This window comes from Spermophilus citellus, assembly GCF_964194105.1.
Source record: "Spermophilus citellus genome assembly, chromosome: 12".
Classification (NCBI taxonomy): domain Eukaryota; kingdom Metazoa; phylum Chordata; class Mammalia; order Rodentia; family Sciuridae; genus Spermophilus; species Spermophilus citellus.
In genome coordinates this window covers 40,830,567-40,962,317 of record NC_138198.1, presented here as the reverse complement: position 1 = coordinate 40,962,317, position 131,751 = coordinate 40,830,567, and the positions used below count along the sequence as shown (strand labels likewise).

The following is a 131,751-nucleotide window of genomic DNA, read 5'->3' as shown; positions in this document are numbered from 1 at the left end:
AGCTTGGAGGTGGTACATATCTTGGACACAAAACCATGAGCCTATTCTGGAGAGTGGCCAGAATTCAGGAAGAAAACAGGAACTTAGGAAGATAGTAGGTGTTGCCCATCCATAAGGCAAGCCGCAGTCCATTCATCAATTGGGCAGGATGAATGCTGGGAAGCTTTCTACTAGACAGGACACATCCATTGATGCATTCTCTTTTCTAATGTCTACAACCAGGGACACAGTGGGATACACAAACATAGAAACACTCGCCTTGTCAAAAGCCTTACTAGAAACAGTCCACTCCAAACCAAACAAACCGCCTTTCCTACCTATTCTCAGAACATGAGACAAAACCACAAACTCACACCCACACCCACAAAGGCACCTCCTTCCAAGATGGTCTGTGACTACCCGGAGTGTCGTCTGACTGGTGGGCCATACTATGTTCCCCCGAAAGGGCCTGTCCTGTCTCACATCTGGCCTCCTTGGCCAACTCTGTGAAGTTGTCAGGAGCCAGCGGTGAGCCACTACCTGCTTTCTCAGGAAAGGCCCCTCTGCAGAGCTTTCCTGGCATTTGGCAATCCTCACCTCAGTGGGTACCAAGAAAGACTGACTCTGTCCTTGGTAAATCCAAACAAGTGAGCCCACTGGGACTGGGACTGGGACTGGCTCTGGGTGCCTGGCTTGCTGGATCCCAAGTTCAGAGAGTTCCATCACCAAGGAAGTGAGGTGAGGTCACTTCCTTCAGGAACTGAATGAGGTCACTGCCTTGGCAACCGCTGTGTCCTAACAGTTGCTTCCAAGGCTCCCATGAGATGGAGGCTGCCCCTCCTTCCTGTGACACTTTCACAACTTAGAATGGAAAATCAACCATTCGCACCAAGGAACAGCTCTCCACACAGGCCTGCTTTGGTCCATCTTGTCTACATTAAGAAGAGAGAGGCTCATTCAGACACATCCCTTCATCCTGACCAGGTTGTTTGCCATGGAAGATGACTTCTGCTCTCTCAGGTCCTTCATAGCTGCCTACATCTTCTCCAGGGATCATTTCTGCATGGACCTTTGAGGTTCTCAGCAGGTGGAAGATCCCCCACATTCCTGTATTGTAAGACCCACTCTGTCCCTGCTCTTCTGTAAAGTTAGATTGAGGGAAGAGTGTATGGTTAGGGTGAAGAACCTGTTTGACTTGGGTGAGGAATCACTCTGCTGGATGAAGAATGGTATTGGGAACCTGCGATATTTATAATAATATATAGGTGAAATATATGTATGAAAACAGAAATCCAAGTAAGATTTGAAGGCCAGAAGGGCATTGGGCCCTTGATTGGGATACTTAGCTTTGAATGACTTTCTGCACAGATGTCTCAGATAAATCGATATACAATGGCATAGGACCTTGTACCTTGGATGATTGAATGTAGAAGAGAACATCCAGTCAAAAAGGGATAGTAGGTAGGATTAGAAAGATAGTTGGTAAGTTTTGGAAGAAGAGTGAGTATACAATTTGGACCAAAAGTTCTTTAGCAATAGGGTGTCGGTTAGAGAGTGAATGTAAACGTCAGCACATGTGAAGAGTCAGTCACAATGATGAACTGGGGAACATATGTAGGAAAGCAGATATCAATAGAGACATTAGGAAATCAGGCAAAGTATAAAGTGAGTGAGTGGATTAGACATTTTCAACAGGGTTGAGGTTGAATATATCATCTTAGGAAGAAACAAATGTGTAGTCACCAATAGCATTGACATTGGAGAGCATTAGGCAACCTGGACAAGGATGTTTTTAGTAATCCATGCTCACTTTCCAATGAGGCTTTGGTGCAATCATAAGTGTGACCTTTGCATTTTGTGTCCAGAATATCACTGTGATAAAATGTATATGTAGATCAGGTGACATGAGTGTTTCTTCCACCATTTCTGGGAGTAATATGTTGAAGACATATAAATTAGCCTTTGGGGGTACAAATAGGTGTACCCTGGGTCTATGAATATAGAGATAATGCATGAATAGACCATACTGGGAATAAATATTATAACAGGTTCCAATTTAAATAATGGATTGAATTGATATCTGAAAATATATAGGAAATCTAATATTGATACACAACCATTCATTCCAACCAGTTATACATCTAATGGTGATATTAGGGTTATGGTTTACCATGAAGGGGGTGTGAGTTTTGCTTCACAAGGGATTACGGAAATGGAAAAGAATGTGTTTGGAAAGAAGTCTCATGAAAAGACCAGTCAAGAAACCTGGAGGAATACATGTGTTCTGAAGCAGGAAGTGATTGAAAGGGAAATAAATGCCTAGAAATTTGTGAACTTGAGGATGAAATACATATCCTATCATGTGCATCACCTGAAGAAATAGTAATGTACCAGTGTTGAATAAAAATGAACGTCAAATTACACATCATGTCCCATAGGAATCTACTTGCATTCATGTTGAACTGGGTCAGTTACTGTAGAAATATTAGGATTTTAGCACTAGGAAACAAATATGTATTTCAGGTGGATGACTATTTCTGAGAATAATCTTGTGAAAAGGTGATTATAAATCCACATATATGAACATGAATGAATTTAGGGAGCATATAATATGACACATACATTTCATATTTTGAAAAATCTGGAGAGTGTGTGTATGTGTGTGTGTGTGTGTGTATATATATATATATATATATGTATATATATATATATATATATATATATACACAAAAGAAAAACACACACACAAACACAGACATTAAAGAGTAGAAATATATATGCCAATCGAAATTCATCATGAAATATTTATCATCCACAGATCCAAAAATATTTATTTTACTGAACATGTATTTATGTATCATGTTGTTCAAGTGGGAAGCTCACCTGGAGGTTGAATTTTCAGTTCCGACAGCGTTTAGGAGGAGTGATCTCTTCTCACAATTTGTATCTGCCAAGTCAGCCACCTCACAAGAATGGACGTGGGATAGGAGGTAGGATTCTATATGTGCATGTAAAAATGCATGTTGCTGAATAGGCTACAGAGAAAGGCAGACAGGAATTCACATATTTGTTAACTTTCAAAACACATGGAGAACTATTTCACATTAGCAGAGAGATGAAATAATGAAAGTTGGAAGATAATATGCAAAGCCCTCAACTCTTGGGTCAGGCTCATGAAATGATAAGCTATTATTCAAATTCGAGGTTACATTGAGGTATATCTATAGTTTCTTAGACCCTCTATTCATGCATATCAATTTTAAAGAGTAATAAAATGATTTGAGTGGCCTGGAAGCCGCCCCACCCCAAGGTTAACCACCTACTACTACTCTTCTTTTCCGTTTCCTCTGCATATATATGTCATTAAACAATATTTTGTTTCTTTTGCCCTGTTTGGGGACTTTAAGCAGAATCACGCATGGATTCTTTTGCAGCTTTTTCCTTCAATGTGTGTTTTCAAGATTCATACATGTTACTACCTGTCCTTGTGGCTCATTAATTTTTCTTACTGTGCTATTCCATAGGGTGAATCAGACCATAGGATTAGATTATGCTGTTTCTGGTATTTTGTTCTTAAAAACAATATGTATGCCTATTCTTGGACATACCTCCCATGCACACATATAAGACTTAATTCTAGGGTATCTTGAAGCTGAATTGGTGGGCCGTAGAGGATGCATGAAGTCACACACATTCCTAAGGTGATGCACAATTGCTCCTCCAGTGGTTATACCGGTTTGCCCTCCTGGTAGTATATAATAGTTTCTTTCAGTCTGAAACTTTGCTAACTGCTGATATTTAAAATTTTTGCTATTCCTGCAGTAATGAAGTGGCTTGAATTTTACATTTCCTTGATGAAATTCACATGTTTATGGTGCATTTGAATTTCTTCTTCTAGGAAACGGATTGGGTCTTTTGCTTATTTTTCTACTGAGTTGTTTTGTTTTGCAGATATGTAGACCTTCATTATATGTTTTGCATACTAACCCTTTGGGTATGTATATGTGTATATATACATACATATATGACTTTTTATTTTTCTTTCTATGGGATATTGTGGTCCAGTGAAGTTTGCAAGTTGAATGTAGCTGAACCTATCATTTTTTTTTCCCTTTATAGTTTGTTCTTTTTTTGGGTCTTTATTTTGTTTTTGTTTTTGGCACCAGGGATTGAACCCAGGGGTGCTTTTCCCACTGAGCCACATCCCCAACCCTTTTTATGTTTTATTTTGAAACAAGGTCTTGCTGAGTTGTTTAGGACCTCACTAAGTTGCTGAGGCTGGCTTTGAACTTGAGATCCTCCTGCCACAGCCTCCCCAATAACTGAGATTTCAGGAATGTGCCACTGCACCTGGCTGAAAATTCTCTGATTTTTGAAACATCATTCCTACATTAGTGTTGATCCATGTTTCTTCACTCTCGAATTCATACACTTTAAAATTTTTTTCTTCTCTTGGTTAGCTTTTAAAACACATTGTGGTAAAACACATGCCACATAAAATTTATAGTTGTAACCATTTTTAGGAGTATAATTCCGTGACATTTGACTGCTGGGTGCAGTGGCACACACCAGTAATCCCAGCAGCTTTGGAGGCTGAGGCAGGAGGATGGCAAGTTGGAGGCCAGGCTCAGAACCTTATCGAGGCCACAAGTAACTCAGCAAGACCCTGTGTCTAAATAAGATTTAAGCACCCATGGGTACAATCCCTGGGACAATATTCACAGTGTTGCACAACAATCACCACCCTCCATATCCAGAAATTTTTCATTTTTTTCAACTGAAATTCTATACCCATTGAATGTTAACTCCCCTTTCCTCTTCCCCAGCCATTGGCAACTGCCCTTCTACTTCCTGTGCATGAATTTGACTACTTATTACCTCATCCTAGTGAAATCATACAGCGTTTGTGTCTTGTGTCTGGCTTATTTCCCTTAGCGTAATATCTTCCAGATTCATCCATGTTGTAGCATCTGTCAGAAGACAGGACCAGTGAAACTCCACATTACATGAAACCACAAAAATGGGATCCTAATTCGGATAAGTTATGCTCCATGTCTGTATTTATATATAGAAAGAACAGATAAAAAAATTTAAAAAAAGAATTTTCTTTCCCTTTTTAAAACTGAATAGTATTCTATTGTAAAAAATAGAGCACATTTTGTTGGTTCATTCAAGCATTCAAGCATTAGCAAACAATCTGAGCAGCCTCTACCTTAACTGTCGTCAATAATCTGACAGTGAACATAAGCATATAGTTGTTGAGTCACCACTTTTAGGTCTTTTAGGTACCTTGCTAGAAATGGAATTGCTGACTTATAAGGTCTTCGTGTTTTCAGTGTTCTGTAGAACACTGTTTTACATTCCTACCAACAGTGCACCGGGTTCCAATTTTGCCACATCTTCTTTAACACTTGTTAGTTGGTGTGTGTGTGTGGTTTTCTTAAAGCAATAGTTATCATGATAGATGAGGTGGCTGTCATCATGGTCTGATTTGCATTTCCATAAAGATCAGTGAGGTTGAATAGTATGTGCTTATTTCCCATTGGTGTATTTTCTTTGGAGAAATATCTATTCAAATGCTTTGTTCAAGTGCTCTGTTTTAAGTTGTGTTTAAGGTTTTTTGTTACTAAGCTTTAGAAGTTCTCTGTATCGTGTAGGTTGTGATCCTTTAAGTATGTCATTGTAAACGATCCGTGAAGTTGCTTGGCTGATTTTTTTACTTAGTTGATAGTGTCCTTTGCTGCACCAAACCTTTTGTGTTTTGTGAGATCAAATTTGTCTGTTTTCTCTTCTGTTCCTTGTGCCTTTGATGTTATATCCAAATCCAATATCTTTGCCCTGTGTCTTTTTTAAATTTTTTATTATTTATTTACTTATTTTTTGTCCAGGGACTGAACCTAGGGGTGCTTAACCACTGAGCCACATCCCCAGCCCCCTTTAAAAAAAAATTTCCCTTTTAATTTTTTTTGATTGTCAGTGGACCTTTATTTTTTTTTATTTATATGTGATGCTGAGAATCAAACCCAAGGCCTCACACGTGCTAGGCAAGTGCTGTGCCACTGAGCCACAACCTCAGCCCTTTTTATTCTTTATTTTGAGACAGGGGCTTGCTAAGTTGCTGAGGCTGGCTTTGAACTCACTGTCTTCCTGCCTCAGCCTGCTCAGCCACTGGGATTACAGGCCTGTGCCACTTTGACCAGCTGCTGACTTCTTCTAAGACTTTTCTGGGTTTTAGCTCCTACATTTAGGTCTCTGATCCATTTTGAGTTAGTTTCTGTACTTGGCTTTAGGTCAGGGTTCAGTTCCATTCTTTTGCTTGTGGATAGCCATTTCCTTGGTACCATTTGTTGGAGACCGTACTTTCTCTTTTGGATGGTCTTGTCAAAAATCAAGACTCTTCCAGAACTCTCCGTTCCCTTCTCTTGCTCTGTGGGTCTATGTTCAGGCCAGTCTCCTTATGTTTGATTACTGTAGGTTTGTGGTAAGTTTTGAAATCAAGAAGCAAGAGATGTCCAGCTTTCAAGATTTCATTTTTTTTTTGCGGGGGGGGGGGGGTGTGGGTGGTGTGTGTGCTATATAGGACTCCCTGAAGTTCCATCTGAATTTTAGGAAAGATTTCAATTTTTGAAAAAAGAAACATCATTGAGATTTTTGATAGGGATTGCATGGAGTCTGTAGCTTGCTTGGTGTATTATTGACAACAACTTAAAAGTCTTCTAATCCTTGAAACACAAGATGTCTTCCAATTTATTGGTATCTTTTATTTCTTTCAGCAGTAATTTGTAGTTTTTAGTGTATAAGTCTTTACCTTCCTCGGTTAAGTGTATTCCTAAGCAGTTTAATTCTTTTCATGCCATTGTTAATGGAATTCTTAATTTCCTGGTTGACTCATCCATCATTAGTATGTGGAAAATAACTAGTCGTCGTGACTTTGTGCCCTGCAACTTTGCTGATTTTATACATCCTAACAATGTCAATGTGTATGTGTCTTTGAAATCTTCAAGTTTTGTACATATAAGATTATGCTGCTTGTGAACACAGGTAATTTTACTTCTTTTCCAATTTGGACAAGAATTTGTCCAATTCCTTTTTCTTGCCTTATTGCTGTGGTTAGGACTTTCAACGCTGTGTTGAAATAGTGACAAAAGCAGGCTTCCTTTCTGATCTTAAAGGAAAATTATCAATATTATGCTATCATGTGTGATGCTACTTGTGGGAAGAGCTCTGGAGTTCTTTGCTCTCATGGTCTGCATCTCAATTGGGCCAAAACTCTGAGGTCTTGTTTAAGAACTAGGAGGAGCATCTGGACACAGTGGCACATACCTGTCATCCTAGTGGCTCAGGAGGCTGAGGCAGGAGGATCGAGAGTTCAAAGCCAGGCTCAGCAACAAGCAAGGCCCTAAGCAACTCAGTGAGACCCTGTCTCTAAATGAAATACCAAATAGGGCTGGGGATGGGGCTCAGTGGTTGAGTGTTCCTGAGTTCAGTCCCTGGTATCTGCCCCACCACTACCCCAAAAGGATGCTGGGAGTGGGGACAGGGACCTGATGAGTAGGACTCTATAAGGGGATTTCTTTTTGGCTTGCCTTTCCCAGCTTGGGACTTTACCTTACAGGTAAACTGTGATGGTGGGGATCATGGTCCCAGTATTTCCCTTGTGCCACAGCTGGGGTATGTGGCTTTTGATCTCAGAGGGGCCGATGGAGCACTGAGCCTCAGTGACTCAGAATGAGAGGTGGGGGGTGGTGAGAGGTGCTGGTGCCTGCTATTCTGAGAGATATTGGGAGCTTATTTTCTAGGCCACACTTCAACTGGGGTTCCCATCAGGCTGACCTCGGGCAGGGGAGGGAGGGAGGAGGAGGATGTACAGCTCAGGGGCTGGACTCTCCCTGCTGTGACTGAGAGCTCATTGATTTCCTTGCATAAATGTTTCTTCATTTGCTGAAGGCACTTAGGAAGTTTCCGGAGCCTGTGAAAATGATTCTCGCTGTTGCACATGTGTTCCCAGTAGGCCAAGGGCTCTGGGTTCAGTTCAGATGGAAATCGCCAGCAGGCAAATACAGCTCCCTTACCGGGCGCAGTAACAGCTCTCCCCGTTCTCTTGTAGCAGCTCCAACTAACAGCTCCTCCTGCGGCCGGAGCTAGCAGCTCACCCGGCCGCCTTACCTGCAGCTCCCAGAAGCTCGCCTTCTCATAGTCACCCTCTGTCACCAGTTCCCGCTTCTGGCCACTTTGAGTGCCAGCAGCCTTTAGTGTTAACAGCTCTTCCTGGACCTAGCTCAGCCTACTCTGCTCCAGGTAGACATCATGAATCAGCAAATAATACCCCCTGGAAGGGTTTGTTGGGACTTAGGGGAAGCAGTACAGACTGAGCTCATGGGGGGTGGGAGGAGGGCTGTGTGTATGGACAGAAAGGACCAGGTTGGGCATGTACACAGTGTCCTGCCTGTGGTTTTTTTGCTTGGTCATGTGTAGGGGACAGGCTCCAGAGTGAGGCCATCTGAAGCAGCCTCAGAGGGGCGCTGTCATCCCACCAGGCTGACCCCAATGTGTGCAGGGCCTCTGAAGCTACATGTTTTTTACCAGCAGCCAGGAAGCATGTGCAGAGGCCAAGCTGTCAGGATGGCGGCTTAGCTGGGCGGCCCATGAGGTGGCCACTAGGCAGTGTGCTCCCAGGTGGTGGGAGCCCCTGAACAGCCAGTGTGGGGCGGGGACACCGTGGCTGTCAGCCAAAATACAGTGCATGTGTCAAGAGCAGAATGGAGGAAACACCTTTGAATTGGCAGGTTGGGCCTCTGTGTCTTCTCACACGCTTGGCCGTGGAGTGGACCTTCTGAGTGGAAGTGGGACCTCTGGGTTTTGTGTAAAGTGCTGAGAGTGCTGAAGGGTTTTGATGGGTTTTGTTGTTGTTGTTGTTGTTGTTACTGATGGTTGAACCCAGGGGCACTTAATCCCAGAGCCCCATCCCCAGCCCTATTCTGCATTTTATTTAGAGACAGGGTCTCCCTGAGATGCTTAGGGCCTTGCTAAGTGGCTGAGGCTGGCCTCCAACTTGCAATCCTCCTGCCTCAGCCTCCCGAGCAGGGATTATAGGCATGAGCCAGCACGCTTGGCTGCACTAAAGGGTTTTAAGGAATGTGGCACAAAGTGGGTTTGAAGAGGTCACTTTGACTGCCATTTTGAAAACCAGAGGGTTTGACAAAGCTGGTGCAGGAAGAACTTTTGGGATATTACTGAGAAATTCTATTAGTAAATATTGATGTCTCATGCTAAGATATCGACTGTAGGCAACTAAGAAGATGAAGCAGTTCAAGATGGAGAATTCAGACTTAGTAATTACTGTAATACGGTGGCTGGGAGCGAGTTTGGGGCTGGATGATGTTGCCCAGTGATTCCTTTGCAAAGTCGTTGCAGTGCCACTTTGGCTCCAGGTCCTGATCCTGGGTGTCCAGGGGACACCCATGCTGTTGTTTTTCTGTCCCCTGAAGCAGCAGCGGTCTCTGGGGTTTCTTATTTACACCAATGATGGACCATGCCTGTTCCCCTACTAGAGGGCCGCCACCGTGTCGTGTCCATCTTTGTGTCTCAGTGACTTACAACAGCAAATGACCCGTCCTGGGTAGGTTGGGAAGAAGGCGAGTTGCTTTTGGAAGATGGTACCTTTGGGGCATCCTGGTGTCAGAAGAGAGATTTGAGCACTAGTTGCAGATTTGGGAGTTGTTATAATGGGGCTGTGAGGTGTCCCCAGAGTCCCCGTGGGAGGCGATGCAGGAAGGTCCAGAGGAGGAGTGAGGGGTGTGAGGCCTGAACCGCAGCACTGAATGGCTCCCTGGGGGTTCCCTGGTGGCCCCTGGAGGGAGGTGGGGTGTGGGGAGGAGGTGGCCCTGGGGCTGTGGCTTGGGGTCTCCATTTGTCCCTGGAGAGTGGAGTCCCTGCTCCCTGGTCCCCATGGGAGCTGCTCTCTCCCCACACTCTTCCTCCATGATGTCCTGCCTCCCCTCGGCCCAGGAGTGGGGCCGCCGTCTGTGGACTGGGACCTGGGACACCCTGAGACCCACGTCCACTGTCCCCCTCTGCAGTGGTACTGGTGGGTCCTGGAGTCACAGCAGCGAAAAGCTGACTAAAACAGGAGTCATAAGGAGACAGATATGTCAAAAGAGGGCATGGGGAAGGTTGAGGTTATTCCGGGAACTTGTGTAGTAGAAAGGGTTTAAAACGGGTCATGGGGCTGGGGCTCAGTGGCAGAGCAGTACAGCAGAGCCCGGGGTTCAAGTCTCAGCACCACATACAAAAACAAGCAAATAAAATACAGGCACCCTGTCTATCTACAACTAGAAAAATAAATTAAAAAACAACAGGCCCAACTCCTATTCCCAAAGAACGTTGTTGTGGACATCTCTTATTCTTCTGCCATATTTCCTAACTTGTTGAAACAGGCGGATCTTTGTTACAGGTGAAAGAACTCTTTTCTTCTCTGGGAGTCGACTGTAACATCTTGGAACTTGATCAAGTTGGTAAGTAGAGAGTTAGTGCACCATGTTGTCTGCAGCGAACGCCAGCAAGATTGACTTCTTCCCCTGGGCTTGGTTCAGTTCGATTTGCTCTTGTCTCTTTGGGTGAGATGAGCCATTTTTGTGTATGTTCAACCAAGCAGAAAATGAGTCCTTATGTGACAAATCATTTGGTGTAGATTTTCTTATTATATGTTTTTCATATTTGAGGGAAGGGAGTGGGAGGAAAATATGTAAGCTGCTTACTTGGAATATTTGAGGTATTTCAAATGGATCTGCCAACTCGCGAGCAAAATAGCTGAAGCTGTAATGAATGAAAGAAATAGACTTCCTCTTCCTGGTTGTGTCACCCACAGAGGGGAGCACATGGAGATTTTAGTTTTATACTTTAGACTCCTTGGCATCTGTGCGTTTGATTCTTTGAACACTTTGCTCATGGGGTGCTTTGCAGGGTTGGGGACAGTCATGATCAGAAAATACCTGATCCCTGTCTTCATGAAACTGGCTATTTCCTCCATGTCACTGTGGGAAGTGAAATAGTCTTGAATCTTTTGAGTTTTTTTTTTTTTTGGTACTGGGGATTAAACCCATGGGTGCTTAACCACTGAGCCCTGTCCCCAGCTCTTTTTATATTTTATTTAGAGACAGGGTCTCCCTGAGTTGCTGAGGGCCTTGCTAAGTTGCTGAGGCTGGCCTCCAACCTGCGATCCTCCTGCCTCAGCCTCCTGAGCTGCTGGGATGACAGATGTGCACCACCCCACCCAACATACTTTTGAATGTGGTGTACTCTGCAGAGTACACCACATGCGGCAATCTTAGATAGTCTTGGCCTACTTGTATTTTCAGCAATGGAGAGTCTATTTTAGTCTATGCTCGTACAGATTTCCAAATGTAATTATAGGAAATTTTTTCTGAGTTGGAACAATAGAGAGGGTTCTTATAATTGTCGAATTATAAATCAAAAGCTAATTCAGGGTCTGGAGTTGTGGCCCAGTGGCATAGCACTTGCCTAGCATGTGTGAGGCTAAGCAACAAAACAAAATCTGACCCAGTTCAATCCTCAGCACCATATAAAAATATATAAAGTTATTTTTAAGAAGATTTTTTAAAAAGCTAATTTAGAAGGCTTTTTTTTTTTTTTTTTTGTACCAGGGATTGAACTCAGGGACACTCAACCCCTGAGCCCCGTCCCCAGCCCTTTTTTATATTTTACTTAGAGACAGAGTGTCCCTGAGTTGCTCAGGGCCTCGCCGTTGCTGAGGCTGGCCTCCAACTTGCGATCCTCCTGCCTTGGCCTCCCGAGCCACTGGCATTATAGGCATGTGCCACTGTGCCTGGCAGAAGGCTCTATTTTATTTTTTTAGTAGTAGGTAGATACAATACCTTTATTTTATTTATTTATATTTTATGCTGTGCTTAGGATCCAACCCAGTGCTTCACATGTGCTGGACAAGTGCTGTACCCCTGAGCCCCAGCCTCAGCCTCTATTTTTAGAGGGATCGATAGATTGATCTTTAGGTTCCCAAGGTTTTCTCTGGAGTCGACATTTCATGAAGTCATGAACACATGACAGATGTGTCACCTGTCCCAGGTGTGTCCCTGTGAGCACTGTAGTGCTGTGACCCTTCAGTCTGATTTACTTGGCACCATTGACACAGGGTCTTTATTGAACGTTTTATTCTCTAGATGATGGGATCCGTGTTCAAGAAATGCTGACAGAAATCACTAATCAGAAGACCGTGCCCAACATCTTTGTGAATAGAGTGCACTTGGGCGGATGCGACAGGACGTTCCAGGTAAGCCCTCCCTGCCTCTAGTCCTCCTTCTGTTCTCAAAAGCATTTAAAAGAGGAGGAAATGGCTTTCGGAAGTCTTTTGACTTGGTCATTTTGAAGTTGTAAAGTGGAAAGTCCCTTGGGATGGTTATCAGCGAACCCTGATGACTACAGGAGATGAGCTTTTCTACCAACCTGAATTCAGGAGCAAGAAGGAGAGCATTTCTGAATGAGGTTACCAGGCCACATAGGTGTGTCCCCTGGGGCCAGGACAGGTCTGCTCCTCCTCGTGGGGAGAAAAAGGAAGACTGTTCCCCTGTAAAATGAGGTCAGCGCCCACAGTCTTGTCAGGATCATTAGAATTCTTGGCAAGGCCGCTGACCCTGGGATGACTGATTTGCTCAGGGCCATTGACGTTAACTTTCTCATCCGTAGGGGTGGAGAGCTTGCCGCGCTCGCATGAGGCACAGGGTTCCATCCCCAGCACCACATACAAATCAATCAATAAAATAAAGGTACTGTGTGCATCTACAACTAATATACATATGTATATTAGTCGTAGATGTTATATATGGATTATTTTTATTTCTAAAATGCATGAAATGGACAGGAGTCCTTCTGTTAGGTAGTAATCGATAAAAAAATTGATATTTATGGGGCTGGGGATGTGGCTCAGGGGTAGAGTGGTTGCCTCGAATGCACAGGCCCTGCATTGGATCCTTTGCACCCCACACACAATTAAAAAACAATCCTTATTTTATAATTAGTTTATTAATTAAAATTCCATTCTCTTTTGTGCATGTATGCAAATGTTAGCCACCAGCGATTGACTAAATACTGATTTGAAATCTTTTTTTTTTTTAAAGAGAGAAAGAGAGAGAGAATTTTTTAATATTTTTTTTTAGTTTTCGGTGGACACAACATCTTTATTTTTTATTTTTTGTGTGGTGCTGAGGATTGAACTCAGCGCCCCATGCCAGGCGAGCGCACTACCGCTTGAGCCACATCCCCAGCCCCTGAGTTGAAATCTTAATTAAGAATTATATTTTGGGGGGCTGGGGATGTGGCTCAAGCGGTAGTGCGCTCGCCTGGCATGCGTGTGGCCCGGGTTCGATCCTCAGCACCACATAGCAACAAAGATGTTGTGTCCGCCGAGAACTAAAGAAAAATAAATATTAAAAATTCTCTCTCTCTCTCCTCTCTCACTCTCTCTTTAAAGAAAAAAAGAATTATATTTTGGTTGGGAAAGAAATGATTGTGTGCATTGCATGTGAATGGGCGATCTGTGTCATTAGGTAACAGCATGCTTTATTAGTTCTAGAAGTTGCCACCCAGTGCGCAAGGTGGTAAGTGCTGTCATTACTGCCCCTACGCACGTTCGGAGCTGGCCTCAGCAGTCCCCACCCGGATTATGGTGTCAGAGATTGGGCCTGGGGGTACCCAGAGAGCAGACCTGTTTCAGAAACACAAGGCTTCTTCTTGGGTAGCACGTCCTAACTAGTTCCACCCTACTTGAGCAGCACGCAGAGAAATGTCAGTTCCAACTTTAGATGAGTGGTAGGTCTGTTGGCCCCAATAGTTTTTGTAAATGAAATCGATACCAATTGGACACCGAACACAGGGTGCAGGTAAAGAGCTTTGAGATGGATTTCCCTGAGCACTTCAAAGAGTAAGGAGGCCGGTGGAGCTCTTCTTAGGATGTTTACAAGCCATCGTGGGCGCACATCCTTCATTGGTCACATAGCATCTGGCCGATCCCTGAAGTTATGAAATAAGCACCTTTGTCCCTCTTAGGAAGGGCTGGTTTGAGCTTGTCATTTCTAAAGCTGAGCTTGGGGGATTGGGCAATTGACTTGGCATAAAGAAGGCTTGCTGAGTCACGTATCAGACTCTCACCTCCTCTGAACTGCTTCTGGCCACCACACGGGCCACAGGAGCAAGCGACTCTGGTACAGAACCAGTGTCGTGATCCTTACAGAAAGAAAAATTTGCAAGGGATTTGTTTTGTATAGGAAGTTCACAAGTATAGCTATAAAATTTAGACAAATGTATAAGAAATCAAGAAAAAATTGCTGGTAATGTGTAGCAGTTGTTTTTAAAACAAAGACTGGCACAGACTGGGCACGGTGGTGCATGCTGGTTATCCTAGTGGATCAGGAGGCTGAGGCAGGAGGATTGCAAGTTAGAGGCCAGCCTCAGAAACTTAGCAAGGCCCTGTCTCAAAATAAAAAGGGATGTGGATGTGGCTCCATGGTTAAGCACCCCTGGGTTCAGTCCCCAGTACAAAAAGAGAGAGAGAGAGACAGACACATTAGCACAGAGAAACAAGGATCTTGAAAAGTGATGCTTGGTTATTCCGCTGCACTTGACCGTGTCTGCCATACGGACAAGGCCACAGCCCTCTTGGCCATTTGACATGTGCTGCCTATCTGGTATAGGTCACAACACACATTCTAACCACTTCGACTCTACTTGGCCAACACGCAGAGAAATGGGCCGTTCTGCCTTGGGTCAGTCGTAGGCCTGTTGGCCCTGAGATTGTCTGTGGGCAGGGTGTGAGCGCACAGCTCTGGATCGCGAAGTCACACGGTGTTCTTTCTCCTTCTGCTCAAACACAGGCACATCACAGCGGGCTGTTACAGAAGCTTCTGCAGGAAGGCTCCGCGAATGATTATGATCTCATTGTCATTGGTGGTGGCTCAGGTGGTCTCTCCTGTGCTAAGGTACGAACACAAACAAACAAACAAACAAAAAAAGGTGCCCTTGGAGGTGATTTTTCCTCGCCATTGACATAAGCATCTCGTCTGCTTATTGTTTTAAACAAAAATATTTAATGTTAACATCACAATCTTAAGCTTTTATTTTATCAGCCATTTTCATTCAGGGAAAAGACCATGTTATCCCAGAAAAACAGACTGTTTTTATTTGGGGAATGAGAGAATTTTTCTTTACTTGATTTTACTTCTTGCACTTTAAATATAGTTGTTGTTGTTGTAGGAAGCAGCCATTTTGGGAAAGAAAGTCATGGTCCTAGACTTTGTGGTCCCTTCACCTCAGGGCACATCCTGGGGTAAGCTGTGTGTTCTCTGATCTTTCCGTGCATTGTTTTATACGTGTGACGTCTCTTAGTCCCACAGGAAGCTCAAGAGCTGAAGTAGTCCCTTCCAGAATCGAGGAGGCCAAGTCTCAGGTCATAGGTCATTGGTGGTCACAGTGCCAAGATAAATGGAGGGACATTTTGCAAATTAAAAAAAAAAAAAAATCCGTGACCGGAGGGTGCTCCCCCTTTGATGTTTACACAGTGACCACAGTGTGTGACCTATGTCCTGGTCGCCTGAGTTGCCATAGACATTTTTGTGGGTGTTTCTGCACCAATATCATAATTGAGTTGAGTGGCCACACGATAAGTCAGTGGCATTAGGATCCATGGTCATCACAGCTTAGTTAAGGGACACGATATGGTTCCCACCCTAGGACGGGTGCTGTAGGCAGAGTGGTCACCTGCCAGGTTAGTTTTCCTCTCTGTCAAACAGAGCACATAGGCCTTGTGCTGGGTGTTTTCTGTCTATACCGTGTTCTCCTTCCGTCTCTGCCCTGCTCCGTGCCCCGAGGACGGATCAGTTGGTGGCCTGGTCCTCTGGCTTCTGGTCAGTGTTGGCCAGTTTGCTACAATGAGGGACAGCAGAGCAGAGTGGAGCTGGGGGTCCTTATGGCTCTGGCTCCTCCATGCCAGTCACTGGGGCTGCCTTCCTTCTTCCCAGAAGGCCACCTCTGTCAGGTGGGTGACACCCTCTGGGTCAGGCCCTCACTCGGGCTTCCTGCCCTGCACACGGACTGCTTCCCTGGTTAGGGCGCTGTGCCGTTCCTTCTTGCTCTTCCAGCCCACATCTTGTGCGTAGTGAAAACTCAAAAAATACTTGCTTACAATAATTATTACCTAGTAAGTCAACTGCCAGTCATATCCCTGAGGAACCCTTCACTTGGAAAACAGGCACACAGGTTATCAGTTATTTACTTATTTTTGAACATAATAGCTTTATTTACTTTTTTGGTATTTAGTTTTTAGTTGTAGTTGGACACAATATCTTTATTTATTTATTGTTGTATGTGGTGCTGAGGATGGAACCCTGGGCCTCACACGTGCTAGGCGAGCGCTCTACCGCTGAGCCACAACCCCAGACCAAGTTATCAGTTATTCATACTCATTTTTTAAATCAAAACTTTGATCAAGATATTACCTCAGGGCTGGGGTGATGTTGGATGGTAGAGCAGGTGCCTGGCAGGCACGAGGCCTGGGACTCAATCCCCAGCAAAACACACACACACACACACACATACACACACACACACACAGGATGATAATAAGAAACTGACATTAGGAAGAAGCTTACCTTTTTCTTTTGGGAACTAGGGATTTAATCCTGGGCCATTTTACCCCTGGGCTACATCTTTAGCCCTTTTTATTTAGTTGAGACAGGGTCTTGCCAAGTTGTTTAGGGTCTCACCATGTTACTAAGACTGGCCTCGAACTTGGGGTGATCCTTTTGCCTCAAGCCTCCCAAGGCACTGGGATTGCAGGAAACTTACTTTTTCTGACGAGTCCCCAAAGAGCCTGCGAGCTAGCAGCTTGCCTGCCTGGATGGCAACAGGAGTCAGCTCTGGTTTGCCCTCCAAAACGTCGCCGATGGCATAGACGTGGGGCACGTTGGTCTGTTCCATATCATTCACTGGGATCTTGCCATTCCTAGTAGTGTTTGGAAAGGAAAAAAAAAAATACATAGTGACCAACTATGTTACAGGCTGAAAAAGAATATTCCAAAAACACACAGAGGAAAGTCTTCCAGCTAAGAACCCAAGCACCTCGGGTTATCAATAATCTATAAGGTTAGCGGTTTTAAATCCTAAGAAGAATGTCTCTGGTCAAGCCATGCACCGCTCAGCTCAGACACTGTGGCTGTCTCCAGACGTCCCCCACAGGCAGACTCAGAGCTCTGCAATTCTTCTCCTTCCCTGACCAAGAACATAAAAATCCACTCAAAATCACGATTTTTAGGTGAACGTCTCCATTTATTTTTAAATTGTTGTTGAGTGCCTGAACTCTTTTTAAGACAGCGATCTGAGTAACTGGTTGGGCTGGGGCTCAGTGGCAGAGTGCTTGCTTCACACATGACAGGCCCTGGGTCTGAGCCTCAGTACCACACAAAAATAAGTAAACAAGATATTGTGTCCATGTGTCCATCTTAAAAAAAAAAAAAAAAGAGTACCTGACTGATGAAGAAATCAATACAGACCAGCCGTGGTACATATTATGAGATAAATTTAAAACATTAAAAGTTTATATCTTGGGAGGTTGAGGCAGGAGGATCGCAAGTTCGAAGCCAGCCTCAGCAATGCCGAGGTGCTAAGCAACTCAGTGAGACCCTGTCTCTAAATAAAATACAAGATAGGGCTGGGGAGGGGGCTCAGGGGTCGAGTGCCCCTGAGTTCAATCCTCAGTACCACTCCCACCCAAAATTCGTATCTTAGCAATGCTAAGAGGTGACCTATAGCCAGCTTTGCTTTGTGTGGCAACAGGGCCGCGACCGCATGTACTTACTTCTCATTGATTTTGACACCAATCTTCTCCAAGCCTAATTTCCTTGTACAGGAGTCATGGCCAATGGCTAGCAGGACCTTATTTAGAAGAAGAAGAAAAAAAAATTGTAGTAACGGGCACATTGCTAAAAGTTCTTCAGACATTAAAAGGACAATAATGAAATATGATGAGCCATCTCTGCCAGTCAGTCTAGTGTTGGCTTAGGTGAAAGAGTTTTTGAAAGTACAACCTGTTGATCTTACACACAGAAGTCTGATAAGCCCAGGTCATGAGCTGAACTGTGTCTACATGCTGAAGTCTTATCCAAGTACCTTAGATTGTGGCGGTATTGGGAGATAGGGCCTGTAAAGTAGTAATTAAGGTAAAATAAGGCCACACAGGTTTGTCCTTACTATGGTTTGGACCAGGATCTCCCAAAGGCCCTTGTGTTAAAGGCTTGGTCCCCAGCCTCTGGCCCCACTGAGAGGTGGTGGAGAGACCATGTAGTGAAACTTCCCAAACACTAAGCCAAAAGAAACTTTTGTCCCTTTTAAGTTGAATTATCTCAGGAATCCTGTTACAGTAACGGAAAGCTGACTAACACAATCTTAATCCAGTGTGAGAAGAAGAAGAGATTAGGATACAGAAAACCCTCAAATGGAGGAGAGGACACAGTAAGAAGGCAGCCATCTGCAAGCCAAGGAGAAACACAAGAGAAAACACATCTCATGACTACTTGACCTTGAACTTCCCATCTCTGGAATTGGGATAAAATAAATATATGTTGATTATGCCAGTTTGTAGATTTTGGGTACTATGGCCTGTGCTTTCCATTACTTGACAAATACCTGAGATAGATGACTTAATAGGAGGAAAGGTTTATTTTGACTGGCAGTTTTTGAGGTTTCATTTCATGATCACTCAGCCCTGTCACTCTGGGTCAATACATCATTGAGGGACAACATCGTGAAGGAAGCCTGTTTAACTCATGGTGGTCAGGAAGCAAAAAGAGAAACAGGAAGTGTCCCTCTGAGGGCATGTTCATAGTGACCTAACTTCCTTCCACGAGGCTCCACCACCTCAAGGTTCTACCACTTTCTAATAGCGCCAAGCTAGGAACCAAGCCTTTAACACATGAGGTTTTCTGGGACATTTGAGATCCAAGCCACTCATTGACCTAGCAAGCTAATATAAAACAATGAATTTACAATTTATAAAGGCCCAAAAAATTAACTCCAGACCCAGGTGGCATCTCTGCTTCGAGTCTTCAGAATGCTTAAGTAAGAAATGATACAATATTTCACCATGATGGAGGTCATTCTGGACAACTCAGTGAGACCCTCACTCTAAATAAAAGATAAAAAGTGCCAGGGACACAGTTCAGGGGGTACAGCCCTGGGTTCTACCTCCATGACTGCAAAATCAAAACCAAAACAGATAAGGACATTAAAAGAAAAGAAAATCCTAAGTCCCTACTCTTCATGAACATAGATATAAAATCCTTCACAAAATGTTAGCAAATTGAATACAGAAACATATAAAAAGGCTCTCATGACCAAGGGGAATCTGTCCTCAAACTGCAAATTTGACATATAAAATCTATCAGTATAATTCATCCTCTTAACCGGATCAAGAAGAAAACAATGATCATCTTAATAGCTGCAGGAAAATCATTTGATGAAATTCAACACTCCATCATCCAAACAAAATTCTTAGCACGTGAAGAATTTTTAGGAAAAAAAAAAGAATTTTTAGAAAGTTCCTCAATTGAATATGAAAGGCACGTGTAAAAAAACTTACAGGTCACCTCCTAGCAATGATGAAAGACTGAATGCTTCCCTCCTAAGATTGGGAAACACACAGGAAATTCTCATAACTCCTAGTTAACTCTGGCCTAGAGGTTCTTAGCCCCTGTAACGAGGAAAGAAACAGGCAAAAACCTTGCAGATTGGAAAGGAATATACAAACTGTATTTACTTGTAGACATGCATCCTAAGTGGCTACAAGGTCAATAAGTCCCCATTGAAAATGAAAATTTTAAAAAATATCATTTATACTAGTTTAAAAATCATGAAATTTTGGAAGAAGTTTTGCAAAATATGAGAAAGCGCTCTAGAACACAATGATGAAGCATCATGAAGAGAAACAAATGGAAAGATACGTGAGGTGTGTGCACTGGAAAAACAGACACTGTTAAGATGGCATTTCATCCAGGGCGGGGAGGGGGACTCAGTGGCAGAGCACATGCTTAGCCTGCATGAGGCCCTGGGTCCCATCCCCAGCACCCACAGAACAAAGCAAGTCAGTGCTTCCAACTTGATCTATAAAATAAACACAACCTCAATGAAAATCCAAGCAGACTATTTTCGAAGTTAGGGAACATCTGTTTTCAAAGCATAGGGAAATGTAAAGGCCATAAGCAAAATTGGAGTTCTTCCTCTACCTTATCTGAAAGTAACTGTAAAGGATCGGTGATTTGACCCATGCGGTCCCAGGGAAAGGATCACCAAGACACATGGTCTCAGGTCAGAGTAAAGAGTGCAGAGAGATCCCCCAGTTGAATGGTCAAATGACTTCAACTGAGGCACCAAGATCATTCAAGAGAGAAAGGGAAGAGTTTTGGACAAACGGTACCAGATATGGAGGAAAAAGAAGCTCAATTCTTCCATCACGCCATACATAAAAATTAGTTCAAGGAGGGCTGCAGTTTTATATTTTAGAAGATAAAACTATAAAGCTTCAGAAGCAAAGCACAAGGAGAGATTCATGACCTTTGGGGGAAACGAAGATTTCTCAGAACTGCAGAAGCACTAACTGTAAAAGAAAAAAGAGAGAAACTGGGTTTCATAAAAATTTTAAAACCACTGCTCATCAAAAGGTCCTATTAAAAATAAATAGGCAAGCCACAGATGAGAAGAAAAAATTCCTACTACATGTATCTGAAGAAGGAATATATACTTAAGATCTTTACAGCGCTCGTCAGATATATAAGAACAAGAATTCAAATCACCCAACACAAATGGCCAAAGACTTGAGTGGACACTTCATAAGGGAAGATATATGAATGTCCAACATGAAAAACTGCTGCACGTGGTTAGTTATCACAAAGATGCAGATTAAAGCCACAGCAAGGGCTGGGGCTCAGTGGTCGAGCACCTGCCTAGCATGTGTGAGGCACTGGGTCTGATTCTCAGCACCACATATAAATAAATAAAATAGAGGTCCATCAACCACTAATAAAAATATTTTTGAAAAAAACAGCAAGATTCCACCACCCATCCACCAGAATGGCTAAAATGAAAGCCAGACGACATCAGACATTGGTAAGCATCAGAGATTGGTAAGCCCTGCATGTGGCTGATACAAATACAAAATGATACTATCTGGCTGGAAGTGCTGAGTGCTTCCATTGCAACATAAGCCCTGGATTCATCCCTGCACTGAAAAAAATTTAAAAAATTCATAAAGTTAAATATGGAAATATCCTATGATCAAGCCATGCCATTCCTAGATATTTATCCAAGAGAAATTATTATATGGCCACAAAAAGGGTTTTTTGTTTTTTGTTCTTTTGATACTGGGGATTGAACCCAGGGGTGCTTAATCCCTGAGCCCCATCCCCAGTCCTTTTTTCTATTTTATTTAGAGACAGGGTCTCACTGAGTTGCTTAGGGGCTTGCTAAGTTGCTGAGGCTGGCTTCCACTTGCAATCCTCCTACCTCAGCCTCCTGAGCCGCTGGGATTACGGGGATGTGCCACCATGCCTGGCCCACAAAGTTTTAAACAAGAAATATGCATAGAAGTTGTAATCACATGAGTCTAAGATGAAAAGAACACAGGTGTCCCGACACAGGCAAAGAAAGAAACTCGTCTAGGCCATACAGTAAGAGAGCTAACTACCGAGTGCACACCACATGGAGAATCCTAAAAACATCAACCTGAACGAGTACCATATACTGAAGAGCAGAGTACACAGTGTCTGATTCCCTTTATGGGGAGTTGAGAATGGGCAGAGGTAGCCTGTGGTAACAGTGGTGGCCCAGGGTTGGGGACTGGAAGGGGCAGGAGGTCTCTGGACTCACGGTCATGTTTTGCTGCCTTTGAAGGGGTGTGCATGGCATGAACACCCGCACCTGTCCAAACCAATTAGCCTGTGTATCTAAGATGTGTGCATTTTTTTTTTGGGGGGGGGGATTCTGGGGATTGAACTCAGGGGCCCTCAACCACTGAGCCACATCCCCAGTCTGATTCTGTGTTGCATTTAGAGACAGGGTCTCAATGAATTGCTTAACACTTCGCCATTGCTGAGGCTGGCTTTGAACTCGAGATCCTCCTGCCTCAGCCTCCCAAGCTGCTGGGATTATGGGCATGCGCCACCATGCCCAATTAAGATGTGTGCATTTTTACATGGAAATTAAACCCCACTTCAAACATCAGTAGCTTTTAAAAATCAGATATCGTGAGCAACTTTATACTGACATATTTGGAAACTTAGATGAAAGGGACTAATTCCTAGAAAAATATGACATATTGAAAGTAACTCAAGAAAGAAAAATGGAACATTTAAAAAAATTCTTTGATCATTAAAGAAACAGAATCAGTGTTGAAATATGTCTCCTAGAAAATTCTAGACTCATATGGCAACATCAGAGAACTCCATCAAACATAAAAACCCATTCTAATATCACATAGGGGTTGCCAGAAACAGGAAAGAAAGAAACATACTCCAACTCCTTTTATGGGCTCTGATAACCTTGACACCTAACTATAAAAAAAGTTCAATAGTGAAAGGAAAATCATACGCCAATATGATCCTTAAATACAGATGCAAAAAATCGAAATAACCCAATCTAGCCTAACCAAGTGGGGTTGATTCCAGGAATGTGAAGCTGACTAGACTTTAGAACATCAAGGCCACGGAGATTAAAGACTCAAAAGACCATCAACAGCTGTAAGACAGCCATTATTACAACTGCACGTCCATTCCTAATTTTAAGATATTTTAATCAGCTTTGCATCACTTGACAAAATGCCTAGAAAAGCAACTTTGAGGAGGAAAGATGTTCTTTGGCTCACAGTTCAGAGTCTCAGTCTGTGGTCGGCGGCTCCATTGCTAAGGCCTGGGGTGAGGCAGACCACATGTGAGAGCTGTGGCAGAGCCAAGGTCTCCCCCTCTTGGCAGCCAAGAAGCAGAGAGAGAGCGGTCAGGAACAAGAGAGTCCCAAGGGCAGCCCCCAAGACCCTGCCTCCAATGAGTTTCCCCACCTCCAGTTCCCAGCATCTCCCAAGAATCTGTTCAGCCAATCTCTGAATGGGAGAGTCCACCAAGCCTTCCACCTGCACGTCCAAACTGTGACAGGTGAAACAAAACAGAAAAAACCAACAGCAAACAAAAAATAGGAAAGAATGTCTTGAACTGGATGCTCTACTCAAACCCTACAGAAAACATCACGTCTTTGGTAATGAAACTCGGAAAACTTTCCTCTGGATACAGAGAACAAGGCAAGAATGTTGCCGATCCCCATAAAGGCCTACTGGGGGGTCCTCGGGGGTCCTCGCTCGAGCGCTTAGGCAGGAGGACAAGTATTAGAGTAGAAAGCAGATAATAGGAACTTAAATATGCTCTTATTCACGGATAATATGAACTCTTACACAGGAAACCTAAAATAACCTAAGGATAAATTATTAAATGAGAGTTTAGCAAGATGACTGAACACGAACTCTCAACACAAAAATCACCATTTCTACATACCAGTAATAAATGACAATATTAAAAAAATACCATTTGCAGCTACACATAAATATGTAAGTAGGAATAAATCTAACAGATGGTCTCTTGATCTCCCTAGAACTAGTTTAAAATAACAAAGGAGCAATAATTAAATTTAATAGAAATCAAATACAGTTAATAAAATAATAAAATTAATTTAATAGAAATTTATTAACTTTGTTGGGAGTCGTTAAAGAAGATCTATGACCGATATGCCCTGTTCATGAATGATTGTTACACTGAACACTCCCGAAGGAGTATTCTAATACAGCCAATGTAATCCTAATCAAAGCCTCTATTTTTTCATTTTTTAATGTATTTTTTGATACTTTCTATGTTATGTTTACTGTTTTAAGCTAAAAAATTTTGTATATAAGAGCTCATAAAACATAAATGTGCAGCTGAAAGAATTACCAGCATCTAAAATCTTGCATAGGCAAGCCAAAGTGTTTCAGAATTTTGTATTGTTTATTCTTAAGAAAAAATTTTTCAAAAATATTTTTTTAGTTGTAGTTGGACACAATATCTTTATTTTATTTGTTTATTTTTATGTGGTGCTGAGGATCGAACCCAGTACCTTGCACGTGCTAGGCGAGCACTCTACCACTGAGCCACAGTTCCAAGAATTTTTTTTATTATTTAATAATAGAATACATTCAGTGTCTACTGCCAAAATTTGAAAATGAAGACATATATACAATATCTAATTCCCCAGGAGTTAGCAACAAGAACATTTGGGTATAGAGCTTCAAGAGTTTTGTTCTGGGGTTGGGGCTGGGGCTCAGCGGCAGAGTGCCTACCTAGCATTTGTGAGGCACTGGGTTCGATCCTCAGCTCTGCCTCAAAATAAACAAATAAAATAAAGGCATGCTGTCCATCGGCAACTACAAAATATAAATACACAAATAAAAATCTTTTAAAAAAGAGTTTGTTCTGTGCTGTTACAATGATGTATACATCCAATGACAATTGAGAACTCAAATGTGAGCAGCCCCCACTATGGTCCATATTTATTCCACTCATTAAAAAAAAAAATCTTTTCTAGTTGTAGGTGGACACAATACCTTTATTTATTTATTCTGTGGTGCTGGGGACTGAACCCAGGGCCTGGCGCATGCGAGGTAAGCAGTCTCTCAACTGAGCTCTACCCCCAGCCCTGTTCCACTCTTATGAAGAATTAAAAAACATGAATCACAGTGCCATTTTCCCGTGGTTCATCTCTGGTAATTTATGACCATATTCAACCAGTCACTGCTCATAAAATAAGTACTCACTGTGTTGTACACCTCCTTGATGGTTTCTGGTCCTTCAGTGGATTTAGCCCACACTTTCAGCTTTCCGGGTGAACCTCTCTCCAGCTGCTGAATCTGGCAGGGATCAGTGGTGTCGTGAGTCCATGGGAAGTGACAGGAAGCTAACCAGAGTGGGGGGGGGCATGGGGGGAACTCCGTGGACCAGACAGAGAGACAGAAAGGAACACTGTTACATGGGAGGGTGCAATGCACTAGCTGAGATCAGAGGCAGCATGAATAGGAAATGAAGGGAGGATCCCAGGCCTTGGTTGAATGAGCTGATCCTGGGATACTTCCTGAGAACTGAGATGGGCAGGAGGATCGCAGGGTCTAGGAGGAAAAGGCAGAGATCCTCTAACTTTGTCTTCTTAAATCCCAGATGCTTTGGAGGGACCCAAGTGGTAACCCCCAGCAGGCAGCTGTGAGGAATGAGTGCAGGGATTGGGAGCTACCAATCTGAGTCATTAGCATGTAAATGACTAAAACTAAAGAGCAGCCAGAAGACCACCCAGGTTAAAAAAAAAATGCAGAGATGCCAGGGTTGAAAAACAGGATGCTGGATTCTCAGGCTGAGTGGGGACTGGGTGTGTAGCTGAGTGGTAGAGCGCTGGCCCATCCTAGGCCAAGTCCTGGGTTCCAACCCCAGTACCACATAAAGTAAAACCACACCACAGACCCTGGAGCCACAGAAGGCAGGAAGGAGAGCCCTTGAAACCAGAGGAATGTCACACAAAAGGAATGTCACCTTCCCCACAGGCTGTCAGGAGGCCCAGTAAGGTAAGCACAGAGATATGACCACTGGGTCTCCCCACAAGCAGCTTCACCAAGCAGGTGGGAGTCAACTAAGTGTGTAAAGGAGGCAAGGAATTGCAAGTGGCAGACAGAGAAGCTCTTTCTGTAAAGAGAAAAGGGAAAATGGGGATCAACCAGGTGTGCAGGGCTCATTAAAGATGGGACCTGCTAAGGATTTCCTTGAAAGAGACTTCGAGAAGATCTAGGATCTCCAGGGTAAGAGCCAAGGACAAGTGAGATCAGTTTTGTGGTTTTTTTGGGGTGTGGGTTCAGTATTTGCAACACTATTTAAGTGCAGAGTCATTTATTTAATGAAATAAAGTGAGAAGGGGTAAAACTAAAAAGTTAAAGTGAGAATTAGAACAGAAAGGGATTCAAGGGCCATTCAGACTCACCTTCACAGGGACAAATTTCCTCAAGAACTTAACGCCATGTCTCTCCATGTAGGAACCCACTTTCTCTGCCATCTCTTGATCAAAGCCGCGAAGAAGGATTGAACGCACCATAACGGTCACTTCTAAGCCAAAGCCCGCCAGAAAGCCTGTGCACTCCAGGGCGACGTAAGACGCTCCCACCACTAAGGTCTTGCCGGGGCAGTAAGGCAGAGAGAACAGGTCATCACTGAAAACAGAGATGGGAAAGAGAGGACGTGAAGCCAGGCCCTGGATTTCAGTGCATGATGACCTGGGCTGGCCCACGCGCATCGTGGGACCTTGATGGAAGGACACGACAGGAAACAGCCTGGGTGTCTGTGTCTGAGGCTCCCGTGGGGGGGCGAGAGGGGGACACTCAGCTTCATCCAACATCAAATGAGATCACAAGTAAAGTATTTAAAAAACAAAAATAGGAAATATTAGACTGCACTGAAAAGAAAATGGTTGGTTGTTTTGGCAGTGGGTGTGTGTGTGGTCGCCTGAATTACAGTGCAACAGAAATGCTTTCCAAAATTTTTAAAACAAGGGAAGCTTTAAAAAATGTCATATGGAATTGCAATGTAAAAACCAAAACTGCAATTTATGTTGTGATTCCAAATATATAAATGAAATTGATAGAAAATCAATCTCACATATTTAAAATCTGGTATGGAACATTGAGTGAGTTGCTTTTGGCTATATCTTTATCTTTCCCCCCATTTTTAAGTTGCAAAATATATATAACACAATTTACCATCTTATCCATTTTTAAGCACACTGTACCATTAATGGTATTAAATACAATCAGATTATTGTGCAACCATCACCACTATCTATTTCCAGGACTTGAAAACTGAAACTCCACACCCATCTGCTCCCTCCCTCCATTTCCCGGCAACCCCCATCTGCGTTCTCTCTGCTAACTCATGTAAGTGGGATCATATGATATTTGTTCTTCTGTCTTATTTCATTTTGCCTAAGGTCCTCAAGGTTCATCTGTGTCATAGCATGCGTCAGAATTTCCTTCCTTTTGAAAGCTGGATCATGTAACACACACATGCTTTATTTTGCACATCTGTTCACCCATCTATGGACACTTGGGTTGCTCCCCTGTTTTGGTTGCTGTGAATCATGCTGTCTTGAACATGTGTACACAGCTGTGTGTGGACATCTCTATAGGAACGATGACTCTGGGCTTTCAAACAAAGTAGAGAGTAGGCTCCATCATGAACTTGGCCCCGTGTCACTGGATTTCCACAGGGTTGGAGGTGGCATGGGTGGGGTCATGTGGAAGGAGGTAGGGTGATTTTGCAGTTTCTGAATCACTGGAAAGTGCCTCTTCCTGACACGCACCGTCACTCTGAAACTTAACTGTTTTTCCTTTAGATGCTTTTGGACTGCAAATTTGAGAAATTTGGTTGGTACAATCTCTAAAGGACAAACTTTTAGAATGTGATGGTTTTCTTTTTATAAAAGACTTTCTTTCTTTACATTTATTTCTGGTACTCTCTCCTTCCTTGTGGGCAGATTTGATGAATTCTGAAGCAGAATCCACAAAAAATTCTTTCACCTCCGGATGCTGAGAAGCATAAAAGTCTCTTAGCATTCTCTGTCGTTCTTCTGAAGTGGCGTTAGTTATATGTATAGCAAATTCCTTTACAGAAGACTGGTTAAAGAAAGAAGCCATTTCTTCAAATTGTTTTCTAAAGATTGAATGAAGAAAATCAGTGGTTATTTTCATTATATTTTATTTTTAGAAAAATCATCATCAATGATAGGAAATGTAGAGGCAAAGTTATGTAATTTTGTTCCGTTAGTTTATGTCTGCTTAATTCCACACAAGAATACATTTTATCATGGCCTCTTTCCTTATGCTACTAGGAAAATTATGTTAGCCCATGAAATCACCAGCTTTCTTAAGTTATTCTGATTTATGCTATCAGGTATTTTCTGGGAATTATGGGATTCCAGCTGGCTACTCCTCCAGTGAGCCAATTTATGACTGACATGAGAATCATAATGTATATTTGAAAATCTATATTGTATTAAAATCCATGAAATAATATTGTCAAAGGGTTTCAGTGAACAGAAAGAAAATTCTGAAAGAAATATTTTTCTTTCTCTCTCCTTTACCCTTTTTCTACAAATACAGCATAGAAATTTTATAAGATTTTTTCGATGAGCCTAAAAGGAAAGTTGTAAACTGTTAAGCCTTGATTCTTTTTTTCTCAATTGGTCCACTTTTAGTATAGACAGCTTGAGAGGTGAGATATTATTTGAAGAAGTTGCAGTTTTAGTATAGGATATTAATAATAAACACTGTTACATGAATGGATGAGGAGGCGGGCCTTCTGGAACCCTGGTGAGATGGAGGCAGAGGAATGACATGGCCACCTGGGCCACAGACTACTCCTCTCCATTGGTGAGCATGCTATGAACTGAGTTCCCCCAAAATTATGCTGGAGCCCCAACACTCCATCTGGCAGTAGTTAGGGTCAGGGCCTCTAGGGAATCAGTGGTCATGAGGTTGTAAGGGTGGGGCTCCAATCTGGCAGCATTAGTGTCCTCATGAGAAGAGAGGCCACAGAGCTGGCCCAGGGCCTTCTTACAGGTTCCAGCTTTCACTGCCCTTGAAGTAATGGGATGTTATTGTTCTGTTTGTTCATAGTTCCTGCTCCACCCCTCCCTCCTGCCACACGAGAACACAGTGAGAAGGAGGCCATCTGCAAAGTAGAAAGAAGACCCCCATCAAAGACTGAATTGGCTAATGCCCTGATCTTGGACTTCCTGAGTCTGGAACTCTGAGGATAAATCTCTGTTGTTACGTTATCCATTATGGTAGCTCAAGAAGAAGACAGAGGGTACTGATTGCTGATATTGAATTTATGTTTGTAAATACTTCTTTAAAAAAAGCCAAAGATAGTGTTGTAGCACATAATTAAAATCCCAAAGTTTTAGGATTTTTACTTGTATTTTATACAGTAGCTCTTTTAAAAACCCATTTATTCATTCCACAAATATTTATAGAGCCCTATTATGTGCTAAGTACTACACACCAGTGAACAAAACTCCTTAAGGAGTTTATAGTCTTAACTGGGGAAGACAAATGCAGGAAAGTCAAACTACAAGAGGGCAGAGATACCAAGTACAGAGCCCAATTGGCACCCACAGCAGAGGCACCCACGCCAGGGATTACTGGTGGGCAAGCTGGGGGTGGGGTTCTCTGCTGTCATCTCAGGTCAGGTGAAGATGAGTGAGGAAGCTTGCTGGGAAGAGGGGACACACACAGGTTCACTTCCAAGGGAACAAGGTGCATGGAGGGACAGGAGAAACTGCAAAGAGACAGCTGACAATCATAAAGGGTCAACAGCCAAGGTGAGAAGACTGAATTTATGTGATGCAAACAGAGAGTTCTTAGGATAAAATAATGATTTCTTTTTAGTGTACATAAGTAAGTAGGAGCTTTTATGTCATGTTATTATTATTTTTTTACCAGCCATTCTGGGCTACATAAAGTGTGTGTTTCCTTGGGCTTTAGTGGCACTCCATAGCGCGTGCTTGCTTCTTCCTTTTGTGACTTCAGATGAGCACTGTGGCTTCTAGTACTCACTAGAGTGTCTTATTAAATGTTCCAAATCCAGACACACACACACCTGACCACCAGTGACTCTCATCTCAGACACAATACTAACTTACCCACATGTGCGTGCTCCCACACTTTTTTCTTAGAAATTGCCAATGTTCTTTTTGGAAAGCGAGCATGTTCTTAAAAGGTTCCAGTTTTTAGTTCAAATGAGGTAATATGATATTATTTTGTTTATTAATCATCTCCAAATCCATTTTTGTGACCTTTCTAACAAATATTTGTGCTTGCAAAGAGTTAGCGATTGGCAGGGTTGCAAGCTGATGTCTTTTATTTACCCAAGACTTGGTAGTGTCTTGGCAGCTGCCAAAGAAACTTCACCTCTGCTGGGCTGAAACCATGACCTCACCCGTGACCCTGTGGTCTGTCACCTCTGGGAGGACAGCTGTTTCAAACCCTGTTTAGCCTGAGTAGTCTGCAAGAAAAGTATGCCACATGGTTGCCCCTAACAGGAAAAGTAATGATTATCATTCATTTTATTTTTGCCTTTTAACTTGATTTCCTAATTCTGGGTCTTCAAAAGAACTTTCTCCAAGAATTTAAGGTAGTACAACCAGGGGCAAAAGCTAGTCACTTTGCAAGCAAAAATCACTAAGCCTGAGTAAACTACCATAAACCACTTGGGGAAAGAGGAAAAAGGGAAACCAAAGATAGGTATCATTCAGCAAGGGCATGAAGAGTAGTTGTATATCATGGAGAAAGCTCCACAACCTCTCCCCTTTCCCTGAGGAGGCAGGGAGCAGCACAACTGGAGTCACCTTGTCTCTGCCTAGGCTTTCTGAAGGAATGGCAAGCTGAACCTCACTCAGATGATCACGTGGTTGCTGAGGCTCAGAGCCTTAATGACTGACCAGGATGACTGGTGGGGACCAGGGGAATCAGACCCTGGCACTCTAATATTAGACAATCCTCACCCCTATACTTAGCAAGAGGCATCAGGTACAGTTGCACATGCCTGTAATCCTAGTGGCTTGGGAGGCTGAGGCAGGAGGATCACAAGTTTAAGGTCAGCCTCAGCAACTTAGCAAGGTCATGCCCCAAAATAAAAAAATAAAAAGAGCCGGGGATGTAGCTTAGTGGGAAAGTGCCCCTGGAGTCAATCTTCTATCTATCTATCTATCTGAAAGAAGAAAAAAGGAGGCAAAACAAATTGTTACACTTTTATAAAAAATACACACTGCCCAAGGGAATAAAGGCACCTGTATTCCTTAAAGACTGATGAGATGTCCATGGGCAGCCTCAGAAACATAATTGCCCAGAGTGGAAGACCCTGCAAAAGTCCTGGGAACCAATGTTTGCGCAGGCAGGGACATGCTTGCCCGTCTGCACAACAGCAGGCAGCTCTCGAGAGCCACCACCCCAGCTTCCCAAGGAGCTGAGGGACCAGTCTTTCCAGGGCAGCTGAAGACCAGTTCCCTGGGAGGTGCACCCCCAACCCCCGCCAGGGAAGTATTTTGAACCCACAGAGCCAGCATCATTTTCCCACTGTCCCAGGGCCACCAGGGCCAGCCCCGTAAGCCTCCTTTGGCCTTTGCTTCCAGCTGAACACTCCAGATCCTGGATTGACGCAGCCTCCTGCTCCACCCTCTGTTATCAGTATCCATCACATCAGTGTCCATGTGGCCTTGCCACCCAAAACCCGGCCCACCCATTTCGTCACTGACCTCCAAAGACTCATCTCAGTTCATGTCAGCTTGCTTCCAGGGTCCTATCTGCCACTGTCATCACCACCAGTTGCACAACCTCCAGGGCCTGGAACGCAATCATCTTATGCTCCCGCTCAGCTGCTCCCTGGCCCAGGACAGCAGTGCTGTCGAGAACTCCTGGCCTCACTGAGCCCTCCAGACCACCGCTCACTCCCACTGGCTCGCTCTCCTCCTCTGTTCAGCTTAGATTCATTTTGTAATCATTCTTTTACAAACAGCCTTCAGCTTTCTTGACTCTCCCCCCTCACTCTAGCCCCTGGTAAGACCTGGCCATCTCTCTGTTCTGTGCCTGCAACTGAGCAACTGAAGCTCGTTGGACAAAATCTGCAGGAATGGATGGATGGTTGTACAAACTCACTCTCAAATGGGGACTCACATCGCCCAGGAATTCCAGTCCAGCTAAGCTTGATTTCCTGTTCTGTAATTTATTTGTTACTTTGTTCCCTCTGAATATGGCTTTAATTGCAGATTCACTGAGAAAATCCATCATGTCTGTGTCCATGATGGTCCCTTCTTTTTCAGTGCCTCTCCAAGGCCAGCTGTGGCCACTGGTCTGGACACTGCCTCTCCAGGGTGTCATTCCTGTCCTCACCTCTCTGCAAGGTCCATTCCCCATGAGTCTTCTCCCTCAACACACCCTACGTAGTTCAATTATCTTCCAACTTCAAAACACCTCACCCTGGTCCCCATGGTACCCTCCGGCTACTGCGCCTTTCCATATCCAAACACATAGAGCTGTCCAGGGCCTGCTGGCTCCCTGCTAGCACCCCTCACCCTGGCATCCACCCACGGATTCTCTCGGACTGCCCATGCCAAGTGGCAAAGAGCTCTGTTGGCAGCTACCGAGGGCACTTTCTGCTCCACCCCAGGCTGCAGCATAAGATGAAGTGAACGCTCCCTACTTCAAACCCCCGGGGCCTCAGGCCCTGCCCTGCCTCTGCCCCAGCCCACGCTGCTGCTGTTGCTCCAGGAGGACGGGCCGCTCCACGCTGTCGGGGCTTCCCCTCCTTCCCATCTCTGCTCCCCGGCTGCTTGCACAATGCTGTGGGTCCAAAACCATTTACAATCTATATGCTCCTGATGCCCAGATTTACAACTCAAACCCCTAACCCCAGAGTGGCATATTCACTGCCTGTGTGACATTTCCATAGAATATCAAACTTCATATGAGTGAAAAAGAACTGATTTTTTGTTTTTCACTCCAAACTTGTTTCTCTCCCAGTTTTTCTCACTCAGAAAATCTACTCTGTGGCTTAAGACAGGAAGTTAGGGGCAGTCCATCACCAAAGGGAACTATCCATTTGGCTCTATTGCCATGGCAACCACTTTGGTGCATTCATTAGTGTGGCTCCTTATCGTCCCCATCCCTTCCACTGTCTCCCCACATCCACTTCCCCCTCCCACACTGAAGCTGAAGCCACCCTTTAAACACATGGAGCAGGCCCCACTCTTCTTCCACAGGTCTCCAATGCATCGCAACAAAGTCCAAGTCCTTCCCACAGGCTCCAGCCCCGCCTGTCTCATCCTCATCTCATGGGCTGTTGGCTTTATTTTTCAGGAGTCTGACACTGTCCCTGAACACCCAGCCGCTCTCAGGGATACTCCTAACCAGGTTCTGGGCATGGTCATCTGTCAGGTTTCAGTGCAAAAGAAATAATAATAATTATATCATTAGCAAGAATGATGACCTGTATGGAGAGGTCTTCCTGACTGCTCCCTATAGAGCAGCGTCCACCCTGCCATGCATCTCAGTTCCCCGGTCAAGGCAGTCTATTTCTTTCCTATAACACCACTTTATAACGACTCACTTATGTGCTTTTTTACTTTTTAAAACCTTAAGGTTCAATGTCAGCTCCTTTCCTACCACATTGTGAGCTCTATGCCTGTCTTTCCCTCTGTATGTTCAGCACATAGCACAATGCCTGGTCATGTATTAGGTGCCCAATAAATAGATGATGAATGAATGAAAAAGTGTACTTAAGAGCTAATTTTTTTATATACAATGATTTCATTTTTAAAAAACCAATTTAGGGATTAGCCATTTAAAAACATCTAAAATATTTGAAGTTTATTTTTTAAAGTATGCAAATTCAGATTTTTCTGAAACATTTATGCCAAGTATGGTTATAATTTAATTTGTATATTTTATTAAGGATCCATATTTCTTTTGATAATTGTTGCTAAAGTTCCATGTTATCACATGTGACATACCTGCGGATTCCTTTTGGTGTTTCTCCAATTATGAAGGTCGTCTGGTCTGTACAGTAGACTTTTTTCGTCTTCTGACTTACAGGGTGTGAAACGCACAGGGGAGAGGAAACGGGTCCTTCACTTGGTGGCTGGTCTGTCCTCGTGTGTGTCACTGTAGCTGGGTTCGCTTTTTCTTCATATGTCTGGAAAAAGGGAAGGAACGAAAGGTTGGTTTTGGTCAAAGAAGGAAGATGTATTACTTTCCCCCAATATGCTCTTTTTAATGAAGTACACATTCTCCATCTGAAATTATTGTCAGAAGATGTCAATCTAGACCTTTAAAAAGATGAAATGGGGAAAATAGAACTATTTCTATTGCTGAGACTGGACATACTGATACACATGTTGAGAGCTACTGTCCCAAATAAAGGTACCAATTAATGACGATATAAATGATGGAATAAAAATGGGTACTCTTAAAATCTTTAAGTTCAGTACATTTGAGTGGTGATTTTTCTGAAAATTATTGAGTAGTCTTTGTTACTTAATTTTACAAAGTAGCCAAATTTATAAAAAGGAACAATTTCATGTGACGAATAAATCATTTTCATCAATCCTAGTTTTCAAACTCTGCTGGATTGCAAGAATATCTAGTGATTTCAAGAGGCTACTACAGTTTGTAAACTATAGATAGAATCAAACATTTTAGACTATGGGCTGCTTGTTAAATGTAAATTGTTAGCAAGAGTAGATTAAAAAATAATTTTAAACAGTATGGTTCCAGTTTCCTTGACAATTGTGAATAGGTGGAAAGCCCCGTTCCATTCCCCAAAGAGAAATACTGGATACAGTTCCACAACAATTACAAAAATAAAATTATATTTGAGCTCAAAAATAAGAAAGTTTCTAGGTGTGAACAACAAAGAAGTGACACAGTGGTGCGTGAGAGCTGACACTAAGCAACTCACAGGGCAGAACCTCATCCACAGGTACAAAGGGCAGAGGGAAGATGGAAATGATTCAACTCCCTGCATTAAAAAAATGAAGAAACAAACAAAAAACACAGGAGGTATGAGGAGAATATCTGATTTTCAAAGGAAAGCCTAAACTAGGACACAGCATAGACACAAGCCACCTTTTTCCTCTAGACAGAGTTATTGCAGAAAAAAATGAAATGCCCAGCTGATGACATTGTGGAGTCTGATTTTGCACCACCTGGGTAGTATGGAAAACTCAATCTGAAAACCAACATAAAAAAGACTGGCTAAGAACCAGGGAAAACTACAGATCTAAATAAGGGGTGACTACAAAAACATACCATAGAAAGACTTCCATAATCCAGAGAATGGTTATGATTCCAATGGGGGTAAAAAGAGTTAGGATAAAAATTATAAAGAACATATGAAACCCAACACCATGAACATTGTCAGATGCAACAAAGATGAGAGCTCATACCTGAGGAATTGTAAATAAAGCAATGTGAATGAGACTTTAAATTTTCACCAGGTCTAGAAAGATAAAAGAAGGAATAGAATCCACTAGCAAGAATGAGGCATTGTATAGACAGATTTGGGAAAGAACTAAATGCAAAGTTTAAAAAAAAAGAGAGAAAGAAATATAGTCCTGAAATAAAAAATAGAAAGAGACTCAATACATTGGATAAGTAGTAGAATAAACATCCTTATAATAGTTGCCTAACTGAAAAAATAAAATTACTCAGAATGCAATATAGGAATTTAAAAGGAAGAAAAGGAGGGAAATTAAGAGTCAGAAGACATACCAAAACTTCTAAAATGATAGAAGGAAAGACCAGAGAAAATGGAAGAGATTATGTTAATGAGATAATTGTTGAAAATTAAAGAAGGCATGAATCTTCAAACTGAGAAAAGAAAGAGAATCCCTATTGGCAAAAATTAGTCTGTATTTTGGTGGATTACATTTAGAAGGAATATCTTAAAAATTCCCATAGAGAAAAATCAAGGTATCTGCACAGAAGTGATAAACTAACATCAGATTCTTCATTAATATTCCCACTGCCAGATGATAATGGGATAATACCTTTAACATGCAGAGAGAAAAAAAGTGTCAACTTGGAATTCTATACCTAGTTAAACTATCATTTTCAAGCATACAAAGACCACCAGTGTTTAATCGACACAGATTCTTGCTAATGATATAATTATTATTATTTCTTTTGGTAGGGTTTCTATTGGATTGAAGTGGTACACATTCAAAGAATATAGAAAGGAAATGTTTTTTAATTCCTCAAGTATTCACTAAATACTCACTATGTTTTTGCCACCATGCTATGCATTTGAGCTATAGAGATGTGAGTATATTTACATCCACAAGAAGGTCCTACCCTTAAGGAGTTTAAATGTTCAGCCTATTTTAAAAAATATATGGCATATTTAGCTTTTTTCTTTTAGACATTTACCTGTTTAACTTATATTCAAGTTCATTTTATTTACCAAAAGACAAAACATGGTATGTTCTTTAGTAGCAATCCATTTCTAATGAAAATAAATTGACATCTTTACAAGTTTTGTGACTCAGATGGATAAACACAAAATGACAGCTGACCAGCTAGAGCCAGGGCTTTGCAGTAATCAGTAGTATTAAAGATACTTTCCTTAAAGACTTAATTTTTTTGCAAAATTGTACCTTAAAACATTATTAATAAAGAGAAAAAAATGTAGAATCATTAAGAATAAGTTTAAAAGAGATTTGATGCATTATTTCCATCAAAAATCAGATGAACATTCAACATTCTAAAGGTTGATAACCTTAGATGATCCCCAGAAATAACTTTCCATTATTTTAAGAAGAGATGGAACACTTATCTGAAAGTAAAGCGAGTTAACAGAAAGAGAAGGCTAACAGGAACACTCCCTTCCTCATATCCTGTAAATTCCTGGGGCCTTGGAGAAATTATGCCAGGCAATGGCAATTCTCGATTATTTACATGATCACACTGGATATTGCTGACTATGGCAGCAGTACAAAGTTCACATTTTGTACAAACATGTTTTTTTTCAATCACTTTTATAAATTCGTCAGAAAAATTCAGGCTTTGCAACCACAATTATCAAACAAGTGGATCTTTACATTTTGCCAAGTATTCCATTTCAAAACCCAATTCTTACAACCAATAATAAAAAGGTAAAATTATTTTTCTATTAAATGGGCTCAGTATCCTAACTTTTGTTTTTTAAAAATCTATCTAGTTTCAGATTTCCATTTGGTAAGAGACTTTAATCAGGTTGTGAAGCACAATCTGGAATTTACCTGGGTTCTATTAGCTGCCTAGGTTGATGTGGGATGGCAGCTCCAAGGGAGAACACAACACACTGTGCGCTAGGAAGGGTGTGTCAGTTTCCTGTTGCTGCCATAACAATTCACCACAAAATTATTGACTTTAAATGATATAAACTCATTATCTTAAGTTTCTATAGGTCACTGAGTCTGATGTGGGTCTCACTGGGCTAAAATCAAGGTGCTGGCAAGGCTGTGATCCTTTTTGGATGTTTAGGGGAAAATCCATTTCCTTGCTCTTCTAGCTCTCAGATGCTGTCCACAATCTTTGTTTTGTGGTCCTCTTCAAAAGCCAGCAATTCTTCTCTAACACTTTCTCCATGGCCATATCACCCTCTGACCTCAGCCAGGAAAGGTTCTCTGCTTTGAACAGCTAACGTGATTAGACGGGGGCCCATCCAGATAATCCAGGATCAAAGGATCCTGGTCATCTGATTAGCACCCTTAACTGCATCCATGCAAAGAAGCTATCTCAAGGCCACTGATTTAACCTTAATTGCATCTATGACTTTAACTCCCTTTTGTCAGGTAAAGAAACATATTAACTGGTTCCAGGAATTACTTCATGAGCATATTTGGGGAGGGTGTTATTCTGCTTCCCATTGTAGGGGGAATATGGACTCTTAACCAGGGTTTCAAGGTTATGCAGATGGGTGTCAGTGATTTCAGAAGGGGTGTCTATGAATCTTGAAGCTGTACAACCACACTTTTCAGACACAAGAGTCTGTGACTGTTTTAAGTGGCAACACTGTTTATGTAATTTTCAAGAAGTCTTATTTTTCTTTGAAAAACAATACCTGTTTGAATTTATAAGCATTTTGGTGTTCTTGTTAGAAAAGTAAAATTTTCCTGCCTTACAGTAAGAGTACAGTCAATCTTTTACAACAGTCTACACGAGGAAAATATGCCACAGTGCAGCCACTGTTGCAGCGACAGCCGGCATCTCTTCTGCACTGTGAAGTACAAGGTCTGTGGCCAGACCAAGAGATTCTAGATTGTGTGGCTAGATTCAAAATTTGTTCATTCCCACTTAGGTGGCAGCTATAAAATCCAGATGTGGAAAGACCACGGTGCAGCAGCGACAGTAATGAAGACCCAAGGAAGGAGGAGCGCAGTAAAACGAGGCGGAGCAGGAACTGAAAAGGCACAAGTCCTTCTTAATGTTAGGACAGAGGATGAAGCTCCTTGTGCTGCTCAAGAAAGCAAAATAACATCACCCCTCTTTCCTCCGGGGGACAGAGTGGCCGGCAACTAGAGTGCTGTGTGTACTGCATGGAGAATGTTGTGTTACAACAGGAAGGAAGAAAGCAAAACTCCCATGTGAAAGCTCCCAACTGCCCCTAACTTTCCTAAAAGGGATTCTTCAAAAGTATCTACCAAGAATTAAAGGTACTAAACTCTGTGATTCTGATTATGGTTATGAAAATAAAACAAGGAAGAAATTATGAAGACAAGAGCTCTGTGCAGCCAGATACAGTGGTGAGCACCTGTGTGACTCAGGACTCTGAGACAGAGGATGATAGGTTCAAGGCCAGCTTCACCTAGGCCACTTAGCAAGACCCTGTCTCAAAATACAAAATACAAAAGGGCTGGGATGTAGCTCAGGGGTAAAGTGCCACTGGATTCAATCTCCAGTATCAAATACTTTGTGCAGTATTTGTATAGTAGAAGTATTTCTGCTAATACTCTATTTTAGAAGGTGTTACACTATTAAAGCATAATTTATCACTTAGTAATTGCTATGTTCATGATCAGCTCCACAAATTATTAGACTTTGTTTGGTACTTCCCCTATAGTATTTATATAAAAAAAAATCAAATTCTATTTTTGGAATATATATCAAAACTAAAATCTACTAAGAAATGTAAGAAATGCAGTAACTACTCTTAGATAATATAAACAGAGTTTAAAAATCCATTTGATGATAAAAACTAATTGAACAAAAAATGGGGCTGCTTGTGAAGTTGAATTTATTGCCAAATGTTGAACTAATATTCTAACTTCTGAGTAGTAACACCTTTCCTTCTTTAGATATACACATTCTAAGATGGAGCAGTCAGGCAGAACTGAAAGAGGAGGGAGAAGCCCTTTCCCCTTTAGACCACAGCTAAATAAGTTAAAAAGGTAAAAGGTAGGCTAAGGCTAGTTATATAGATACTAATTTCACTTATACAGTCAAAACTTTAAACACAAAATGTTATCCTTATAAAAATAATTATTAAAAATAAAATTTAGCATATAAAATTATCTAATCCATCTAAAACATTAAAATATTATTTCTAGAAATGGTAATTGTTCTAATACAGTCTGGCCAAAATAGTCTCTTCACTTAGCCATGATTAAATGTTTAACTTGAAATGGATCATTTGGCTGGGTGTGGGCGCACACATCTGTAATCCCAGCTATTTTGGAGGCTGAGGCAGGAGAAACTCAGGTTTGAGGCCAGCCTCAGCAAAACCCTGTCTCAAAGTAAAAAATTAAAAGGGCAGGCTGGGGATGTGGCTCAAGTGGTAGCGCGACCGCCTAGCATGCGTGAGGCACTGGGTTCAATTCTCAGCACCACATAAAAATAAAATGGAGATACTATGTTCACCTAAAACTAAAAAATAAATATTTAAAAAAAGGGCAAAGGGCTGGGATATAGCTCAATGGTAGAGTGCCCGTTGGTGTGATTCCTAAAAAAAGGCTCATTTCAAAGACTTAATATCTGCTTTGACATAATTTTGATAAAGTTATCAAATCATAGTTGATTTTTTTCTGATATACTTATAAAATGTTTAAAAGTATAAATATTACTGTTTGTGTGTAATCTGTTAAAGAATAGTTTTACTATTTTAAATTATAAAAGACATACATTAGGATTACAATAAATATAAGGTCACTTTTGCAGGGAAAAATGCTAGAGATGTATTCATTGTGTACCTCCCCTTCCCCCTAATATCTCAGGATTTTAAAAAAATGTTTTATTTTACTTTATATATCATATGACCAGTTGACTCTTAGACATTGTACATAGTCTACAAACTTGAAACTCCAGGTGATCCAACTCAATCTTTCCACAGTTAAAAGAAGGAAATGGGAGGGGGACCCCACAAATAAAATCTCCAAAACAAAACTTGGGGAAAAAAAAAAAGAATCCACACTAGGCATAATAAGGATCCCTAATTTTGCATAGCTTACCTCTGGCTGTGAAGCTTTCAGTTCACACTGGATATTGCAGGAAAGTTCCCTTCCTCAGGTAGCCCAGTGGGATACAACATTCAAATGACCTTTGATATTGAATACTCTTTTTCATTCCTTTAAACCAGAAGTGCACTCTCTGCAATTCAAAAGTAGACCTAAGTCAAATTGCCTTACTTTCAATAAAACAATAGCTATTTATTGGAAGTCTCAACTAAAAAAGTTACAGATTTTCAATATGAAAGTGAAAAAAATAAAAACTGACTTTTAAAAAAAAACTGCAGATGGCAACTCTTGATGTCATTGTCCTTAAAAAAAAAAAAAAAAGGAAGACTTCCGTCCTCACAGCCAAATGACTTGCATTAGCATTTTTCTTTTTACTCCATTACATAAGGAATCTATATTTACATAGTAGGAAACCAAAATAGTTCAGAGAAAGTTTAAGGAAATGAAGAACCTCTTTCTGTTTATATTCATTGAAGTAAACACTAATTCTGGAAGTAAAGACCTGTGAGGGCACCTGGGTAGAAATGGTAAGGAAATGAGCATAGTCCATGGGGATGAAATGGGCAGACTGTAAAGGAACTAGGAGGTCCCAGCTCTGGCCCTCTGCGAGGCCTGAGGGAGATGACATGTTCTGGTTCTAGGTCACTGAAGTGTCTGCCAGTTGCCTTGCTCTTGAGACCAGCACAGATCTTGAAAACACAAAGGTCTCCTCCACTACCTCTGGCCACACCCTCACCTCAGCCAGATCACTTCATCTGCCAAGAAGTCTAGAAAATCCAGTCCTCTTTGATTTTCCTTCTTCATTAAACCTTGAACAGTAAAGTTGAAGGCAGCAATGCTTTTGTTTAACATGTGTTCAAACAAAAGATTAAAAAAGAAATCTCTCTTTGGTTAAGGGCGAATATGTGAATACATAAAAAGTCATAAATTTGCTTATCTTTGCAAAGTCGGGAATCAGGAGTACTACAAAAACACAGAGCAAGAAAATTCATTCAAATGACCTATGAGAGTCTAACATGACAAGCACTTTGAAGGATCTTTGTACAAGTGTGAAAATCCTCAGTCATCCAAGGTGCCTGCCTGTGACTGGGACGCAGCTTTCCATAGTTGTCAAAAACCCAAGGCAGTATTGAGCCACCCTGTATCTTGTCCACTCTCTCTGGGATGAAAGCTGGCTGATTAGAGGACAACCACAAATATACAGTGAAGTCAAATTTTCTGCATGGTTTTACAAATGACATTCCAATCTGAAAACACCTGGATTCAAATCCAAAACCTGCTTTGGGAGGAGCCTTCACTGGGGAATGGTCAGGTATTTGATACATCTCGGTGTCACCTCTCAGAACACAAACGCTAGCATGGAACCTGCTCAGGTCAGTATTAAAGCTTAAGAATCAGATCACTCCCCCACACACGCTGCCTTCGGAGTCTGTTCACAGTGCCCTGTGCAGGTCATGACTCCTGGCTGTCCAGGGCACGTGCCTTCAGGCCAGTCTTGTCACTGGTTACCAAACACATGAGCACTCTCATTCCTGGACTCTCCCCACTTCTAGTGCCAATTGCAAGCCCCAGTTTGTTTTACTTGTTTTTGACCAACTGGCCATATATTGGGGATATCATGACCCCTCCTTGGGTCCAGAAGATTTCCAGGAAAACTATAAAAGTTGATCATGGAAAAGATGATTTAAACCACTTAAAAACTCTCAGAACATAGTGGCAGAGTTTACTATACCCAGACAACAAATGAAAACCTAAATCTGTTTTAAAAAAGTATTTATTCAGCAAGTAGTAATTCATGTAACACATCATTTTAAGTTAGTGAAGATGAATCAAGAGATAGCCTACTATTTCAAAGCTCAGGATTTATTAGAAAAGAAGATATGTACTTATATACTATAATAAAAATCTGAAAGTCATACTTTAGAATAAGAACGAGATGTATAAAGTACTACTGAGCAAAAGTACTACTGTGCAAAGCAGAGCTCAGAAGAAAAGGTAGCTTGATTCTGATGAGGGAGGAAATGGGGCAGATTTTGAGGAAGGCACGAAACATCTGAAGTAGATCTTGAAGGATTTGGAGATTTGGGAGATTATAAATGTAAAAATGAAGATAATTCCTGGTTAAAAATTTTTTTTAAAGGCACAGGTGTATCAGGGTTCTCAGGAGGAATACAACCAAAAGGATACATATGTCTATATAGGTGTATATAAGAGGGGATTTATTAGATTGACTCACATGATCAGATGCTAACTAGCCCTACGGTGGCCTTTTGTGGGCTGGAGAGCCAGGAAATCCAGTAGCTGCTCAGTCCCAAAGCTGGAAACTTCCTAATAAGAGGGACCAATGATGCAGCCCCAGTTCAAAGCTGAAGGCCTGAAAGCCCCCTGGAGAGCTGCTGGTGTGAATCTGTGTTCAAAGGATCAAGAATTTGGAATCTGATGACCACAGGTGACAACAGCAGCAAAAAATGTACCCTCTCAAGAAGGGTCAAGCAAGTGTGCCTCTGAGCCCCCCACTTCTTCTGCCTTTTCATTCTACCCAGGGCCCCCATGGGTGGGAGGTACCACTTGTGTTCAGGGCAGGTCTTCCCCACTCAGGGGACTGACTCACATGCCAGTCATCTCTGGAGACAGCTTCACAGACACACCTAGAAGTGTCCTTACCAATTTTTCTTGTCTCTCAATTCAGGCAAGTTGACAACCAAGATTAACTACCATAATAAAAGGAAAAGGTGAAAAATCATGCCGTTGGCAATGTACCTTTGGTGAAGTAGATATTACCAACAATTTCACTGTATTTCTTGAGTCCACAGATAGAGTTTAACTATCTAAGAAATAGTTAAACTTTTTCAAAAGGGAAGGATGCATTCCATCTACTAGGTTTTATTTTATTTTCGTCTAACTGCTAAAGTAAAGAAAATTCTTCACAGACTAGAAACTTAAAAGCTTGATATGTCATACTGGGAAAGTAAATCAGAAGTCTCCAAATAGAGATCCATGGAACTGAGATAAAAGAATAAGACAGAAGACTAAAAAGATGACAAGGGTTGCCATTGCCAAGTCCTGTGGCCTGAGGGAGCCATTTAGCCTTTGATTTTTATTTTATTTTTTAAAATATCTTTATTAATTTATTTTTATGTGGTGCTGAGGATCAAATCCAGTGCCTCACATGTTCAAGGCAGGCACTCTATCACTGAGCTACAGCCCCAGCCCCTAGTCTTTGATTTTAAACGTAAATAAAATAAGATGCTTGGGTTAAACAGTCTCCAGGAATCCTTCAGATTCTGAAATGCTGTGTTTCCCTAACCTTACTTTACTCATCTTATACATATTCAGAACTTCTGTGTGTGGAGGCGGGGCTCTCAGATGGCAAGGCAGTAGGTGTTCCCCTAAGTGGCCATGTCCAATGGATACCACGGTTTTCATAGAGGGATAAAGTACAATTTGAAAAGGTTGCTAAGTGCTTAACATTCTTTAAGTCACTAGGTGGACTTAATCACAGTTCAATGAGGCCTTATATCTCTAAACTTTATATTGTTCACCTACCCAAAGAAATAGCATTTTGTTAAACTATTTAGAATCTTCCCATTATTCTAAACAAAGAAATTGTTCTGAGAAGCCAATTTATCTTCTACATAATCAGCATAAAAACCAGCTAGAAGTTAGAAACATACAACTTCCTAATAAGCAAAGATTATTTTCATCAATCTAGTTCATTTTTAACTTAGTTTATAATTCCTTTAAATACATAGTTTTCCACAGAATTCTTCACAGGAAGCCACCCATGGTCCAAGGCAAGTCCTTCTTGTATAAAATTATAGAGAACTGGACTAGATATCTTTCAAGATATCTTAAAACAGTCTATTATTGGTACTATCAGCAACAAAAACATTGACAGGTCATTGTATGCAGACTATCACAGTAGGGATGTCATCATCCTTGTTGAAAAGCAACAATCATTGAGATAATGAAAATCTGTACTATATTTTGAATAATACAAGGAGTTGAATGTGTTTTGCACACAGCAGCTCATCAGTGACAGCATCCATGAACCTTGGGGGGAAGGCAGGCACGGTTTCTCCCAGCCTCCAGCTAGGAGGGGCACAGGTACACACACTCACTGGCAACACGGGGTTCTCCTTCCCTTGGCTCAGTAACAGGTATTCTTCACTTAATTAATATGCCATCTTCTGAAACAGAACACCATCTCTGAGCCATCCTAGTTCTAAGGTCAGCAACACAAAAGACTTTTTCATGCCAATACTAGTCACATCATTTTCTGCATATAATGCAACAATCTTAAAACACTTAATCTCCACTAAAATTATTATTAGAAGAAAAACTTTCTGATACAAAGACCATAAAATTAATATCTAGCTAGAGAAAGAAAAAATGAGACTGTGAGAAATCCCACCCAGTAAGAATTCATTCTGTCACATGCTGGAGCCATAAACCTTCCTTACCGGACTGCTTCATAAACCAGTCACTTGTGAACAATTACTTTAAACCATCATGCCATTCATTACACTGAAAGCCAGCATAATGGAATGCTCTGTCTCCCCAAAGTCTGCGAGTTGTAAACAGCCCATCCCTTCTTGCTGACTCCAAAAACTGTATAGACATACTGCACCCAAATCCACCATAGCTCACAGAAATCCTCATGTTAGGTAATCTACAAAATGCCAATCTAATACAAATACAAGAAAGAGAAGTTCTTACTAACACAACACTTTGTATTTACAGTATTCTGAACAGTGCTTAAACCTGCACCGGTTATAGAAAGGCACTCCCCCCACGCTGCCTCCACCCCAGACCGACAGCTTGCTTATTCTCTCTTTTACACCACACTGCAATAACATAAAGAAGGGTTTGCTATTAATCCAGGTTTTACTACAAAGCCACCTGTTATTTCTCTGTCAAACACTGGCAAGAGTGCCAAGTGTCTGTCATCCAATTCAGGGGATTAAGTCTTCTTTTATAGTCTGATACTTGTACCAATTTATAAAAATACAGATATAGTTTCTTGGAGTTGGTCACAGTCTATATTTTGGCTTGGATTCAGGCAGCAGAGGTTGACTATGACAGCTGGCAGGAAACTGAGGGCAGAATACATCCTCCCCCTTCAGTCATCACATCTCAGTTGCCATAGCGATTAATCCGTAATTGAATGCTGTCTTTGTACATTTCTTTTCAGAAAACTTTAAGTAAACTTAAGTTGAAAACATGCAGTTGATTTCAGAGACTATTAAAACTGAGAAAAGTAATCACTGTGTCACTAAAGTTAAATTATAATCCAAAGTAATACAATAACCATTTGTGTCCAACTGATTGTATCACAATTACATTGTCAACTAACAGCCAAACCTCTATTGCTGTTGTAGAAAACAATGTCGAATACAGAAAGAACACTGACATAGGGTCCTTAAGGACATTTACCATTTTAGGATCAACATTCATGTGCACTATATGCTGGATATTTTACTAAATGTTATGTAAATATGTAAACTTAAAATACAACCTGATTAATCCCATGTATACCTTAAAAGTATCTTCGAAGAAACAAATAAAAAAATCTACAGAATGGAAAATAACTTCAGTTTAGGGATGGAGGAATTAGTAAGAAGTGATGCTTAACTTTCATTATTGTCGGAGCTGATCTGCACTGTCATGTTATTCTAGACAACTAAAATTCTTGTTAGTAAGACCCACCATTTATTGAACACTTCCTACGTCTACAGCATTTTATTTTACATTCTCTCATATATAACCTCTGTAACTTCATAAGATATTATCTCCATTTTAGAAGTAACAAATGTAGAATTTCTCTATTTTATAAATAAAGCAACTTAAGTTTAGAGAAATTGATTTGCCTAGGGGTGTCAGCAAGGTGTCATTGCTAGAATTTGTACATGGGTTTAGCTGAATTGAAAATTGATACTCTCAACAATTTCTCACATAGAGGATTGCTTTTTTAAACAAAGCCTTATGATTTTAGTTTAAAAAGTTATAAATCAACATATCAACTTGATCAGTTCAGTATCAATGGCCCAGAAATGGGGGCTACAATCCTCGGAATAGAGATTCACAAAAGCAATTGATAAGACTAATGACCAGCTGTCTCTTTTACCCTTGCTGCTGACTCTACCTTTAACCCTGACATTGTTGGACTGTAGATCTACAAACTACAATTACTAAGAGAAGCTGCAAGCCCTGAGTCTTTGTAATTTTCCTAGCAAAGGTTTAGTCACAAAATTTATTAAAAGTACATTATTTTACATTTAAACTTTAAGTTTTCCAAAGTGGCTTCAGTACAAGAAAAATCAGGTTTTTCCTTCAGTAGGCTAACCATAAAAAATATCATTGTATAATTCAAGAGGGTAAGGGAAAAAAAAACCACAACTAGAAAATGTAGCTTACATTCTAGCATAAGAAAAATTCACATAAGGTCATAAAATGCTTGGATTTCATCATGACCACAGATAAGATATGCAAGAAAAAAGTTAAAAGGATGTGCTCATGTTAAGAAGTTCAAGGGCCCTTCTCTCATTTTCAAAGCCAGCAGCCTTGCTGTCTCATCTGTGTCACCTGGTCCCCTGCTTCTGCCTTCACATCTTCCTCTCTGCTATCTCTGACCCTACTGTCTTCTCGTGATTACACTGGGACCATCCCCAAATCCACAGGGATCAGGAGATTAGGAAGTAGACATCTTTGGGGGACCATAATCAGCCTATCACAGTAAATATATGCAAAAAGAATGACAGGGACATGTCAAATGACACAGAAGCTTCTTTCAACGAATTCCCATTGGCTAGACACAAGATGATTTGAAGATCAAAGTAAATAGCAAAATTCAATGGGTTGAAAATTGTTACTAAAATAGAAATCCATGAATCTACACAGATTAAATAAATACATAGAAGGGGAAACTTTTTTTCAATGGTAGAATGCCAAAGAACAAAACTGAAAGAATAATGGAAATAGAGAAATCACACCTGGCTTTCATCATAGGGGCAGCTGACTCGGGCAGAAAGGCTGATGAACACATAGATGGGATATTGGTGTGATTCTGGAGACCTCCCCGTGAACTACTTATCAATTAAAATGGTAACAGTGATCACTGTGCAGTGGAGAAACCCGCAGGTCACCATGCTATGCCTTCTGACTGATGTGATGAGAAGGCACGGCATCCTGTCTGTGGCATTCCTGCCAAGATTCCTGGCTTGAGTCTGGACAAGAAGCTAATGGATCCAGCTAGGTCAAGGGACATCCCACACAAGGAAAGGCTTCCTGTCTGAAACAGTCATCATGAAAGGCAAGAAAACACCTAAGTAAAAATGTAACCATGATCCTGGATTGCATCATAAACCAGAAAGGAAAAAGGGGACATCTGGGGAGAGCTGGGAAAACTAAACAGGTCCTAAGGGTTACAAAGTAATGATGCATCAATGTCAGTGATCTGGGTAACTGAAATGAAGAGGGGTGAGTTGTACAAAAATATGGAAAACTGTTCTTAATGCATAAAGCCATTTTTATATGTTCTTCTAATAGGAGAGTGACTTGCTTTTGAGGAAATATACACTGGAGATAAAGTCTGTGACTTTCTCTCATGTAGGTCAGAAAAAGATAAAAGATAAGATTTAAGAGAAAGAAAAAGCAAATATGTAAAATATTACCAACTGGGGGATTACGGTGAAATTTGGGGGTTCTTTGTGCTGTTTCTGCAAATACATTTTTAACAACGAGATGAATTTCCGAATGGCAAATTTTAGAAAGCATATAATGCTTCAAACCTGAAGAAGTACAGTTGCTATATAAGTGATGTTTTCATTTTTAAAAAAGTATAAAATACCTGAATGCATTATCACAACCAGATGCAAAACAACAACAACAACAAAGACATCAAAGTCAAAGTCCTTCTTGAACAACACAGATCCCCTTACTAGAATCCTAATGCCAGGTGTAACTCTCTAGATCTCTTTCAATGTAGTTACAGCTATTTCTATAACCATATTAAAATAGTATAATGCATAGATACTATTGATACCTGCATATATTGTTCTGCAAGTTGCTTTTTTGACCTACTTAACAATGTCTCAGAGACGCTGTCACAACATTGCATATGACCCGACATCTTACAGTCTTTTTTTTCTTTTATTCCTTCTTCTTCTTCTGTTGCAGAGTAGTCTGTGATTTGGGTCTACTCGAATTTTTTTAAATATTTTATTTTTTAGTTGTAGTTGGACACAACACCTTTATTTCACTTGTTTATTTTTATGTGGTGCTCAGGATCGAACCCAGGGTCTTGCACTTGCGAGGTGAGTACTCTACTGCTGGGTGACAACCTAGCCCCTGGGTCTACTAGAATTTTTGTTATCATTCCTTTATTGTTGGACACTCAAGCTGTTTCCTTTTTTATTCTTAAACAAACACTAACAGTGCTGAATATGAATCCTTGTCAACCCTTTCTGAGCATTTTTGTCAGGTTAGCCTCTAAAATAAGTGTAACAAGTTGTATTCTCAGCAACAGTATGTGAGTATTCCAACAGCATCAGCACTCTGTCCAGCAACCCTCAAAACAAAACCATAATTTAAAAATGTAGAATGTTCAGGACATGATAATATTTTATTTTGCTTCTTTCCACATGAGCATTATAACCACTTGTATTTTTTCTTCAGAGAAATGCCTACTTATAGTCATTTTATGGGTTTTGGAAAATTTTTTTTTTATTGGTTGTTCACAACATTACAAAGCTCTTGACATATCATATTTCATACATTAGATTGAGGTGGGTTATGAACCCCCAATTTTACCCCAAATGCAGATTGCAGAATCACGTCGGTTACACATCCTCAATTTTACATAATGCCCTATTAGTAATTGTTGTATTCTGCTACCTTTCCTATCCCCTACTATCCCCCCTCCCCTCCCCTCCCATCTTCTCTCTCTACCCCATCTACTGTAATTCATTTCTCTCCTCATTCCATTATGATCAGATAAAATGCACGGTATTATCTCCACCCCTTTATATTTACTGAGGGTTGCCCTATGGCATAATATATGGTCTATTTTTGAGAAGGATCCATGTGCTGCTGAGAAAAAAGTATATCCATTTGATGATGGTTGATATATTCTATATATGTCAGTTAAGTCTAGGTTATTGATTGTGGTATTGAGTTCTATAGTTTCTTTATTCAACTTTTGTTTGGAGGATCTGTCCAATGGTGAGAGAGGTGTGTTGAAGTCACCCATGATTATTCTGTTGTGGTCTATTTGATTCTTGAACTTGAGGAGAATTTGTTTTATGAATGTCGCAGCACCATTATTTGGTGCATAAATATTGATAATTGTTATGTCTTGTTGGTGAATGGTTCCTTTTAACAGTATATAATGTCCTTCTTTATCCCTTTTGATTAACTTAGTCTTGAATTCGATTTTATTCGATATGAGGATGGCCACCCCTGCTTGGTTACAAGGACTGTGTGTGTGGTATATTTTTTCCCATCCTTTCACCTTCAGCCTGTGTATGTCTTTTCCAATCAGATGTGTCTCCTGGAGGCAGCATATTGTTGGATTTGTTTTTTTAATCCATGATAACAGCCTATGTCGCTTTATTGGAAAGTTTAAGCCATTAACATTCAGAGTTACTATTGATATATGGTTTGTACTTCCATCCGTGTTTTATTATTTATCCTTTTTTTAAAAAAATTTAGTTTGTTTCTCCATGATTATCTTTCCCCTCGCCCTCTGTCTTTACCAAGGCACTTCCTACTGATGGTTTTGGTTATTGTTTTTCATTTCTTCCTCGTGTAGTGTTTTGCTCAAAATGCTTTGCAATGCTGGTTTTCTGGTTGCAAATTCTTTTAACTTTTGTTTATCATGAAAGATTTTTATTTCGTTGTCATACCTGAAGCTTAATTTTGCTGGATACAGAATTCTTGGTTGGCATCCATTGTCTTTCAGTGTTTGAAATACATTGTTCCATGACCTTCTTGCTTTCAGCGTCTGTAATGAAAAATCCGTTGTTAACCTTATTGGTTTACCTCTGAATGTAATCTGTCTCCTTTCTCTTGTAGCTTTTAATATTTTCTCTTTGTTCTGTATATTGGATATCTTCATAACAATGTGTCTTGGCGTTGGTCTACTGTGATTTTGTGTGCTCGGTGTCCTGTATGCATCTTCAATTTGTATATCTGTTTCCTTTTTTATTTCTGGAAAGTTTTCTGTAATTATTTCATTCAGCAGGTTACTCATTCCCATGGTTTGAATCTCTGTACCTTCTTCTATCCCGATGACTCGTAAGTTTGGTTTTTTTTATGTTATCCCATAACTCTTGGATGTTTTTCTCGTGATTTTTTACCAGCCTTTCTGAGTTGGCTAGACTCTTTTCAAGATGATATATTTTGTCTTCATTATCTGACGTTCTGGCTTCTACTTGCTCCACTCTGTTAGTGGTACTCTCAATTGAGTTTTTAATTTGGTTTATCGTTTCCTTCATTTCTAGAATTATTGTTTGATTATTTTTTATAATCTCTATCTCCTGATAAAGATGCTTAACTTCTTCTTTTATCTGTTTATGTAATTCATTCTCAATGTGTTCTTTCGCTGCTTGAATTTGCTGTCTTGTATCCTCTTTAAGGTTCCATTCCATCTGTCTAAGGTGTTCCTTGAGTTCTTTATATGACCATTTCTCTGATGACTCTAGGTCCTCCTGAATATTTAGGCTGTCCTGCATTGTTTGTACTCCTTTTCTTCCTTGCTTTTTGAAGCTGCTCATGTTACTTCTTGTTCTGTTTGACTGATGAGTTACTGTTTACTCCTATAAATTTATTAGATGCTTGGGAGGAAAGGTATTAGAAGGGAAGGGAAGAAGTCACTAAAGAGAATGAGAGTAAGCAGGTAGAATTCAAGGAAGGGGGGATAAGATAATTGAAAAGAAATGAAAAGACAAAAGAAAAATATTCTTTTAGTTGTAGATGGACGTAATACCTTTATTTATTTATTTTTATGTGGTGCTGAGGATTGAACCCAGTGCCTCACACACGAGATGAGTGTTCTATTACTGAGCCACAATCCCAGCCCCTTGAAATTTTAATATTTTGTAGATGCTGTTCGAACTTTACATATGACAAAATTCCATCCTCGTCTCTCTTCTCATTTGGTTTTCAGTTCCTGTGCCGTACAGAAATTTCATACAAACATGTAGTCAACCTTACAAGATTTGCCTTAGAGACTGTGTTAGTTTCTTAGTGCACTGGCTGTCATAAAGTGCTATAAACTGAGGGCTTAGAACAACAGAAATTTATTGTCTCTCAGTTCCGGAGGCTTGAAGTTGCAAATCAAGATGTCTGGGCCTCTTGGAAGGTTCTGGGTGTTGGTCCTTCCTTGCAGCCACACGGCTCCTGTTTCTGCCTCCCTTGTCTGTGAGATTAGTATTCAATTCCTCACTTGGAGGCTTTGTGAAAGATGCTGTGTTTATGTTCCTGGGAGGCGGTGGTCTGTAATTTTCTGTTCCTGCAATGCCTTTGTCTAGTTTTGATGTCAGAAGTCTTCTTTCTAAAATAAGTCGGAAGCATTCCCTCCTCTGTTTTCACGAAGAATATTAGATGTTTCAAAGAATCCAGCCCTTTAGTCATCTGGACTAGCATCTTTCTTTGTGGGAAAGTTCCAAATTAAAAATTCAATTTCTTTGCACAATATAAAGCTATAATTTTCCCTCACTTGAATTATTGCCTCTAAGTAGCCAGAACCACTAATAAGAATTTAGTTCTCTATTTAATTCTAGTATTATAAGTGATGATTTTTTTCCTCCATATAAGTTTGCCTCTGGAAATTTTAAGAATTTTTCAATTTCTCTTTGAGTGTTTCATGCTTACAGAGAGACGGTGTAAATGCAAATCCATGTCCATTCATTCTATTTAGAACTTGCTGGGCCCACAGAATCCAGATTCTTGTTTTCCACTTTTTCATGTTTCTTACCTTTTTAAAAAATTTTATTTTTAGATGTAGGTAGACAAACACAATATCTTTATTTTTATGTGGTGCTGAGGAGAGAACCCAGTGCCTCAGACATGCAAGGCAAGAGCTCTACCACGGAGTCCCAGCCCCAGTCCCAGTCCCAGTCCCAGCCCCAGTCCCTTTTTAGGGTTTCCTGTCTTTCCCTCTCTTCTCCTCTTAACTCTAAGACTGATGTTCAACTTCTGGATCTAGTCATTGCATCTCCTCACTTTTGTTACCTATGCTCTATCTTTGTCTCTTTGCTGTATAGTCTAGAACTAGTATTTAGCTTTTACTTTTTAGATGGACGATCTGCCTGCTGCTCTGCCTTCTAGGTCTGGAGTTTTTCATTTTCTGAATCTCTCTAGCGGATTCTTTTTCTGGTATTCTATTTTTGTTTCTGGGTCCCTATAACCTTACTTACCCTTTGGAGATATTATTTATTTTTCTCTAAAGTCTCTTATTCTTTCTTCTTTTAATTCTGTTTTCTCTGTTTATTTCCCCTCCCTTCCCCCTCTCCTCTTCTTTTTCTTCTTCCTACCTGTATTAGTTTCTTATGGCTCCTGCTACAAATGATCATAAACTCAATGCCCTTAAACAATAGAAACTTATTCTTTCACGATTCTGAGGCCAGAGGTCCGAAGTCAAGACCCCTGAGCAGAAGCGAGAGTGCTGACAGAGCTGTGCTCCAGCGGGGCTCCAGGCACATATCGTGCCTCTTCCAGCCTCTGCAGGCTGCCACATTCCTCAGGTGGAGGATGCATCTCTCCAGTGCCTGCCTCTGGTTATACTGCCTTCTGGTTACCTCCTGCCTATGTCCAGTTTTACTCTTCTTTCTTATAAGGACAGTTTTGCATAATCCAGGATAATCTCCCCATCTCAAAATCCTTAAATTGATCATTTATGCAAAGATCCTTTTCTTCCTATAAAGGGCCCAGGATCAGGATTTTTGCGTGTGTGTGTGCACGCGCACTTTCATTCGTGCATGCGTGCATGCATGCATGCATGCCAGGAATTGAACTGAAGAGGTGCTTAACCACTGAACCATATCCCTAAGCCTTTTAATGTTTTGTTGTTGTTGTTGTTGTTTGTTTGTTTGTTTTTAAATTTTGAGACAGGTTCTTGCTAAGTTGCTTAGGGCCTCAATAAATTGCTGAAGCTGGCTTTGAACTTGTGACCCTCCTATCTCAGTCTCCAGCCTCCTAAACTGCTGGGATTATAGGTGTGCGCCACCATACCTACCTAGGACCTGGTATTTTTGAGGGCTATTATTCAGTTCACTACAGTGCCTTTCTCATGGTGCTTATTTTCCTAAATTGTTCAGTAATTATTTTTGGTTGGCTGCTCATCTGCCTTTAATACCTTACTGCTTATCTCAGCCCTTTGCCATAGTTACTTGAGCATGGCAGGACAGCACATATTTGCTTCTTCTTTCAGTCTTCTCTCTACTGCCTTCTGTCTTTAAGCATTCCTTACAATTTATGGGCCCCTGGGAAAACTCTTTTTGCTTTCCAACATACTTATATTCATTTACTTATTTCGGGATTTTTTTCCCTAAAAGATTTGAAGAACATTTGAGAGGCTACAGTGTACTCCGTATACACCCTTCATTCAAACTCCAAACCACCTTTAAAACCTATTTACATTTACGAGATAGTCATCTTTGTATCATACAAGTTCTGAAAAAATTACCTTGTCTCTTGAAAACTTTTTATTAGATATCATTACATGGCATATATTATGTAATAGGCCATTAAATGAGTCCAGATGAATAAGTAAAAAGGAAATATATAAAATAATGGGTTGAGAAAGATTACCAGATTGACAAGACACTCTCACTGTGACAATATTCTACAGAATAGCTCCTAATTTGAAAAATACCTTACTTTTTCATAATTGTTTAGAAAAAAATAATTTTCAGTAGTTGTGCTATACTGAAGAATAAAAAGATAAACTACTTCTTATAGAGCTAAATGGCTTAAGAAAAAACAAAAACTGCCGTGTACAATTCCATTTATAGAATGAAGAAAACAGCATAATTATAAGATTGGACCATTTTTAGGCTAACTACCACCACATGTGGCAAATGTTTGCTCTTAAATAGATGCCAACTGAACATATAGGGAGCAATTCAAGTTTAATATTTACAATTAAACTTGAACCTCATTCCGGATCTTCTCAAGTGAACAGTTATAAATGAAATAAATATTGTTTAATTAGAGGTAGAAATGGAGCAGTAAGTGATATCCTGAGCACAATGAAGAGTTAATGCAATTTTAGATAAACACTAAAAGCAATATAGTACAGTAGCTAGTGTGCTTGAGTTCTAGTACTATAATTTCAGTTTCATTCACTATGGTGTGTCTAAAGCAGTGCTCCCCAATCTTCATGTCATGGCACATACAGAAAAGGGCAATGTGAGCATCTACCTGGCACACACAGAGGAGGTTACTCAAGGCTAGAAGCTTACTTAGGTGCCCTTGCTACCCAGACAATGATGGGATCAACATCTCAGTGTGCTTGTGATCCATCTGTGGTATGCTCTACGTCTTGGCCCAGTTTGGGGAGCTGTGACCTCGATACTCAAATTGTGTTCTGTGGACTAGTAGTATGGGCACTCCTGGGAACTAGTTAAAAATGCATAATCTTGAGCTCTAACCCAGACTTACTAAATCAGAATCTGTATTTTAACAAGATCCCTAGCTGATTCATAAGGACATTAAAGTTTAAGAAGTACTGCTCTAAGAAACTTTCAGTACTAAAATTTAATGAACCCAAGAATGAATCTGTTTCACAGACGTGTAACCAAGAGCATGTTTCATAATCTTATTAAATTCTATATTTTAGAGTAAAATTTAAGGTTATTATAGTAATTTGCTCATAATTTTTGAAAACAGAAAAATGTTTGCTTCTTAATTAGAAGCGGGGAAATATATTTACCTGTTTGTATACCTGTCGTAGATACATGATCTCCTCCACAGTTCCCAAGGATATCAGCCTAAGCACTTTAACATCTCTGCACTGTCCAATCCTGTATGCTCTGTAAGATTAAAAACAAAACCAAAAAAATCACATGAAGCAACTTTGGATTCAAGAGATAGTTTTGGATATAAAAATGGAGCTTTATTAAAATTTTAATTAATTAAAAATAAATATTTTGTTTAGGTATGTTATATTATTCAGTAATAATGCAAAAACATAAATTCATACAAAAGTCTTATTATTAAGGAGAAAGTATGTTAGGAAAATATACATATCAATTTCATTTTTGTTCCCACTGTCTAGTGTCTAAGAACTTCACAAATTCAATATTTTCTTTTATGGCAATTTTTATGAATGGATTGTTCTCAAATAATTTCATTTCTATAAAACTCCTCAAAATGTAAACTAATCCAGAGTGATACAAAGCTAATTACTGGTTACTTGGGGACAAGGGGATAGGGAGGGACAGGAGGGATTAATTCCAAAATGATACAAGGGAAATTCTGAGTGTGATGGATGTGTTTGGATGTATGATGGGTGGATCTTGATTGTGGTTGTGGTTCATAGGTGCAGATGCATCAAAACTTACCAATTATATATGTTCAATAAGTTTGTATGTATGTATGTCAAGTATGCCTTAGTAAAACTGTTCAAAAGCAAAAACCATACAAAATAAAATATACCTTGGGGAAAAGCAGTGAATGAGCTAAAAAGTAGGCAAGTGGAGATCTGGAGACCACATCCACAGAGGTATCGGTTCAGAGAAGATTCAGCCCTCTGTTGACTGGTACCCCAGGTATTCAGATATGGACCACAGTACACTAATTCAGCTCTAACCTGGCTGACCATGGTGGTTAAAACTGTGGTCTGTTCCCTGAAGTGCTTCATAGCAGGCTTTTTCAAATGTTCTGAATGAGGTCACCTGTTCCCAAATCCCTTTTATAACTGCTGAGGGAAACAGGAGCAAGTCCCTACTGCCTACGTGCTTGAAAACGTTACTTTTGGGGGAAACTAATTTTTCAACTTGTAAGGTCACTGTATCTATTGTTATATTTGATGTTCCCTCTGTCTCCTTCACACAGGGAGAAGATATGAGAGATACTAGGCAGTATCTTGGGTACTGCAAATCTCATGTCCCCAGAAGGGAACGAAGGTTCTTGCCTACTCACAGCTGGGGGAAGCTGCCTCAACATGCACAACTATTAATTCCGGTAACCAGACTGGTCAGTGAGGGGATGAGGAAAAGACAGTCACACAAATTGAGATGAAGTTGAGTCTTGGTGGTTCACTAAACCTTGATAGGGAACTAGTGACCATGAACCAGCTCAGCATGTTGATCCTATAGGTTTTATCATTAAAAGGGTTGTTGTGAGGTAATTTCTTCAAAGCAAGCCAAATCAATGTCATTAAGTATGAACAGCTCGATTATGATTACCAGCTTATGCCCATAACTTTGTACCCCTAAGCAGCTGTCTGAACCTCAAGGTAAAGAACTTATAAGCTCCTTAAGAACAGAGCTTCATCATAGCAACTGAGCGGTCGCCATGGGTGCCTTGGAGCTGAGAGTTTCCAGAAGAGGCACTGCCTCTGTCACAGGAAAGCTCAAGACCCTGATTCAGTCATTGCTCCTGCTGCTCAGGACAAGATCTCTCCCATCCTGCAGCCTGGAGAACAGAAGGGGCTCATAATCCTTCCCACCCTCCCCACAATGTATGTGAGCTCCAAAGAAATCAGAAGTGGATCTAAGATGTCTCTTGGATATGTGCTTAGCCAGCTGTTGATTAATGAGACAGATTCTCTTGGAATGCATGTCCTTTGATCTTTTGTACAGACAAAACTTTTATGCCTCTTACTTTGTACCTATGCTTCATCAATTTCTTGGCCCACAAAACAAGAATCTGTAAGTGATGGGTCTTCTACCATGTAGAAACAAGTATTGAGAAACAATTATATAATATTTAGGTCAACATCTTCATTTCTCTTCTTGGTTCTTCCTGCCAGAGAGTCAACAGAAGGAAAGGGAAGGGAAGAGGAATTCACTGTGCTTTGAGGAAACAATGATTTAGATAATACATCTTAATGATCTAGATGAAAAAGTACAAAAATACAATAAATGTCCTAAGAACAAAAGAACAAAGGAGATTTCTCTGTGGTTTTCACATGACCATTTCCTTGACAAATGTCAGTGGAGAGAGAATGATTCACAGCGTCAGCTCTCTGGCCAAGCTGCATGGATTCCGATCCTGACCCTAACACTTACTGAAAAATGCTTTTGTCTTGCATTGTATTAACATTTTGTTTGATAGTAATATTGAATTTCCTATTATATGTTGAAGTAATTACTATTTGGAAGTCTGACACCTAATTCTCAGTGTTTCTCAAAGTAGAGCTGAAGACCAATTGTATCATAACTACCTTAAGTATTCTTTTTTAAAATAATGGTAAAGGATACATAAGATTTACCATTTTAACGATTTTTTTAGCAAAAAGTCCAGTAGTATTACATAAATTCACACTGTTTTATGACCACCATTATCCATCTCTACAAGTTTTCTGTCCTCCCAAACTAAAACTCTATACTTATTATACAGTAATTCTCCATTCATCCCTTCGTAAATTTTAATTTCCATCACTATGAATCTGACCACTCCAAGACCTTATACAGGTGAAATAAAAAAAACACTGGTCCTATATTTGTTTGGCTTTCACTTAGCATAATGTTTTCAAGGTTTGTTCATGTTCTAGAATGTATTAGAATTTCATTCCTTTATAAAACTAATAATATTCCATGATATGTACACACCACACTTTGTTTATCTATTCAAAGTGGATTTTGTTTATCCATTCATTTGGGTTGCCTCCATGTTTTAGTTACTATAAACACAGGTGCTATACAAATATCTGTCCAACTCTCTCATTTCAATTCTTTTGGATATGAATCCAGAAAAGAGGTAGTAATGCTAGAGCAGATGGTGACATATGATTAATATTTAGGAACCACTACCATACTGTTTTCCACAGTGGCTGCAACACTTTGCATTTCCACCAGTTGCACAAGGGTTCTGACTTCTCCACATTCCCACCGAGACTTGTTGTTACTGTTATTTTTATGAATCTTTTTCAGAGAAATGTGTCTTCAAGTCCTTCACCCATTTTTTATTTGGTTGTTTTATTGTTCTTGTTTAAGACCTGCTTACATATTCTAAATATTAATATTTATCAGATATGCAATTTTCCCCATTCTCTGGTTATCTTTTCACTCTGCTGATAGTGTCCTTTGATCTATAACCCTGAGTGATTTTTAAAATGTAAACTTGTAGAGTCTTCTTCTAACCCTATACAATCAGAATACCTAGAGGATGGGGACTGGTCATCTATTTTAGAAAATATACAAGGTGCCTACTATGACTCATAGTTTTAGTTGTTGCCCCTAAAAAATTTTTTTTGAAATATTTTTTGGCATATATTTTGAGAATTGATTAGGATACTCTGATCTTTCCCCAAGAGGGTAAAAAATTGAACACAATTTTACTCTTCCCCACCACAATCCTCATGTTTTATTGAAATTACATGGAGTTTTAGTTCTAAGTTGTTACTAATATATTTTTGTTTTTTATACCATCCTTTTATGTTCTGGGGAATTCCTTTTTATAATGGTACTAAGCCTCTCAGCCATGCTATCAATAATTTTAGACTTAATCATAATTATCAGAACTTTCTTTGACTATCATATTTTTTATATATTTTGGGTTCTCTGTATATAAGTTCATATTTCATTGGCTGCATTAAGCAACATTTTTGGACCATGAGCAATAAATTTTCTGAGTTTCTTAATGTCCAAAGTTGGGGTTTTTATTTTGTCCTTACATATTGATATGTTGGCCACTGATTGTAACTAAGAGTCAAAATAATTTTCTTTTGAGAGCAAGTCTAGTCAAAAAATAATAATTTTTTCTTTCACATATAGTAAATTTAAATTCATCACTTTGACAACTCTATTTTTATCTAGGATCCTATAATGCAGAGGAAAAGTCTGTTCTTCAAAGCCTGATCTGCAGAAATGAGATTGATTATCATTTATTTGTTAAACTGATTTTTTTCTTTTTTCTTTGATTTTTATAATTCAGTCTCTCCACCCCCTTACACACACACACACACACACACACACACACACAAACACACACCACACATACACACACTGGAATATTTTAATCCTTCTCTTTACCCCTGGGACCTAGACATATGCCCAAGATACATATTCTCTCTCTCTTAGATATTATCCCTTTTAGTGTGCTGTGGCCCTTCAAAATCAACAAACTTATTCATTATGTTATCAATTATGTCTTCTGACCTCCAGTCTCTTTGTTCTTTATTTCTGATACAGGCAGATGATGGTTTCTGGAATTTTCCCTCAACTTCTGTTTACTCATATTTTATATCTATTTGTTTCTTGACTTTGTCTTAAAATAGCCATTCCTTTTATATTCCAATATTAATTTCCACCACTAGCCCTCTTTATTTCTGAGTCTTTTCATTTTGGCAATAATTTTATTTTCTAAGAACTTTTTTTCTATATGCTTCCCCCCCACCCCAGTGTTCTATTCTTATTTTAGTCCCTTTGTGTCTGTTTTTTTCCATTGGCTCTTTTCTTTCATGAAGCAAGTTTTATGAAGATGCCTCATAATTCCTAAGTTCCTACTCATAATTAAAATGAGAAACTAGGGATTGTATTAGGAAGGTGGTCTACCCTGCATAAAACTCAACTCAAAGTGGACCAAGGACCTAGGCTTTAGATCAGAGACCCTGGGCCTATGAGAAGAAAATGTAGGCTTACCTCTCCATCATGTCAGCTTAGGAACCAACTTCCTCAACAAGACTTTGAATGCACAAGTAGTAAAGACAAGAATCAATCAATGGGATGGTATCAAACTAAAAAGCTTCTTCACAGCAAAGAAAAGAGTCAAAAACATGAAGAGATCACCCTAAAGAATGGGAAAATTTTTTTGCCATTTGCACCTCAGATAGAGCATTAATCTCCAGGATATATGAAGAACTCAAAAGACTTAACACCAAAAAACCAAATAGACAACCCAGTCAATATATTGGCAAATGAAGTGAACAGGCACTTAACAGAAGAAAAAAAATGTTCAACATCTCTAGCAATTAGAAAAAGCAAATTAAAACTACACTGAGATTCTATCTCACTCCAGTCAGAATGGCAATTATCAAAAACAGAAGCAACAATAAATGTTGGCGAGGATGTGGGTGAAAGGGTTCACTCATACATCGCTGGTGGGACTACAAATTGATGCAACCACTCTGGAAAGTAGTATGGAAATTTCTCAAAAAACTTGGAATGGAACCACCACTTAACCCAGTTATCCCACTCCCTGGAATATAGCCAAAAAAAACCTTAAAATCAGCACACTACAGTGATACAGCCACATCAGTGTTTATAGCAGTTCAATTCACAATAGCAAAGCTATGGAACCAACCTAGGTGCCCTTCAGCAAATAAATGGATAAAGAAAATTATATATATATATATATATATATATATATATATATATATATATATATATATATATTTACACACACACACACACACACACGCACATACACAATGTAGTATTATTCAGCTACAATGAAGAAAAAATTATGGCATTTGCTAGTAAATGGATGAAACTGGAGATCATTATGCCAAGTGAAATAAGCCAGTCCCATAAAACCAAAGGCCAAATGTTCTCTCTGCTATGTGGATACTGACACACAATAATGGGGCAGGGTGGGGGGTGCAGGATAGGAGTTTATTGGATTAGACAAAGGGGAATAAGGGAAGGTGGGGAATGGGAATAAGAAAGACAGTAGAATGAATCAGAGAGAACTTTCCTATGTTCATATATGAATACACAACCAGTGAAAATCCACATCACGTACAACCGTAAGAATTGGATCATAATTAGAATTAGCTATATTTTATATACATATATCAAAATATACTCTACTGTCATGTATATCTTAAAAACACAAATTGAAAAACAAAAGAAATGTGATGTAGATTTCCATGCAGGTAACTGCTTTATTGAACTACTTCCCCTTTTAGTGTACTTTGGAGAGACCTGGGATCACTTCAGGCTTGGCTCTACTTCATGATCTGGTTCATTCTAGAAATCTTTCTACAATCAGATCCTCTGCTTATTTATGAGATTATTCTTTCAGAAGTAACGAAGGAGGACTTGCTATAGACAACCCTTCTGTAAATATGAAAGGAAAATTTGTTTCAGATTCAGCATATTCATTAGTTAACTCCCCAGAAGGACAGACTGTGGTCTACTCCCACATCCTCCGGGTACAATCTCAGCTTGAGACTTCAAGGTCTTTCCTGCAGACTCTGGACTAGTTTTTCTCTCTTCATTATTTTTGGGGGGCAGTGTGTGTGTGTGGGGGGCATGTACCTAGGATTAAACTCAGGGGCACTCAACCACTGAGCTGCATCCCTGGCCCTATTTTGTATTTTATTTAGAGACAGGGTCTCACTGAGTTGCTTAGTGCCTCACTAAGTTGCTGAGGCTGGCTTTGAACTTGGGATCCTCCTGCCTCAGCCTCCTGAGCCGCTGGGATTACAGGCAGCCACCACCATACCTGGCTTCTCTTTTTTTCTTGATTACGCAGATTCTATTTGCTTTCTATCTTCCAGAAGTTTCTCAAAATTTCTGATCTACAAGTAGTGAAATGTCTTATTTTCCTTTAGTTTTATAGGTTTATTCTTTCTTCTTAAGTCATTTCTGTCATATTAGTAGGATTTTGTGATGGATGGAAAATAAATGGCTATTTATTTGAAATTATTTCAATTAAATAATTCAGGGTTACTTTAAACAGAAGTTCTTACAAAATTCCCTCTCTCTTCAATCAGTCCTTTCATAAGAAACCTTAAAAGTTTAGGAGTATTTTTAAATTAAAGGAATCTGAAAGTCATTTCAATTTTGCCATTATTATACCTGTCAATAGCTTGAAGATCATTGGCTGGATTCCAAGTTGGATCAAATAATATAACAACATTGGCACCAACAAAATTGAGGCCGAGTCCACCAGCCCTGGAAGAAACAGAGTAGAAAGCATTAAAACAACACAAACTAATTGTTATGCTGTAACTCAATTTTGTCAAGTCTCTACAGCCAAAACAGTACAAGATTACATTAACATCATAAAAGGAGAGTGATTAAAACACAACTATCTTACAAAGAAAATAACTCTGGCAAATTCTTTTTCTGCCACTTCAAAAAATCTCTGTAAGAATTTACAATTCAAGCCCATATAAATACATTGTACTAGTTATTACAATTTTTGGATACTGGAACATTATTTCTGTAAGATTTTCCTAACATAATTTTTTTAAAAAAAATGGTTAGCATATTTTAACTAAATAAAGTAATATATATATTTTAAAATTTAATCCAGGAATAGATGTAAATCTTTTTATTCCTTCCACTAAGCACAGTTTAAGACTCTGGATTTATATGTTAAACAAACAAACAAACAAAAAAAACACACTGAAAGATGGAGACAAGACAAACAGGCTAGCATCTACAAGATCAAAGAAATGACATAACAGTGAGTTCCTTGGCTTTCTTTTTGCTTAAGATAACCAAAGACAGATTCTGGAGAAGCTAGTGAACTAGAAATGACAACAGTTACAACCACCCAGCTCTGGCTAAACACAAAGGAAGGATCTGTGGTTCATCACCCTCTAGTGAGCAAAGGCTATGTGAAGGTGCTATAATCTACCTTGCCTGGCTATGATGGGGTGAGGTGGTAGGGTGGTGTCAGAGAAGAAAGAGTGATGCTGTGATTTTCCATTTTCTACCCAGTGTTAACAGGTTTGCCCTCCAAGGTGTAAGGGAAGGCCATGCGGGAACAGTAATGAACTGTGGGAACAGTTTCTTCAGTAATGAAGAAACTACCTTAGGGTGTCAGCAGAGGCCAAATGGAAACCTGAATTTCCAGCCCTACTTGGCTGGCACAATGTCAGAGGAGGTGTATTAATATAGGAAATTTAAATATGATATGAAATCTCATAATATTCAAAGTGTCCAGCCTATAATAAAAAATTCAGTCAGTATACCAACAACCAGGAAAACCTCAGCTTGAATGAAAAAAAGAAATCAACACATGAATCAGATGTTGGAATTATCTGACAAGAGTTTTAATGTAGTCATCATAAGAATGTTTCAATAAGCAATTACAAATATGCTTGAAAAATTTTTAAAAAATAAAGTCCCAGCAACAAGAAAGAGGACATAAAGAAGAACCAAATAGAAATTTTAGAACTGAAATACAAAACTTGCAGGATGGGCTCAATAGTACAATGGAGATGACAAAGAATAGAATCAGTAAAGATAATGACAATGTCATTTCCCAATAACAGAGAGAAAACAGATGGAAAAGTTAACAAAGCCTTAGAGACCTGAGGGAAAAAGAGCTAACACTCATGTCATAGGAGTACCTGGAAGGGAAGAGAATGAGAATGAAAATACTCAAAGAAATATGGCTGAAAACTTCCTATATCTGGCAAAAGATACAAACCCATATATTCAAAAAGCTGAGTGAATCCAAACAGAATAGGCAAAACAGTGACCAGAGAAGAAGAACGCATTGCTTTCAGGGGATACCAATGCAATTTACTGGGCATCTCATCAGCAAGGAGAGAGCCAGAGGAAATGGCAACATTTTGAAACAGCTGAAAGAGAAGAACTTCAACAGCAAATTCTATATCCAGTGAAAATACCCCCCGAAAGGAAAGAGGAATCATGACATTCTCAGATAAAGGAAACCTACAAAAACTTGCCACCAGACTTATCCTAAAAGAATGGCTAAAGGAAATTCTTTAAAAAGAAAGAAAAGAAAAGGGAAGGCAGCTTGGAACTTTAGAAAAAGGAATATCAAAATTGGTAAAAAAAAAAAAAAAAAATTGGGTGGATATAAAAAACACTCTATTTCTCATGAGTTTCATAAATCACATTTCATGGTTAAATCGAAATCACAATGCCACCGGATATGCTACTATATGTGATAGAAATAACTATGACAACTATTTTTTAAAAGTAGAGTAGCAAAGGTACTTAAATATAAGTAAGGTTTCTACTCTTCAAACTAGTAAACCTTTATACCAGTAGACTATGAGAAGTTATTATGTGTATTGTAAAAGCTATAGCAACTACTAGGAAAAATGTAGAAAGAAATATACTAAGAAGTCTAAATAAATAATCATTTTAAAAGGTTCAAACAAGAGAAACAATAGAACCAGAAATGGGAAATAAATAGTAAAACTAAAAATACAATATATTAATAATTACCTGAACTACCATGGCCATTTAAAAATCAGAGATTAGCCGAGCATAGTGGTGCATGCCTATAATCCCAGCAGCTCAGCAGACTGAGGCAAGAGGATCACAAGTTCAAAGCCTGCCTCAGCAACTTAGCAAGGTCCTAAGCAACTGAGACCCTATCTCAAAATAAAAAGTAAAAAGAAATGTGGTTCAGTGGTTAAGCACCCTTGAGCTCAATCTCTGGTACCAACAAATTAAAATTTAAAAAAAAAAATCAGAGGTTAGCATAGTGGGAGGAAAAACAAAACAAAAAATCCACCCATGATCCAACAATATGCTGTCTACAATAAATAAATTAAATAAAATTTAAAAATACTAAATGCTTTAAATGCACTGATACAGATTGGCTGAAAGTAAAAACAGGACAAAAGATATAACATGTACACATTAAGGAACAAAGCAGAAGTCTCAACAAGTTTAAAAGAAAATTTAAAATATAATGAATCATAAATAATAAAGATGGTTCAATAAAAATGAAAATATGGGCCAGGGTTGTGGCTCAGAGGTAGAGCGCTTGCCTAGCATGCGTGAGGCACATGGTTTGATACTCAGCACCACATAAAGTAAAATAAAGATATGGTGTCCACCTATAACTAAAACATTTAATTTAAAAAAATGAAAATACAATATACCACAACTAGTGAATACCACTAAATAATTACATTAGAAAAGAAATAAAGGCATCAAGTCAATAATCTGAAGGAGCAAAAACACAAAGCTGAAGGAAATAATAACATAAGAGCAGAAATGAATATATCTGAATGTAGGAAAACATTAGAGAAAAAAATCAATGAAACAAAAAGCTGATTCTTTGTTATACTTCTAGCATGCATGACAAAAGAATACACAAATTACCAATATTAAGCATAAAACAGGAGATACCACTACAGATCCTAAAAGTATAAGTGAGTGCTATGAATAATTTCATGATTATAAATTCTGCAACTTAAATGTGGACAGTTTTCTCAAAACCCACAAACTATTAAACACAACTAAATGAAACAAACAACTTGAATATTGCTATAACGATTTTAAATAGTAAATAAGTATTTATTTTTTTATTTTTTTAAGTTTTTAAATATCCTCTTTATTCAACTTTTTATTCTAATTTGTTATGTATGACAGCAGAATGCATTACAATTCATATTACACATATAGAACACAATTTTTCTTTATTCAACTTTTTATTCTAATTTGTTATGTATGACAGAAGAATGTATTACAATTCATATTACACATATAGAGCACAATTTTTCATATCTCTGTACACAAAGTAGAGCCACACTATTTGTGTGTATGTAGGATAATGACGTTTATCTCATTCCACAGTCTTTCCTACCCCCTTGCTACCTCCCTTCCCCTCCCTCCTTTTTGCTCTATCTAGAGTTCATCTAATCCACCTATGCTCCCCCAGTCCCCGCCAACCCCATTATGAATCAGCATCCTTATAGCAGAGAAAACATTCTGCATTTCGTATTTTGGGATTGGCTCTCTTCACTTAGCATTTCATTCTCCAACTCCATCTGTTTACCTGCAAATTCCATGATTTTATTATCTTATTGCTGAATAATATTCCATTGTGTATACATACCACATTTTGTAATCCATTCACCAACCGAAGGACATCTAGGTTGATTCCACAGTTTAGCTAAGTAAATAAGTATTTAAAAAGCTCTTACAAAATAAAACTCCAGGCTCAGATGATTCTGCTGGATAAGTGTACCATTTATAGAAGAATTAATATCTGTTTTATACAATATACTCTATGAAATAGAAGAGGAAAGAGCACCTCTCAACTCAATGAATAAGGCTAGTATTATCTGACACCAAAACCATACAAAGTCAGTGCAAGGAAAATAAAAAACACAAATGAACAAAAAAATGGCATACCAATATCTCTCCTGAACTGAGACGCAAAAATCCTCAACAAAATATTTATAAATAAAATCTAGCAAAATACTAAAATAATTATAACATTGCCTATTGGGATCTATTGTAAGAATGCAAAGCAACTCAACATTTGAAATCAGTCAATGTAATCTAATACATTAACAGGCTAAAGAAGAAAAATTGTATGATAATATCAATGGATATAGAAAAATTATTTGGTAAAATCCAACAACCATTCTTAATAAAAATTCTCAGAAAACTAAAAATCAAGGAAAAATTCCTTGACAAGGGAAAATAAGATATACAGATTGGGAAAAAATAAAACTGACAGAATTTGCAGATGACATAATTGTCTATGCAGAAAATCTCAAGGAATCTAGGGGAAAAATTCTGCTAGAACTAATAAATAACTTCAATGTTTCAGGGTATAAGATTAATATTTTTTTTAAAGAGAGAGTGAAAGAGGAGAGAGAGAGAGAGAGAGAGAATTTGTAAAAATATTTATTATTTTTTTTTTAGTTCTCGGCAGACACAATATCTTTGTTGGTATGTGATGCTGAGGATCGAACCCGGGCCGCACGCATGTCAAGCGAGCGCGCTACCACTTGAGCCACATCCCCAGCCCTAAGATTAATATTTTAAAGATATATTTCTATATATAGGCTGAAGGTTACTCATCTGAAATGCCTGAGACCAGATGTATTTGAGATTTAGAATTTTTCCAGATTTTGGAATATTTGCATAGAAGTTATCTTGAGGATGAGACCCAACTCTAAAACAAATTCATTTATGTTCATATATACCTCATACAAATAGCCTGAAGGTAATTTTATATATTTTTAATAATTTCATGCATGAAAAAAGTTTGTGTATCATACCAAAGGGGCTAGAGAATCTTTTTTCCTATGAGGATGCTGAGTTAACTGTGTCTTATGCACTTGTGTTTTGACTGTGATGAGGTCAGGTGTAGAATTTTCCATTTGTGAGTTCATACTCATTCCAAAAAAGTTTTTTGGAGCATTTTGGGTTTCAGATTTTTGGTTTAGGGATGCTCAATCCATACAAACAATGAATCCGTGAAATCCAAAATTTTAAAACATAATACAGGGCTGGGGCTATAGTTCAGTTGGTAGAGTAGTACTTGCCTTGCATGTACAAGGCCCTGGGTTCAATCCTCAGCATCAAAAAACAACATAATACAATTTATAATCATTACCAAAAAAAAATAAAATGCTTAAACATTAAATATACAAAACATGTCTAGAATTTGTATGCTGAAAATTACAAATCTGATGAAAGACACTGATAAAGATCTGAATAGAGAGATCTACCATGTTCATGGATTGGAGAGCTCAACATAAAGATGTCAATTATCCCCAAATTGAGCTATGGTGCAATTCCTATGAAAAGCGCAGCAAGGTTTTTTCATAGACATATATAAGCTTATTTTTATAGTGAAAAGTATAAGTCATGGAATAGTTAATACAATCTTGAGGGTATAAGACAATAACGTAGAGGAATCACTATAACTATTGAAAAAAAAAGATGTTACAAGTTCTCTATTAAGAAGAGAACAAGTCAGGTGCAGTGGCACATGCTTGTAATTCCAACGGCTTGGGAGGCTGAGGCAGGAGCATCACAAGTTCAAAGCCAGCCTCAGCAACTTAGCAAGACCCCAATCAACTTAGCAAGACCCTATCTCAAAATTATATATACATATATGTGTGTGTGTGTATATATATATATATATATATATATATATATATATATATATATATATATAAAATATGGAGGGCTAAGGATGTGAACCCCTTGGTTCTATCCCTGGTACCAAGCAAAAAAAAAAAAAAAGAGAGAGAGAGAGAGAGAGAGAGAGAACAAGATGAATAATATAAATACTTATTTTATAATGAGCGCATCTTAAACCATCCTGGACCCAGAGTTCTTTTCTCCATGTATTCCCTCTGTTGGCTGATGACGTCACTCATATGCCCATTCATCAAAGTCAAAAGCCATCCTATGCTTCTTCTCTATCACAGTTCCCCTTCTCATTATAAGCCAATCAGTATACAGTCAGATTTACCTTGGAAATGTTTTTCTGTGAGTCCTTCTCCACTTCTGTTACCACTGCCTAAGCAGGGCATCATATGTTGCACTGATGTGGATGACTTCATCAGCCTCCTCACTACTCCCTTACTTCAGACAGTAAGTTCACCCTCACATTACATAAAATTATTTAAATATGGAAAATTAAGTATGCCACTTCTCTTTTTAAAAACGTTCAATTCCTATCCATCAGAGGCCAATTCCTCAGGCCTAAATACAGGGCCTATCACCTCTGCAACTGTTATCACACCAGTCATTCCTGACTTTATCCAAGGAATCACCAAAATACTGTAAGTTGTCTTCATACACTGCTTTTACAGAATTTTCTTCTCTCTTACTTGCCTGGCTAACTTCTACTTGTCTTTCAAGTTTCACTAATAAAGCCTGAAGGAAATAGTCCTCTTCTGTGCCTCCTTCTACCCTGCATTTACCATACTTTCACACATTTCTAAACAACTCCTCCATACCCAAAGTTGTTGAATTATAACTTTTAAAAGCACTGGGGTGTAATCTTGTACATTTTCCCTTCTCCAGGACCTGTCACAGTGGATATTCACTACCACCTTTGTTTAATTAGCTAATGACTCTGCCTGTTAGTTGTATACCCTGCTCCTCCCGCAGGTGTCCTAAGCCCTAGCCCATACCCAGCTCCTCTAGTCATTTGCCTACCTATGTTCTTCTCACTGCCCGAAATGCCATTCATCCGTTTTTTATTCTAATACTCAGCAAGAAGAATGAAGTTGTAAATAGTTTTTCCTCTTCGTTCTAATGAAGCCTTCTCCAGAAAGGGCCAGTTTAAATACTGCCATCCTTTTATGACTTCTTTGATCTACCTAATCCTATATACTCTTGGAACTTCACATATAATTCCTGTAAAGCATTTACTTGCATTATATTGCTTTTCAAAGGCAAAAAAAAAAAAAAACCCTCTTATTCTTCTTGGTCCAAATTAAGGGTCAATGAAGATAGCTGAACTGAACAAAGAGGTCTGAGCTGAGATAAAATCAAGCAGTAGAGGCAGATTTTAACCATATGATTCCAGTGATCTATTTGAAAAGAGTGGTTTAGAATCTCTTAGGATATCTAACAAAAGAAGCATCCTCATCTTTCTGTGGAATTTAAGATACAGATTTTTGAATAAAGCTAAAAGAAGTAGGAAACAACTTTTCTCCAGAGTCTCTCAAAATTATGATTCATGATGTTGTGTTATTGAGTTGCACCTGACTTTTGGAGCACAGTACCCCTGATCCTTAACTTAATCCTTGTAAGTGAATAATTATGAAAGCATTATGGTTTCTAAGTTTGCTTAGAAAACTGTTTCTAGTCAACCAGTATATGATTGTAATACTCAGCATGAAGAATGAAGTTGAACACTGTATGTGCTACACATAGTCTTTTTGCCACTTATATAAAAGCTAAAAATTTCATTTTCATTTCACGTGACCCACAGTTAGAGTACATATTGAACAGAAGCCACTAAAGATGCATTTACTAAAAATACCTATGGTTTTGTTAGATTCATTTTTCTGACAACCAAATGTATTTGAATATTATTAGCATAATCATCTCTTTTGAAATGAAACTCTTTCCGAAGTAAAGAAATCTTATAGTGAAACTGAATGTACGTAATGTTTGCCTGAGTTTTAGATTCCAGCTTCCTGCACAGCTCATCAGATTTTATCTGATGCAACTGTGATCTTTTCATGTTTTCAATTTTCCCTATATTTAATAGTATGCTAATAATAAAATTTAATATTTTTTAAGAAGAAAAGCAAAACTAAAATCCAGGAACTAAATGATTTCCTTTTTTTCCTCAGATGTTTGTCTAGTCCTGCCTCTCAAGTCTTTCTCTGAAGATTTATACTAATAGCTTTCCTCTTCGGCTGCATTACTGTATCACAAAATTAACTGTATCACTTAACTGATGCTAAGTTAACACTGAATGATAATCATCTAGAGGGATGGTAATAATTTTCTCTCCTACAATTGTTATCAAAATGGAAAGAAATTAACATTTACTGAGTACCCACCAGAAACTGTGCAAGATATTTCCTTATTTACTAGTTCATATTTACTGGTTACTACCTAGCTCCATGAGCTAAATATTATCTTCATCCTACAGATAAAGAAACTGAAAATCAGAAAAAAATAACTAATTGAAGGTTTCCTAAGTGCTAGGTGTCTGCAGTCAAATCTAAGCATCTTGACTTATAGTTCAGTGCTTGCAGAAACTGAATATTGTACTTTGGAAAATTACTTATAGTATAAAGATGTCAAAGAGACTTAAATTCAAATGAAGAAGATGGGATAGGGAGAGTTTTGCAAAGCATTTTAAAAAAAGGGTAAGTTGGGTAAGTTGGGCGGGATTTATATACCAAACATGTAGAAGTTGGGTTTATCTGTCCAATAAATCTAATCAGTTGCTCCAGTTAGCTTCTAGCTAGTAAAGTTGGACATGAATTCTTCTCAGATGCCCTGTATGAGCCACAGAGAAGGTCTCCAATACTTGAGGTAATAATCTTCTAAGAGATTCTGAAATTACTACTGGGACCTGGCTGAATTAAAGTACAGGAAAAGCTTTTTTTAAAGAAAGAAAAATGTCTCAACTCTAACTCTAGGAATGAGATGATTCTATGATGACAACACAACACAGAAGCCTACTTTCAAATCCATCATTCTGTTGTTATATGGCTAACAGAAATGTGTTATTCTTTACGCAGTAGAATAGAATACTGCCCTTTTTGAGCTGAAGAGTAATATTTGAGACAGAAACCTAATGAGCAGGCAGGCTGTTCATTCAATGGGTCTTCCACATTCTATTCTTTTACCAAATATCAAAAAGCATACTTTCACCATATCTTACTGTTCCACAAAAATGTCTTTAAGCTTTATTGTTATATATCAAATATTAATAAAGAATCAAATGAAGTATCCATTTAACAATGCTTCCAAGAAAGCTGAAATAATTACAGAGAGACACCATATTAATGGGTAGGAAATCTTAGTATCATAAGAACATCAATTTTCCTGAAAGGTATTTGTAAACTTAATGATTACAATAAAAAATCCAACTACACATACAAAAAAGTGCTAAATGGCTCTTCAAATAAACTGAATTTAACTATTATGGAAAGCTAAGATTTAAGGTACTGAAAGAATAAAGATAATTTAGAGAACAAGAGTGTAGAAAACTAGAAATAATTTAGAATAAAAATGTGATTATTTTAAATAAAATAATCAATTATATTGAAAAATGATACTTCTCAGAACAGAGCAAGATAACAACATGTGAAATATGAGAAAAAAGTTCAGAGATTTAAAGAATTAATACAGAAATTCTAAACTTTGAAAATTTGGCATGCAAAAAAGAACAAAGAAAATGGAATAAAAAGATGCCATTGTTAAAGAAATAAGAAGACAGAATTTTCAAAACTAAAAAAGAATAAGTCTTCAGATTATGACTAGCACAAAAAAGAATCAAAGATCCACAATAAGACTCAAATGTCACTGTGAAATTTCAGAATACCACAGATGAAGACAAACCCTTATGAATTCCCCAAGAGGAATGTGAATCGGATTGGCTTTGGGCATCTATTTAGCAACACTAAATACCAGCAGACTGTGCTGCAATGCCATATGTGTGAGATGACACATCTCCTACAGTCAGAGATGTAGAGAGTTTGCTTTCTATTCATCCTGACTAACAAAGTTACTTGAGGAAATATTTCCAACAAAACAACAGGGCAGAGAAGAATGGAGACAGCATGAAACCCAGGAAAAAGATCCAGTGTAATAAAGTAGTAAAGGAAAGCTTGCATACAGCAGTACTTCATCAGGCCTAGAAATAATTAGGATAAAAGGCTTCAGGATAAAGACCTTAAGAATACAAATGACTCAACAGAGGACAACATGCTAATAAGAATTAATAATAGAGTGAGATTTATTATAAAGTGCAAAAATCCAAAAGGGAAAAAAGCTAAGAAAGAAAGTCATGACTGAACTGTGAACTGAACTGAACCATGCAAATATGAACTATGGATGGAGTGTTAGAAAAGAGAACTTATTTGACGATGCTGAGAACTCCCAGAACTGGCTGAAAACTCATGAACATTCAGAGAGGTTGTCCTAGCCATACTTAGCCTAGGACTAAACAATGTATACAAAATCATAATAATCTAAGTGCTGGTTTTGGCCTTCAAACTTCAGAGCCAACCTATGGACAATAATCTGATTAATGCAGGTCTTAAAACAGAAGAAAGAGTAGGTGTGCACTAATGTTAATACCACACGTTACAAGGACTTAGAAACATATGTAGACTACCAATGGACCAAACATTAACACTGAACACTTTCCAGTGAAACAAGGGAGCAAACCAAAAATGAAGATAGCATGGAATCCTGGGAGGTGGATCTAATAGAAGAATAATGATTTAAAATTACAAAAGTAGTTGATAGACAAAACATAATAATAAAATTAGCAAACACTGTATGAAAAAGGGAAGGAGTAATGAAAGGAGACTAAATCCTTCTCTTTCATAATAGATTTCAAATTGTGTATAGTTGATAGAATTCTGGCAAAATAATAGCTATTCCAATGTGGAAACACTTCTGCTACAGTAGAAATTAAATATAAACCATTGCAAAATAAACAAAAAAACTAAGTTTATTTATCTTTTGCAAAACATAGTTGAGATGTATTTATCATATTATGTAAGGTTCTTTATGTAATGACTAATGCAAAAATCAGGATCTTTATGTACTAATGCAAAAATTAGTTCGAAAAATAGGAACCCAAAACTTCTTCCATTCCCTTGGTTGGGATACCTAGCATAAGATAAAATGAAGTGGAAAACTCCAGCAATCTGTCTCAAAAGGATTTCCACAGAAGAAAAAGCCCTACTGAAGAGAAGTTCAAATTTTTAAAGAATTAGAAAATACATAAAGAAACCATTTATCACAAGCCAAGAGCCAGAGGAAACACAAGTAGAAGGATCAGCATCCCCAAGTACAGGAGTTACTAGAGCAAAAATGCCATTCAAAAAGGTTTTTAGAAGTGTGATAAAAGTATTAGAGAAATGAAGGTTAGAAATTACAAAGAACAAAATACAAATGAAATGATAAGGTAGATTTGAAAGAATCAAATACAATTTCTAAAAAGAAAAAACAGTCTTTAAAAATTGAAAATTCACTATACGAGTTAAACAGCAATTTCTGAGACACAGATGAAGAAATAATGAGGAGCTATACGGAAGTTCTGGGCTGCTCAGACTGAAGGTGAGCAGAGGGGAGAGCGCAGGGCTTGTCACACTCTCTTCTGTACTATTTGGACTGGTTTAATATTATTACTTTGAGACGCACTATTTTAAAATAAAGAATGCATATGTGTGTTTTACAAAATTTACTTGAAGACAGTATTCTACATCATTTAATGCTGTGTATGTAAGGACTCTTGTGAGAATTGACTTCTCAAATTCATTTATAGGAAATGGGAATCCAAAGCCTCTCTCCCTTTGCCTTAGTTGCAAGAATTCAAGAATAATTTTAGAGTTCCCCAGTAGTGACTCATTATAAATAATCTTTACTCCTCACTTTAATTTTTTTAGCTGGGCACAATGTCTCACTCCTGTACTCCCAGCAGCTCAAGAAGCTGAGGCAGGAGAATTGCAAGTTCAAGGCCAGCCTCAGTAACTTAGTGAAGTCCTATGAAACTGAGTGAGGCTCTGTCTTAAAATAACATATATAAAAGGGCTGGGAATGTGGCTCAGTGGTTAAGTGCCCCGGGTTCAATCTTCAGTACCAAAAAAAGGATAATTTTTCTTCTGTCTTGTTTTACATCTATTTCTTTTTAAAGTCTCTTGAAATTCCTTTTGGAAGATGGAGGCAGTAAATCAATAATAAGATGTCATAAATCATAGACTCATTACTCCTCCAAAATGGATTCAACTTACTTAGGTATTTATATTGACTTAAATCTTTCTCTAAAGTGTATATGTTCTTTAAAGGGTTTTACAGATACACAGATAGGTGTAGGAGCAAATTTACCTTTTACAAAGTTTCTAACTGTGGAGTGGTTCCAGTTGAGACAAGGTAGCAATAGAGGAGGGCAACCCCTGCCCAACAGGCTCTGAAGGGCCCCCTGAGTGTACTCAACTTGGAAAACTGCTTCTGCAGTGACTCTCAGTTATCCAATGGATAAGAAGTCTGATTGTTCTCACCACAAGATATGAGGCTCATGTCTTTATAAATCTACACTTACAAGGGAATTAAGTGATGATAAAGGAAAGGAGAGAAAAGATTAGGAAAAATTCAAGATTTTGTTTATCAGTTGTACTTAACACATTTTCCTGCTTCTCCTTAAACTCACATAAAAAAAAGCATTGTAAGCATATTCACTAAAAAATCAATCTAGTAACATTTTTAAAAATTATCTTAAGTATTAAAAACAACTAGATAAAAATCAAGATATCAAATTTAATTTCTTACATTGTAGAGACAAGGCAAATGTTAACATCTTGTGTACTGTTGAACTCCTTCACGATCCTGAGCCTTTCCTCTGATTTTGTACTTCCATCAAGTCGCCGGTAATCCAACCCAGATGCCATACAGTGTTGCTGGAGCACGTCAAGCAACTGGAGGAAAGACAGGGAGGGGGACAAATGGGAATTCTTGGTTTATGAGTTTCTTTCCATCACAGACGTTAGACTTACTAAGTATTATTGGCGCTCGTGGTTTCTTTCTTAAAATTCCATGAGCAGTAAATATTTCGAGAGCCAGGTGTAGTAGTGGTAGAACACTTGCCTACCACATGCTGGGCCTTGGTCTGGATTCCCAGCATCGCTAAATAGATAGATAGATAGATAGATAGATAGATAGATAGATAGATATTATTCTTACATCAGACCATATATTTCTTTCCATTTTTCTGAAACTGGCTTTAATGTTCAGAAACCTTTGCTTAAAAAACGATCAAAAAGATCATCTACTCTTTTGAAAACTAAAACCAAATAAAAAGAAATTACTAGTTAAATGATTTATGTAAACATGTTACATTATTAGTATTATTTTCTAAATTCTAAAATATCTCAAGTGTCCCAGAGAACACCTTAATCATAAACATGCAATCAACAGAAAATGAAAATCTATTTTTGAATTTAACATCTGACAGTAGCCCCTGATATAATTGAGATTTAAGTGTCTATTTGAAAACCTCAAGTTTTTTACCTTGTCACCATTTAATACTGTATGGAAGACAGAAAAATATGGCTGTAAGCTATTATGTCCCTTCTGCTTTATGTCTCAGAAGCCAAGGCTGGGCATATCAAAAATACATATCAGATAAAACTCACCTTGGTGGAAAAAGAGAAGAGAAGAACCTTAGCTCTGTTTTTTTGGAAATGATTTAAAAGCTGCTGAAGAACCTGGAAATGAACCACAGAACATGAGTGAACCAGTCCCAGCTGAAAATACACTTTCTACATATGAACATCACTTGAGAATTTCTTAAAAATTATTTTTATACAGTGCTAATTTTAGTCATCTTTGCTAATTCCTTTTATTTTATCCAAGTTAGAGAATTATTAAATATTACATCAAATGTTATTCATCATCATATTGTCAAGAAGGAGGTAAAGTTCCCCAGAACTTTTTTCATCTCATCTGGTTTCAATAAAAAGGAAGCATTTTAGGTTATAGGATGCATTTAAATGGATTAATTTAATTTCGAAAATACATGTTCTTTATACCTATAATACATTAAGAAACTAAATTATAGAAAGCATATCTTTTAGGAAGTATTTATGCTGTCTCTAGATAGATGTAATGGAATGTGTACAATTACATCTAGGTTCCAAAAGTCTTGATATTTATTTTCCTAGACTAATCAGTCCGATATACACCTCTTCTCATTTTCTCCCCTTTGTTTCTCTATTTATAGTTAAACCCTGACTTCCAGATTGGATTTTGACCTCAAAATGCCAATAATCTGTCCCCACACACGAAGCATTTGGGGAGGAAGCAAACTTCTAAAGCCTTGAGTCTAATAGTAATGCTGTTATTTTTAAACAGACATTTCCACATCTGGCAATGACAGTTTCAGAACACCATGGAAAAGCAACCCACAGAGGGGGAAACATGAATTTTCTGAATTATGTTTGAAGTTTTTCTTAACTATGAAACAAACACTTAAGAAATTTTATGCATTCAATGATAAATATTCAAACTTTTAAATAAAAAAAATTTTACAACCAATAAAACACTCTCTTAATAACTGAGCAAGTGAAGAATATGCTGTGCTGTTTGATTCCTATTGCCAATCTCTCAAAAAAGCTGTGAAGATTTTTTAAAGAAATCTACTCAGATAAATAATCAAATGGTAAATGAAAATGTTACTGCTAAAATCAACATTATTTCAATATCTGAAGAACTTAAAAAGTAAGTTTTAACTTGCATTTAGCTTTATAATTAATAAAATCACGAATCCCATAAACTATGTACATTTGAACTTCATGTAAGACACAATCACTAGCTAAAAGCAGGATTAATGGCTTGGCATCCCTGCCTCCACTTTGCATCTGTTTCCTTTGCTGGGAGTCTCCTGGGACACCAGGAAAAGGTCTGATCCCATAAACATCTTGTGATGAGCAGAAGCTATTCCTCATGCAACATCAAGTTTTGTATGGAATTGGGGAGGAAGAAAGTCACCTCTGAACCAATCCTGAAATAAGGATGTACAGACCACACCTGATCACAATCACCTGCTTTGATGGCTATGAAAAGCCTCTAGGTAGCTTGGCAAACCCCCCAACTTTAGCCTTCATTCCCTATTTTTAAAACTTCAGGGCCATGGACAGGGGCCTCCTTGTCTTCCTGGTGCAGCTGCACTGATTAAAGTTCCTTTCAAGTTTTTTACCATTACCTTTTCAGTTTGGTGTTTGCAATGAGTAGATGGGCTTGATTTACTGGATCCCCAGAGTCAGGCCTCTGGCCTACTATTCTAGTAACATTACAAGAAAAAAAATCACTTATCATTATTACTATGGCACATTTGTAACAACTGATTAAGGATATTAATATATTAATACTGAAGTTTGCAGTTTACATTAGGATTCATTCATTGTGTAGTATGGTTCTATGGGCTTGGAAAAAACTGAATCATAACATACACATACACACACAATTATAGTATTATAAAGAACAGTTTCACTGCACTAAAAATTCCTTGTACTTCACCTATTCAGCCTTCCTTCCTCCAGAACTCATAGAAACCACCTTTTTATTGCCTCTATAATTTTTCCTTTTCCAGAGTGTTATATAGTTGGAATCATATAATCTTTTCAGACTGGCTTCTTCCATTTAGCAATATGCATTTAAGGTTTCCCCATGAAATTCATGGTTTGATAGCCTAATTATTTTTATTGCTAAATGATATTCCATTGTATGATGGCACCAGTTTGCTTATCCATTCACCTACTGAAGGGCATCCTTGTTACTTCCAAGCTCTGGCAATTATAAATATAGTCATAGAGGTTCTTGTGAAGATGTAGTTTTTAGCTCATGAAAACTCATTGATTTAATTTGTTTTAACTCAATTGGGTAAATACCAGGGCCTGTGATTGCTGGATCATCTGATAAGAGCATAATTAAGGTATTATTTTTTAAAATTTAAATTTTAAATCTTTACTAAATATTTAAATTTAAAAGCTCAAAAATTTTTAAATTTAAAAGCTCAAAAATATTTAAATTTAAAAGCTCTTTGTGAGAAACCACCAAACTATCTTCCAAAATGGTTGCACCACTGCATCCCACCAGCAACAAATGGGAGCCCTGGTGCTCCACACCCTCCCCAGCATTTCATGTTTTCATTGCTCTGAATTGGGCCATTTTAATGGGTGTGCAGTGGCATCGTGTTTTATTTTGCAATTCCTTAATGGCATATGATATTGAGCATCTTTGCATATGCTTATTTGCCACCTGTACATGTTTTTGGTGAGATATCTATCCAGATCTTTGGCCTACTTTTAATTTGGGTTACCTGTTTTCTTACTGTTGAGTTTTAAGAGTTCTTTTTATCTTTTGAACACCATTCTTTATTGGTTTGCAAACACTTTCTCCTGATCTGTGACTTTTCTTTTCATTCCCTGAAAGAATGTACAAGGACAAGAAATCTACTCTTATTGTTTGGGGTGGTATCATTACATATTAACTTTAGGCATTTTCAAAAGCCATAAGAAAAGTGAACACTTTTAGATTGGAGATCTTCATTAAGCTAATTTAAACAAACTCACTAAATAAATAACTATAAATTAAGATCTCTTATAAGAAATTTAAAAAATGACAATACTGTCAACACATGTTGAAGCCTTGATAATATAGACCCAAAGTTTTATCACTTAGTTGTCTTCCACAGAACATGACAACCTACCTATTTTTTTAAAAAAAGCCTAAATTTGAGAGGTTCACAGCAAAGGTAATGTGGATCTAACTTTTCTCAACTTTGCCAGACAGGCCTAGAAAAGTGAACTTTGTGTGATTTGAGCAACACTTTTTTTTCTGTGCCCCTCTTACTAAGTGGCATTCCCAATGGAAGAAAACTGAGAATTCTTACCAGGTGAATGAGTGAAACTTGTGACTATCCCCTGAATGGTAGCTGAAATAAACAATAACCTTAACACTCAAGATAAAGAGCTGGGTCATGAGTATAATTTTGAGCATATGAAGACTATAGCAGGCATTATGTTCAGAGTCCTTGTAGCTGTACGTTGACCTGAGATAAGACAAGCAGAACCTGAGTCTTTGACACCTCAATTCAAAAAGAATGTACAACTCAATTACTTGGAGTTCTTTATGCCACAGGCAATAATTCTATGGTAAACCAATAGGTTCAGATCACCAAATCAATATATCACCAGATGATGTTGTTAATCAAATGATGAGAAATAGTCCTAAAATATCTATTCAGAGGTCCCAAGCAACCAAACCATGATAAGCTTATCTAGATTAACTGTTAAAGGTATTTTCAGGGGAAAAAAAAAAGCTAACTACTTTCAATTATTTCCTTTTTATACTCTTTTTGCCAAAAGAAATAGCTTACCTTTTTATTAATTATAAAGTTGGGAATTATTCTGCAAAAAGCTCTGAATCCATAAATAAAAGTTCTTTGTAATAAAGAAGCTAAGCAAAAGTGTTTTCTTGCCAGGAGGCTGGAAGCTGCCAGCATTTCAAGCAGCTGTCAGAGGCAATGTCCGAAGGCCTGGGATCATGGGTGGAGAACCTAGCTTTACCTCTCACAGCCCTCCTTCAGCATGGCTACAGGTCAGTTTCCCTGTGCACAATGAAGTTCCCTTGCAAACTTACAATTTAGGTCACCAAGTGAAAAAAAAGGTAGACGATTCAGTATAGGCACAGATACTTTGCCCATCATGAGCTCTTGAAAGAATTCTTTCAATACCTATCCTCACCTTCCTGTCTAGCACCTGCATTTACACTTTCAGTAAACCATTTCCCCTTTTTGAGGAACAGCTATTATGTTTGTAGTAACAGCACACATTTTAAGAGGGCATAAGTCAATACATCAATAAGGAAAGGCTGAAGTACATTTGATATGATTGCTACTGAGAACCACTGTACACATACATCTGTATGCAGGGTTCCTAGTGACTAGGCAAATGCAAATAGAACTACACCAGCTGTCCATAGCCACCGTCTCTTCTGAACGTTTGAGAACTTGTTCTGATTAGCTGGTGTCCCTGCCATACCATGGATAAATACTGTGAATGTCATCTCCATCTGTGTGCAACCTAAAAAAGGAGTACTCACCTTCATTTTCCCACTGTATTTAGGATCAGAAAGAGTTTCAAAGGACGATTCTTTGCTTTTCTGCACAAAATCTGGGAATTTGGAAAATACCTGATCACATATCCTTTTGATAAGTGTTTCCTTGTGAGGGAGAGGTAAAAGATAAGAATTTCAACTTAACACATTTAAACCTGCATAAATTGAAATTCTTTATGGAGAAAATAGTTCTATTTACAAGGAATGCATTACTTTGAAGATTTTGCCTTCTCTAAATCAGAATAACTCAGAAAATCTTAAAGTGATATTAAGATATATGCTTTGATAAATATGACTACTAACTTTATTATTACTTTTTCAAAATTTCCAAAACTGGGAAATAAACACCCCCAAGAGTAAGTGTACTGATAAATACAATCAATAAGAGTGTAAGTTATAGGTTATAGGCTAATAAAAAATATAGATTATAGATATAAGATTTTGATAAGTGAGATAAGTCAATTATAAAGCAAGAATGGCCATAGGCAGGCCTAAGACTCCATTTTGCAGTTTTCTATTAAAAAAAAAAAAAAAAACTATTACAAGAGCTGTTTCTGACTGAAATGAAAGCTGTTTTCTTACAATATATTGTTTGCTGTACTTTATACCCCACAAAATGTACTCAACCCAGAATATGATGGTCTTAGTGACCCAGGACTTTGAAGTAGGACTCCATTAACCACCTGCCCGAACTCAGGTTATGGTTGACTAACACCTCCTCAAACCCAAGATATGATTGTCTTGAGTTCCTGTGCTAATTGCTGCCTTAGCTTCTACAACTGGTTTGCTTACATGACACTAAGGAAAGTCCCTGAGCTTCAGTTTTCATCCTTAAATTCCAAGACACAGACCAAGTGGTTGCTGCTCACTACCACTGAGCCCCAGCCCCAGCCGAAGAAGCATAAAAAAGTTTTTAAGTATACATGTTCTCAGTTTGATTAAAAGTTTAAGTGTACATGCTTCTTAATATTAACATTTTATTTTTTTATTATTGTTTTGGAACTGGGGACGGAACCCAGGGCCTCATGCATGCTAGGCATGAGTTCTAACAGTGAGCTGCATCCCCAGCCACCTAAATTTTAAAATGAGTAACTCAGTTTTCTTTTAAACTTCACAGACACACACACACAAAAAAAAAACACCTTAGGAATATTTAGCTAAGAAATTTTATACTAAATACCAATTTATACCAATAGCAATATCACTTTTATACCAATACTATCATAAAAAAATGTAAAAAGCCAACCCACATCTGTTGTTTGGAGGTACTGGCAGCTTGCAACAGTGCGACATGATTAGCCACCTTCTGAAGGACTGTGAGGTAACTGAGACACAAGGTTTGTACCGTTTCACCACGGGAATTAGTCTGTAACCAGAAAAATATAGAAATTAAAAACAAGAAAAGAACTTACATGTCTATGTAACTGCTAAGTCAAAAAATATCTCACAATATTTATTATCTAGTTACTTTGGCACAATGAATTCTAAGAAAATGATGGTCAACTATATACAAAATATCTATGAATCAATAACATGGAATCATTTTTGGTGAATCATAATATAATAATGCTTTTTAAATCCTCATTTGGAGCATGTTTATCCTTGTAATACACAGTAATAGAAATGTTGCTGTTATTAAAAGTTTCCTGGTGACAAAGCTATGACATAGTTACAGCGCTACACAGACCTCTTTATTCTACAATTTATGTTTCAACATTTTCCAGGAAACTGAGCTATTTCAAAAAGGGGAAGTAGTTAAAATAGTAAAGTAGATGAGATTAAATAAATATCCATCTACTTAAATATTTATTTAGGGTTCTTGTATGTATATGGATATATGACATAAAATAGGCGAAGAAAGAACAGGAAATATAGATGGCAAGGAAAAAAAGTACAAATGAAATTTGTTTCTAAAAAAAACTTTTATTCTACTGATATAGTTTCTATTAAACTGACACTATGTCTAACATCTGAATAGTATTTAAGACACAATTGAAGCTACCGAAGTAGATGATTATAAATATAATTAGATATATATATCTGAATAGTATTTAAGACTGTCATTAAGGAGTAAATCATTTTACCACTAGTGGATAATGACAAAATTAATTCTAACATTTATACTAATTTATACTTTTGTGGGGGTACTGGGGATTAAATTCAGGGGTACTCGACCACTGAGCCACATCCCCTGACCTTTTTGTATTTTATTTAGAAGACAGGATCTCACTGAATAGCTTAGTGCCTTGGTAGTGCTGAGGCTGGCTTTGAACTCTCAATTCTCCTACCTTCCAAGCCACTGGGATTACAGGCATGCACCACTGCACCTTGCTAATTTATACTTTAAATGAAATTTCATGATAAAAGTGGCCTACTTTCCAGCAAAAGCTAAAAGAGAGGATATCAAATTGAAGCATCTAAAATTAATTTTTCAAAATGCTTAAATATTGTATTTTATACGTGGTAACTATTTGATATTATAAACAATTTTTAAAAACTTTTCTCTCTTTAAAACTTATAACTTCTTTCCAAAGTTAAAAAACTATCTGAGGAAAAGTCATTTTGTTTATCTACTACTTACTTTGGCACTAACACAGAATACAAGATGATAAGGCAAGATGGTAAAGACACACTGAAATACTTACCTTATAACAACAATTTCTCCTTTTCCGGCCACTGCTGCAGGTACAAGGCTTAGAAGATTGAAGTATCAGAGTGACATCTTCTGTTTCTAACACTGTTTGATAGACAGCTTTCTGGAAATCCGTCAGAGAGCAATAAACCATCTGCCAAGAAAAAATACAAGTTGAGTATTAGTATCATTTTAATAGCAATAATAATAAATACAATGTATATTAGAATTCACAAATTATATTAGTGAATTTGTGAAAACTGATGATTAATTTTTCCCTGTAGTTTCCCTCATTATGAAAATTGTTCCCAATTCTCTTAAACTCTTTGCTACCAAATCATAATTTCATTTTCAAATAAACCTCACAGAATTTCTTGGCTTTCAATTAAAAGGAAATATAACATGAAAATCAAGTTACATAATTTCCTTATGTATTTTTCAATATACTGTGGGTCTTTTCAAGGTTATATATTAATCCATCATGCAAATACATTATTACAATTTAGGTCAAACAAAAAAAAACTTGCTAAGGAAATAAAAGATTTCATTTAAAAAGTATCAATAATAAGTGACTACTAAATAATTGGAAACCTTAAAAAAATTTAAAACTTCATATAACTGGAAACTGAAAACATCGTTATTTGTATTTAATATCATGATATAAACTTTTAAGATTAGGAAAGGCAAAGAGTTAAGTAAATGTATATAAAAGCAAATATAAATTGCTATTTTGTGCCCAAATTCAAGAAAATATGATGAAACAATGTCACTAGGTTATGAGGGATATAATTTACCTCATGGTAGCACCAGAGATTGTCAAAATTCTTCTAGATGCAGCTATGTGTTACTAGATTCATAAACTAAACATACATACATTCATACACACATTCATAATAGGACTTTGAGGAATATGAGCAAAAAGGAAAAGCTGTTTATGAATATTTATGTGTATATCAACACCACAGAATAATATTGTAGAAAAATGACATGACATTGAGCAAACATAGGAAACAATGCTAGATTTTTAATAAATATATGTATAATATTAAGCATATCTTGACTCCCCAGTGTTGAATATAAAAGTATATGTAAGAACAAAAAGAGAATACAGAAGACCATGGTCAATAATTGCAATATAAAGGTTTTTGTGAGTTGTTATTATTAAACACAGTAATATTTACTAAACATTTCTTCTGCACCATGCACTTTAGAGCAACCATATAAGGTTGGCTTATCATTATTTCCATTTAACAAATGAAAAAATCCAAGTTTGAGAACCTCGGCACAAAACTTTTAAGTGGGGAAGCCAATTCAAGCTGTAGCATCTGATTTTGGAGCCCAAGTTTGAAACCTCTATGCACAATTCTCTCTTCATATATTTATAATTTCATTGTTCCTGCTAGATGGATAACTAAATAACATACAACTATATAAAATATTTTTTAAAGTGAGGAGATTGTGAAATATCTAAATACAATAATAATTTTTGCTTTAGATGAATATCGAAAGTCACATACTGTGTCAATTTCCCCATCTTGCATATCAGTGTTGGATTTTCTTTGTAAGTCTATCTTTTTTTAAAAGTAATACTAAACAGGATATCCTAAGATTAGAGGGCATTTGATGGTGTTACCCTTATTTGGGAGAATACTAACGAGGTTTAGTTCATAGTAATTTATAGAATCTTCATTCCATTGCCTGAGCTAAAAGATTGACAAGACCAAAAACTATAAAAGACTACTATATTTTTTTAAATTTCTCTTAAAAGTCAACTGAAATTTTCTTTAAAAATTTAATAATGTAATTTTCTCACATTATTAAAATTTATAAAAAATTAGATTATATAATTGCCAATATCATTCTACATAAAACAAACCTAGAAATAAAGCCCTTAACCATATTGGTCCTATAGTTAGAATTAAGGCACCAATACATGGCGTGGTAGAAAGTAGACAGTACGGGGAAGACAGAGCGTGAACAGAAAATACATTAGGGAGAGAGGCTCGTCTAACTTCCTTTAAGAATTGTCTCATGGGCCTTGATAAGAAGTGAATTTAATTAATTTTATGATTTGGATCATAACTTTTCCTCCAAGGCCCCTATGCTACAGGCTTGGTCTGGTGGTACTACTGGAACCTTTAGGAGGTGGGGTCCAGTGAAAGGAAGCTGGGTCACTGGGGGCTTGCCCTTGAAGGAAATACTTGACCCTCAGATTCTTCCTATCTTTCTTTTTCCTTCCCAAATGTCATGACATGAGCAGCTTTGTTTCACCACATACTCAAGCCACAATGTTGTTGCCTCCAGCCCAAAGCAAAAAGGCTAAGCAAACATGGACTGAAACCTCTGAAACCATGAGCCAAAATAAATCTTTCCTCCTTTTAAGTTGATTTATCTCAAGTGTTTCATAGCAGCAGAAAGATGATTAACACATATATTAACTTCAAACCTGTTAGCTCACAGATTAGTAAAACTAGGAAGGAAAACAACTGAGCTCAATTAATGTTTTCTGAAATTCCACACATAATAATTTTTTTCCACAAAGAATAAAAGGCACAAAATTATATTCACAAAATACCACAGAAGACAGACTTCCTCTAGGAAAGAAAAATTTTCAGGAAAAAAAAAAAAGACAAGAATTTAATAATATACATAAATACAGCTCTTACCCGATCTTCCTTCTTAGGCAACTGATCCTTGATGAGAGTCTTGGTTTGCCTGAGAAACCAGCCAGACATCTTTTCTGCAAGCCTTTGCATGGCCTTTCGGCCAGTAGCTAGTTCTCTTTTTGTTGCTGTGTGTCTCTGACCATGTTCTACTGGGTCAGAAAACTGCTTCTTGAAGTGGATCCTGCTACCTAAAAGTCCTGGCACAGCCCTTCAGTAAAGCAATGAGAAAAATGTGACATTTTATTAAGTCATCTAAAAAGAAAAACATTCACTTATTTTTGCATCTAAGAAATATCTTCATCCACTTGTTTATAAGACAACAAAAACAAAAGCCAAGAAAAAAGTGTTCTTCTTTGATAACAGTTTCAGTTTATAAAAAGATAACGACGACATTGGTAAGTTAGCTATACTTAAAGTGCCAAGAATAACATGTAAAGTAGGTTTGCATAGGATTCTCTATACACCATGTTTAGGATAAAATAATTCTGCAGTTAAATGACTAATCTTTTGGTTTTTGTTTCCTAAAACTAACAATTAGCTAACAAGAGAGCGTTAAGGGAAAGAAGTACTCAATAATTGTTTTTCCTAAACAGTTTTTTCACTCACCAGTCCATAACACACCACAGTTCCTTCATGTTGTTCTGAAGAATGGTTCCAGTGAGGCCAATGCGAACATTACACTTGAGCGCTTTCATAACTTCTGTTACTCTCGCCTTTGGATTCTTGATTCTATGAGCCTCATCCACAATGATAGCTGACCACTCCAAACTATAAAGTAAGAGTAAAATCAGGAAACACTTCGAAAACTAAAATTTTTAGAGAACAGTTTTCCCTACAGAAGTTTTGTATACCCCATCATTATTTATTCTTTGGCTATTTCATTGTATTTTTACCTAGTTAGTTAAGTTGTCACAGGCTTAAATAGGGTACAAGAATAAAATGTGCATGAAGAATATAAAAGGGTACAGAGATTATGCTTAATAACAGTGGAATGCTGGGGGCTGGGGATGTGGCTCAAGCGGAAGCGTGCTGGCCTGGCATGCGTGCGGCCTGGGTTCATTCCTCAGCACCACATACAAAAAACAAAAAGATGTTGTGTTTGCCGAGAACTGAAAAATAAACATTAAAAAATTCTCTCTCTCTCTCTCTCTCTCCCTCCCTCCCTCCCTCCCTCCCTCTCTTTCCCTCTCTCTCCCCCCCCCCTTAAAAAAAAACAAAACAGTGGAATGCGGGCTGGGGATGTGGCTCAAGTGGTAGCGCGCTCGCCTGGCATGAGCCGGGCACTAGGTTCGATCCTCAGCACCACATAAAAATAAGATAAAGATATTGTGTCCACCGAAAACTAAAAAATAAATATTAAAATTTTTTTTAAAAAAAATAACAGTGAAATGAAAAAACAAATTTAAACATCACTAAATGACAACAAATTTTTTTAAAGCAGCAAACTGGAAATAAGAATACAAATAAAAGAAAACTTTGTAACATTAAATCTGCATGAGAAGACAACAATACAAACTCAGGATTTTTTAAAAGCTGCAATACGTTACTCTGCTTACTGAAAAAGTGTACTACCATTGGTTACTACAGTAGCAATGAGCATGCATTGTGGTCAATCTACGAACAAGAAACAGAGTCCTGTGGAAAATGGAGAATGGTCAATTTTAGGCACTGAACAGGGGAAATGCTTAAGAGTTAGAAAACCCAGATGTATTCAAAGACAAATGACATGTCCAAAGGACACAGGAGCCAGCCTAACTGGAATACTGAAGCATCAATGATAATAGCTATAATTGAGTAGAAAGCCCTGAATAAATAAAAGTTAGGAGTTCAATTTAGACCCTTTCCTCACATTATGCTAAAAATTAATTCAAAATAGACGAGAGAGTTAAATATGAAGTAAAATTATAAAGTTCACAAGACACAAAAAAAATCTTCATGATTCAGGGTTAGACACAAACTTTGTAGATATGACAGCAAGAAAATTTCTTAAAAACTGATAAGTTGGACTTTAACAAATCCTAGTTGGATAAAAGACTTGAATATGGAATACATAAAGAACTATTACAACTCAACACAATAGAAAGCAAACCAATTAAAAGGTGGGCAAAAGACATTTTGCCTAACGTCTTCTTGAGAGGGAAAAGGGCTGAGCATTGAGAAACTGTGTTGAAGACAACTGTTACGATAACTGCTTACTCCCCAAATTAGGGATGCAAAAGAAGTACACACTCACTTTGCCACTTTAAGGTCAAAATTGTACTTAATTCCTAATTAATGAGAGATGCTTTTCTTTACAGGAAAATACTATTAGTAAGTATAGAAGAAAATAGAAAAACATATAAAACCCAATAAAATAAATAATACAGGCAAGAATTTGAATACGCTAATACTTCTAAGTAAAAGGGCTGAGAGAATACTTAAATGGTAGTGAAATATCACCTCACGAATTATTTGCTCATTATAAGAGAAACACCTTTACAGTGGAAGGGTCTGGTGACCATCTCCTTAACCTCTGGGACAGGCCTGGTGTCTTTAACAGTGCAAGAGCCTGACAGGAACAGGCCCTGAAGTGCAATGATGTGAAGTCTACAGCATTGTTCATGAAGCAACCTTGCCCAAAAACATGAATCTAATTAAGACCTTAGGCTAGAATCAGTTTACTCAAGAAATCAGATGGTAGAGGAAAGCAATTTTTGTTTGTTTGTTTGTTTGTTTGTTTGTTTTGTTACTGGGGATTGAACTCAGGGGCACTGGACCACTGAGCCACGTCCCTGACCTTATTTTGTATTTTATTTAGAGACAGGGTCTCACTGAGTTGCTTAGTGCCTTGCCCTTGCTGAGGCTGGCTTTGAACTCGTGATCCTCCTGCCTCAGCCTCCAGAGCCACTGGGATTACAGGCATGCGCCACCAAGCCCGGCAGAAAGCAATTTCTTGAGAAAGCAATCAGACAAATCTAATATATGAGACATCCTAAGAACAACTGGCTTGGTCCCCTCAAAGGGTCACATCATTAAAAAAAAAAAAAAAAAGAGTTGGAAAGATGGATAAGATGATTTACAATAGATTAGGAGAGACTAAAAACACAGAGTAACCAGATTCATTATCTGAAGCTTTATTAAATCTTGCTTTACAAACATTAGATAATAAAGATATTTTGAGGATAACTAAGTACATTTTATCTGTTATTAATTTTCTTATGTGTGAGACCAATGGTAAAATATTTGCAGATAAAAGTTCTCATGCTATATGCAACTTACTGAAATGATTCAATACCACTAGTGTATAATAGAGAATATAAAGAACTGATAAATCTAAGGGGTAAGTATATAAATGTTCTTAATTCAAAACTGAAAAAGGGAAAAGCCTTCAAGAACAAAGAGGAAGAGAGAAAACAGCCACAAAACTCTCGAAGTTGGAAAGATGGATAAGATGACTTACAAAAGCAGAAAAAGCAGTATCGTAAGCCAGCAGTGGAGAAAGCCAAGAAGCAATCTGATTTATACATTTAGGTCTTAAAAGGCCAGGACTTGGTGGCACCAGATGCCTCTGGAAACTAGAGTGAGGAAATGCTCAGCAGTCTGTTCAAGATGTAGCTGAATCTCCTAGAGACCAATTCCCACTCCACAGAATAGTCGGACTAGGTTAACCCAAAGTGAAGAAAAGAAAAGCAAAACACAGCAGTCTTCATTTTCTTTAAGATATTATTGAAATCTGAAGAAAATTTTAAAGTTATAGTATAATCATAGATGTAAAAAATAAAACAATTAGTACGAGCTGAAGGTACAGGTAAGGAGTTTAGGGGTAGATGGAATAAACTGCAGCTCTTCCAGAACTCTTTTATCATATTTGGCCTTCAAATCATATGCATATATAACTTTGATAAAGATTAAAATAAAGTAAAAAAAAATAGAATAAGAAAAACATATAGTTTACTCATACTCTATAGTATGCTTTTCTACCCTTTGGATTATCTATGATAAATGTACAGAGTATTATTATCACAGCAATAATATTTAGTCAGATGAAATATTATTCTTTGAAAAAAAACTATCAAAATAAAGACATCTGAACGAATAAATACAACAAAATAAACAAATATTGTAATAATTTGATTCTACTAATCATATAAATAAATAATTAGTAGTTACCTAATTCTCGGAATTCTTTAATATTTATAGCAGTCATAGAAAATAACCAATTAACAAATATTTCTTCAGTAACTAATATGTGCCAAAAGTGTAATAAGCACCAAAATATAAAATTAAAAGTAAAATCTATATTAAAGAGCTTATAGTCTAAAGGCATAAGCAGGTAAAGAATAATGAAAATATGAATGGTGCTATCATAAATCAACTTATCGCATTCACCTAACTGTATTAAGTCTCTTGGGGGGTACATTATGCTTGTTAAAAACCCACACATGGTCAATGTGTAAATCTCATGTCCATGACTAACTTCATTACGTAGACTTGGACAACATAATCACTCCATGCTTATTTTTGGTGGTGGTGGGTGTATACCAGGGATTGAACTCGGGGGCACTTGACCACTGAGCCACATTCCCAGACCTTTTTTGTACTTTATTTAGAGACAGGGTCTCACTGAGTTGCTTAGTGCCTCACTGTTGTTGAAGCTGGCTTTGAACTCTACTCCTGTCTCAGCCTCCTGAGCTGCTGGGATTATAGGCGTGTGCCACCATGCCCAGCTTTACTCCAAGCTTTTAATTGCCTGTCTTCGGCCAGCATCCATGAAACAGTAACATGCTAACTTATTAACCCTAAGGGCTAATAAGACCTGGAAAAACTGGTGTTCTAAACCCAACTTTACCAATAATTACATTAAGTATGAATGGTCTAAATACCCTGAATAAAAGGCAAAGATTATCAGAATGGATTTAAAAAGCTATATGCTAACTATAAAGAGATTCACTTCAAATATAAAAAAGAAATGTGAAATAAAAGATGGAAAACTATATACATACAATAAGCATAAAAAGAATCTATTGTTACAGATGCTAATATCAAAGACAAGAAATATTATTAGAAATAAAAAGAAACACTTTTAAATACAAGGAATAATTCATCAGAAAAAATAATAACAGTAATTGCACCTGTGCCTAATAATATAGCTCCAAAACTACATGAAAGCTGCAGACTGAAAGGAGGAATCAGGCTTTGATCTCAACACTTCTCTCTCAGAAACTATGAACCAAGTCAAAGAAAATCAGTAAAGATGGAGAACACTTGAATAATGCCTTAACCAAGTCTTCTTAATATGTATAGAACACTATACTCAACAAATGTAGAATAGACTTTTTAAGTGTGTGTGGATCAGAAACACGCAAATTACATTACAAGATACTACTATTTACTCACTAAAATGGCTAAAAACAAAGGCTGACAATGCAAACACTGGTGAGGATGTGCAGCAACTGAACTCTCTCTAAGGTAGAATGGTAGGACCATTCTAGAAAATGATTTGGCAGTTTCTTCTAAAGTTAAACCTTCTCTTACCCGGAAACTCAAAAATTCTACTCCCAGGTATTTACCCAAAAGAAATGAAAATATTATAGTTTAGAAAAAAGGCTTAAAAACAAATATTTCTTGAAATTTTATTTATAATAATTTCAAACTAGAAAAACCCAAATAGACATCCTCAAGTGAATAGGTAACAAAATGTGGTATACTTATAAAATGAAATACAATTCAACATTTTAAAAGAACAATCACTGAGGACTGGGGATATAGCTCAGTTGGTAGAGTGCTTGTCTTGCATTTACAAGGCCCTGGGTTCAATCCCCAGCACCACTAAATAAATAAATATTTTAAAAAAACCAACAATCACTGATATACCCGATAACATGGATGAATCTCAAACATGCTCAGCAAAAGATGTCAGAAACAAATGAAGAGTGCTTTCTAATTTTATTTTCTCATCTGTAGTGACAGAAATCAAAATCAATGGGTAAAGACTGGAGAAGGAATGACAATAAAGAGAAAAGTCTGGGGACAATAAAAATATGTTAGACTTTGTTTAGAATGATAGTTGAGTTCCAGTTTCCATTTGTCAAAAGCAGAGGTCAGTCAATTACAATCCAAGGGCCAAATCTAGCTTGTGACCAATTTTGTATAGTTAGCAAGCTAAGAATAATTTTTATATATTTGAAGGGTTATAAAAATTAAAAAGAATAATACTTGACAGATACTTTACGTGGCCCTCAAAATTATCTGGGGTTTTTGTTTGTTTGGTTGGTTTGGCTTGGTTTGGTACTGTGGAATCAACCCACAGGCCCTTAACCACTGAGTCACATTCCCAGCCCTTTTTTTATTTTTGAGGCAGGGTCTTGCTTAATTGCTTAGGGCCTGGCTAAGTTGCTGAGGCTAGCTTTGAACTCTTGCTTTAGCTTCCTGAGTTGCTGTACTTGGCCCCAAATATCTGGTACTTGACAGCAAAAGTTTGCCAGTTCTTAGTCAAGATTCATCAAACTATATATAGCTGTCCCTTGGTGTCTGCAGGGGATGGGTCCAGGGGACAAATCCATGAATGCTCAAGTTGCTCATATAGAATGGCACAGTATTTGCATAAAACCTAATGCACATCCTTCCATATACTTTAAATCACCTCTATATTACTTATAACTAATACAATGTGAATGATATGGAAATAATGGTTATATTGAATTGCTTAGGGAATAATGTAAGGGGGGGAAGCCTGTACAAGTTCAGTATAGATGCATTATTTTTTATTTTCAATCTGCAGTTGGTTAAATTCCCAGATGTAGAACTTCCAGGTATGAAGGGCTAACCATACTTATAATCAGTATTAAGTATTTTGTACCAAATTAGTGCTTATTAAAGTTGAATCTAATAAAATTTTCCAGATGGGTTTGAACAGTCAGTTTTGGATCCACCCTGTCATTTTTCCAGATGAGTTGATTTACTAAAAGTTACATAGTTAATTAGTGGCTTTTGTAATTTTAAATATATTTTATGCTTATAAAATTAATGAAACAACTACTGATTGTTTTTTTATTCATTTTCATCTTATGTCAAAGCATTTATATTTTGATTTGAAAGCATCACCTTTAAAAATAATGTGGTTTTCTGCCATTAACTCTTTCACTGACAATAATTGACTATATACTGTTTTAGCAATTTAAAGATACTCAAGAACTTTTTCTAATGCCATACTAGGTATAAACTGTATCCTAACAGGCAGACAGACATCTTAGCTAACAGCAGATCAAAGTTAACAATTTTACCAAGGCTCAAGCTGTTGTAGGCACAACTATGAAGAGTTTAGACCTGACTACTATGTTCCCTCGGCCAGACTATTATAAAAGCCTTGCCAAAATAAAATATCACAGACTGGATGAGTTAAACAAGAGAAAATTTCCCACAATCCTGAAAGCTAGAGATCCCAAGATCAAGGTGTCAGCAGGTTTGGGTGTCTTCTGAGCCCTCTCTCCTTGGCTTGCAGATGATTACCTTCATGCTAGGTGTGCTTTCCTCTGTGCATGCATGTGCTTGGTGTCAGTTTCTCTTCTTACCAGGTCAGCATTAGGTTACAGCCCCACCCAACCTAATTTCTACTTAATCAACTCATTAAAGACCCACCTTTAAATACAATTGCATTCTTAATTACTGTGGCTGGGACCTGTCATGTGGATTTGGGGTAGAGGCATGATTCAGCCAAACTTCCAAACTAGTCTTTCTCCTTCAACCCAGCTCTCCTGTCTGCACACACAGCAGCCAGAATACCAAAAATGCAAATCTGATCATTTGTATCATCCTGAACATGCTAAAGCACTCCAGAGCACTCTCTTGCTCTAAAGATACAGACCAGAATCCTCTTATGTGGTTTTCAGTACTCTTCATAATATGTTCCTGCTTACCCACTGTGTTGTCTCCTGGCCACATCCCTTTTACAACTTAAGCCATAGTACTTCTCAACCTCTGTGTGTATGTGAGTGTGTGTGTGTGTGTGTGTGTGTGTGTGTGTGTGTGTGTTTCCACATGCTTTTTACCACTCTCCATTCCCAGCAGACTCCCATAATTAAAATCATTCGTGAACTCTGGATTCTGTCATAGCACAAAGGCACAATATGCACAAAAGATTGTAAACAAGCCTTACAACAAGTCTTGAGAATCTTCAGCAGACATCCTGGGCTAAATTTAGGAAACATGTAAGAAACTGTGGAAACCCTGATGGAGGTTTTCTCTTCGCAGAAAATAAGTTCTTTTTTTTTTAATTGGTTGTTCACAACATTACAAAGCTCTTGACATATCATATTTCATACATTAGATTGAAGTGGGTTATGAAGTCCCAATTTTACCCCAAATGCAGATTGCAGAATCACGTCGGTTACACATCCACAATTTTACATAATGCCCTATTAGTAATTGTTGTATTCAGCTACCTTTCCTATCCCCTACTATCCCTCCTCCCCTTCCCTCACATCTTCTCTCTCTACCCCAGAAAATAAGTTCTTATAAACTACATATTTTAATAAATGTAAAGTAAAATTAAGAAGCTAAAGACATTTAGAGCTTCTAAAAATCATAATTCAAAGGGATAAATATAATTGATGCCAGTAGAAATTTAATGCAATCATTCCCATTACACCCCTACCTGTTAAGTTCATCCAGACACAAGCGCAGTGTTTCATAAGTTGTTAGAGCAATTTCGCATTTCCTCTGCTTTATACGAAGCAGTTCATTGTCTTTTTTGTTACCGTGTAAAACAGTGACTCTGAAATATCCCCAGGTATCCAATTCATCCTTCCAGTTGTAGAGGACAGAAAGAGGAGCAACTATTAAGAACATCTAAAAGGAGAGGAAAAATACATTGGGTGTTTTTTAAAAATGAAAAATAATGCCAAAAAAGTGAAGTCCAAAATATCTACAATCCTTTGATTTAATTTCGACACTAGCGAATAAAAATACAACTGAGTGACTGGCTGTATTTGGCCATAGAAGACCCTTAAAGGCTAACTATTTTGTGGCTTAAATAGATCTTTTTTTTTTAGGATATATTTTTCTTATCTTTATTTTACTTATTTATTTATTTTTATGAGGTGCTGAGTATCGAACCCAGGGCCTCGCATGTGCTAGACGAGAAAATATTAGGTCCAAATTCCACCTGAGCCCTTGTAAGTAAGTTTTCTACAATTCCAGTAGTACCTATAATACAATTACAGTACCAAGAATTTATCCAACAGTTAAAACTGTACAATTTGCCAAGATAAATGCATAAGGATGTTCATAGTGGCTTTGTTTGCAACATAATCTTCTTGCTAGTAACAGGGACGAAAGAAATTCTTTTTAGTAAATAAAATAATTGAAAGTATTTATGTTCATTCACTAATATTACTGCTTATGCTGGTTTTGTAAATGCCAAAAATAACCTCCTCCTCTGTATTATGAATTTCACTTAGAATCTCTAAAATTTTATCATACAAGATAGTAATACTTTAAAATAAATTTACTATGATTCATCTTCATACAGACTGAACTACAATCTAAACTTAGCCTAAATCTAAAGAATCCTTCCAAGATCAGTATTTGAAATGCACAGTTCGTGTCTTTCCCTTTAGGAATTTATTCTTGGCACATCTATTTCATGCATTTTTGATGATTTATTCACTTGATAAGTTTATAAATGTATGTGAGATGTATCATATTCTGCACACATTCTTCAAATCTACCACTCCTTAATTTGTAACATTCAATTCATTAAAAAGGAAAAGGGGTTCAAAGAGTTCTGATATTAATTTTTCAGGATTCTGTTGTAATTCTGGCATTAGCATAATAAGTGTAAAGAAACTTATTTGTTCTATAGCTAACTTTCAAAAATGCACATTGCTTTAAATGGACCAGTACAGACAGATGTTTCCAGAATTTCATCAGAGTCATAACTTTGTATTTATTTCTGGGAAATACTATATGATGTCAATGATGAGCTCATTAAAAACTTTAAATTCCAGTTCAAATGATTAACTGAACACATGTATGTCCTGACACCAATAAAACAAAAGAACAAATATAAAAATAGATCTCTAATAGTGATAGAGTGCCTAGAGGGGCACTACCAGCAAATCCGAACAGTACAGGAGCAGATAAGAACTGGCATAAACTGAGGAGTCCATCCTGCATCTATGAAAGAGCAGGAAAAGGCACTTTTCCTAAAAGGAATATGAAACAAGAAGCAAAACAAACCCACACAGAGCTGCTGAGGCTCAGGGTCAAGAAAAGAAACTGCTGAGTGACTCTAAGAAGGTACAGATTGTCAATCATCTGCCAAAGAAGCTGATTTTAGTCCCCAGCTTCCCCTACATAAAATACTAGGTACATTTTTCTAAAGTGGAACTTATTTGGAAGAATTCTACAGTGAGTGTTAGGAACAAGGAAAATGTTTGAATTTCAAAGATAAAGTCCTAAACACTCCCAACACCCTCAAAAATTTTCCTTTTCAAGGAAAAACAAGTCAGTTCAGCACTGAACCTTCATATGCAATATGGATTAACAGAACATAATAACATTATCTTGGTAAACTCACAAGATAAAACTTTAAACTTAGATTTCTACATGCAAATAAACTGCCAATTAAGTGTGAGAGCAATATACAAACAAGAAGTATGAAACAAGAATTGACAATGTTGAACAAGCAAAAACCATTACAAACACAAAAAGAAATGAACAAACTCAAAGTCACAGCAGGAAAATTTATTATATTTCTGTTAGGATTCAATCCTCAAATAAATAAAAAGAAAATCAAAACAGCATCAAGAATTTTAATGCAATTAATAAAGTGATTAAATACAAATACTGTATGACCATAATAACAAAGAATGTAAGACATAAGTAGACATTTGAAAACAAAGACTACACAAAGTATAACATCAGAGCATTAAAAACACTTTTCTATGGGTTCGAGGGTCGATGTCTCGTGCATGGGTGTGTCTTGCTACAGCCCCATGGGTGAAGCTATACTCACCTGTTCCTTTGTAATATAACCCCCTGCCCTGTTTAGGATAGAATCTTCCATGGAAGTGCCTTGTGTGTGTCCCCTTCTCTTACTGTGCCCTTGGGTGTGGCCTACCCAGGTGTCAGTCAACCTGCTGACAGTGGACATCATGAAGATAGACTCAGCCCCCTGAAACCTGACCCCTTGCCTCATTTGAATAGTTTTTCCTCAATAAAAGGGGTCAGTGTGTGCTCTCGCTCTCTCTCTTTCTGTGGACCCTTAAGGTCAGAGGAGCTGTCACAGCAAACCCAAAGAAAAAGGTATTTGTGTCTCTTGTGTGGTTATTTTGCGCAGCCCAGTTAACCCAATTCAAATGGAGTGACCCCCTGAGCCTTTTAGTCGCTAACAGAAACCCGGCACTTTACCATGAATTTAACCACAGAGAAAACACTGAGGCTATATTATTCATCTGGAATAATATTATTCTCCTGGAAATTTAAAAACTTCTCTTTAAAATAGTAGTCGGGTAAAAGAGAAGAGAAATAAATTGTACATAATTTAGAAATGAATAATGAGAAGATCACATCAATATCTATGGAATGCAGCTGAAGCAGTTCTCAAAGGAACATTTTAAGCCAGGCATGGTAGTGCATGCCTGTAGTCCTAGCAGCACAAGAGGCTGAGGCAGGAGGATCTCGAGTTCAAAGACAGTCTCAGCAAAAGCAAGGCGCTAAGCAACTTGGTGAGAACCTGTCTCTAAATAAAATACAAAAAAAGGCTGGGGATGTGGGTCAGTTTTTTTGAGTGGCCCTTAGTTCAAACCCCACTATCTGCACTGTCCCGCGCCAAAAAAAGGAACATTTTAGTTTTAACAAAATGTTTTAGAATATAAAAAGGCTGAACATAAATCAATAAATAAGTCAACTAAAGAAGACAGAATAATAGCAATATGTATTATAGCAAGGAATTTACACACACACACACAAATTCATAGAGAAGAAAGAAAAAGAGGCATTAATGACAACTGAGATAGCTATCAGTATATTTTATCATACCATCAAATAAGTACTTTTCTTTTCTCTCCTCCCATTCTTGTTCTAAAATATTTTAAATATCTTTAATTATATTTAAATTTTAAAATATTACTTTACACTTCCCTTTTTTCTACCCCCCCCCCCGCCATCTGTTAATTATCACAAGTAGCACACAAAAGATACATAAACCCTGCACTAAATTTAGAACAAAAGAACTAAATCCAGGGCTAAAAGCAATGCTTCAATCTCCAATACTTAGATACATTATGAATCACCATGCTTTTTAGGATCCAATCAAATCTGACAGGATGCATTAATGCTATTAAAAATAATAAGAGAATTTAATTATAATAATCTAAGTCAATACTTCTCAAAATTCTGCCTACAAACAGCCCTTACAATAGATAAAAGTAAACTTGGACTTCTCAGTAATCTTGTACATAAGATTTGTATGAAACAGGCTATTTTAAAACTTGTGGCAAGTAGTTCATTATCATAATAAAACAATGATCTCATAAAATCACTTCATCCTTGTTCTCATCCAGTTTCCTGGATGCTGAGGATAATATAAAAGACACAGAAGTATAATATACTTTTTGTGCATTTATTAGAAATCTTATTTTTTGTAATAACTGTGTATATTTATAAACATATATTTATGAAGTAGAAAGCTGGAGTAAGAATATGAATAGCAGTCACAGTCACACAGACAGAGACGAGCATATATTTAGTCTTTCAAGTTTCAGCTTCCTTGAATAGGGAGAATTTGTTTCATAGTTTTGAGACCTAATCAGTCCCCTAAGCAACTTTAAATATCAATGACACACTTTCATTACCAATATCCATAACTGTCTCCTTTTCATTCTTGCATTTAAAAAACCAACATAATGAAGACTTCAATTAACTTTATATATGCATTCATGGAAGCTTAACAAATAAATCTGAGCAAATCATGTAAATATAACCAAGTAATAGATTTAAATCTCAAAATAAATTCAAGCTGAAATTATATTCTGCCATTCTGAGAGACAATCAAATTTAACTAGAGGATGAAACTGGTAATCCTTCAAAAATTAGGTCTATGAAATAAATATTTTAATGTTTTTAAATTCTTAGTTTTAGATTTATAGTATGTTGTGTGACGTTTAAATGTTCCTCTGTGCCTCTGCAATTCCAGCTTCATGAGTTGAATATTTCTATATACTTTACCTTTTTTGCTATAGAAGAAAGCGGTTCCTTCTTCATACTTCTTAGTAAAAATTCTGGCATGTTATTTTCAATATCCTCACGTGTTCCCTTTTAATGCAACACTGCAGCCAGAAATGAAATAACCTGGGATGAAGGAAATTTTTTTTTAATCATTGTGGATAATGTATTGTGATACAAAATATCACTGATTACATGACTATCCAATTAGTAACAAAGTACATAAAAATAGATTTGTTGAAGGGAAATATAAAATGAAAAACTAGTATTGATTTTCCTCACTTGTATTAATAAACAAGTACATTATAATAGGAAAAAGCATATTGCTATGTCTTCCATGCTAGGTAATACCCACTCAGTGAATATTTTCGTAATTCCATCAGAAAGGACATTACTTTCTTATTTGGTTCTATCCATGAAACAATCTCTTCCTATCCTCTACTAGAATAAACTGAATAAATTCTTCTTTCCTTGTAGAAAAATAACTCCAAAACAAGAGTAATATTTGGCTCATAAATCTGTACACTTTTGTTCATCTAATAAATAAAAGTAGAATGACAGAATGTTATTTTAAGATAATCTAATATAATTCATCAATACAACCACTTTGAATTATAGCTACTACCCAAAAATCAAGTGAGAAAGACAGAAAGATAGAAAAAAGAACACATCATTTCACATACAAGCAGCAAGAAATACTGAATCAATAAGACATTGGCTGGAATTTTAGCTCTGGATATTTGACAGCTACGTGAACATGAACAAGGTAATTAATCTCTCTAAATATTATCTATAAAAATGGCAAAATAATATTGGCATGATTGTTTTAAAGACTAGAGGGAAGGTGTATGAAGGGTCTATATGGGGGAAAGAACTGATCATTACTTAAAAATAAATCATAGAAATATTAAAACTAAAAAAACAAACTGAGAGAATCAGAAAAACCATAGAAAAAGATATTTTAAACATGTAAATACCAATAATCTGAATCACAAATGACAGAAGAATGAATGGCACATGAGAAATATCTGAAGAAATCAAAGTTGAAAATTATCCAAAAAATAAAAAATAAAAAGCATAGATTCAATATCTAATAAGAACACCAAACCAAAGGGGAGCTGGGGACCAATCAAAACAAAAATAAAAAACAAACTTACAGGGGTTGGGATTGTGGCTCAGTGGTGGAGCACCTGCCTGGCTTGTGTGAGGCACTGGGTTCAATCCTCAGCACCACAAAAAGATAAATAAAATTAAGGTATTGTGTCCATCTACAATTAAAATTTATTTTTTAAAAGCCTTACAAATATCCACAATAGGTGCTACACAGAAAAAAATAAATATTAAAAACGGAAGAAAAAACAACTACCTATAAAGCTGCTAATAGGTAGATAAACAGCTGACCCTGCACTAAAAACAATGGAAGACCTACAACACAGAATATTCTCAAAGTTTCATAGAAAATAAAAGCAACCTACATTTTTATACCCTGTAAAAATATTCAAGAATGAAGAGTAAAGATAATTTTATATAACAAAAAACTGGGTCAATTCATCACTAAAAGAGCCACACTAAAGACAGTAACTACAGGCCCCGGTCCACCCCTCCACCCACGGGGCAGACACGGGCCAGAGCCTAGCCTCTGTCACAGGGCCGCCTCTTCCGACCAAAAGACTACCACCACGGGAGCCCAGGCCCAGCTCAGAGCCTTTCACACTGACTTGCGTAGGACCCAGGTCTGGGGTAGGTCTGAGTTCACCTCCCACACACACACATACCTGAGAGCCTAAGCCTAACCCACTTTCATCTTGGGACACTACCGTCATCACCATAGCCTTCCCCAGGCAGTAACCCTAACATTTTGATAGCAGACAGGGCTAGAAGCAGCTGCATCTCAGAGCAGGCATCCCAAAGGAAGTGTGAGGCCCACCCTTTCAGTCCCATCTCTGCTTCCCTCTTGGGGCACCTTAACTGTTATCTTGAGTTACCTCAGCTATTGCCACCACCACCTTTAGATGCAGTAGCATACACTGAGGGACACCAGCAGGGTCTAGAAGCCCCACATCAAGGTGAGGTATACAAGAATATAGGGAAGAAACTGTAATATCTCAGATCCACTCTGCAAGAGAGGAAGACACATAGACAATATGAAAAAAACAAGGGAAGAAAGTGCCCCCAAACAAACCAGGACACTTAATAACAGAACCCATGGACAGTGAAGTTGACGAAATGTCAGAGAAGGAGTTCAGAAGGTTCATAATTAAAATGATCTGTGAATTAAAGAATGACCTAAATGAGCAAATACAGGCAAAAATTGACCACTCCAACAATGAGATAAGAGAGCAAATACAGGTAGCAAAAGATTACTTCAAGAGATAGAGACCCTGAAAAAAAAAAAAAAACAACAAGTCAGAAATCCTTAAAATGAAGGATATAATAAACCAAATTAAAAACTCAATAGAAAGCATAACCAACAAAGTAGATCACTTGGAAGAAAGAACATCAGATAATGAAGACAAAGTATACAATCTGGAAAATAAAGTTGATCACACAGTGAAGAAAGTTAGAAACCATGAAGAGAACATCCAAAAATTACGGGACAGCATCAAAAGACCAAATGTAAGAGTTATTGGGATAGAGGAAGGCACAGAGTTTCAAATCAAAGGAATGCACAATCTCTTTAGTGAGATAATATCAGAAAACTTCCCAAGCATGAAGAACGAATTGCAAAACCAAATACAAGAGGCTTAGAGGACACCAAATGTACAAAATTAGAACAGATCTACACCAAGGCACATTATATGAAAATGCCCAGCATACAGAATAAGGATAGACTCTTAAAGCCACAAGAGAGAGGAATCAGATCACATATAGGGGGAGACCAATTTGTATCTCAGCAGATTTTTCAACCCAGACCCTGAAAGCCAGAAGATCTTGGAACAGCATATACCAAGCTCTGGAAGAAAATGGATGCCAACCCCAAGAATCTTATATCCAGCAAAACAAAATTTTAGATTTGATGATGAAATGAAAACCTTCCATGATAAACAAAAGTTAAAAGAATTTACAACTAGAAAGCCTGCACTACAGAACATCCTCAGCAAAATATTCCAAGAAGAGGAAATAAAAATCAATGATGAAAATCAGCAGAGGGAAGGATTACACTAAAGGAAAATTTAATCAGAGGAGAAACCAAATCACGTTAAATACCAAAATTAAACAAAAATAGCTGGGAATACAAATCATGTCTCAGTAATAACCCTGAATGTTAATGGCCTAAACTCACCAATCAAAAGACACAAACTAGAAGACTGGATCAAAAAAATAAAATTAAAAAAAAGAAAAGATCCAACATTATGCTGCCTCTAAGAGATACGTCTCATAGGAAAAGACATCCACAGACTAGAGGTGAAGGGTTGGGAAAAATCATACTACTCACATGGACTGCGGAAGCAAGCAGGGCTTTCCATTCTCATATCAAATAAAGTAGACTCCAAACTAAAGTCAATCAAAAAGGACAAAGAAGGACACTACATACTGATCAAGGGAACCATACACCAACACCAACAAGACTTAACAATTATAAAATCTATATGCCCCAAACAATGAAGCATCTTACATTCATCAAACAAACTCTTCTCAAGTTCAAGAGTCAAATAAACAACAACACAATAATTTTGAGTGACTTTAACACACCTCTCTCATCACTAGATCGATCTTCCAAACAAAAGCTTAACAAAAAAAAAATAGAACTCAATAATATAATCAATAACTTAGACTTAACTGATGTATATAAAATATTTCATCCTTCAACGAGAGAATACACTTTCTTCTCAGCAACACATGGATCCTTCTGTAAAGTAGACCATATACTATGCCACAAAGCAACTCTAAGCAAATATAGAAAAGTAGAGATACTACCCTGCATTCTATCAGATCATAATGGAATGAAATTAGAAATCAATGATAAAATAAGAAATAAAAGCCACTCCAACACCTGGAGACTAAATAATATGTTAGTGAATGAATAATGGGTTGCAGAAGACATCAAGGAGGAGGTTAAAAAATTTTTAGAGGCGAATGAGAACACAGATACAATGTATTGAAATCTCTGGGACACTATTAAAGCAGTTCTAAGAGGAAAGTTCATTGCATGGAGTTCATTCCTTAAAAGAAGAAAAAGTCAACAAATAAATGACTTAACATTACATCTCAAAGGCCTAGAAAAAGAAGAACAAATCAACACCAAAAGCAGAAAACAGGAAATAATTAAAATCAGAGCTGAAATCAATGAAATTGAAACAAAAGAAACAATCAAAAAATTGACAGAAAAGTTGGTTCTTTGAAAAAATTAAAAAAAAAAAAATTGACAGACCCTTAGCCATGCTAACGAAGAGAAGGAGAGAGAAAACTCAAATTACTAACATACATGATGTAAAAGGAAATATCACAACAGACAGTACAGAAATACAGAAGATAATTAGAAATTATTTTGAAAACTTGTAATCCAATAAAATAGAAAATATTGAAGGCACTGAAAAATTTCTAGAGTCATATAATTTGCCCAAATTGAATCAGGATGATATAAATAATTTAAACAGATCAATTTCAAGTGACGAAATAGAAGTCTACCAACCAAGGAAAGCCCAGGACCAGATGGATACACAGTCAAGTTCCTCAAAACTTTTAAAGAAGAACTAATACCAATACTCTTCAATTTATTTCAGGAAATAGAAAAAAAGGGAGCAATATCACCCTGATTCCAAAACCAGGCAAAGACACATAAAAAAAAGAAAACTTTAGACCAATATCTCTAATGAACATGGATGCAAAAATTCTCAATAAAATTCTGACAAATCAAATACAAAATCATATCAAAAAGATCATGTACCACGATCAAATGGGATTCATCCCAGGGATGCAAGGTTGGTTCAACATACAGAAATCAATAAATGTAATTCACCACATCAATAGACTTAAAGATAAGGATCATATGATCATCTCAGCAGATGCAGAAAAAGCATTTGACAAAACAAAGCACCCCTTTATGTTCAAAACACTAGAAAAATTAGGGATAACAGGAACATATCTCAACATTGTAAAAGCTACTCTTACTCCTTCCTGCCTTCTTTTGATTGATAGATATTTTTTAGAATGGACTAAAGACTCCAATTAAATGTCAGAGATTGTCACAACAGACAAAAGAGCTATGTACAAGAGATACACTTTAGAGACAATGGTAGCTTGAAATAAAGGATTGGGGGAAATACCATTTAAAAGCAAGCATACTGGAGTGAGTATCTTAATATCAAGTGAAGGATATTTCAAAAAGAGTATGGCCAAAAACGTAAGCATATTTCATAATGATAAAGTGGTGAATTCATCAAGACATAAAAGTCATAAAAAAGTAGACCCTAATAACAGAAAGGAAGGTCTTCAAGACCCATATTCAAGTGAAATCAGCAAGAGGAAAAATAATGGATAGAATGAATGACTCTCTTTTATTAATACACACATTCATGAAAATTATAGCTTGTTCAACAAAATAAAAATAGCTGTACTTATAAGAATTAAAAAATTTTGTGCATCATAAAACAGTGTTAAGAAAATGAAGATACAACCTAAAGAATGGGAAAAAAATATTTATAAATCATATTCTATAAGGGTTTAATATCTAAGATATTTAAAGAATTCTTATAATTCAATAATAAAAAAGACAACCCAACTAAAAAGCAGACAAAAGATTTAAAATATTTATTTCTCCAAAGAAAATATACAAATGGCCAAAATGCACATAAAAGACATTCAACATCATACAGCATTAGAGAAATGCAAATTGAATTCATCATGAGATATCACTTTATAAATACTAGGCTATAATGAAAAACATTATAAAATTTATGAGACGGAGAAACAGGAAACCTTGTGCATTGTTGGTGGGAATGTAAAATGGTATAGGCACTGTGGAAAATGGTATGATTAGTTCCTCAAGGCAAAAAAAAAAAAATTGAATTATCAGATGACCCAGTAACTCCACTCTAAGGAATTCCACTACAAAAACTGCATACAAGAGAAATGAAAACACATGTCTATATAGAACCTGTCCATTAATGTTTATAGAAGAAATATTCATAATAGTCAAAATGTCCACCAAAGGATAAAAAGATAAATTGTGTTACATATATACAATGCAATATTTTTCAGCCATATAAAGGAAGCAGGATACAACTTGAATGAGACTTGAAAACACTACCATAAGTGAAAGAAATCAGTCACAAAATGTCATATATTGCATGATTTCTTTTATATGAAATATTCAGAAGAGGCAAATCCATGGAGACAGGAAAATCTACGGCTGCTATGGGATGAGGGAAGGGAGAAATAAAAAAATTGTTACACAATGGATATGGGTGTACGATGAAAAAGTTTGGAAAACTAGAGAGAAGTGGGAGCTGCACAGCATTATAAGTGCACTGAATTGTATAGTTTAAAATGGTAATTTATGTTATGTGTATTTCACCTAATAAAAAAATTATAGCTTACATTTTTATAAGAACTCATTGTGTACAATGGCATCATCAAAGTTATTTTTGTTCTTTGAAAAAGCAAAAAAAAAGTATATAATGTGTTTTAGTACATATCAATAATCCAATAACCAGTAGCTATTTTTGTAGTATCATTCCTTTAAAGTAAGGAAACTTGGTTCCCTATACATAATCTTAAGTGTTATAATATAGTAGATTTTGAGGAAATTATGCTGTCAAAAAGATTACAAAATAATAATATACCAAGAATGGTCAAATCTTATCCTGAGCCTTAAAAGTCTAACAAAATTTGCATTTTAATTTGCAAGAGTTACAGCAAAACTTCAGAGTTTGACCAACCAGCTTTATACTATTTATGTGACCATGAGCAATTTATACAACTGCTCTATAAATTTTACTTTCTCATCAATAAAATAAAGGCAATAATACCTAATTAATACAAATGTTCAATGAAAAATGTCCATTAAAAAGCCTGGCACATAATTAAATAAAAGTGATAACCACAGAACCATACTATTACCCAATTCAATCTAAAATTCATTAATGCTTTAATAAAACTGTATTTACTCCCTACTACATGACAGGCACTGTGTTAGGTGCTGGAAAAGTCTAGACGATAGGTATTCTGATCGATTCAGTAATGTGAAATTCAGTTGATTGAGGGGTTAGGGACAAAAGGGTGGTGAGAATATACACTGAAGGGGCATGGGTAGGAAAAAGTAAACAAAAGAATACAAAATAAACATCTATTAAATAATTCAGGGATTAGATTAATGTGAACAAACTGGCTTACATAAATTAAAGGAGGCAAATAACCTTATTTAAGCATTAGACAATTTAAATATTTTTAATATCACCTAAGTAAAAGATCTTTGATACATGCTCAGAATTTACACTTTGTAAGTATTTGAATCAGTTAAGCTTAAAGTTTTATATTCAAAATTTTATATTCAAAAATAAGTAACTGAAGCTTAGAACTGATTGAATTTCTTCATATAAATATTCATAACATTTTGGACTCCGACAACATCTTGGAATATAATTAAACACTGAATCACAGTCAATGTGTAATGAAAAGTTCAGGTAACCAGGGTATTGACTGGAAGGGGACATAAGTAAATTTTGTAGAATGAAAGAATCATTCTGTATCTTGATCAACATATTGATTACCAGACATATACACTTCAAAACTCCTTGAACAGTATGTTGAAGATATTTCCTTTTCATGATTTGTAATCATATTTTAATTAAATACAGGCACCCACATAAACACACGTACATTGAAATATATGTGAATGATATATGCATTAAAAAGTATATATATATTAACTCCTTATATATATTCACTTTAATCTTAGGCAACTATTCCTCAGAGGCTACTTAAAAGTATTGAACTCTAGTTAATGAAATATATACTTAAGTGTTTGTGGATATAATATACAGATGTCTGCCACTTTAAAATGTAGCAAAAGATAGATTGATGGATGGATAGGTATGTGATAAAACCATGAGGAATGAAATGTTAACAAAATCTAGGTAGCTGATATATAGCTTTTCATTGCACAATTCTTTTAACTCTTCTTTTTGTTTGAAAAGTTTGATAAGATGTTGGGGGAAAAAAATCAGTTTAGAACCTTTGACAACATAGAAAAAAAGCTGATTATTATAAAATAGTAGTGATCATGCAACTCTACTTTTTGTTAATTTCTATATGTGTATGTGTACATATATTTATGTATGTTACATATTCAACTATTCCCTCTTAACTAGAACCTTTCAATTCACTTAAAAAATACTTAAGAATGTCTGATCCACAAAGAAGAAACTCCCTTAAAATCCCACACCACTTCCTTCAACTGCTACTAGGTCACTCCTGTCCCCTTCCAAAGTCACATTTCTTTTTATTCTTATTTGTTCTCTTTAGTTATACATGACAGTAGAATGTATTCTGACATCGTATGTACATGGAGCATAACTTCCCTTTCTTGTGGTTGTACATGATGTGGAATTCACTGGTCATGTATTCATATATGAATATAGGAAATTGATGTCAATTCATTCTGCTCTCTTTCCCATTCCCATTCCCCCTCCTGTGCCTCCATTCCCCCCTGTTCAATCTGGTGAACGTCCTGTCACTTCTCCCCACATACCCCATTGTGAGTCAGCATCCGCATATCAGAGAGAACATTCAGCCTTTGTTTTGGGGGGATTGGCTTATTTCACTTAACACGATAGTCTCTAGTTCCATCCATCTCCTAGCAAATGCCATAATTTCATTCCTCTTTATGGCTGAGTAATATTCCATTGTGTATATGTACCACATTTTCTTTATCCATTCATCTGTTAAGGGCACTTAGGTTGGTTCCATAGCTTAACTATTGTGAATTGAGCTGCTATAAACACTGATGTGGCTGTGACACTATAGTACACAAAGTCACATTTCTTAAAGAGGTAAGTACACTTCTCCTTTCCATGTTTTCATTTACTCAATATAAAACTAACACAAACTCCAGCAAAATGGCTTTTGCTGAAGATACTAATGACTTCTTTGTCACCACACCAAATGGACATTTTTCAATCCTCACCCCTGGTGGAATACAAAATATCAAATTTGTCTACTCTTAAATTTAAAATAAGGGAAAGACACTATTTGGTATGTAAAACAAGCTTTAGAAAAAAGCTGGGTGCCTATAGTTTCAACTACTCAGAGGGCTGAGGCAGGAGGATTGCTTCGACCCAGGAGTTCTAGAATAACCTGGAGAATGTAGTGATATCTCATCTCAAAAAAAAGTTTAATTTCATTATATGACCAAGTTTGAAAATAAAAAGGAGAAAACATAGAGGCTAAAATTATGAAAAGGGACCAGGGGATGAAGAAGAAAAGAAGACAGAACCATAGTTAAAATAGTAAATGCCGCTGGTCTATTTTCATTACCCAATTCTATAGTATTTTGAAATTTGAATGAACTCATAAACTATTGTCCACATTTCTTCAATTGGCTCAATCTATATCTATATCTAATCTATATCTATAGAAGCTCTGCTAAATGGCCTATTTATGTAGAAATTATTCTCCAAGTTACAACAATAATCAAAGAAGTGAGTCCCAAAGGATCAGACAAATCCAGCCTGGTATCAAATCAGTACAAAAACTATTTCCTAAGACTTTCATGGCACAGAGTACATAACACAGCAGCTCAAAGCCTTCCAAGGAAACCAGCAACTCTGCAGTAAGATCAGCCGTTAAAAATAATCCTGTAAAATGGAAAATAAAGGGAATTTCTTTGTAAACAGGGCCTTGGGCATGAAAGATGAGCTTCTAATTTGAGGCTAAATGTGCACAATTTGAATTGTATTCATTTTAGATGGTCATTTTTTATAATACTGTCACGTTTCTGATTTTGAAGATACACACGCATTGATTAGTCAAAGAATAGTAAAGAACATTCTAGTACATGCAAAACAGTACAAGTATATGTAAAGTTAGTCATACCAGAGCTTTCTTTATTTTCCTTTAGAACTTCTCCACTTATCTTGGTCACATCCCGAAGGTTCCTTTCTTTATTCTTGTCATCTACCCTCCCAAGCAAACAAATTCACTCATCCCACAAACAACTCAGCACCTCCCGTGTGGAGGCCTAAACCACCTTCATTGCCTGGGTGTAAAGAAACACAGAGAATAGCTAAAAGCAAACATGCTATGAATATTGGAGGATTTTATTTTAGCCTACCTTTTCACACCAAAACCTCATACACAGTAGCATGACTAGGCTGTTTTTAAATGTTAAATTGAGTTTTTCACTTACCTTTAAGCTCCACTAACCAATGGAAGTATCACTGAATAAAATAGCATAACTTCAATTAGGAAGGAAACACAGAAGGCCTTCATCACAATCTAGACAGACACTTCTGAAAACCCAGGGTGACTGTTCAGCATAAAGTCTAGATTTAAAACTCGAATCCTTTTGGATCACAGACCTCTTTGAACATCTAAGTTAAGGAGCCTGTGGCAGGCAGCTTCTGATAGAGTTCCCAGCAATCCTCACTTCTCTGTATTCACAACCTTCCTCTAGTTGAGCTTGAAGTGGTGTTAGCAACTTTCTTCCAGTGAACAGAAAGTGGCAAAAGGAGGGGACAACGTTTTTGTAATTAGGTTACAAGACCGTGACTTCCATTTCCTAGCACTCTCTCTTGCTCTATTACTTGCTTTTCCTGATAAAGCAAGCTATGTGTTGTGAGATGTTCCATAACAAGGTCCAAGCATCAAAGAAGCATGGGAGGCGTGAGTCCCACAAGCCACAGGGAACCAAATCCTACCAACACCCATGTGAGCTAGGAAGCGCATCCTCCCAGGTCAACATGAGACAGCAGCCCGCAAGAGGCAGAGCCAGAGGGCCCAGCTAAGAGGCACACAGACTCCTGACCCACAGAAACTATGAGGTGATAAATGTGTATTGTTTTAAGCTGCTGAATTTGGGGATAATTTGGTTTACACCAACATAAAACTAACAAAATTCCCTCTATAGAAAAGTACACAATATACAAACTCCAGTATACATTTAAGGGAATGTTCATCAATTGAATACCTAAGTAGTTCAGGCATTACAGATCAGGAAACTTCTGATATGAGAAACTCAAAATGATATGCATAAAAGACCTGTAGGAGATCATGCCATGTCCTATACCAAAGTAGAATACTTTCCTTCCTAAAGTATTATTAAGAAAGTTTATATTAAATATAATTGATATCATAATATAAATATTAATATATATCAATATATATTAGTATATACTAATTTATATAAATATAATGTAAATATTACCACAGGTAAAATAATACCAAAGTCAAGTAATGCCAAAACGTAATATATTTCAAAGGTACTAAATAGGTATTGAAGATAAAACAGACAGTCAATTTTGAGATTTTTCTGTCCAGTTGGTGAGACAAAAACAAACACACACACATGTACACACACAAATATCCATCATAATGGTAGTACAAATAGAGATTTGCTCACAGAATCCACTCCTGTACATAATACAATGACATTATTGAAGTTTAATTATAAACTAACTAGAATAAATACCTGAACTGTTTTTCCAAGTCCCATGTCATCACCCAGAATACACCCTCTTCCTTGGATGTAGTGTCCATAGAGAAACTGAGCTCCTTCCCTTTGGTAGTCTCTCAAATACCTATTAATAGTATAAGGAATAGAGTCTCCATCTTCAGATAATTTAAAGGCATTAGCAGATGATGGAAATTTTCGGTCTGGGAAAAATGGTTTTTCCAAATCTTCATCATCAAATATAAAACTCCTGGGGCAAACTTTAGCAGATTTTACTTCTTGAAGTCTTTTAAGAGGTATTTTCCTTTCTTGAAAATCTGAATATAAGACAACAGCAAATGACTTGCCATTTTCATCCACTGTAATAGATTTTATGCTTGCTTCACAAAGTTTTTCATCATGTGGAGAAGGAGCAAGACATCTTTCTCCTGGAAGCCACCTGTCTACAATAATAAAGAAAAGAAAATTTTCAGATCTAGCTTATAAATAACATCTTATCCATTACCATGAGAAAAAAAATGAATCCAAAAATCTTTTTAAATTAACTGAGACAAAGTAAAATATATTTATGTGTAGATATTTTCCTAAAATATAATATCAGATGTCCTATAATAAACAAAGGGCATATAATTCACTTCCTGTCACTCTTATCCTGGTGATATGCCATAATCCCCCTGGTGATTCTGATTCAGTACATATGGGTCATGGGCATCTGGTTTTATTATTTTGTTTCATTGTTATTGTTGAATTCAAATATGAGACTGATGCTCAGCCAGGGTGAACCACTGATTTAACTACTCCTACTGACTCACGAACATTATATATTATTCATGATATGACAAAGTTAAGATTGAGTAGGACTTGGTAAAAAGTAAGCTAAATCCTTTGGACAGCAATGTTTCTGTGGTTCATCTGTCTGCATTTTTTTAAATAATTCCCACCTCCTTTCTCTGGAGACAGGTGCTTTTTTTTCATGGTCAATATTGCTGCTTCTAAACCACTGTTCCAATTGGTATTCATCTAGACAAGGGAAACTCCAATTACAGGGTGATGTCACAGCTTTGTCACAACCTTTTCCCTTCTAGGTTTCAAATAGTAAGGTTTTTAGGAAATGAATTCTAAGTTCTCTAAGACCCTATTGTTCTTTGAGGAGTCTGATCTCTATATTTGTGAACTTATCCTGTGCCGAACTGTTTATTTTCCATCCTGAAGATACAACACTGTCAATGGAGAGGAGTTCTTGATAAAGTATATTATTAGTACAATTTGAAAGGTGCCAAATAGAGGAAGCTAAGTAAAAATTTTTCCAAATGGAATTTCTACGGCAAGAATCCAAAGTATTATATGACTATGATCACAAGAATATTAAGAATTATTTTTCTTACACATTTCTCATTAAGATAAGTAGTTTCCTAGAGTCTTCCTAATGATCTCTAATTAGATTTTCATAACATCCATGATTATAATATGACGTTTATATTGTCTTAAGCAAGAATAACTCCTTAGGATATTTTTCACCAATTGTTCCTCAAAAGTAAAGCCATAATTCCCATTAATTTTGGTGAGGAGGTTTTATCACAGCAATCATAAGTAAGCAGGAAAAAAACCCCATTTCTACTAATCTTTCAATCCAAACTGAGAACTGTTACACTATTCTGAAAGACAGAGTTTTAATGTGAAATTAACACTCTGATCTACTATAAGAGTAAAATAGCAAATGGGTCAGTGGGTCTTGTTTTAACAATAGTGCTGTTTGAGAATTAAAACCTAGAGTTACCCTTCCTACAACTCTTAACACATTGATTGATGTAGGTTGTCTACCTAGCAAATGTCTTCTCCTTTTTAAGACTTAATTCTTTATCTATTGTTCAACATATGATTGAAGCACCAATTATTCACTAGACATTGTATCTTACAATGGGTATAAAACAGAGAAAAATTAATGTAAAAAATGATGACTTGTCTTTCTGCATCTGATTAACTGGGACCATTTATAATTAACTTTTCAAGGTAGAAAACAATTAGTCAACCCTTAATCCTCTTTTTATATTACTCCCATATCCAATCCATCAGAATCTTTCTGGTTCTATTTCAAAAATATCACTTTCCTCCATGCCACCATCACTCTAAAGCAAATACTAGCCAATTGTAATATCTGTAATAAGTCAGATATTAGCTATTTTTTGCTAACTCTAAGTTTTGTAGGCCATACATTCTTTAGTCACTGTAAGGCAAAAACAACTGCAGATAATAAACAAATGGGGCTGAGTTCTAATAAAACTTTATTTACAAAAGGAAGTATCAGACTAGATTTGGTCTGTGAGTGGGCAGTAGCTTGGTGACCTTTGCCCTAATGCACATCACTATCACCTTAGCAACCTAAGCAACATCCTGTCTCAACATGAAATTTCAAAGAAAAAAAAAGGGAAAGGGGTCTAAGAAGTGTGTCCCAAGTGGTTCAGCATGTGCAAAAAAAAAAAAAAAAAAAAAAAAAAAAACGTGAAGGGCATCACATAAGGGTATCTTTCTGCTTCCTGAGTTTGGATAATTTCTAGAACTAAACAGATAGGGTCTGAGCTAGGGAGGAATCTCTCACTATCCAGACTCCAGAACAAACTGCTTCAATTGGGAGGATTTCCTGTTGGACTGAATGGAGGACTGAAAGTAATGCTAGACCATGATCTGTTCTCTCGCCCTCTTTGATTCACCCTCCTTGCTACTGGAATATGACAAGCAGGCTCCCACCCCTGGGCCCCTAAGCTTTCTGTTCCTAAGCTTTCTGTTCCTTCCACTGGCACTTTCCCTAAATAGCCAAGTGACTAGATTTCACTGCAAATGAGCATCCCAGTGACCATCTCTGCTCAGCAGCTTCAACTGTTTGCTTTTACCTGCAGACTCCTATAGGCACACGTGTATACATACTAGAGGACCCTGAAGGACAATGTCAACAATCCCAGTCCTCAGAGTTCAGGCTGGCACTGTCCTTCCTGAGACTTACCCCTCAATTCCTCATCTATTTAATGAGATAAACACCTTACTCAACGGAAAAGCGAGTCGATAAACAATCAGAAAAAACACTCAATATGTGGTAAGCTACTAATTCAGGGACAAGAATACCTCCCCAACGACTTGTGGCAGCATATAAACCCCTGCCTCAACACAGCACGTATTAAAACTGTGCACTAAAAGTAAGCGAACTAAACAAATATCGCAACCTTCGCCCCTCTCCTTAATGACCCCCCTGCCGGGCACGGGGCGTACACTGATGAAGAATGACGTCTAGGCACCACGTGGGCAATCGCATAAAGCTCTGCAGAAACCCGTCTAATTTAACAATCACAAAAACTCGGCACTGACGCCAAGTTCACAGACGGGGACACTGCGCCAGGTGGCTCGGCAGTGCTACAGGGAGTCTGACTGCAGAGGCCAGGTCCACCACCCTGAATCGCTGAATGGGTCCCAGCCCTAAAGGGGTTCGGACTGGCAGCTGTCACTCCAGGGAGCAAAGCGCTCCGCTTCGGCCGGGGGGCGCGGGCGCGACGCCGCAGGCAGGTGTCCGCCGCGGCAAGCGCGGAGCCCATACTTTTGCGGGCGGATTCCACGCGCGACCTCAGGGCCTCCAGATCCATCGGGCCGAGGGGCGGGGCCGGGCAGCCCAGCGGCACCGAACCCCTGGCGGGCGGGCGGGCCAGCTGCGGCCCACGCCACCGCCAGCCGCGCTGGGCGCATCGCCCCCAAGCCCCTCGCGGGGCCGGGAGAGGGTCAGAAGGCCCAGCCGAGCGGGTCGGCGGCGTCCGAGCCGGGGCACTGGGTGAGGCTGACGAGGTGGCGCTCCCCTCGTCGACGCGGGCCCCGCCGACGGTGGGGAACCGGAGGCGGGCACTAGGTCCCAGCTAATCTCCCCCTCAGGGTCGGGCTTCCCTCCACAGCCCACCGCCACTTCCAAGCCGGACTGAGGAAATCCCGCGAGAATGGACTCTCGAGCTGTCACCAGAGTATCGCGAGAAGAAGACCTTGGCTCCTGTGGGCGGGGCCAACCTCCGGACGTCCTCTCCCCAGGAGACGCCGATCCGAAAAGCCCGCGGGAACTGCAACTATCGCTGGGTTTGCAGTCGCTCTCCGGGCTGAGCCGGCTTTTGCTGCTGAAAGGAAGTGGAAAAGGCTTGGGGACTGGGGTCGGGTCAGGGCTGGTGAGGAACGGAGCAGCGACCGCCTCCCAGGACGCGCGGCCTCGGTGAGACACCTTCGGGTGAATCGCAGCTGCGGCCGCTCTTGCCGTCGACAGAAGGCGGGCGTAGGAATGCCGCTGAGTTCTCGACGCTCCTCTCCCGCGAACGCCGCCGCTGGTCTGCAAGCCCAGGACCCGGGAGCGCGGGCCCGCGGACCTCCAAACCCAGCTTCGTCCGCAAGGCTACTGCCCGTCCGACCGCGCCCAGACGCCATGGCGTGAGCCAGACACAGTTGCTGCCCGTGCTGAAATGGTTTCATGTGCTGTGTAGTACTCCTGGGTTCAGGGTGGCCCAGATAGCCTGGATTCAGTTCCTGCTGCTGCTGCTGCTGCTGCTGCTGCTGCAACCAATCACCACCACCTTTTCCCCGCTCATTTCTTATTTTATAGTTTTGTAGGTCAGAAGTCCTATGAGGGTCTCTTTAGGTTAAAATTAAGTATCAAAGGACTGCATTCCTTTCTGGAGGATTTAGGAAATGTTGTTTGCTTGCCCTTAGCAGTTTCCGTCTACCCGTTCATTGCAGCTGGGAAAGAATCTTTGATTATTTATTATTTTTCTTGTGGTGCTGGGGATTGAACCCAGAGCCTTGTGCATGCGAGGCAAGCACTCTGTCAAATGAGCTATATCCCCAGCCCAGAATCTTTGATTTTTAAGAGCTCACCTGAATCCAAAATAATCCCACTTCCAGATCTGCACCCTTAATCACATCAGCAAAGTCCCTTTGCTATGTAAGGTCGTATATTTATGGGTTCCATATATTTTTGCAGAGGATCATTATTCGGCCTGCTGGTAGGGCCTCAGGAAAACTATTTTGACTACTCATTCTGCAAATAGACTTCTGTTTGGCAGGTATTAAAAATTAGCATGTTTTAATAAAATGTTTCAACAATACTTGTTGCTTTCCAGCAGGTAAACGCTTTAAGTGAAACACTAAATCACCCATCATGTGTAGGATGCTGACCAACTCGACCCCTCTGTGCTTCACTGCCCTGCTCCTAACAATGAAGCTAATAATGAAAATGAAGTCAAAATGATACTTGTAAGAAATAAAATGAAGAAGTAAAACTCCAAAAACAGTGCCTGGTCACCATAAGCGACATGTGCATTTCTACTCTGATAGAATGCATCCCCTTGAAAGCTTTGTGCTGCACGGCCATGGGTTCAGCTTAGTATTTTAGCTAATCATTGATAGTACATTGCTAGATTAGGTTTCTAGACTAGATTCTAACCTCCGACACCAGGTACTGTAGGATGTATTTCACATATAGCTAAGAAAATTAAAACAAACTGATTATAATTGTAACTTCAGACTTTTAACATGCATCCTGATATTGGAAATTGTAAAATCTAGAAAAATACGTCTCTTGGAATTGATGGAGTGTATCTGTTTTACTCAAACTCTTCATGTCTCTAAAATCAAAATGACAGATGGAAGTTTTGGTCAAGCTTACTTTTTTTTCCCCACAACTACCAGAGAAGTTTGACTTTTTCCCCATTTGAATAATTACGTGTGTGATACATTGATTTAAGATGTAGATCTTACAGAGCTGCCTTGTAACTAGAAGCTACAGGACAATTATAGACATAAATTGTGATTTAAATGAAAGAGATCATCTGACTGGAGGAAAGCCCTTGTAACTAAAGGAGAGAAGGTTTCCTAATTTTCTGAGCATTATTTAGCCTCACTGCCATGGTCATAACGTATAATAAAGCAGTAATCCTTGTGACATGGAAACATCTTAGTGAACTGGGTACCTCATAGAATTAGGCATCCTCAAACATTCCCTCTCCAACTATCCTCAGCATTTTCTTTTTCCTTTCAGTACTAGGAATTGATCCCAGGGATGTTCTACCACTGACCTAAACCCCCAATCCTTTTTATTTTGAGACACGGCCTTGCTAAGATGCTGAATCTGGCCTCAGCCTCCTTAGTAGCGTGAGACCCTGTCTCAAAATAAAATGTAAATAGGTCTGGACATGCAACTATGTAATAAGAGCATATTTAGCATGTGGAAGGCCCTGGGTTCAAGCCCCAGCAGCAGTCGTTGCCCTAAACTCCTCCCCCTCAAAAAAAAAAACTACAAAAAAAAATACAATGATGACAACATATACATTTCAAAAAGAATATTGCTTGACTATCAAAGAGACTCTGAAGAAAGATGATTGAACCCTCTAATATTTTATTCAAAAAATGTTTCTCTTCATGTTTACACTGCAAAAGTTTAAATATATGTGTTTGTGTGGTTCATAGGTCTCCAAAACCATGAATTAATTCAACAAAAGACTGAAAGGAGAAAATATTTAAACCTGCAGTTTTCTTTCATGTCATGCCAGCTGATTAGCCTAGAAATTCTGCAACAAAACACCAAGAACTGGGCTGGGGACTCAGCTTAGTTGGTAGGGTGCTTTCCTCACATGTACAAGGCCCTGGGTTCAATCCCCAGCACCACACACACACCAAAAAAACTACAGGTTGAAATAGTTTCATAAAGATACTCAAAATGCCTGGCCAAGCTTTCAAAAAAGTGTGAAGTACTCATGGGCCATAAATAAGGGGGGAAGTGAAAGCTAGCTTGTTAGGTGGCACTTCTCCCACACTGTCCTAGAGGCATTTGGCCATCTTGGTTACAAAAGGGTCTGAATGTAGCAGTCTTGTGGGGGAAGAAGACATGATCTTAAGCCCACACAAGCTCACACATGGGGGATGTGAAACTCATTCAGATTGTGAAGGTAATATCCTTCCTGAAATGATGGGCTGAAAGGAAAGTCTGGGCCGTGGAAAGAGAGAAAGTGAAAAAGAGGGACTTGTCTGTCTGGACGGGAATCTTTTGTAGGGGTGATGTTAATTTTCCTCAAATAGATGTAAGATTTGAATTTACACAACCTGCATGATCAGCAAAACCCCAAATCAAGATAATAGATTTCTATAATGCCAGGTTAATTATACCCAGGTTGCTAGAAAGGAGGAAATAGATCCATTCTACAGGGAAACACTAGAGATTCCTCAGACATCTCAGAAGAAAAGTCCCATCAAACAATTCATGACAGATGTGGTGGCGCTTGTCTGTAATCCCAGGGGCTTGGGAGGCTGAGGCAAGTCCAAAGATTGCAAGTTCAAAGCCAGCCTCAGCAATTTAGGGAGATCCTGTCTCAAAAAAAAAATAAATAAAAATGGTCTGGGGAGGTGACTCAGTGGTTAATGCCCCTGGGTTCAATCCCAGGTACCTCTCCCCGCCAAAATCACAACTCTAAAACTGAAACACACAGAAACAAGCATCATGAATAGAGAAAATAGGCATCAGAAATAGAACCCTAATAATTTCAGTTAATAGAAGCCACAGGTGAAAATTTTTAAGTGTTGTTAAAATAGTTGTATTTTAAAAACTGAACTGAAAACATGGGAAAGGAAATAAATGGCACTGTCAAATACCAAATAGGTTTATTAAAGAACTTCTAGAAATGAAAATTTTAATGTTTGAAATTTAAAACCTAATGGTAAGGTAAAGAGGACATTAAACATGCCTTAATATAAAATTGTAAACTGAAAGATCTAAAGAAATGACCCAAAATGCAGCGTAAAAAGGTCCAGAAGATGGAAAACACAAAAGGAAGGCAAGAAATAAAACAGAGGATAGAAGGCAAAAGTCAAAAAGACATCTGAGTTCTACAAGTAAGGGGAGACCAGGGGAGAAGTGGGTATGTTCAAAGAAATAAGACCTGGTGTTCTTAGACTGAGGGTGTATAATGAATTCCATTGTCGTTTTGATTTTAGAGACATGGAAAGGGTATCTCAGTAGTTAGAGACACTGAAGCAGAATTTCAGAAGAAAGTAAAAGGAATCTTGAAAAGATCATTGGAAAAGTCAGATTTCCTTTCTTCAGTAAAACGACAATTTAACTGACAGTAGCAGACTTCTTAGTGACAGTGATGCCTGGAGACAATGAGACACCAGCCTCAAAGTGCAAAGAGAAAATAACTGCCAAACTGGAATTTTACAGGAAGCTAACTTTTAATCTGGGGAAAATAAAATATTTTTTCAGGCAAAACCAAAACATATCATCTATGCACTGTCACTACAGGTCCTTTTTAAGGATTTTGAACTTGAGAGATTAGAAATGTAAGAAGGAATGATTAGCCTGATCAAATAGATAAACAACCATTGACTGTATGAATTAACAAGTTGTAAGTTCTTGGAATAAGTTAATTTGGATGTATAAAAATATACTAAAATTCAAATACATCACAATAATGGGGAAAAAATGTGATGACAGCGCTATGGCTTCAGTATGAAATGTCCCCCAAGTCCCCCTATGTTAGAGTTAGTCCCCAGCTCTGGACTGTGGGGAGGCAGTGGAAACTTTAGAGGCTGAGTCTAGTGGTCATTGGGAGTGTGTTCTCCATGGAAAATCAGGATCCCAGCCCCTCCTCCCCCCTCCTATCCTCTCTCTGCTTCTGGGTCACTGTGAGATTGGAAGGTGCTCTCCCATGAGCTCCTGCCAGGATGCACTGCCTCATTCCCAGGCCCCAGAGCACTAGGGCCAACCAGCCAAGGACTGAAACCTCCAAAACTGAGCCCAAACAAACATTCTTTCCTTTTAAGTTGAATTATCTCAAGTAGTTGCTATGGAAAGCTGACTCACACAGACAGTAAAAGAATCTAGGATGTGTAAAATGTCAGATGAGACAAAGCAAACTCTAATGCAAAAAGTTGAAGAGGTATATGAACAACATAAATAATGATAAGAGGTGTTTCTATTTTTGTAAACTAAGAAAGTAAAAAATGTTCTCAACTTACAACCTAAAAATGATCTCCAAAAATATGAAAGCTGTCACAATTTCAAGGGGAAACTGATTAGTCCATAATATGATAGGAATTTTTAATATACTTCACTAGTAATTATCAGATTAAGAAGAAATATAGATTTGAGCCAGGCACCATGGTACACACTTGTAATCCCAGTGACTCAGAGGCTGAAGCAGGAAGATTGCGAGTTCAAAGCCAGCCTCAGCAACTGTGAGGCGATAAGCAACTCAGTGAGACCCTGTCTCTAAATAAAATACATGAAAGGGCTGGGGATGTGGCTCAGTGGTTAAGCACCCCTGAGTTCAATCCCTGGTATCAAAACCAAACAAAAAAATAGATTTGTACCACACAATTAATAGACTTAATCTAATGTATGTATATAGCATACTCAATCTTATTGTCAGAATAAACATTTTGTGAGCGTGTGTGAACATTTATAAAAACTGATCATGACCTGTGTATGTCTTAAGGCAAATCTCGGTGCTAGATTTTAAATTAAGGATATCAGAAAGAATGAATTATAACTGCCATTATTCACAACATAATTATCAGTCATATAAAAAACAAGAGATTATGCAGATAAATTCTTAGAAAAGGGGAACTGATTGTGGATACAAGGCAAATGATAAGTCACTGTGTTTCTAACACATTAGCAACACAAGTTAGAGAATATAATTTTAAAAAGGAACTTTTATAGTGGTAATAAAAATAAAGAAGAATAACTGTGATTATCTAAAAATATGTGCAAGATGTTTATAAAGGTAATAATAAAATTATATTGGAAACCTAATAGAAGAGATATACTACTTTCATGATATAACAACTCAATATGAAAAAGACTTCACTTTTCCCAAAATTAATTTATAGTGTGATTCCTTGCCAAATTACTGACAGCTTTCTTTCCCTGGACCTGAACAAGGATATTTGTTAAAATTATATGAAACATAAACTGCTAGGAATAACCAAGGCAACTTTGACATCAGGAAGGAAATGAAGAACTGTTCAACAGGTATTGTTGGAATACCGATGTTATACAGGGGAGGCACATGGGACTGAATTTTTCTCTACACTGCACACAAAGTTGAGCTCCAACTAAATTTAAAACTAAATGCAAAACCATTTAAAAGATTTAAATTTAGTGAGATATTTGTGGTTTTGATTTTTGGTGATATTGGGGATTGAACTAAAGGTCTCATGTGTGCTAGGCAAGCGCTCTATCACTGACTGGCTCTTTTTATCTTATTTAGAGATAGGGTCTCACTTAGTTGCCTAGCTTGACCTCTAACTTGGGATCTTTCTGCCTTAGGTCCCAGGTAGTTGGGGTTACAGGTATGTGCCACCATGCCCTGTTTTGTAAGATTTTTTTTAAACCCAACAAGTTCTTTTCACAACACTCAATAAGACCCTGTCTCTAAATAAAAATACAAAATAGGGGCTGGGGATGTGGCTCAGTGGTTGAGTGCCCCTGAGTTCCATCCCTGATACCTACCCCAAAAAACTACTAGAACAATTATGCCGTCAGTGGGCCATGCAAAGAAGTTGCCTTAGCATGCATGACTTTAATCTAACTCTTTAAGTGAATGTGACTGTATTTTATTGTTTGCATGTCAAAATTTGCATGTTACTGATGCATATGGGGTTATGTTCAAAGCATTCCTTTTGGCATACTTTTGTTTTATTTAACAGAAGATTCTAATTTAATAACAATTAAATGAAAAGTTACAAACATGAGACATTTATAAAAGGCCTATATCATGTGTGATTAACTTACCGTGAAAACAATTAAAATGGAACACTAACATATCCATATAAGGACATGCTACCCAACTTTGTTAGCTTTAAAGAAACAAAGATAGGGTTAAAATTTAAATGTAATTCAATGAATTAATATTGCTTTAACTAAGTACAAAAAATACGGCCTTGATTACAATGATATTTTTAAATGCCAAAACTAACTTTTAGAAGCCAAGTTGAAAAATAAGATATCAGATAAGCTATTGACAATTTTCGGACTAAATCCCTCCTATATGTTCAAAAGCACTATAGCATAGAAAATTAGCTAATGTAAGTTTCATAAAAAGACTTTTGCCCATCTATAAAAACACAAAGAATAAAGTGGTCTCCAAAAATCCATTACACTTTCATAATAGAATCTTTTCCCCCCCAAAAAAATTCTGATCAAAGTAAGGTGAATCACATTTGAATAATATCAAGAAAATGCACAAAAATGTAAATTTGCAATATTTTACCAGCTTCCAGTAAGTAGGATAGGAACATCATCTGGATCATATTAAAATCTGTAGAGTAGAAGTGTTTTTTATCCTTATCCTGTACTCCCCTAATAGTCTTTAGATCACATGACCTTCAAATCTAAAATTCAGTGTAATTTCTAATGAAGATAACTTTTCCTTGAATTATTTTAGGCCATATCACCTCATTTGTGGTGACTTTCTTTGAATGTTTATTCTGAAATCCTTCAGCAAGGCAAATTATTTCCAAAAAGAAGCTGTGTAGGCAGTTTAAATTTTTTAAGTTTAAATTTTAAAGTCTGTCTATATACTTTGTAAAATATGGTTGGCAAAATTTTACTTTTCAAAAAGTTCCCCAAACAAGCAACACCTTAGAACCATGAAATAAGGGTAAAAAGTACTTTTATGGTCATTACAAGGTGTGCAAACTTCCATAGTTTATTCTGAATACAAATTTAATCTTATACTTCCTTCATAAAAATTATTTGATCACTAATTCATCACTGTATTAGAAAGAGATGGAGGCATCTGGACCCTGGCAGGGTTTAGAGATAAATTAACTCAAGGAGTTAATTAAAACAGGGAAATATGAAAAGCATGTTAAATGTACGTGAGTTTATTTTTAAACTGGACACTTTTTTATTATAAAGCAACTCTTTCACGGGAACTGTTCCCTCCAATTAATGCGTAGATCATTTGACAGAACGGTCGAAATAGCCCACACCACTGTTGCACAGCGAAAATGCAAAACCCAAAGAATTCATATTTTCAAGACTGTTAACACCTTCTCAAATTTCAATAATTCATTCAATTTCTATAGAAAAACATGAGCTCTATTTTTCTTGCTGTTAATTATTTATATAGCTCACTTTTACAAATAGGTTCTCAGTATCTGAAAGCATGCAAGAATTTCACCCTCTGAAGCACTTTCTTCAGATCTTTTTGCATTACCAGTGACACCTCCATCAGGCCTTATGCAGCTGTGAATTGTCCTTGGGCTTTTTATGTTTACAACTTGAGAAGATCTGTCTTTTCTTTTTCTATCAACCTTTCCATTGGTTGATACTTTACTGACAGGAAGATTCTGTTAGTTCCTGAGACTGGAGTCCTCTGAATATTTGCATGCCCGTTGAAGGTGCATGCAACAAATATTCGTGAAAACTGCACGAGTTTTAGATGGTAGTTACTAGAAGCTAACAATGTGATGTGGTGGCAGAGGCTCACACACAGCTGACTGTCATTAGAAAATAATAACCATTCCTCAGAGCAAAATGAGCCTAGGACCACAGCAAAGACTGCTAAGGAAAGTCAGCCCCTGTCTGCCTTCATTTTGTGTTTTAGCTTAACCATCCCTGATACAAGTGGCTGCTCTTCAGGTAGGAAAAAACATTACCACTACTTTCCAATTTTAGGTATTTTAATTATCACACAAGGTACATATCACAACTCTAAAGCAGTATGGTACAAATCTGTCATCTGCGCTACCCCTGCAAAACATGTGGCCTCTCCAGGTCGGTGGGGAGTGAAGAGCAGGATCTATGAGAGATACACACAGGGCTGCTGCCTTAGTGACAAGGACTAGGACGGGTCAGGGTCAGGCGTGGGTGTCTGAACCAATGATCACTTACATTGTTCTCTTCCTGTGTGTTTCCTCACATTTCATATAACATTGGAACATTTAAGTAGAACTAACTCAGTTTAATGTCAAATTCCATCAAGTGTCTAGTTCTTACTTTTCTCCTATAACAATTTCCTAGCTATTGAGACAAATTACAAAATAATTATTAATTTTAGAACATTATGGAAGATTTAGCAGTCCCCTGAGTATTTACCAATCGTCCATTCCATTTAATGAATATTTATTGAGCATGCCTATCACACGCAGGTGGCTCTATTAGGCACTAAAAGTACAGCCATAAACACAAAGGTTATGGTCCCTGCCTTCATAAAACTGAAATTCAATAACAAGTCTAAAATTTCAGCTAAAACACAGATTGCATAGACCCATACACAGTTAAATAAGATAGGTTGCTATTTGGGGAATAATTTTCATATTTAGATCCATTAGAGTAAAATTTCAGAATATCAAAGATAAAACTTTCTGAAGGCTTTCAGTGAGAAATAACAGTTCACTCACAAATGAAGGGTTACTATATTCACTTGAACCACTTCACAAACTTCTGCAAGAAGACAACCTCTCTTAGGGATGAAGAGAAATCTCTGAAGCTATAATTTTGCACGTCATGTAAATATGAGTAAAATAAAAATGATCTCAGATATTGAAGCCCTCAAAATATTTGCCAAACTCATCTTAAAAGAAACACTTGACTACTATAATACTAGACTTTCATACCCCAGCTTCAGTAGTGGATAGAACAACTAAACTGGAAAAGCAATGAGGAAAGAGAAGACTTAAACACACTGCAGACAAGTTGGATTTAACAAATGTATGCAGAACAGTCCACAAAACAACAGAATGTACACTTTCTCAAGTGCACATGGAATGTTCTCTAGGATAGACATATACATGTTAGTCCACAAAAAAGTCTTCATAAATTGAAAAATATCACACAATATACCTCTTTCAATGGCAATGGAATGAAACCAGAAATCAACAGGAAAAAAAAATCGAAAGTCAACAAACTGTGAAAATTAAACAATGTATACAGTAATTTATAAAAGTAGTAACAAGGGAACTTAGAAAATATCTTGAAACAAATGAAAACACAACATACCAAAACTTTTAAGAGTTGCAGAAAAAGCAGTGCTAAGAGGGAAATTTATGGCTATAAATACTTAAATAAAAAAATCAGAAAGGCTTCAAATTATCAATTTAACTTTTCACCTTAAGGAACTAGAAATATCAGAACAAACTAAACCCAAAGGGGAGAAAATAATAAGGATTACTAGAGCAGAAATAGGGAGTAGAAAAACATTTTTTAAAAAAAGATTAATAAAACCAAGAGCTGTTTCTTCTAAAAGGTCAACGAAATTAATAAACTTTTTGTTACAATGACTAAGAAAAAACATACTAAAATAAATGAAATCATAAGTAAAACTGGGCACTGACTACTGATTTCCCAAAGAAATAAGAAGGATAACAAAAGTACTTTGAATAATGAGGTACTAAAAAATTTGGATAATCTAGGTGAAATGGACGAATTCCTAGCAAACACATAACTTACCAAGAGTGAATCAGATATGAAGATATGAGTAGACCTGTAGTTAGTGAAAACACTAAATAAGTAATCAAAAACCTCTTAACAAAGAAAATCCCAGAACCTGATGGCTTCATTGATGAATTCTACCAAATATTTAAAGAAGAATTAATCCCAATTCATTCTGTAAGGTGAGGATCACCTTATACCAATGCCAGACAAAAACACTATTAAAAAAAACTAAACTAAAAAACTCTAACAACCAATATCCCTTATGAATATTAATGTAAACATCCTTGATAAAATAGCAAGTAACCAAATATAACAACATATTCAAAGGATTACACACCATGACCAAGTTGGATTTATGCCTGGAATGTAAGAATGTTTCAACATGCAAAAATCAATCAACATAATCTATTACATAAACAAATAAAGAGAAAAAAACCATGATTGTCTCAATTAATATGTAAAATGTATTTGACACCTTTTTATATCCTTTCATAATAAAAGCAATCAACAAATTAGGGCTAGAAGAAAACTACTTCAGCATAATTAAAGCCATTTATGAATAACTTAGAGCTTAAAGATCACATTTAATGATGAAAAACTGAAAACTTCCTCCAAGATCAGGAATAAGGCAAAGAAGACTGCGTTTTGCTACTGCTACTAAACATAGCACTAGAATTCATAGCCAAAGCAATTAGGCAAGGAAAAAGAAAAGACATCCAAATTGGAATAGGAAAGATAAAATTATCTCTGTTCACAGATGATGGATTCCACATTTAAAAAAAAAAAATGTCTGGGCACAGTGGGACAAGCCTGTAATCTCAACAGCTCAGAAAAAAAAAAATTAATAAAACCAAGAGCTGGTTCTTCTAAAAGGCAGGAGGATTTCGAGTTCAAAGCCAGCCTTGGCAAAAGTAAGACACTAAGCAACTCAGTGAGACCCTGTCTCTAAATAAAATATAAAATAGGGTTGGGCTGTGGCTCAGTAACCAAGTGCCCCTGAGTTCAATCCCTGGAACCACCCCGCCTCAACAAAAAGAGCTGGTAAACCAATTATAGGAGATTGGAAAATCAATAAAAAGCAGTTGCATTTCTAAATACCAGCAATGAATAATCTAAAAAAGAAATTAAGAAAATAATTTATTTTATAATATCATACTCCTTAAATAAATTTAACCAATAAGGTAAAAGGTTGATACACTGAAAACTATAAAATGTTGCTGAAAGATATGAAAGAAGAGGGGCTGGGGATGTGGCTCAAGCGGTAGTGCGCTCGCCTCGCATGCATGCGTGCGGCCTGGGTTCGATCCTCAGCACCACATACCAACAAAGATGTTGTGTCCGCCGAGAACTAAAAAATAAATATTAAAAATTCTCTCTCTCTCTCTCTCTCTCCTCTCTCACTCTCTCTTTAAAAAAAAAAGATATGAAAGAAGACACAAATAAGTGTGAAGAAATTCTATATTCATAAATCAGAAAACTTGAGCAATCTACAGATTCAATGCAATCTCCAAATCCAATGCAATCTCTGTGGATATTTTAACATTTTTTTTTAGAAACAGAAAAATCCACTCTAAAGTCCACAGGAATCTCAAGAGAGTCTAAATAGCCAAATTAATCATAATAAGAACAAAGTTGGAGTTCTCTTGTTTTCTGATTTCAAAGCTTACTACAGAGCTATGATAATCAAAAGCATGAAGACAGACATACAGCAGTGGAATGGAGGAGAGAGCCCAGAAGAAAAGTTTTGCCCAGATGTTCAAATTACTTTGACAAGAGTACCAAGACCACCCAGTGGAGAAACACAGTCTTTTAAGAAATGGCATTGGGAATGCTGAATAGGCCAAAAAATGAAGTTAGACCTTTTTATCATATATAAAACAATAATTTAAAATGGAGTAAAGACCTAAACCTAAAACCCAAAACAATAAAACTCTTAGAAAAAAAATCAAGGGAGAAGTTTCATGACATTGAATCAGATAGTAATTTCTTGGCTATACAACAAAACTCACAGGAAGCAAAAGAAAAAAGTAGATAAATTGGACTTCATTAAAATGAAAAGCTTTTGTGCCCCCAAAAGGCACTGCCAACAAAGTGGAAGAGCAATCAACAAAAGAAAGTATTTCAAATTATATTTTTAATAAGTAGTTAATATCCAAAATGTATAAAGAACTCCCAGAATTCAACAATAAAAGGAAAAATGGGCAAGTACTGGGGTAGGCATGCTCCAAAGGCATTATGCAAATGATCAGTAGGCATGTGACAAAAACAAGTTAACATCACTAATTATTAGATGTGTTCATCAGCTTTTCATTGCTGTGACCAAAATACCTGATATAAACAACTTAAGGGAGAAAAGATGTATTTGGGCCCATAGTTTCAGAGGTCTCAGTCCATGGCCGGCTGTCTCCATTGCTTTGGGTCTGAGATGAAGCAGAATATCCTGGTAAGAAGGCATAGTGGACCTCATGGGAGTTGGGAAGGGGAGAAAGAGAACCAGAGAAAGAGAAAGGAAGAGACCAGGGACAAGATATAGTCCCTGAAGGCATGCTCCCCAGTGACCTGCTTCCTCTAACCATGCCCCTCCTGCCTTGAGTTTCCACCCTCCGCCTTCACAATAGCCTGTTCAACTATTAGTGGATTTTCTGCTAATGAGGTCAGAGCCCTCGTGATCCAATCACTTTCCAAAAGCCCCACTTCTGAACGCTACTACACTGGGGACAAAGCCTTGCACACATGAGCTTTTCAGGAACACTCAAGATCCAAATCAAAGCATTAGGAAAATGCAATTCAGAATCACAACAAAGTATCCTACTTCACAACCGTTAGGAAGGCTGTTAATTAAAAAGATAAATAAATGAAAAGCTGGGCAGGGCGGCCCATACTTGTATTCCCAAGGACTCAAGAGGCTGAAACGGGAGGATTACAAGTTCAAGGCCAACAGGGTAACTTAGTAAGACCCTGTCTCAAAATAAAAAATTTAAAAACTAGAAAGGCCTGGGGATAGAGGTCAATGGTAGAGAGCCCTTGGGTTCAATAAAATAACCATAACAATACACACAGAAAACAAAGTTTGGCAAGGATGTGGAGAAATTGGTTCACTCTTGCATTGCTGGTAGAAATGTTCAACAGTATCGTTGCCTTGGAAAATGGTAGGGTGGCTCCTCAGAAAATTAAACAGAAGTATCATATGACCCAACAATTCTAGTTCTGTATATATACTTCAAGGAACCAGAAGAAGAGACTCAAATACTTGTCCATCTGTGTTCGTAGCAGCATTATTTATAATAGCCAAAATCAACCCAGGTGTCCACTGATGGGTAAGTGGATAAACAAGATGTATCCTACACATATAATGGAATATTAATCCTCAAAAAGGAAAGGGATTCTGACTCATAGCAGAACCTGGAAGAACCTAAAGGCATTATGCTAAGCAAATCACAACAAGACACTGTTAGTCCAATTATACCAGCTACCTAGAGTTGTCAGGTTCTTAGACCAACTATAGCAGCTACCTAGAGTAGTCAGGTTCATAGAGAGGAGAAGTGGGGTTGCCAGGGACTAGGAGAGGAGGAAATGGGTTCTTTTTAATTAGTACAGAATTTCAGTTTAGGAAGATGAAAAATTTTCTGAAATGGACCGTAGTGATGGTTTTCCAAGAATGCAAATGTACTTAATACTCCTGAACTATACTGGGAAGAAAAGGTGAGAAAATACCTTTTAAATTTTATCATTGTCTAAAAATGTAAGGACCAAAAACAACAACAACAACAACAACAAAATGACAAAAATATAGAAAATATATACACGCAGCACCCACTGAATTACAAAACACTAAATTAAAGGGTAAGAGACATTTAAGACAAAAAGATCAGAAATGTGGAAGTCAAGAGGATTAAAAAAAACATACGAAGGACATATAAACAACATGATAAAAAGCAAAGTCCAGAGTATCAATTAGAATTTTAAATCTAACAAAAGAGAATTTAGAGCAAAAACATTATAAAGGTAAAAATCAATGGTATACAGATGTCACAACACACCAGGTCAAAAACATAAACTTGGAGGTTTAGCAAAGTTTTTGGAATAAAAGATCAAATTTTTTTAGGTCACTAACACTACAAGCAATATAAGCAATGATCATCTAGAAAATACAATAGAAAAGAAGCTACTATACACAGCAATAGAAAATCTACAAAGTATCAGTAATGAAAAAAAAACATGTAATATCTCTATGAGAAAAGTTTTGAAGCCTTATTACAGACATAAACACCTAAATAAATGGAAAAGATATTTTATCTTCATAAATACAATTATTTTCAGATGAAAAAATATTGATTTTCCCCAAATCATGCATAAGTTCTATAGTATATCCATTGAAATTATAGGTGTTTTTGAGGACCTCAAATACTAATTTAAAAATATGTGGAGAGGAATAAAGATCCACAAGGAGCTAAATCTAGTTGGAAAGAGAGAATAAAGAAGGGATATTTGCTCTCCCAAAACTTGAGATGTACTTTGGCCCTACAATGAAGGAAGAAGTAATTTAAAAATTTAAAAAGAAAATGTTATGGTACTGTTGCAAAAACAGACAAAGGAAGGAATGGAACAACAAAGACCTCAGCTGGGAGGCTGATAGGTGACAAGGTGGCACTACCTCTCCCTGGGAAGAGGACACACTGTGAACTGCATGGTGGTGGGAAATCAGTTCACCATCTGAAAAAAACCTGAATAGATCTGCATCTTACACCACACACACACACACACACACACACACACACACACACACACACAGGGGTACACATACTAAAGACCTCACATTGATGGTAAACTGTATAGCTAAAGCAGAAACATGGGGTGACTTTATGTCCCTGATGTAGAGAAGAAATTCTTAAGACACAAAAAGCATACACGAGAAGATGAAGAATTAATTATTTGATTCCATCACAGTCTTTTAATGAAGGACACCACAGCCAAATTAAAACCATTGTATTGATATTTAGGCTGTACAAGAAAACACTTGCAAATCAACAGGACTTTTAAAAATGGACAAAGAATATATGTCAGTTTACATAAATGGGAATCTGAATGGCTAAAGAAAATATGAAGAATGTTCAAACTCATTAAATGTCAGATAAGAGTAATTTAAACAAATTCACAAGTTGTAACTAGGCATCCATTAGATAAGCAAGCCCTTGAAGGTCAGATGAGACCAAGTGCTGGCAAGTGTCTAGGATCCCATGTGCACTGCTAGTCAGAGCTGCCTGGTACAGCTAGTCACATTCAGTGGCCAATTCAAATGTGAATACACTCAATGAACCAGCCAGCCCTTACCTGGATATACCTATCTTATAGGAATTTTCTCACATAGGATTTATATTCTAAGTTGTTGTCTGTGGTAGCAGAGCATTAAAAGAAATCTTGGTGTGCCCTGGAGGAACAGGTGAGCAAAATGTGAACGGTGCATGCTACAGAATATCTGCAGCTTAAAGTAACCCACCAGATGTCCACTGAGCAATATCAGCAGGTCTTAAAAACATGGTACTAAATTAAAAAGTAAGAAATAGTATGCCTACTAAAATATAGTGGGACACCAAATCTAGCAAGAATACACAACAGTTGGGTGCAGCTTAACCAGGCTGTGTTCTGAGATGCACTGTTAGGCAATTTTGTCATTAGTGAACATTATGGAGTGCACTTCTACAAACAGAGAGAGCTGTAATGACACTGGCGATAGAATCTTCTGGAACTGCCACCCTATGGGTACGGTACTGACTGAAAGGCTATGCAGGGTGTGACTCTGCATTTATGCTCGACAGCAGAACCATCGTGTATAGAGAGATGGAAAAGAGAAGGCAAATGGTGAAGGGGCATGAGATGAAAAAGAAATAAAGAGCTAAGGGGCTTTTCTTCTAGAACCCTAAAGATTGGGTGGTAGGAGCTAAGGAATATAATTAGCTCAACCTTCTGCTCCATGATCAATTGAGAATATAGATCAGATATGATCTTTGTACCTGATGGCTGTGCCGTGTAATGGAGAAAGATGGCACGAGGCACAATCAACTGTACACTAAGAAAATACCGAGGGATGTCACCCAAATATAGGGACCATCAGAGACCAGCGTCATCAGGAATTCTGAGAAAACAATCGGACATTCTGACTTTTTATTTGGCATTGAAGAATGGTTATATTTGAATGTATAAGTAAGGTACAATATTATTCATTAGAAAAGTAAACTTCAAGGAGAGTCAGAAAATAGAAAAGGTTTGCAACAACTATAGAAAATAGCGTTTTCCTTTTGTTGAAGTATTTGCAACAAGAAGGTGATGAGCAAGAGAGTTCTCAGAGGCCGAGTCCAGTTACTCCAAAGCCAGTGGAGATCCCACTGTGGGTTCTGTAGCAGGAGAATGACATCCAAGGACAGAAGGTGACTGGGGATGCTCCCGGTGGCCTGCTAATGGGACCCACCAAGGCCATTTGACTAATGGCTGTGGCTTTAAGAATTCAACTGGGGCTTTCCCGTTTCCTCAAACTTCCATTTGACTGACTAGCAGATGAGAGCTGCTTCTAAGAAATGGTGAAAATAAGTCTGGGAAAATCCCTGGAGGCTGAATTAAGCTCTGTGTGTTCTTGGTTTCTTTCTGCTCTGCTAGCGTTATTAAGTTTCTGTTCCCATCTCCACTCTAAGACATTACAGCCTTTATTTTATGGCTTTCGATTTGCAAATTCAACACTTGCTTTGTACAGTAGGTAGGAAGACCCAGCTTTGAGCAAGGCTGACACCAGATAAGCCACTAGACCAGCAGTTGCCGCAACCGGGCAATTCAGGGAGGTAGATATGGAAGAGCCAGGG

General features: G+C 37.7%; 2 protein-coding genes and 1 long non-coding RNA gene across 3 annotated transcripts; 1 reads left to right on the top strand and 2 right to left on the bottom strand.

Annotated features, from left to right (window-relative positions):
* Window positions 1-10,361: 10,361 nt before the first annotated feature.
* Window positions 10,362-15,335, top strand: LOC308631787. Its single transcript, XR_014018338.1, has 4 exons — window positions 10,362-10,493; window positions 12,177-12,286; window positions 14,883-14,987; window positions 15,262-15,335. It is a non-coding gene; the product is annotated as an uncharacterized lncRNA (long non-coding RNA).
* Window positions 15,336-16,683: 1,348 nt separating this feature from the next.
* LOC308631618 (thioredoxin reductase 3-like) lies at window positions 16,684-26,397 on the bottom strand (the record flags this gene model as incomplete). Its single annotated transcript, XM_081263001.1, has 4 exons — window positions 16,684-17,008; window positions 17,861-17,937; window positions 24,884-24,976; window positions 26,089-26,397. The coding sequence occupies 4 exons, from the start codon at window positions 26,395-26,397 to the stop codon at window positions 16,777-16,779; spliced, it is 711 nt and encodes a 236-aa protein (XP_081119127.1). The 3' UTR covers window positions 16,684-16,776.
* Window positions 26,398-27,349: 952 nt separating this feature from the next.
* Window positions 27,350-114,382, bottom strand: LOC308631617 (DNA excision repair protein ERCC-6-like 2; the record flags this gene model as incomplete). Its single annotated transcript, XM_081263000.1, is given in 16 exon segments — window positions 27,350-27,809; window positions 33,667-33,848; window positions 55,082-55,181; window positions 62,121-62,216; window positions 74,988-75,133; window positions 75,851-75,922; window positions 80,319-80,438; window positions 81,586-81,699; window positions 82,979-83,119; window positions 85,632-85,839; window positions 86,238-86,399; window positions 94,264-94,457; window positions 98,841-98,930; window positions 98,934-98,963; window positions 110,467-110,891; window positions 113,710-114,382. Coding segments are annotated over 16 exon segments (2,583 nt in total). The 5' UTR covers window positions 113,753-114,382.
* Between the last annotated feature and the right edge of the window lie 17,369 nt (window positions 114,383-131,751).